Raw genomic sequence first — 136,553 nt, forward strand, 5'->3', positions numbered from 1 at the left:
CTGTATGCATGGCTTGTGGGTACTGGTGTGTGTGTGTGTGTGTGTGTGTGTGTGTGTGTGTGTGTGTGTGTGTGTGTGTGTGTTGAATGTTTTCTTGTAACATATGTGTATTGTGTGTTCTGCTGTATGTGTAACATATGTGTATTGTGTGTGCTGTATGTGTAATATATGTGTATTGTGTGTGCTGTATGTGTGTTGTATGTGTAATGTATGTGTGTTGTATGTGTAATATATGTGTAATGTGTGTGTGTAATATGTGTGTGTGTGTGTGTGTGTGTGTGTGTGTGTGTGTGTGTAATATATGTGTAATGTGTGTGTGTGTGTGTGTGTGTGTAATATATGTGTAGTGTATGTGTGTGTGTGTGTGTGCTGTATGTGTGTTGTATGTGTAATGTATATGTGTTGTATGTGTTGCTGTATGGAGACATAGTAGGACTTGGGGTAGGGTGCAATGCAGGCTAGTGCCAGTCTGGGTTGGTGCGGTATAATTGCATTTTTAGTTGCACAGAATCTCAGGACACATCCGCTCCCTCCTCACTGACAATGTGTTATTCTTGCACACACCTAATGCTTTGTCCGTCATGTTGTGTAACGTGCTTAGTGTAAACACTCCCCTCCCCCGCTGCAGACAGGGATGTGTTGTGAGTTCTTGTGTTCACTCATAACACAACCTCATTGTAATGTCAACAGACTCCACCATGTCCACTCTGCTCAGCTGTTTACTACACAGAGGCGCTCGTCCTATCGTCACCCAGGGGACGTGACCTGACAATGTCACTCACCCAAGGGTGCAAACCCTCTGCACTCACTGCCATCCCTCACTGTATTGTGTAAGCGATGACTCTCAGAGGGGAGAAAATGCAGCACCTACAGAATAAAGGGTGAGTGTAAGGTCCTGACTCTGCCGTGACCTTCATTGCAGAAATACTAACACCCAAAAATTGGGACAAATGAATAGATTTGCATCAATATAATGTTCTTTCGGTTCCTATGTCAGAGTTCTAGCCAGGCTTCCCTTCACTTGGGGCAAACGATCTAGTTTGCTGCCCTCTATTTACCTACCCCGGCCAAGGCGTAGCGGTTGTTGGCACCACCCCCTCGGTACCCAGCGCCCACAGCAGATGCCCTGCCAGGCTCCGCCCAGTTACACCCCTGCCTAAATACATATTAGCACACACCCTATATATAGTTATTACTATGACACAACAAGTTTGTAGATTCAGCTGAAGTTGGGAGGTATGCAAGGTCAGGAACATCAGATTTCTTTAAGATGTCGGCTTTCCTCGTGGCAAAGACATATGGCAGAATGCATCATAGGTGCAACTACTGGTCTCCTATATAATGGTGATCATCATAGGCTCAGGCTAGAAAGGAAGGAGGTCTCAGGCATAGCTTGGATTATCGGCCCTACAGAATCTACACCTGTGCCCCCCCCCCACATCTTGCCATAAATGATGATGTCACTCTGTATATAGGGTCTGCAAATATAAGTAATATGGAAAGGAAAATTCTAAATGTATAATAACATCTACGCTGCCTTTCCTCCTGGAGGGCACTTGTCTTCATGGAAAATATTCATTGCACACCTGTTTATACCAATAAAGTAATCTGAAAATGAATGTTATAACCATTTACCTATATAATAAAAAGTCAAGGATCCTACAAACCTTTACATTATCCAGTACCACCAATGGGCCGTTAACTCCACTCACTGTCCGGTAGCCTGTGGAAAAAAAGAATCATAATAGTAATTAAAAAGAAACAAAAACATAAAGAATAGCAATGCATTAAAATGTCTTATGATGTGAAATACCATATTGATATTGTTATTATTTTTTATGCATTTTATTTGTATTTATTTTGTATGCATATTTTAATTTTTTATTATGTTTTATTATATTATGTTATAGTTCTAACTTTTTATTATATTTTATTCGATTATTTTTTTATATGTTTCATTCTTTTTTTTTTTTATTTACTCATACTAATTGTTTAAAAACGTATCAATCCCCAAATATAAATATTTTTTTGTTATTTTGTAACATAATCCAACTCAGAATGGTAAGAACATTATAAGTCACTAAATTACATATATTTTTTTTTAATATATTAATATTTGTAGGATTTTTTTTCTAGGATTTCCTACTTTTATGGGGTATTAATTAATTTAAAAAATAAAATAAAAAGAAAGTTGTGTGTGTGTGTGTGTGTGTGTGTGTGTGTGTGTATTATTACTGGCTCAGTAGATTAGGTTTGTTAATTTATTTTCCTACAAATTCTTATTATTATTTATTCTTATTATGTATCTAATATATACAATAATGTCCTTATTTTTTTTTTATTATTATTATTATTATTATTATTATTATTATTACTATTATTATTATTTTATACTTTACTATTGTTTTATATTATTTTGCCTTCCAAACAAAATGAAAAATCTGCCATAAAGTGTTTTGCTTTGCAACATTTGTCTTTTCGATACCTGTTACAACGTTACATGGTGTAAAAAATTTACATTTCTACGACTGAAAGATAAAAGAAAAAAAAAAAAAACAAACAAAATGAACAAATCATTTTGTCGATTGTACAAAATTCCCAGGCAATTCTCAAAGATATCAAAAGAGGGAATTTCAGTAATTAATGGGTTGGATCTCGCAATATAAAATTGAACTAAACAAAAAAAACAACAAATAATAATAAGTCTGCTTCATTCCTAGGAAAAACAGGAGTGTGTGGGTGGGCTGTGTTTTGAAGGAAGGTAAAGTAAAAAGCTGTTGTGAGTGATTGCCAGTTCTGTAAAGAAAAAAAAAAGTCTTTCAACCTGACCCCAATGCACACACCCACCCAAATTTCACAGTTCTTGTCACATATAATCACCATTAGCCGGGAGAATAATGCCTTATTAATGCACGTCTGGGCGGGCAAAGGGGAATCTTAGTGTACTGACAAAAGAGTCACTCTCAGCCATGACAGATATCTATCTATCTATCTATCTATCTATCTATCTATCTCATATCTATCTATCTCATATCTATCTATCTCATATCTATCTATCTCATATCTATCTATCTCATATCTATCTATCTCATATCTATCTATCTCATATCTATCTATCTCATATCTATCTATCTCATATCTATCTATCTCATATCTATCTATCTCATATCTATCTATCTCATATCTATCTATCTCATATCTATCTATCTCATATCTATCTATCTCATATCTATCTATCTCATATCTATCTATCTCATATCTATCTATCTCATATCTATCTATCTATCTATCTATCTATCTATCTATCTATCTCATATCTATCTATCTCATATCTATCTATCTCATATCTATCTATCTATCTATCTATCTATCTATCTATCTATCTATCTATCTATCTATCTATCTATCTATCATCATCAGCTATTTCTTCCATCACATAGAGTTGGGAATCAGTCCACCTAATTTCACTTCTGATTTTTTAACTCATTTGTGAACCAACCCAAGTTTGTGGTTCACTTTTAGGGAATCAAAGCGGAAACGTGATTAGCCAAGTGGATCTTTCCGTATCAAATAGACATTAACCAGTTGTAGTAAGCGCTCACTATGACCCCATGACGAGGCCCGGTACTCAGTCAATTGTACTAGTCCCATGGTTACCTGTAGTAGGATGTGCTACCTATATACCTATGTAATATGTTCATGTTCTGTCAAGTGGTTATTTGATCTATGGGATCACCAGCGTCCATCCATTAATTTTAGTGTGTGTCATGTATGTGCCCCCACCAGGCATTATCAGCTGATCACAGAGGGTCCAATCAGTGTGATCTGAGTGATCGTCTGGTCTCCGGTATCGGTTATTACACAAGGTCTTTATAATATGACTGTGTTTACTATTACTACTGTTTTAATAACATTATGCTTGTTAGGATAAGTTAGAACTTAATAGGGTTAATTTAACAGATGGGAGAATATTAAGGCATTAAAATACGATCACAATTAATAAACCAAGCGCCTTTTAGCCATGTACAGTCAGCAAATAAACTTTAAGTGAGTTTCAGACGGTCCCTGGAAGTTGGTAGCTTTTCCGCTCTCTCATTTGCCCTTTGCACTAGAACCATTGTGAAATGTGTCAGTCTGGAACGGTGTTGACAAGCCAACCGGCCTATCCCGGGCCAGCAGCCCCTGTGAAAAGCCCTGCAGGGAATCTCATGCTATGCCACTAATTAAGACTAGAGCTCAGGGTTCCCATACACACCTGCACAGTCATGTGAGCGAGAAGAAGAAAGACCTATAGAAAGGCCGGACCTGACCAAGCGTGAAGAGAGACAAGACTGAAACAAATGGAGGGGTGGGCCTGGGGGGGGGGAGACACAACGAGGTCTCATGAAGATAGACACAACCGCTGATACTTCATTGGGCTTTTCACTTGCAGGAAAAGATTAATTTGCAAGTGTTAATTTGCTTCTTTTGTTGCTGTCCCATTTGTGTGGCCTTTGTTTCGGCCTTTCTCGGATGAAATACAGGAGGACACTTTTTTATAGTTCTAATGGCATCACCTACATGTGCCAAAAATGTCTGCGGCAGCGTGGTCTAAAAACTCTCCGACATTGTCCCTTGTTCCCCAATGAGGAGACATAGGGATAGACCAAAATAACTCCACAAAAAGTCTCATGAAGTCACAAATACACTGCACAGTTAAAGGGAAACACTCACCAAGTCCAAGCCCTCTACATGAAGGTCCATGGGCAATCTTAAGGGAGGGTTCCTAGTACCCGGGCGCTGATCTCTGATCAGTTCTGGAGAAAACATTAAAGGGGTTATCCCACTAAGGTAAGTTATGACTTATCGCTCGGATACTGACTCCCACCATCCTTAGTATGATGGGGCCGCAGTGCTAGTTAAGCATTGTGGCTCCTACACAGCCAAGCTCCTAGCCACTGGCTGTGCAGGGAACTACAACACAACCCACTAAACTGTAGAGATGGTGGCCGGGAGCATCGCTATACAGGAGTAATGCCGGAGGGACCACTTTCTCCTTATTCTTCAGGTCAGTCCGCGTCCCAGAGGTTGAACCTTCATCTTTCATAATGTTATAGCGTCTTCGCGATATGCCAGAACATTATATGATGGGAATACCCGTTTTAGTTATATACATACGAGGGTGTGTCCTAAATTATCCACACTCCGGTTATATTGAAATCTCTGTGGGCCGCACCGTCTTATCAGCGCTTTTTCGTACAAGGTCGCAGTCTCCCCAGTCACTGCTGTGCAGGTTCGTACATGTTACGTCTGTGTTTGTGACTGCGCTGCGAGAAACAATGGCGGCCCCACTTGTGATTTGCAGGAAAGAAGAGCAGCGTGCAGTCAATGGTTGATCATCATTAGGGCGTTTTGGGTGGCCGCCCGGGGCCTGAGGCGAATCGCGACAAAACTATACTGTGTATGTCCTGCAAAAGGAACTTAAGAGATAAGGTCACATGACCGCAGGTCCTAGAACAGCAGTAAGACTCCAGAGAGAAGACCATGAGGTGAGATGCTAGTTAAGTATAAGGGGATGGATTTGTTTAAGGGGTCTGTTTTTAGGGGGTCTGGTCTGTGGTCTGTATTTAGAGGGTCTGTATTAGTTTAAGGGGTCTGGGGGTCTGTATTTAGGGCTTCTGGTCTGGGGTCTGTATTTAGGGGTCTGGTCTTGGTCTGTATTAGTTTATGAGGTCTGTATTTAGAGGTCCTGGTCTGGGAGCTGTATTAGTTTAAGGGTCTTTATTTAGGGGTCTGTGTTTAGGGGTCTGGTCTCTGTATTAGTTTAGGTGGTCTGGGGTCTGTAGTACTTAAGACAGTCAGGTCTAGGGTCATTACTAGTGTAGGCAGGTCAGGTTTGGGAGTCTGTATTTAGGAGTCTGGTCTGGGGTCTGTATTTAGGGTGCTTGTTCTTCGGTCTGCATTTGTTTAGCGGGGTCTGGTCTGGGAACTGTAATAGTTTAGAAGGTCTGGGGTCCTTATGTATTCCAGTATCTGGCCTGGGGTCCAAATTTATTAGTCTGAGTAAAAGTGGTTGTCCGGGCACATCAATAGGTCATCGGTATAAAAAAAAACGGTCCGTGCCCAGATAACCCCTTTAATGTATGGGCCTGGGCCTTGGTGTCTGAATTTTTGTGTTTCTATAGAGGCTGGAAATGGCTGCAGAAGCGAGGGGCAAATATTTCTCATCAGGAAACTCTGAATTCATTAGGAGAAGTCGCCATAGTGGTCTGTGTCAGATGGAGAAGAAAGGAGAACGACTCCCATCAGAGAAGACATCACCTGTGAGTCACTGGATCTATAGAGGATCTGTCACCTCTCCTGACATGTCTTTTGTAGGAAATCCTTGTATTCCACATAAAGTTTTTGTGTACCCAGGACTAATAGACAAATGCATGTTACCAGTCCCATTGTCAGGAGGATGTGTCCCTACACAGTGTGATACTGTCAGTGATGGTTGGAGACTGTCAGTATGTAGAAACCCAGCCCTTTCACAAGAGGAATCGTAACACCCACTTGTCAATGTTCGCACAGAAAGGCGGTATTCACTATAGACATGTGTGAGCGGCGGTGGAGAAAGGGAACCCAAGTTTGGGGAACTGCCCAGGACCTATGGTCTACTTAATCCGTCACTGCTTGGAGTGATTTTTTTTGTGTGGTCTGAGGGTGCATCTGGTGTTGATATTTATCGAAGACTTTATGCACAGTATGGAGAAAGTGTTTTGTCTCCAAGAAGTATGTATGAATGGATCGAGAAGGTCAAGGAAGGTCGCACAAGTGTCAGCCATGAAGAAGGAGCCGGACGTCCGTCCACGTCTGATGACAACATTGGGCGTGCACATGAACTGATCCTATTGGATAGACTATCACCTGTTTGGTCCCATGAAAGAAGCCCCACGAGGATGAAGATTCATGTCTCTTGAAGAGGTGAAAACAGCTGTGCGTTTGTGGCTCGCAGCTCAGCCTAAAAAAAATTTTCATGTGGGAATACAAGAGCTTGTTGACATATGGACAAAGTGTATCGAAAAGCCGGGAGATCATGCCGAAAAATGATGTATTTGTCATTTCTGAAATTTGAGTAAAATAAACTCTACAGCCAGAGTGCGGTTCATTTTTTATTCACCCTCATATATTTCGTGTTATCTACCAAAGAACTCTAGACCTCCAGTGATATTAGATCTTAAAGGGGTTTTCCATAGAGAGAAAATTGATGGCCTATTCTCAGGATAGGCCATCAAAATCTGCTCAGTGGCGGTCCGAATCTCGGCTGCCCTGGCCCCACCGTCCAGCAGTTTTGTGGATGGGAGAAGGCTGTAATACTGTGATCCGCCGCTATAAGTGTGTTGGCGTTTGACAGTAATGTGCAGTGTGAGTGATGAAGCAGAGCTCGCTAAGCACAGAGGCCTCTTCAAAACAGCTTATTGGTAGGGATACCAAGCGTCCGGACCCCCACTGATCAAATGGATTAAATATTGGTATATTTTAATAGTTCAGACTTTTACACACGTGGCAATATCAAATATTTATTTTTATACAGTTTCAATCTTTTATGTGAAAAACATTTTTTTATTTTTATTCTTTTAAAATATTTAATTAAACTTTTTTTTTTTGTCTTCCTATTGGATTTTACCAACGATCGCTGGATCGCTCATGCAATACACTGCTATACTTATGTATTGCAGCGTATTGCCTTCCTCTGTGCTCTACTATTCAGTTTTATATACATGAAGCATATTAAGGCTGTATTCACACGACAGTGAAAATAATCAGCTGTTAAAAACGAATCAACCGTCAGTCTTTTCATGGCCGTTTTGCATCAATGTGTCTATAGAAATTCATACATTTCCCGACCATTTTAACAGCCGTTTTTCATCCGCTGTTTGAAAAAAATGTCATTTGTCAGGGTTTTTGTGTCCCAACCCCCTGAAAACACCACAGTGCCCTTGTAGATAGTGCCCACACATTGCCCACTGTAGATAGTGCCCACATATAAAGTGCTAGTGCCCACATAGTGCCACAATGCCCATGTAGGTATTGCCACGCACAGTGCCCATGTAGATAGCGACACAGTGTCCGCTATATAGTGCCCACATAGTGCCACGAGCGCTGCACCCTCTTCAACACAGCTGAGGATAGGCCATTAATTTTTAGGGACCTAAAGATCTCTGTAAGGGGCTTTGAGATGCCGGAATCCCCGGCCAGAGTGTCGGCAAAGCTTTGGCTGGGAATTCCGCCTTTTCAAAGCCCCTTACATTACTGTCCATGTCTGGCCAAAAATCAAAATGATCAACCGCACACTCCAAGTCCTCAATTACAACAGTCTCCAGACTGGAAAAGGAAAAATATAATGGTTATACCAAACAAAATGTGCACGCCACTACACCTCCAATCCCTATGGTGCCTCATAGTCACAGTCCATCCAGAAAAAATAGCAGCATCAAGGCAAATGTTTATCAAGCTTGACAAAAACTCCTGTGCGAGTCGAAACGTTACCTTTTCTATGATGTGCTGGGAATAATAAATAAGGACACTCTTTTGCATACATTTGCCTTGATGCTGCTATTTTTTTCTGGATGGACTGGGTCCATATATGGACAGTGACGTCAGGGGCTCCTCCAGGAGCGGATTCTCCGGCCAGAGTATTGCCAACGCTCTGGAAGGGGATTCTCGTATTACAAAGCCCCTAACGTCAATGCCCATAAATAGACAGTGATGTCAAGGGCTTTCCCAAAATAGGAGTACCCGGCCAATGAGCTTGCGATGCTCTGGCCGGGGTTTCCATAGTTGAAAGCCCCTGGCATCCCTGTCCATATATGGACAGTGACGTCAATGGCTCCCGCGGGCTCAGCACTTAAAGTAGTGCTGTGCCCGGGCAGTCCCCTTGTGAGGGCCTAGATGGCTTTCTGAAAAATGGCCGTTAAAAAACTGATCCATTGACTTCTATGTGGGCCATCGGCTTGTTCTATTTTTTGACGGCCAGTATTCCGGGGCATTTAAGAAAACGGCCGTGTGAATACACCCATAGAACTTCATTGATCTGATCTGAATATGGCCGTCACATGACCGTTTATAACTCTTGTGTGAATATAGCCTAACTGTACAAATGAAAAGTTCTACAACTTACTAATATACTTTTTGTTTCAATTTCTCAATACTTTTATGTCTGCTTGCTGTCAGTGAATGAGTGCACCTATTTATATTCAGAGGTTGCAAACCTGTACAGACCTAGTCCTGCTCCCTGCTCAGATTAAATCAGTCTAGACCAGGGGTCCCAAGCACGCGGCCCCTGGAGCTGTCATCTGCGGCCTGCGGGACACAGAGCCGCTAGTGTAGGCCCTGCTCCGGGACTCTGTGGAATTCCCTGACATCGCTCTCCATATATGGACAGTGTTGTCAGGGTCTTCCCCAGAGTGGAGTTCTGGGCAGAGCGCTAGTATAGGCTCTGCTCCGGGACTCTGTGGAATCCCCTGACATCGCTGTCCACATATGGACAGCGATGTCTGGTGCTTCCCCAGAGCCGGAGTCCCGTGCAGAGCGCTAGTATAGGCTCTGCTCCGGGACTCTGTGGAATCCTCTGACATCGCTGTCCACATATGTACATTGGACAACGATGTCTGGGGCTTTCCCAGAGCAAAAGTCCCGTGCAGAGCGCTAGTATAGGCTCTGCCCCAGGACTCTGTGGAATCCTCTGACATCGCTGTCCACATATGGACAGCGATGTCTGCGGCTTCCCCAGAGCTGGAATCCTGGGCAGAGCGCTAGTATAGGCTCTGCTCCGGGACTCTGGGGAAGCCTCTGACATCGCTGTCCATACATCGACAGTGATGTCAGGGGCTTCCCCAGAGAAAGAGTCCCAGTGATGTCAGGAGCACAGCTGGAGTCCCAGGAAGAGCCTACTAGCGCTCTGCCTGGGGTTGCCCCTGACATCCATGTTCATATATGGACAGTAATGTCAGGAGAAGAGCTGGAATCCCAGGCTCTGCTCTGGGACCCCAGCTCTGGGCAAGCCCCTGATGTCACTATCCATATATGGACACTGATGTCAGTGGCTTCCCCAGAGTTCTGGCGCAGAGCCTATCCTAGTGCTCTGCTCCGGGACACCGGCTCTGGGATTGCCCCTGATATCAGATTCCAGTCCAGGAGGATCCCCTGACCTCACTGTGTATGGACTGTGACGTCAGTGGCTCCAACAGCAGGGGAATCCTCAGCCAAAGCGTCGGCAATGCTCTGTGGCAGATCTGCAGAGGACACTGTGGCAGCATCTGCAGAGGGCAGTGAGGCAGGATCTACAGAGGGCACTGTGGCATTATCTACAGAGGGCACTGTGGCATTATCTACAAGTGGGTGTGTGGCAGTATCTACAGAGTACACTGTGGCATTATCTAGGGGTGTGTTGCATTATCTACAGAGGGCACTGTGGCATTATCTACAGAGGGCACTGTGGCATAATCTACAGAGGGCACTGTGGCATTATCTACAAGTGGGTGTGTGGCAGTATCTACAGAGTACACTGTGGCATTATCTAGGGGTGTGTTGCATTATCTACAGAAGGCCTGTGGCATTATATACAGAGGACTCTGTGGCACTATCTACAGAGGAGTCTGTGGCACTATCTAAAAAGGGGCTGTCCAATCTTGACATGTGTGTCTGTCAAACGCTGCCAACTGAGCCGCCGGACTGCATTTAGCGACACTTAGGCTATGTTCACACAGAGTTTTTTGCAGGCGGAATTTCTGCCTCAAAATTCCGTTTGGAAGTTTGAGGTAGATTTTCCTCTCCCTGCACGCCGATTTTCGCTGTGGTTTTCGCTGCGTTTCTTGCCCGAGGCCATTGAGCGCCGCGGGCATACACTTTCTCTGCCACCCATTGATGTCAATGGGTGGTCAGAGGCGTAAACGCCCGAAGATAGGGCATGTCCCTTCTTTCTCTCGCTAGGCAGTTTTACCGCTCGCGGGAGAAAACCTCCCCTGCCTCGCATTGAAATCAATGGGAGACATTTTAGGAGTTTTGCGGCGTGGTTTCCGCATCAAGAAACTCCGTGTGAACATAGCCTTAGGCCATGTTCACACAGAGTTTTTTGACGAGTTTTTTGGCACGGAAACTTCTCCGCAAAACTCATCAAAAACGGCCGAAAATGCCTCCCATTGATTTCATGACCTATCTTGAGGCGGTTTCCGCCTCCAAAACCCCATTTCAATCAGTGGGAGACGGGAAAAAATGCCTCGATGCGTGTTTTGAATTTTCCTCCTGCTAAAAAACTCTGTGTGAACTAGCCCTAAAACTGGAAAACTGGATTGTTGAAATAAGCACATGGAGAATTCTCTCAAATTTTAAACCTAGCGGTATTATTATAGTAATGTAGTGTTATAGTAATGTAGTATTATTATTATTATTATTATTATTATTATTATTATAGTAATGTAGTATTATTATTATTATAGTAATGTAGTATTATTATTATTATAGTAATGTAGTATTATTATTATTATAGTAATGTAGTATTAATATTATTATTATTATTATTATTATTATTATTATTATAGTAATGTAGTATTATTATTATAGTAATTTAGTGTTATAGTAATTTAGTGTTATAGTAATGTAGTATTATTATTATTATTATTATAGTAATGTAGTATTATTATTATTATTATTATTATTATTATAGTAATGTAGTATTATTATTATTATTATTATTGTAATGTAGTATTGTTATTATAGTCATTTAGTGTTATAGTAATGTAGTATTATTATTATTAGTATAGTAATGTAGTATTATTATTATTAGTATAGTAATCTAGTATTATTATTATAGTAATGTATTATTATTATTATTATTATAGTAATATAGTGTTATAGTAATATAGTGTTATAGTAATGTAGTATTATTATTATTATTAGTATAGTAATCTAGTATTATTATTATAGTAATGTAGTATTGTAGTAATGTAGTATTATTATTATAGTAATGTAGTATTGTAGTAATGTAGTATTATTATTATAGTAATATAGTGTTATAGTAGTTCAAATAACTAATTGATTAACAATAATTTTGTATTGTATCAAATTTGAAAGTAATGCGGCCGTCAACTTCCCAGTTTTTCTATATGTGGCCCACTTAACCGGCAGAGTTTGAGACCCCTGGTCTAGACAATACTCTGTGAGCTAAACACATCAGCAGCAGCTGCACAAATCTCTCTGGTAGTTTGCTACAATGTTTCAGTATAGAGTCGGGCTGTTTAGCTCACAGAGCATTGTCTAGACCAGGGGTCTCAAGCACGCGGCCCGCGGGCCGCATGCGGCCCCTGGGGCTGTCATCTGCGGCCCGCGGGACACAGAGCCGCTAGTATCGGCTCTGCTCCGAGACTCTGGAATTCCCTGAAATCGCTGTCCACATATGAACAGCGATGTCTGGGGCTTCCCCAGAGCCGGAGTCCTGGGCAGAGCGCTAGTACAGGCTCTGCTCTGGGACTCTGTGGAATTCCCTGACATCCCTGCCCATATATGGACAGTGTGTCAGGGTCTTGCCCAGATCGGAGCAGAGCGCTGGTGTCGGCTCTGCTCCTGGACTCTGTGGAATTCCCTGACATCGCTATCCACATATGAACAGCGATGTCTGGGGCTTCCCCAGAGCCGGAGTCCCGAGCAGAGCGCTGGTGTCGGCTCTGCTCCGGGACTCTGTGGAATTCCCTGACATCGCTGCCCATATATGGACAGTGTGTCAGGGTCTTGCCCAGAGCGGAGCAGAGTGCAGGTGTCGGCTCTGCTCCTGGACTCTGTGGAATTCCCTGACATCACTGCCCATATATGGACAGTGTGTCAGGGTCTTCCCCAGAGCGGAGTCCCGGGCAGAGCGCTATTATCGGCTCTGCTCCGGGACTCTGGGGAAGCCTCTGACATCGCTGTCCATACATCGACAATGATGTCAGGTTCTTCCCCAGAGCAGGAGTCCCAGTGATGTCAGGAGCACAGCTGGAGTCCCAGGAAGAGCCTACTAGCGCTTTGCCTGGGACTCCAGCTCTGGGCAAACCCCTGACATCACTGGGGCAGCCTCTACAGAGGGCACTGGGGCAGCCTCTACAGAGGGCACTGTGGCAGCCTCTACAGAGGGCACTGGGGCAGCCTCTACAGAGGGCACTGTGGCAGCCTCTACAGAGGGCACTGTGGCAGCCTCTACAGAGGGCACTGTGGCAGCCTCTACAGAGGGCACTGTGGCAGCCTCTACAGAGGGCTCTGTGGCAGCCTCTACAGAGGGCACTGTGGCAGCCTCTACAGAGGGCACTGTGGCAGCCTCTACAGAGGGCACTGTGGCGTTATCTACAAGTCGGTGTGTGACAGTATCTGAAGAGGACACTGGCATTATCTAGGGGTGTGTTGCATTATCTACAGAGGGCACTGTGGCCTTATCTACAGAGGGCACTGTGGCCTTATCTACAGAGGGCACTGTGGCCTTATCTACAGAGGGCACTGTGGCCTTATCTACAGAGGGCACTGTGGCCTTATCTACAGAGGGCACTGTGGCCTTATCTACAGAGGGCACTGTGGCCTTATCTACAGAGGGCACTGTGGCCTTATCTACAGAGGGCACCGTGGCCTTATCTAGGGGTGTGTTGCATTATCCACAGAAGGCACTGCGGCAGCATCCACAGAGGGCACTGCGGCAGCATCCACAGAGGGCACTGCGGCAGCATCCACATAGGGCACTGCGGCAGCATCCACAGAGGGCACTGCGGCACTATCTAAAAAGGGGCTGCCCAATCTTGACATGTGTGCTAACTGAGCCGCCGGACTGCATTTAGCGACACTTAAACTGGAAAGCTGGATTGTTGAAATAAGCACGTGGAGAAATATCTCAAATTTTAAACCTAGCGCTATTATTATAGTAATGTAGTATTATTATAGTAATATAGTGTTATAGTAGTTCAAATAACTAATTGATTAACAATAATTTTGTATTGTATCAAATTTGAAAGTAATGCGGCCCGTCAACTTCCCATTTTTTCTATATGCGGCCCACTTACCCGGCCGAGTTTGAGACCCCTGGTCTAGACTGATACAATTGTATCCACTTCTCAGCTCAGAGCAGGACTCAAGACTAGAGTGTTCTCATTCACTGACAGCAAGTTCAAAATATTGAAAATTGGGTGGAAGTGAAACACAAAGAATACAAAAAGTTGTAGAACTTTTCTCTATACAGTGATTACTCTGATTTAAAACTGGGGCCCCGATTAAAGGCAACACCTGCCCATATGTCCTATTAGTGTATATGGACAACATAGAGCAGGGGTGGGGAACGTCTGACCCGCGGGATCATTTGGTTTGGCCCGGCCTTACTCAGACTGCGCCGCCACCGCGTCATTCGCTGCTTGGCTCTGTCAGCGGCGGTTTGAGTGAGGTAGGTGTGTGTCAGCCCAAGAGTGGATCATTCCGGTCACCTGACCTGAGTCAGTGACGTGAGGTCAGGTGACTGGACTGGTCCACTCATGTCACAGCACGCCCCGACCTCAGTTTGACCGCCGCTGCCGCCTTGTCTTTCCCTCCTTGGCTTCGTCCGCCCTACTCACTCACAGTTAGGAGCAGGAGAAGGGTGGACGGAGCCAAGTATGGCGGTGGCGGTCTGAGTGAGGTTGGTGCATGCCATCCCAAGAGTGGACCAGTCTGGTCACCTGACCTGAGTCAGTGACATAAGGTCAGGTGACTGGACTCCCGTCACAGCACGGCCCGACCTCACGCTGACCGCCGCTGTCGCCGTGTTATTCCCTCCATCTGCGTCCCCTACTTAAAGTATAAAAAGAGCTTTATTTGGTCATCTTTAAAAGTCCATAGAGGACACAGGTAAGGCGTTTTACAGCTTACGCGTTTCGAAAAGAAGTGTTCTTACTCATAGCAGGTTCCCCACCCCAAGAGATGTTTCCAGCTTGGGACCACCCCCTGAATGACCCGCCCCGTCTATAGTTATCATGCTCGGCCTCGTATATTAGTCTTTATTTCTATAGCGCCAACATATTCCGCCGCGCTTTACTGATTATTAGTAGCTGTATCTAGCTCGTTCTAAAACCGTATGGGCAGCCGATAAGCGGGCACCTATCCTAACACATCCAGTATACAGGTCAGCACATGGTGACGATTGTACAACGCTGTTATGCCAAAATAGCTGAACAAGCGCCGGCCAAGTCATCAGTCGCTCCGCTCTCGCTCCAGCTGGAGATTCTTTTCTGGGGACGAGACAAAAGCCAGGCTGGGGACTTGCTGCCAATTCACGGAGCTGCCAAGCCAAGAACATGAGCCAAGTGGGAGTGGGAGACGCGTCAAAGGCAGCAATTCGGGAAGGTGCCAGAAAGCAATGACTTTGATGTACAAGGGAATCAGGCGGGGGACCGCTCCTCTGTGGACAGACGCCAGACAATTTCATCTCCTAGTGCAGAGCATTATGGGTACTGACAACTCGGTGACAGTGGGATTCACACCCACAAAAATGCCCAGACCTGAGAGGAGAGAAGTTCTGTGCTCACATATAAAGGAAGGGACAACGGCTGCAATACTATAAGAATATTCATTGAATTGGCAGACTTTCTACAATTGTTTACTAGGATGCTTACATCCTCTGTGCTGCTGGGGGAGCCTGCCTCTTTCACTCTCAAATCACTGCCGCTTACCAGATCAGCACACTCCTAAGATACTCTGTGCTGCTGAGGAACCCCGCTCCTTCAACTACGTGTGTGATCTCATATCATGACGCAGCCCCATCCACATCATCTCCATACTTGAATCGATGTATTAGGCAGCACGGGCATTTATATAAGGCAAGCCCCCAACCTGAGGCATTTCATGAAGAAGAATTGTATGACCCCTTCATCCCACCCTAAAATACATCATACAGATCCCACCCCAGACCCCTAAACTAATACAGTCCCAGACCAGACCCCTAAACTAATACAGACCCCAGACCAGACCCCATAAACTAATACGGACCCCAGACCAGACCCCTAAACTAATACAGACCCCAGACCAAACCCCTAAATATATACAGACCTCAGACCCCTAAACTGATAGAGTCCCAGACCAGACCCCTAAACTAATACAGTCCCAGACCAGACCCCTAAACTAATACAGACCCCAAACAAGACCCCTAAACTAATACAAACCCCAGACCAGACCCCTAAACTAATACAGACCCAGACCATACCCTCTTAATAAATACGGACACCAGACCAGACCCCATAAACTAATACAGACCCCAGACCAGACCCCTAAACTAATACAGACCCCAGACCAGACCATTAAAGTATTACAGACCCCAGACCAGACCGTCTAAACTAATACAGACCAGACCCTCTAAACTAATACAGACCAGACCCTCTAAACTAATACAGACCAGACCCTCTAAATAAATACAGACCCCAGACCAAAATCCTAAACTAATTTAGTAGGGCACTCCTGGACTCTTCTGGGAGTCCAGGAGATCTCCCCTTTTTCCACGAGCCTCTCGGACATTCCAGTAGAGATGGTAAGTATAATTATCACATGAGTGATATCAGCACACATCTCTCCTGAAATACTCTGTGCTGTTAACATTTCCATCAAGACATATCTACAGGTTGTTTTGCCAGTTTTAAAGCTACATAGACCAGAAAGTGGATGAGAAGAGACAAGGATAATAGTGTGGGAACAGCGTCGGATGGCGGATCCTTTCTCGGGATCACTGCTGTTTACAGATCCCACCGTGTCCGTGTATTCTCAGGAATATTCATTCCTCCGATGACAGTTCTGCCGCCATGCGTGCCGGTGACCGCTGCTTGTGTGTTGTTTTTTTAGAAATTACCGTTTTTCTTTTTTCATGTTCTGATTTAAACCAAACAACACGTGAGGAGGAAAAAAATTATTACTTTGTGCGTCTTTTAAAGGAGAAGTAACAGATGTGAAATATATCCCTTATATACAGTACACATGAAGGAGGACTCTTTAACAGCTCACATATGCAGCTTTTCATAGGCCAGACGTCCGTAAATACTGGTGCAATACGGGTCGAATATGTGTGACCAAGGACCCGTATTTAAGCTAGTATTTACGGATGGACAAAAATACGGTCGTGTGCATGGGGCCTAAGGCTGTGTTCACACAGAGTTTTTTGCAGGAGGAAAATTCTGCTTCAAAATTCCGTTTGGGATTTTGAGGCAGATTTTGACCTTCCTGCACGGCATCTGTCGCGATTTTTTCCGCGTGTTTCGCTCGCGCCCATTGAGTGCTACAGGCAAAAAACTCAGCGAATTACGCTTCTCTGCCTCCCATTGATGTCAATGAGAGGTCAGAGGTGTAACCACACAAAGATAGGGCATGTCCCTTCTTTCTCCTGCGAGGCGGTTTTACCGCTCGCGGGAGAAAACCGCCACCGCCTCCCATTGAAATCAATGGGAGGCATTTTCGGCCGTTTTTTGACGAGTTTTGCAGAGCGATTTCTGCGCCAAAAAGCTCGTCAAAATACTCCGTGTGAACAGGGCCTGATGTACTAACCCCTGAAGGCTGCAGATTATTTTGGCCTTCGGGATGCAAGATAATTTTCCATTTTTACCTCACCAGATTACAGGAGCCTTCATTTTTTTATTTGTTTGCTGTGTGAGGTCTTTTTTTTTTTTCATGGTGTTTTTTATTGTTAAATATTTTGATATATATAAAATAGTGTTTTTTTTTAATTATTATTATTATTATTATTATTATTATTATTATTATTATTATTATCAATAGTATTAGTAATAATAAGTTTTTTGTACATCTTTTCTAAACACTGAGTCACTTATTGCAACGATTATCTATACAGTATTTGTATCTTTTGGCTGATGATCAGGGGGGGGTCAATAGAATCCCCTCCCTTGTGATCCTATGATCGCTATTGATCACAGTATCACATGGGTTAAACAAGAGATACATGAGATTTGTTAGCCCAACTAAAGTGTACAATAACTAGGGTGGTTGGTAAAGGGCCCATGACCATTATTGCCCAGAGGACCCAACCCACCCTCAATTCACCTCAATTCATCTTTTTTGTACAGGTTTGTCGCGCTCTTTTTTGCCCTTTTATATTTCATAACCAAATCGTCAAAAGACAAGGTTAGAAAGAGGGGACGGTGCTGGCCGTCTAATGGTTTGTTGTCCCAGAATTATTAAGGTCCAAGGCTCCTCTGCCTGTATGCGCGGCCCTCTTTGCTGCCTACAGCTATCAGCGTCAGTTTTGCTTATCGGCCGGTGGATTTTGCTTTTGCGCTCTTATTGTTTCTCCAGAGGCTTCCGCTTTAGTACGTGGAGCATTTATTACTACTGCTGCAGACAGTCCATGAAGGGTCGTGTGACTTTTTATTTTATTTTTCTTTATTTTAGTAAGTCTTGTTTTCTTTTTTAGGTTTTTTTTTTTTACTGTTCTTTAAGCGACAAAATAATGTGAAAATTCAAAGTGTAGCTCAGCGAGCTACATCTCAACCATATAGTTAGGAAGAAGCCGGGAGGCAGCGTGAGCACAAACAGCTAGAACGGGGCTTAGGGCGGCCCATTCTAGAGATAGCTGGGGGTCCCAGAGGTGGAACCCACATCTATATGACATTTATGGGAAAACCCCTTTAACTGCATATGGGAGAGACAGTGGAGAGCTGTCGGCCCATGTGCGGGGCTCTCTCTCTATGGGTGTCACATGCTTCGTGCATTAGGGGTCCACCATATTAGTGGCTTCTGCATGAGTATTGGCCTGAATTCTGGCTTGAAGGCATTGAATTAATAAGTGACAATACATAGACATTTGGACAGACATTCATGAGTTGTCTCAATGGTTATATCAGGGGGGAGAGGCGGCCACTATATGGTGGACTTTTTTACCTAAGAGAGGCCATGTTTCGGGAATATACAATGATGTCCTGTTCTTGGGCCACCCCCCGTTTATACTCACTTTCCCAACTTGTACTATATATCTTTACATAGGGTGGTTAAGTGGTTAGTGATAGTATGCCTGTAATGCCCCTGGTGGTCTAGAGTGTCTTAAGGGTTAATAACTGGTATCTCTGGTGGTCTACGGTGACTAAGGCGTTAGTATCGATATCTATTACCCATGGCGGTCTAGGATAGTTATGGGTTAATATCTAACATCCTTGGCGGTTTAGGATTGTTTAATAGGTAACATTTATTATTATTCCACGTTATATCATTTTCCTTCTCCCAAATCGCTCATGGGGGGTTTTCAGGTAATAAGATAACCCAGGTGTGTAATAAACACGGCAGCTGCTGAAGAACCATTATTTTTGAGGTCGGTGCTTCAAACCACTTCTGTTGAGGTTCTGCAAGTGCTGCATTGCGTATTATATAGAACATTTTCAAAGAGGCTTCAGAGCTGCACTTCATAATGCAAACTCCAGACAGTGCAGAACCGTGAAGAAGGAGCTACAGACATGAAGCTCGCTTTGAAAGGGAAGCAAGCGTTAACCAACAAACATGGAGTATAATGAAGATGCTGGGGGGATGCGGGTGAAGGTTGATGTTGATGTGGAGGCACTAGTGAGGAGGAGAGATACGGAGCCAGGGAGAAATGGCGGGATCTGCTGTGGAAGCCATAAGTAAAATGGAAAGTAATCCATCATATTGTTGGTGCATAACTGGACATGTAGGAGACCTCTCTGATGGCAAGTCTCCTGCGGCCAGTCATTGAAAACACTTTTATGAATCTAACATATAAGCGGACACTCAGACAACACCTCCTGGCAAAAATAATTTATGCTAGAACAGGCATCAGCAGAGGTGTGGGAGACCCTTTTATTGCAGATGATGAAACCTAGAGGACCAACATGGGTCTTCAGGATCACCCTACCCACAGTCAAGTTGGGAATTGTTGATGAGCAAATCATGACAAGCCGCACGAAGCTGAGAACAATCAGGTTTGATGAGGCAGAGAGCTGAGGCGCAGTAATGAGCTGCTAATCATTTTCACACCGTCAGGCATGGTATGTGATAGAGGAGAAGCCATGAGCCGCGGGACCCCCGACTCCTATAGGAATTATGTCACATGAAATCAGGTCTGCTTGAGATCATCCAGGAAGCAACTACCACAGCTGCAGGGACCCGGCCCCGGAACCCCCGAATTCTTCACTAGAAAGACTGAAACGTCTCAAGAATGGACAGAAGGAATCTGAACTGACCCCAAAGCCAACAAGAATGAAGACATCTTAAAAGCTGTGCCCCTTAAAGTCTAGAAATCCCCAATAAAGTGACCTAAGTCTTCTGTCAAGTCATTAAAAGTTCTATTGAGTCATTTCTTAGAAAGCCGGGTGACAACCAGTATAGAAGCCACTAATAGCGAATCTACTGGTGATGTAGTAATGGAAACCACAGCTGTGTAATCCTGCACTCCAGGGAAGATCGTCTTCTAACTGGTCCAATGTAAGAGTAATCTATCTATCTATCTATCTATCTATCTATCTATCTATCTATCTATCTATCTATCTATCTATCTATCTATCTATCTATCTATCTATCTATCTATCTATCTATCTATCTATCTATCTATCTCATATCTATCTATCTATCTATCTATCGATCTATCTCATATCTATCTATCTATCTATCTATCTATCTATCTATCTATCTATCTATCTATCTATCTATCTATCTATCTATCTCATATCTATCTATCTCATATCTATCTATCTATCTATCTATCTCATATCTATCTATCTATCTATCTATCTATCTATCTATCTATCTATCTATCTCATATCTATCTATCTATCTATCTATCTATCTATCTATCTATCTATCTATCTATCTATCTATCTATCTCCTATCTATCTATCTATCTATCTATCTATCTATCTATCTATCTATCTATCTATCTCATATCTATCTATCTATCTATCTATCTATCTATCTATCTATCTATCTATCTATCTATCTATCTATCTATCTATCTATCTCATATCTATCCTATCTATCTATCTATCTCATATCTATCTATCTATCTATCTATCTATCTATCTATCTATCTATCTATCTATCTATCTATCTATCTATCTATCTCATATCTATCCTATCTATCTATCTATCTATCTATCTATCTATCTATCTATCTATCTATCTATCTATCGTATATATAGTATAGGGGTAGCTTTATGTGAGGCACTATATACAGGGGTGGGCTATATGTAGAGCATTATTTATAGGGGGAGATATATGTAGGGCACTATCTACAGTGGTGGGCTATATGTTGCACACTATATACAGGGGTGGGCTATATGTGGAGCACTATCTACAGGGGTGGGCTGTATGTGGAACACTATATACGGGGGTGGGCTATATGGGGGGCACTATATACAGGGGGAGCTATATGTGGGGCACTATCTACAGGTGGCTAAATGTGGGGTACTATCTACAGGGGGCTATATGTGGGCACTATCTACAGGGGCTGTATGTAGGGCACTATCAACAGGGGGCACGGTGTGTGTGTGTGTGTGTGTGTGTGTGTGTGTGTGTGTGTGTGTGTGTGTGTGACACAGTGTATGGCGCTATTATATTTAGGGCCAATGTGGCACCATGAGAACTTTATCTTCTTTTATAGATGCTGAAATGTTTGAAAAGTGAGAAGCTGAAGACATCTGAGCGCAAAACTGCAGAAATGGGTCGTGGCCAGGAGAAATCCATTATAGAGATCTGGACCGGAGTGAGAAGAAAAGAGAAAAAGAACTAGAATCTGAGACGTCACCAGTGAGTCACTTAATGTAAATGTTTATTCTGCCTCTAATCAGCACTGTAGTCACTGTATGATCTGCAGCGGGATTATGGTGGTATGATTTTGCTTTTGTGAAACAGCATCTCCCAGCATATCCTTACTATTGTTCGGGCCATGCTGGGAGTTGTATACAATTTAGTGCAAACCTATATGGCAGGGGTTGCACTAAATTGAGCTGTATTTGTGCTGGTATTTATGTACAGAGCTTGGTTCTGTTGTTGTATTTATGTACTGAGCTTGGTTCTGGTACTGTGTGTGTATATATATATATATATATATATATATATTGAGGTTGGTTCTGGTGCTGTATATATGTACTGAGCTTGTTCTGGTGCTGTATATATGTATGAGCTTTGTTCTGGTGTTGTATATATATTGAGCTTCGTTCTGGTGCTGTATATATGTACTAAGCTTGGGTTTGGTGCTGTATTTATGTATTGAGCTTGGTTCTGGTGTTGTATATACATACTGAGCATGGCTCTGGTACTGTGTATATATATATATTGGGCTTTGTTCTGGTGCTATATATATGTATGCACTTTGTTCTGGTGCTGTATATATATTGAGCTTGGTTCTGGTGCTCTATATATATTGAGCTTGGTTCTGGGTGCTGTATATATATTGAGCTTTCTTCTGGTGCTGTATATATTTACTGAGGTTAGTTATGGTGTTGTATTTATGTACTGAGCTTTGTTCTTGTGCTGTATATATGTACTGATCTTGGTTCTGGGGCTGTATATATGCACTGAGCTTGGTTCTGATGTAGTATATATGTACTGAGCTTTGTTCTGGTGCTGTATATATGTATGAGCTTTGTTCTGGTGTTGTATATATATTGAGCTTCGTTCTGGTGCTGTATATATGTACTGAGCTTGGGTTTGGTGCTGTATTTATGTATTGAGCTTGGTTTTGGTGTTGTATATACGTACTGAGCATGGCTCTGGTACTGTGTATATATATATATATATTGGGCTTTGTTCGGGTGCTATATATATGTATGCACTTTGTTCTGGTGCTGTATATATATTGAGCTTGGTTCTGGTGCTGTATATATGTATGATCTTTGTTCTGGTGCTGTGTATATATATATTGAGCTTGGTTCTGGTGCTCTATATATATTGAGTTTGGTTCTGGGTGCTGTATATATATTGAGCTTTCTTCTGGTGCTGTATATATTTACTGAGGTTAGTTATGGTGTTGTATTTATGTACTGAGCTTTGTTCTTGTGCTGTATATATGTACTGATCTTGGTTCTGGGGCTGTATATATGCACTGAGCTTGGTTCTGATGTAGTATATATGTACTGAGCTTTGTTCTGGTGCTGTATATATGTACTGAGCTTTGTTCTAGTGCTGTATAAATGTAATGAGCTTTGTTCTGGTGCTGTAAATATGTAATGAGCTTTGTTCTAGTGCTGTATAAATGTAATGAGCTTTGTTCTGGTGCTGTAAATATGTAATGAGCTTTGTTCTGGTGCTGTAAATATGTAATGAGCTTTGTTCTGGTGCTGTATAAATATAATGAGCTTTGTTCTGGTGCTGTATAAACGTAATGAGCTTTGTTCTAGTGCTGTATAAATGTAATGAGCTTAGTTCTGGTGTTGTATATATGTAATGAGCTCTGTTCTGGTGTTGTATATAGAACTATATTGCTTGTAAAATGTACAAATGGTTTTATGCTCGAGTTACACAAAAAAAATGTGGGTAAAACATGACACCTCATTGATTGGTCGAGAAAACAAACATGGCGAGGGGGAAGAAGATGTCGGGAAAGAGGTTGGGGCTGGCGCCAAATGGAATCTTTGCCCCAGGTGCTGGAGAACCTAGCTACACCTATCTATCATCTACCTATCTATTATGTATCTAGTATCTTTCATCTATCTATCTAGTATGTATCTAGTATCTTTCAACTATCTATCCATCTATGTATGGCAGGGCTGACACCTCCGATGTTGAACAGATGAGGAGGTTATAGGATTATTGAGCGGAGAGCTGCAGAACACAGGCTGTTTACCTCAGCACTTAGGAGCCGGAGTGTAGACAAGATGCTAATTGTGTGGCTGCTCTAATTAAGCAGGGCTGACCAGTGCACAAGGCGTCCCGGCAGCTAATGACCAGATGGTGTGATGCTCAATAGCCTCAAACCTTCACCCCGAGCCCCACTAATGAATGACAAACTTTACTGCCAACTTCCAAGCCATTTGGGGGAGCAGACTGACCTCAGCCCCCTGGACTCCAGCCTGGCTCACCATGTAACCAGCAAAGGACAGATGGTCCAGAAGACACAAACCCCATAGAAATTCTCTGAGAATCTGCAATTATTTACTGACAACAACCGAGTCACTGCGTCCACAGGAGCGTGACATTAATAATATGCTGCATTCTTCTCTGAGACTGTATCACATATCATAGGCTGAGATACACCAGGCAGTATCACATATCATAATCTTAGGTACACTAGGCAGTATCACACATGATAGGATAAGAAACATTAGACAAGTATCACACACGATAGGCTGAGATACACTGGACATTGTCACACATGGTAAGCTCATATACCGTGGACAGTATCACACATTATAGGCTTAGATACACTGGGCAGTATCACACATGATAGGCTAACATATACTGTGTAGTATCATACAAGATAAGGCTTAGATATACTGGGTAGTATTGCATTTGTTAGGCTTAGTTACAGTGGACATTATTACACATGATAGGAAAAGATACATTAGGCAGTATCACATAGGATAGGCTGAGATACACTGGCTAGTATAACATATGATAGGATTAGATACAATGGACAGTATCACATATTATAGGCTTAGATACACTGGACAGTATCTCATTTGATAGGCTTAGATACAGTGGACAGTATTACACATGATAGGCTTAGATACATTGGACACTAGCACACATGACAGGCATAGATACACTTGGCAGTATCACACATGATAGGTTTAGATACCCTGGGCAATATTATACATTATAGGCTTAGATACTCTGGGCAATATCACACATAATAGGCTTAGATACAGTGGACACTCTTACATGTGACAGCCCCTGGACCCTGGCTATGTACAAGTTATACTTTGCAGTTCACTCACTAGACTTGAAGTTTGACATCGGAGTATGAGTTAGTTGTCAGTAGTTCTAGACATTACAGGCTGTGATATAAAACATATTGGCTACTTACGGAGTCTGGGATTGGAAATGTAATTTCGAGTGACAGCCAGTGCATGTTCCTTGGCTGCTGCCATGTCAGCTTGGTGGCCGTTGACTCTCACCTCTACTTTGGTAGCCATTCGGTGAGTCCAGTGAGTGCGGTGCTGAGTCCAGTGAGTGCGGTGCTGAGTCCAGTGAGTGCGGTGCTGAGTGCAGTGAGTGCGGTGCTGAGTGCAGTGAGTGCGGTGCTGTGTGTGCTGTGTATTATATAGGTGGCTGTGAGCTCCTGTGTGTTGTGTACACCCATCATCCAGGTAAGACTGACCAGCTCCGGCTCCACTGTGTCCAGCCTGATTCCGGCTCTACCTACCCATAACATTGCTCTGTATACTGTAAACGGCGAGACATCACTGCCCACAATGCACCACAGCTGGCAGCTGAAAAAGAAGTGCACCTCAATTCACCTTCATATACGTTTTAGTCACGGGCTTAGTTACATAGGTTGAATAAAGACACATGTCCTCAACTTCAACCTATGTAAGAAGTGCACTATACAGGCAAAGTATGTGGACACCCCTCCTAATTATTGGGTTCAGGTGTTTCAGCCACGGCCGTAGTGTAATCTCCATAGACAACCATTGCTAGTAGTATGAGTCATGCTGAACAGATCAATGGCTTTACAAGTGGCACTGTCGTAGGATGCCAGTCTTACCACTAGTCAGTGGTCAAAATGTCTGATCTGCTAGATCTTCCCCGATCACATGTAAGTGCTATTATCTGCTAGATTTTCCCTGTCAGATGTAAGTGTTATTATCTGCTAGATTTTCCCTGTCAGATGTAAGTGCTATTATCTGCTAGATTTTCCCTGTCAGATGTAAGTGTTATTATTATCTGCAGGGCCAGCCCTAGGATAGATGGCGTCCTGTGCGAAATGATCTTTCGGCGCCCCACCCCATCATTAAAAAAAAATTCCCCATAAAAAAATGATAATGCCCCTTTAGTGCTCCCATATACTATAATAATCATATTTAATAATATAATATATTACAACCCCTTCAAGGACACAGTAGTTTGTCCTCTAATTGTGCCCACAGTATTATACCACCTGTAGTACCCCTACACCGTATAATGTCCGCTTAGTGGCCCCCACACAGTATAATGCCCCCCCTGTAGATTTTGTCATATAGCTTCTCTGTAGACAGTGCCATAATCCCCCACCTCCTTTTTGTAGATCGTGCAATACAGTCCCCCACCTCCCCCTTGTAGACAGTGCCATAAAGTCCCCCACCTCCCCCTTGTAAACAGTGCCATACAGCCCCCCACCTCCCCCTTGTAGATCGTGCCATACAGTCTCCCACCTCCCCCTTGTAGACAGTGCCATACAGTCCCCCACCTCCCCCGTGTAGACAGTGCCATACAGTCCCCCACTTCCCCCTTGTAGACAGTGCCATACAGTCCCCCACCTCCCCCTTGTAGACAGTGCCATACAGTCCCCCACCTCCCCCTTGTAGACAGTGCCATACAGCCCCCCACCTCCCCCTTGTAGATCGTGCCATACAGTCTCCCACCTCCCCCTTGTAGACAGTGCCCCCAAACAAAAACAAAAATTGTACTCACCTAGGCCCCGTTCCCATGACGAACTGAGCTGCTCCATGACGGGACCCTGTAGACTAGTACAGAGTTTCCCATCCTTTTCAGACTCGAGGCAGCACTGGAAAAACAAAATTTACTCAGGGCCCCCCTACCAAAAGTTGTTTTGAGAAAGACAGAAAACGGCTAAGAACAAGCCCTCCACTCGTAGGGCATGTTCACACACGTTTTTTGTAAGGCAAAAAAAATCTGCCTCAAAATTGCTTCAGCAACTGACAGCGTTGTGTGACCTTTTTTTGTGCTTTTTCTTAAGCTGTTGAAGCGAATGCAAAAGACGCAGGAAAAAAAGCTCCAAACGAGCGCCGCAGGTATCTTCTGCCTCCTATTAATTTCAATTGGAGGTCAGAGGTGGAAACCACTTGAAGACCATCAGCCCCCCCCCCCCCCACTCACAGTAAAATGACCATCAGCCCCCCCCCACTCACAGTAAAATGACCATCAGCCCCCCACTCACAGTAAAATGACCATCAGCCCCCCCCCCACTCACAGTAAAATGACCATCAGCCCACCACTCACAGATTCCCCTGTAGGTAGCGCCGCACAGCCCCTTGTAGGTAGCGCCACACAGCCCCTTGTAGGTAGCGCCACACAGCCCCCTTGTGGGTAGCGCCAGACAGCCTCCTTGTACGTAGCGCCACACAGCCCCCTGTAAGGAGCCCCTCACAGCCCCCTGTATAGTGCGCCACACATCCCCCTGTATAGTGCGCTACACAGCCCCCTGTAGGGAGTGTCACACAGCCCCCTGTAGGGAGTGCCACACAGCCCCCTGTAGGGAGTGCCACACAGCTCCCTGGTAGGAAGTGCCGCACATCCCCCTGCTATGGAGTGCCATACATCCCCCTGTATAGTGCGCCACACAGCTCCCTGTAGGGAGTGCCACACAGCCCCCTGTAGGGAGTGCCACACGGCCCCCTGTAGGGAGTGCCACACAGCCCCATGTAGGGAGTGCCACACAGCCCCCTGGTAGGAAGTGCCGCACAGCCCCCTGCTATGGAGTGCCGCACAGCCCCCTGCTATGGAGTGCCACACATCCCCCTCTATAGTGCGCCACACAGCCCCCTGTAGGGAGTGCCACACAGCCCCCTGTAGGGAGTGCCACACAGCCCCCTGTAGGGAGTGCCACACAGCCCCCTGGTAGGAAGTGCCTCACAGCCCCCTGCTATGTAGTGCCGCACAGCCCCCTGCTAGGGAGTGCCGCACAGCCCCGTGGTAGGGAGTGCCGCACAGCCCCCTGGTAGGGAGTGCCGCACAGCCCCCTGGTAGGGAGTGCCGCACAGACCCATGTAGGGAGTGCCACACAGCCCCCTTTAGGGAGTGCCAAACAGCCCCATGGTAGGAAGGGCCGCACAGCCCCCTGCTATGGAGTGCCGCAAAGACCCCTGGTAGGGAGTGCCACACAGCCCACAGCCCCCTGGTTGGTAGTGCCCCACAGCCCCCTGGTTGGTAGTGCCACACAGCCCCCTGGTTGGTAGTGCCACACAGCCCACTGGTTGGTAGTGCCACACAGCCCACAGCCCCCTGGTTGGTCGTGCCACACAGCCCACAGTCCCCTGGTTGGCCGTGCCACACAGCCCACAGCCTCCTGGCTGGGTAGTGTCACACTGCCCACAACCCCCTGGTTGGTAGTGCCCCACAGCCCCCTGGTTGGTAGTGCCACACAGCCCCCTGGTTGGTGTTGCTACACAGCCCACTGGTTGGCAGTGCCACACAGCCCACAGCCCCCTGGTTGGTAGTGCCACACAGCCCACAGCCCCCTGGTTGGTCATGCCACACAGCCCACAGCCCCCTGGTTGGTCGTGCCACACAGCCCACAGCCCCCTGGTAGTTAGTGCCACACTGTCCACAACCCCCTGGTTGGTAGTGCCCCACAGCCCCCTGGTTGGTAGTGCCCCACAGCCCCCTGGTAAATGTGTGGAAATAAACTAAGATATGACTGCCTCCACTTGTTGTTCTTGCACTCCTCCCATTCTGCCCTGGGTGATTTTAATCAGTTCAATGCTGGATCCTACCATCCCCAGGTATATATGTAGGCTTAGTCCCAGTTCTGGGTGTATGTGCAGCGTAGGTTCCCACCTTACAGAGGTCGCCTTGTCGTGGCAGGTGGGCTAACACTTTTTGATCAAAATGTGCGCTAAGAACCTCCCTATTTGTAAGTAGATTTAGTTTTAGTGCATATTTATTTATATTTAGTGGTTTAGGTGGCATTAGTGTCGCAGGGTGCTGTCGCCATTTTTTTGTCTGCTTTATATTTAGTCTAGCTAAAGGATTAATCCTTTTAGATAGATTAAATAAAAGTTATATCTTAGTTTATTTCCACACACTTATTTAATAGCCGGGAAAGCTGGGTATTTTGTGTGCTCCTGCACAGTTATCCTTTTTTGTAGGTAGTGCCACACAACCCACAGCCCCCTTGTAGATAGAACCCCCCCCCCCCAAACCCCTTCCAGTATAGATAGCGCCACTGTAGCTCCCTGAAGGAGCGGAATCCCCATGTGTCCGGGGATGTCGCTCCTGGAGCGCTGCTTGATGCTTGTCCATATATGGACAGTGACATCAGGGAAAACTCCTGAAGCGGAATCCCCGTCCACAGCGTTGCTGACGCTATGACCGTCAATTCCACTCCAGGAGAAGCTCCTGTCGTCTGTGTCCATGACATCATTGGCTTCTCCTGGAGTGGAATCCCCGGTCATAGCGTTTGCAGCGCTGTGACCGGGGATTCCGCTTCAGGAATTTCCCCTTGATGTCACTGTCCATACGGGGATTCCGCTCCTTCAGGGAGCTACTGTGGCGCTAGTAGACAGTAGAGCAGGGAGATACCTCCCTGCTCTGCTATAGTGCCCCCCTGTAGATAGCAACCCCCCCCCCCCTTCCAGTATAGATAGCGCCACTGTAGCTCCCTGAAGGAGCGAAATCCCAGTGTGGCCGGGGATTCCGGTCCTGGAGCGCTGCTTGATGCCTCTGTCCATATATGGACAGTGACATCAGGGAAAACTCCTGAAGCGGAATCCCCGGTCACAGCGTTGCAGACGCTATGACCGTCAATTCCACTCCAGGAGAAGCTCCTGACGTCTGTGTCCATGACGTCATTGGCTTCTCCTGGAGTGTAATCCCCGATCATAGAGTCTGCAATGCTGTGACTGGGGATTCCGCCTCAGGAGTTTTTCCTGATGTCACTGTCCATATATGGACAGAGGCATCAAACAGCGCTCCAAGACCGGAATCCCCGGCCACACGGGGATTCCGCTCCTTCAGGGAGCTACGGTGGCGCTATCTTTACTGGAAGGAGGGGGGGTTGCTATCTACAGGGGGGCTGTGGACTGTGTGGCACTACCTACATAGGACAACTGTGCAGGAGCACACAAAATACCCAGCTTTCCCGGTTATAAAAAAAAAAGTGTGGAAATAAACTTAGATATAACTTGTATTTAATCTAGCTAAAAGGATTAATCCTTTACTCAGACTAAATAAAAGTTATAACTTAGTTTATTTCCACACATTTATTTGATAGCTGGAAAGCTGGGTATGTTGTCTGCTCCTGCACAGAATGTCTATTGCCCGCCAGCTATCGGTCATTTCTTAGTCCTTGCACTACCTACAAGGGGGCTATGGGCAGTGTGGCACTACCTATCAGGGGGCTGTGGGCTGTGTGGCACTACCAACCAGTGGGCTGTGTGGCACTACCAACCAGTGGGCTGTGTGGCACTACCTACCAGGGGGCTGTGCGGCACTCCCTACAGGGGGCTGTGCGACACTCCCTACAGGGGGCTGTGCGGCTCTCCCTACAGGGGGCTGTGCGGCACTCCCTACAGGGGGCTGTGCGGCACACTCTACAGGGGGCTGTGTGACGCTATCTACAAGGGGGCTGTGTGACGCTATCTACAAGGGGGCTGTGTGGCGCCATCTACAAGGGGGCTGTGTGGCGCTACCTACAAGGGGGCTGTGTGGCTCTACCTACAAGGGGGCTGTGTGGCGCTACCTACAAGGGGGCTGTCTGGCGCTACCCACAAGGGGGCTGTGTGGTGCTACCTATAAGGGGCTATGTGGTGCTACCCACAAGGGGGCTGTGCGTTGCTACCCACAAGGGGCTGTGTGGCGCTACCCACAAGGGGGCTGCATGGCGCTACCCACAAGGGCCTGTGTGGTGCTACCTACAAGGGGCTGTGTGGAGCTACCCACAAGGGGGCTGTGCGTTGCTACCCACAAGGGGCTGCATGGCGCTACCCACAAGGGGGCTGCATGGCGCTACCCACAAGGGGCTGTGTGGCGCTACCTACAAGGGGCTGTGTGGAGCTACCTACAGGGGGAATCTGTGAGTGGGGGTTTGATGGTCATTTTACTGTGAGTGGGGGGCTGATGGTTATTTTACTGTGAGTGGGGAGTTGATGGTCATTTTGCTGTGAGTGGGGGGTTGATGGTCATTTTGCTGTGAGTGGGGGGTTGATGGTCATTTTGCTGTGAGTGGGGGGGGGCTGATGGTCATTTTACTGTGAGTGGGAGGCTGATGGTCATTTTACTGTGAGTGGGGGGCTGATGGACATTTTACTGTGAGTGGGGGGTTGATGGTCATTTTACTGTGAGTGGGGGGCTGATGGTCTTCAAGTGGTTTCCACCTCTGACCTCCAATTGAAATTAATAGGAGGCAGAAGATACCTGCGGCGCTCGTTTGGAACTTTTTTTCCTGTGTCTTTTGCATTTGCTTCAACAGCTTAAGAAAAAAAAAAAAAGGTCACACAACGCTGTCAGTTGCTGAAGGAATTTTGAGGCAGATATTTTTTTTGCCTTACAAAAAACGTGTGTGAACAGACGCTACGAGTGGAGTGCTTGTTCTTAGCCGTTTTCTGTCTTTCTCAAAACAATTTTTGGTAGGGGGGCCCTGAGTAAATTTTGTTTTTCCAGTGCTGCCTCGAGTCTGAAAAGGTAGGGAAACTCTGTACTAGTCTACAGGGTCCCGTCATGGAGCAGCTCAGTTCGTCATGGGAACGGGGCCTAGGTGAGTACAATTTTTGTTTTTGTTTGGGGGCACTGTCTACAAGGGGGAGGTGGGGGGCTGTATGGCACTGTCTACAAGGGGGAGGTGGGGGACTGTATGGCACTGTCTACAAGGGGGAGGTGGGGGACTGTATGGCACTGTCTACAAGGGGGAGGTGGGGGGCTGTATGGCACTGTCTACAAGGGGGAGGTGGGGGACTGTATGGCACTGTCTACAAGGGGGAGGTGGGGGACTGTATGGCACTGTCTACAAGGGGGAGGTGGGGGACTGTATGGCACTGTCTACAAGGGGGAGGTGGGGGACTGTATGGCACGATCTACATGGGGGAGGTGGGAGACTGTATGGCACTGTCTACAAGGGGGAGGTGTGGGACTGTATGGCACTGTCTACAAGGGGGAGGTGGGGGGGCTGTATGGCACAATCTACAAGGGGGAGGTGGGAGACTGTATGGCACTGTCTACAAGGGGGAGGAGGGGGGGCTGTATGGCACTGTCTACAAGGGGGAGGTGTGGGACTGTATGGCACTGTCTACAAGGGGGAGGTGTGGGGGACTGTATGGCACGATCTACAAAAAGGAGGTGGGGGATTATGGCACTGTCTACAGGGAGGCTATATGGCAAAATCTACAGGGGGCATTATACTGTGTGGGGGCCACTAAGCGGACATTATACGGTGTAGGGGTACTACAGGTGGTATAATACTGTGGGCACAATTAGAGGACAAACTACTGTGTCCTTGAAGGGGTTGTAATATATTATATTATTAAATATTATTATTATACTGTATGGGGAGCACTAAAGGAACATTATAATTTTTTTATGGGGCATTTTTTTTTAATGATGGGGCGCGGTGCCGAAAGATCATTTCGCACAGGGCGCCTTCTATCCTAGGGCCGGCCCTGTCTGTGAGGAGTACATCAGGGTATATGTACGCTTTGAACCAATCCTTTATACACGGGCCGGGATTATTGGATATTATACAAAATATCTGCGCTCCAGTATTGCCTAATCTTTGACTTCTTCACTAGCTCTATAAGCCGCACAAGGCCCTAAAGTTTCCTCATCTCCGCTGCATCTACGGGGTCCACCTGTGGGGTCCAGCAAATGACGATGTGGGGTATTTAGTGAAATTCTACTGGACCCAAAAATGAGTCTGGGCCGTCATTTAGAATCATTTTGCATCATTGCGTTTTGAGAGTCGTGTTATTTTTCCGGTGACGGAGCTGTGTGCGGGCACGTTTTTTGTGGAACGAGCTGTAATTTTTATTGGTTCCATTTTGGGGTAAATGCGATTTTTTTTTAACACTATTTATTCCATTTTTTGGGAGATGAGGAAACCAAAAAACAGCCATTCCAGCACGGTTTTATTTTTTTATTTTTTACAGTGTTCACCGTGCAGTATAAACAACATGGTAACTTTATTCTGCGGGCGATACGATTACAGCGACACCAAATTGATATTGTTTTTTCACTGCGTTCCCACAATAATAATACTCTTTTCTTAAAAAATCATGTTTTAGTGTTGCCATTTTCTGACAGCCATAACTTTTTTATTTTTTATTTGATATCGCTGCGGGACGGCTTGTTTTATGCGTGACGAACTGTAGTTTCTATTGGTAACATTTTGCGTTGCTTGCAACTTTTTGATCACTATTTATTACATTTTTTTTGAGACAAGATGACCAAAAAATAAAATGCTGTCATAGTTTTTTATAATTTTTTTTTACGGTGTTCACTGTGCGGTAAAATTAATGTGATATTTTTATAGATCAGGCCGTTCCGAACGCGGCGATGCCTATTATGTATAGTTTTTTCAGGGAAACAGGGTGATTATTGTTTTTATTAGTTAAAACTTTTATTTATTTATTTTTGTTTAACATTTCTTTTACTTTTTTCACTTTTCTTTTACACTGACCTGGGGACTTGAAGATCTGGTCTTCTGATCCCTGGTACGATGCACTGCACTACTTATGTTTGTACTTATGTAGTGCAGTGTATTGTAACTGTCATTCACCATCTGACATTAGACTATTAGGTCCTGCCTCGGGCAGGAACTAATAGGCTTCCGTACTTGGGCAACCAGGAAGCCTATCAACGGCTTCCTGGTTGCCATAGCAACCATCGCCACCCGCAATCTCTAGCCGGGGGGCCCTGGAGTGTACACAGGGAGCCCCCTCCCTCTGTCAACCACTTCAATGCGGCGGACGCCATTGACAGCCGCATTGAAGGGGTTAAACGGCGGCGATCAGCGGTAACTGCCATCGACGCCGTTGCAGCGGGATGTCAGCTGTGTATTACAGCTGACAGCCACTGAAGATGAAGCGTGCACCGCTCCTGTGCCCGCTTCATCTACAGGGCGTGACAGTACGCCCTATTGCGGGAATGCACTGTGAATCAGGACATACAGTCACGCCCAATAGCGAGAAGGGGTTAATATCTGCTAGATCTGCCCTGGTCATCTGTAAGTGTTATTATCTGCTAGATCTGCCCAGTCACCTGTAAGTGTTGTTCTTATCTGCTAGATCTCCCCCGGTTACCTGTGAGTGTTATTATTACCTGCTAGATCAGCCTGGTCACCTGTAAGTGTTGTTATTATTATCTGCTTGGTCTGCCCTGGTCACCTGTGTTATTATTATCTGCTAGACCTGCCCTTGTCATCTGTAAGTCTTATTAATATCTGCTATATCTGCCTTGTCACCTGTAAGTGTTGTTATTATTATTATTATCTGCTAGATCTGCCTGTGTCACCTGTAAGTATTGTTATTATTATCTGCTAGATCTGCCCCTGCCATCTGTAAGTGTTATGATTATCTGCTAGATCTGCCCCGGTCACCTATAAGTGCTATTATTATCTACTAGATCTGCCCCTGACCTGTAGTGTTATTATCTACTAACTCTACCCTGGTCAGCTGTAAGTGTTAATATTATCTGCTAGATCTGCCCCTGTCATCTGTAAGGGATATTATTATCTGCTAGGTCTTCCCCTGTGAGTGTTTCCTATTATCTGCTAGATCTGCCCCGGTCACCTGTAGGTGCTGTTATTATCTACTAGATCTGCCCCTGTCACCTGTAAGTGTTGTTATTATCAGCTAGATCTGCCCTGGTCACCTATAAATGCTATTATTATCTGCTAGATCTGCTCCGGTCACCTGTAAGTGTTATTATTGGCTGCTAGATCTGCCCCGGTAACCTGTAAGGGTATGTTCACACGGCCTATTTACGGACGTAAATCGTGCGTTTTTGCCCCGAATTACGCCCGAAAATAGCGCCTCAATAGCGCTGACAAACATCTGCCCATTGAAAGCAATGGGCAGACGTTTGTCTGTTCACACGAGGCGTATATTTACGCGCCGCTGTCAAATCACGGCGCGTAAATAGACGCCCGCGTAGAAGAAGTGACCTGTCACTTCTTTGGCCGTAATTGGAGCCGTTATTCATTGACTCCAATGAATAGCAGCGCTAATTACGGCCGTAATTGACGCGGCGTTCAAGCGCCTGCACATGCCGGAACGGCTGAAATTACGGGGATGTTTTCAGGCTGAAACATCCCCGTAATTTCAGCCGTTACGGACCCCCGCCGTGTGAACATACCCTAAGTGTTATTATCTGCTAGATCTGCCCGGTCTCCTGTAAGTGCTAGTATTTCAAAGTAGAAGCGAAGTAGAAACTCAGAGAGTGGGGCCGCCGAGTGCTGAAGAGCGTGCTGTGTAATAATCACCTATCCTCTGTTATACCACTCACTACAGAGATCCACGCTGCCTCTGGAATTAATATCAGCAGTTTAGCATTCGTAAATCCTATTTTGCGCATGTACAAGGATAGACTAGCGTCCTGATATAAAGAAACGTTACAGAGAAATGTTGCTTTACATGCTTTATTGTGTTTTCGGCCATCCGTGACATTGTATATAGTATGCAAGTATAATAGTGCACTGTACCTTTAAGATGTGCTGTTATCCTCTGTTATCTTCTGGTTGTCTGCCTATTTCTCATTAGGTGGCATCCACACAGTGGCCACTGTGTATATTGCGCTGTGTATAGTGTTGTGCTGATGTTATATTGATTTAACTATGTTCACTTGGAGGTCTGGAAAGGGATGGATGGTTTACTGGCTTTATCTAAATTGTGGACGCCAGGATACACGGACCGGGTGCCGTTTTGGGGGTGGATACTTAACGCTGGGGGTGGAGCTTAGCACTAGTGGTGACATTTTTTGTATAAAACAACAGGCATTCTGCCAAACAGTGTTCATATTGCTGGTTAAGGCCAAGGAAGTATCAAGTCTGTGCAGGAGGGTGTGAGGAGTGTGACAAGATGCAGTACTGGTGAAGATAGTAGCAGGACAGTCCTGGATTCCGGGCGGTGTCCCTCTGTCCTGGGCGGCTGGGGGTATGTCCCGCTGTCAACTGTAACTGCGTCCTCAGGACGCAGATACAGTTGAATCTAATGCTGAAGCAGGGAACCATCAGCTCCCTGCTTCAGAATTAGTTCAGAGCGTAGCAGCAGAGGGAGCTCCTCTGCTCGCCGAGGACTCCCCGGGCACAGCAATACTTTAAACCCTGTGTTCGTGGAAGTCCTTGATGTCACTGTCCATATATGGACAGTGACGTCAGTGGCTACTAATTGAGCGGAATCCACGTTGCTGATGATCTGGCCGGGGATTATGCTCCTAGGGGAAACCCCTGAGGTCACTGTCCATATATGAACATTGACGTTAGGGGCTCATCTCCTGGAGCGGAATCCCCGGCCAGAGTCGTCAATGGGGATTCCGCTCAAGGAGTAGGCACTGACATCACTGTCCATATATGGACAGTGACATCAGGGCTTCCCTCTAGGAGCGGAATCCCCGGCCTATGCTCTGGCTGGGGATTCCACTCCTAAAGGGAGTCCGAATAGTGCTATCTACAGGGGGGGGTAGCGCTATCTACAGGGGTGTTGTGGCACTATCAACATGAACACTGTGGCATTATATAGGGGCACTATCTACATGGGCACTGTGGCACTACCTACAAGGGCACTGACACTCTATATGTGGGCACTGGCACTAGGAGCAGCTTTGGGGGCATTATACTGTATAAGGGCAGCTAGGGGGCATTATACTATATGGGGGCAGCTATGGGAGGCATTATTCTGTATTGGGGCATTAAGCTGTATGGGGGCAGCTATGGGGCATTATACTGTATGGGGCAGCTATGGAGGCATTATACTGTATAGGGGCATCTGTGTGGACATTATACTGTATGGGGCGTTATACTGTATGGGGCAGCTATGGGGCATTATACTGTATGGGGCAGCTATGGAGGCATTATACTGTATAGGGGCATCTGTATGGAGATTATACTGTATGGGGCATTATACTGTATGGGGCAGCTATGGAGGCATTATACTGTATAGGGGCATCTGTGTGGACATTATACTGTATGGGGCATTATACTGTATGGGGCAGCTATGGGGGCATTATGCTGCATGTAGGCTGCTATGGGGTATTATGTTGTATGAGAGAATTTATTTGGCCATTTTACGGCATGGGACATCTGTGTGGGGATTATACTGTATAGGTGCATCTATGGGGGCATTATACTGTGTGGTGGCAGCTATTTGGCATTATACTGTGTGGGCGGCACTATGGGAGCATTATACTTTGTGGGCTGAACCGGGTGTGTATGGGTGGGAATTAGGTGGGATTAGAGGCGTGGCGTAAAAAAAATTGCCGTGGCGCACCAAGCGCGCCACCTTGGTTGTCCTACTTGTGATACTTGAAAGCTGGGAGGTATGACACTTCTGATGGTGACAAGCTGCTGGGAGAGGTGAAGATGCGGACGAGTAAGAGACAGAGAGAGAACTCTGAGTGAGGAGGCTGCTGTCTGAGGTAGACATGTCAGATATCCAGATTAGGACTGCAAGAAAGACACCGCGTGTTTCCCAGGGCAGAGAGACTGACTGAGGGTCTAAGACGGAAAGCTGGGCAGTGACAGAAATACTGAAAAAGAGGGTCGTATACCCAACTAAAGGAACAGATAAGAAAGAGAAGCTGGGAGGACCAACCGGGACTGAGGAGACTACTGAGAACCGGGCTCGGTTGCATCCATCGTTGCGCCTGTAGTGGCAGCAGGTCCTGAAGAGCGAGCAGCGGCGGGTGAAGTGTACGGAGAGCTAGCCAGTTGGTTAGAGTGGGAATGTAAAGAAAACTTTCAGGCCACTCAGGAAGAGGTCTACTTGCAATGTCCGGCATAGTCTTAGGGACGGTCCTAAAATATACAAACCTGTGAATCATCAACCAGCAACCACCATCTCAAGTGGCACTAGGCCTGAAGTGAAGCAGCCAGCAACCGCCATTTAGTGACGTGCTAGGCCTGAACTGCCAGACCAACCCATTGCATCAAGGAAGGGGTGCACTTGGCCCTGTCTGCAACAAGTATACAGCAAGCCAGTCATCATAGAGCATTGCATGCAAGACTGTGCCTCTCAGCGGCTACCGAGAAGAATTGTTGTAACTCTTTACTGTGGTCGTGTGTGTGACGTTTACCACCGGTCTGAAATTAGAGATGTATTTTGCCAATCGGGGAGTCCTATTTGCTATGGGACCGGCATAACTATGTCAGTTGGACACACAAAGATCCACTGTGCGTACGATGAACATTCAGAACAAAGAACTGCATGACAATGGGAAACTGTCCAATGTGGGATCATATGTGAATGGTGACAAGAGAAGGACAGATCTATTCCCAACCTGGGGATGTTTATGGCAAACTCTATAAGTCATATAAAATAGCACAGAGATGAGAAGGGGTACGGATTTACCAACGCAACCATTTGTACTGTGCCTCACAGGGTTCTCGTATAGCTAAACAGTCCCACCTTATTAAAGTGATCACGACGAAGTCCCGAAAAACAGATCATGTGTGTTACTACCACTATATAAGTGACATTTCCCACCTGGCTCAACGTCACTACTCCGACACAGGAATACGATGCCCCTATGATCAAACCCTAATAATATAGTTCTTATGATCATTGTGTTTATATTTGTTACACTGCCACCAATGTAACGACCTATGAATATATGAAATTGATCACTTTTCATATGTATAATGAATGTGTTGATTGAGGAAGTGATGTCACTATATGTCTGACTATATATGTACTTGGCACTGGGCACATTATTATTGGTTGATAAAGACCTTTAGGGGTTGACCTGCAACGGGGGGAATAAATACTCACAACTTGTTTCTGCATTGGAGTGCTGTGATTTTTTCATACATTTGCCTAGAGCTGATGTCGTCTCAGTGTGTCTCCAATCTTTGGCATCGCGCCCCCCACATGAGTGCCACTGACCTCCTGATGCTGAACGCTTCTGCACATTGCCCTCTCTACCACCAATAACCACTTCTCCTGCCATAGTCTTGGAGGGGGAGAAAAAATTGGAAACCTGCTCAGGCCCCCTGCACACGGTCGTGCCCGTAATCTCCATCCATGATTACAGCCACTGACGGCTGTTGACAGTCACCCCCATTTGCGGGCCGTGATCCCATTATAAAGTATAGGAGCACGGACCGCAAATTCAAAAAATAGGACATGTCCTATTTTTTGCGTTTCATTTCTACGGCCGGATACAATTCCAGTAAAAATATGGGAAGGTGTGCGTGCGCCATAGTAATTAATGGATCCGAATTTCGATCCGTAATTACGGATCCAGGATTGTGGATCAAAATAACGGTCGTGTGCATGGGGCCTAAGTGTCAGAATATTAATTTAAGAGGAAGTTCCAGACCATTGAGTGCTGGATAATTGGACTGTATTTAGATATGACAATGCCGTACTCCCATAGTCCTCCAGGATAATACTGGACACCTCGTTGGTACCACAAGACCTGATTGTCTGGACTCCCAGAGAGGAGTGACAACAGTTTACATATTACTGGCGAGGACGTCGGATATAAATATTTCTGCTGATAAAATGAGGGGAAGACAATGGGTATAATATACAGTCATAACAACCCTTATCTGTACACCCTATGGAAGCATCTAAAGTGGAACAACCGGTTCTGCGGTCACACTGACTGTGCTGTAATCACCTACATTTATCTATCTTCCTGCACAATTATCTCCGAGTAAGTGACTCGCAGATGTCAGGCTCGGGGTGACAGAAGAGTCCGTGCTCAGAACACAATGACTACTATAAAAGAGAGAAGATGCACACTGGGCCCAGGCACCAGCATAGGATGGCAAATTATAGACAAAGACGGAGAACACCCACGGGTCCTGGCTGCTTAATAATAATAATAATAATAATAATAATTATAATATATACAATATATAATACATACAGCCGGTCTATATTATACATCTTCTTGTATATAGTGATATGGAGCATGCTGGTATAACCCGGGTATCTTCTGTATATAATTATATATGTACAGCTGGTATACGTTATACATCTTCTTGTATATAGTGATATGGAGTATGCTGGTATAACCTGGGTATCTTCTGTATATAATTATATATGTACAGCTGGTATAAATTATACATCTTCTTGTATATAGTGATATGGAGCATGCTGGTATAACCTGGGCATATTCTGTATATAATTATATATATACAGCTGGTATAAGTTATACATATTCTTGTATATAGTGATATGGAGCATGCTGGTATAACCTGGGTATCTTCTGTATATAATTATATATATACAGCTGGTATAAGTTATACATATTCTTGTATATAGTGATATGGAGCATGCTGGTATAACCTGGGTATCTTCTGTATATAATTATATATGTACAGCTGGTATAAGTTATACATCTTCTTGTATATAGTGATATGGAGTATGCTGGTATAACCTGGGTATCTTCTGTATATAATTATATATGTACAGCTGGTATAAATTATACATCTTCTTGTATATAGTGATATGGAGCATGCTGGTATAACCTGGGCATATTCTGTATATAATTATATATGTACAGCTGGTATAAGTTATACATCTTCCTGTATATAGTGATATGGAGCATGCTGGTATAACCTGGGTATCTTCTGTATATAATTATATATGTACAGCTGGTATAAGTTATACATCTTCTTGTATATAGTGATATGGAGCATGCTGATATAACCTGGGTATCTTCTGTATATAATTATATATGTACAGCTGGTATAAATTATACATCTTCTTGTATATAGTGATATGGAGCATGCTGGTATAACCTGGGCATATTCTGTATATAATTATATATGTACAGCTGGTATAAGTTATACATCTTCTTGTATATAGTGATATGGAGCATGCTGGTATAACCTGGGCATATTCTGTATATAATTATATATGTACAGCTGGTATAAGTTATACATCTTCTTGTATATAGTGATATGGAGTATGCTGGTATAACCTGGGCATCTTCTGTATATAATTATATATGTACAGCTGGTATAAGTTATACATCTTCCTGTATATAGTGATATGGAGCATGCTGGTATAACCTGGGTATCTCCTGTATATAATTATATATGTACAGATGGTATAAGTTATACATCTTCTTGTATATAGTCATATGGAGAATGCTGGTATAACCTGGGTATCTTCTGTATATAATTATATATGTACAGCTGGTATAAGTTATACATCTTCTTGTATATAGTGATATGGAGCACGCTGGTATAACCTGGGTATCTCCTGTATATAATTATATATGTACAGCTGGTGTAAGTTATACATCTTCCTGTATATAGTGATATGGAGCATGCTGGTATAACCTGGGTATCACCTGTATATAATTATATATGTACAGATGGTATAAGTTATACATCTTCTTGTATATAGTGATATGGAGCATGCTGGTATAACCTGGGTATCACCTGTATATAATTATATATGTACAGATGGTATAAGTTATACATCTTCTTGTATATAGTCATATGGAGAATGCTGGTATAACCTGGGTATCTTCTGTATATAATTATATATGTACAGCTGGTATAAGTTATACATCTTCTTGTATATAGTGATATGGAGCATGCTGGTATAACCTGGGTATCTTCTGTATATAATTATATATGTACAGCTGGTATAAGTTATACATCTTATTGTATATAGTGATATGGAGAATGCTGGTATAACCTGGGTATCTTCTGTATATAATTATATATGTACAGCTGGTATAAGTTATACATCTTCTTGTATATAGTGATATGGAGCATGCTGGTATAACCTGGGTATCTTCTGTATATAATTATATATGTACAGCTGGTATAAGTTATACATCTTCCTGTATATAGTGATATGGAGCATGCTGGTATAACCTGGGCATCTTCTATATATAATTATATATGTACAGCTGGTATAAGTTATATATCTTCTTGAATATAGTGATATGGAGCATGCTGGTATAACCTGGGTATCTTCTGTATATAATTATATATGTACAGCTGGTATAAGTTATATATCTTCTTGTATATAGTGATATGGAGCATTCTGGTATAACCTGGGTATCTTCTGTATATAATTATATATGTACAGCTGGTATAAGTTATACATCTTCTTGTATATAGTGATATGGAGCATTCTGGTATAACCTGGGTATCTTCTGTATATAATTATATATGTACAGCCGGTCTATATTATACATCTTCTTGTATATAGTGATATGGAGCATGCTGGTATAACCTGGGTATCTTCTGTATAATGATATATGTACAGCTGGTATAAGTTATACATCTTCTTGTATATAGTGATATGGAGCATGCTGGTATAACCTGGGTATCTTCTGTATATAATTATATATGTACAGCTGGTATAAGTTATACATCTTCCTGTATATAGTGATATGGGGCATGCTGGTATAACCTGAGTATCTTCTGTATATAATTATATACATACAGCCGGTCTATATTATACATCTTCTTGTATATAGTGATATGGAGCATGCTGGTATAACCTGGGTATCTTCTGTATATAATTATATATGTACAGCTGGTATAAGTTATACATCTTCTTGTATATAGTGATATGGAGCATGCTGGTATAACCTGGGTATCTTCTGTATATAATTATACATGTACAGCTGGTATAAGTTATACATCTTTTATATAGTGATATGGAGCAAGCTGGTGTAACCTGGGTATCTTCTGTATATAATTATATATGTACAGCTGGTATAAGTTATACATCTTCTTGTATATAGTGATATGGAGCATGCTGGTATAACCTGGGTATCTTCTGTATATAATTATATATGTACAGCTGGTATAAGTTATACATCTTCTTGTATATAGTGATATGGAGCATGCTGGTATAACCTGGGTATTTTCTGTATATAATTATATATGTACAGCTGGTATAACTTATACATCTTCTTGTATATAGTGATATGGAGCATGCTGGTGTAACCTGGGTATCTCCTGTATATAATTATATATGTACAGCTGGTATAAGTTATACATCTTCTTATATATAGTGATATGGAGCATGCTGGTAAAACCTGGGTATCTTCTGTATATAATTATATATGTACAGCTGGTATAAGTTACACATCTTCTTGTATATAGTGATATGGAGCATGCTGGTATATCCTGGGTATCTTCTGTATATAATTATATATGTACAGCTGGTATAAGTTATATATCTTCTTGTATATAGTGATATGGAGCATGCTGGTATAACCTGGGTATCTTGTGTATATAATTATATATGTACAGCTGGTATAAGTTATACATCTTCTTGTATATAGTGATATGGAGTATGCTGGTATAACCTGGGTATTTTCTGTATATAATTATATATGTACAGCTGGTATAAGTTATACATCTTCTTGTATATAGTGATATGGAGCATGCTGGTATAACCTGGGTATTTTCAGTATATAATTATATATGTACTGCTGGTATAACTTATACATCTTCTTGTATATAGTGATATGGAGCATGCTGGTATAACCTGGGTATCTTCTGTATATAATTATATATGTACAGGTGGTATAAGTTATACATCTTCTTGAATATAGTGATATGGAGCAGGCTGTTATAACCTGGGTATCTTCTGTATATAATTATATATGTACAGCTAGTATAAGTTATACATCTTCTGGTATATAGTGATATGGAGCATGCTGGTATAACCTGGGTATCTCCTGTATATAATTATATATGTACAGCTGGTATAAGTTATACATCTTCTTGTATATAGTGATATGGAGCATGCTGTTATAACCTGGGTATCTTCTGTATATAATTATATATGTACAGCTGGTATAAGTTATACATCTTCTGGTATATAGTGATATGGAGCATGCTGGTATAACCTGGGTATTTTCTGTATATAATTATATATGTACAGCTGGTATAACTTATACATCTTCTTGTATATAGTGATATGGAGGACGCTGGTATAACCTGGGTATCTTCTGTATATAATTATATATGTACAGCTGGTATAAGTTATACATCTTCTGGTATATAGTGATATGGAGCATGCTGGTATAACCTGGGTATCTTCTGTATATAATTATATATGTACAGCTGGTATAAGTTATACATCTTCTTGAATATAGTGATATGGAGCATGCTGTTATAACCTGGGTATCTTCTGTATATAATTATATATAAACAGCTGGTATAAGTTATACATCTTCTTGTATATAGTCATATGGAGAATGCTGGTATAACCTGGGCATCTTCTGTATATAATTATATATGTACAGCTGTATATAGTGATATGGAGCATGCTGGTATAACCTGGGCATCTTCTGTATATAATTATATATGTACAGCTGGTATAAGTTATACATCTTCTTGTATATAGTGATATGGAGCATGCTGGTATAACCTGGGTATCTTCTGTATATAATTATGTATGTACAGCTGGTATAAGTTATACATCTTCTTCTATATAGTGATATGGAGCATGCTGGTATAACCTGGGCATCTTCTGTATATAATTATATATAAACAGCTGGTATAAGTTATACATCTTCTTGTATATAGTGATATGGAGCATGCTGGTATAACCTGGGCATCTTCTGTATATAATTATATATGTACAGCTGGTATAAGTTATACATCTTCTTGTATATAGTGATATGGAGCATGCTGGTATAACCTGGGTATCTTCTGTATATAATTATATATGTACAGCTGGTATAAGTTATACATCTTCCTGTATATAGTGATATGGAGCATGCTGGTATAACCTGGGTATCTTCTGTATATAATTATATATGTACAGCTGGTATAAGTTATACATCTTCTTGAATATAGTGATATGGAGCATGCTGGTATAACCTGGGTATCTTCTGTATATAATTATATATGTACAGCTGGTATAAGTTATACATCTTCTTGTATATAGTGATATGGAGCATGCTGTTATAACCTGGGTATCTTCTGTATATAATTATATATGTACAGCTGGTATAAGTTATACATCTTCTGGTATATAGTGATATGGAGCATGCTGCTATAACCTGGGTATCTTCTGTATATAATTATATATGTACAGCTGGTATAAGTTCTACATCTTCTTGTATATAGTGATATGGAGCATGCTGGTATAACCTGGGTATCTTCTGTTTATAATTATATATGTACAGCTGGTATAAGTTATACATCTTCTTGTATATAGTGATATGGAGCATGCTGGTATAACCTGGGTATCTTCTGTATATAATTATATATGTACAGCTGGTATAAGTTCTACATCTTCTTGTATATAGTTATATGGAGCATGCTGGTATAACCTGGGTATCTCCTGTATATAATTATATATGTACAGCTGGTATAAGTTATACATCTTCTTGTATATAGTAATATGGAGCATGCTGGTATAACCCGGGCATCTTCTGTATATAATTATATATGTACAGCTGGTATAAGTTATACATCTTCTTGTATATAGTCATATGGAGAATGCTGGTATAACCTGGGCATCTTCTGTATATAATTATATATGTACAGCTGGTATAAGTTATACATCTTCTTCTATATAGTGATATGGAGCATGCTGTTATAACCTGGGCATCTTCTGTATATAATTATATATGAACAGCTGGTATAAGTTATACATCTTCTTGTATATAGTGATATGGAGCATGCTGGTATAACCTGGGTATCTTCTGTATATAATTATATATGTACAGCTGGTATAAGTTATACATCTTCTTGTATATAGTGATATGGAGCATGCTGGTATAACCTGGGTATCTTCTGTATATAATTATATATGTACAGCTGGTATAAGTTATACATCTTCTTGTATATAGTGATATGGAGCATGCTGGTATAACCTGGGCATCTTCTGTATATAATTATATATGTACAGCTGTATATAGTGATATGGAGCATGCTGGTATAACCTGGGCATCTTCTGTATATATTTATATATGTACAGCTGGTATAAGTTATACATCTTCTTGTATATAGTGATATGGAGCATGCTGGTATAACCTGGGTATCTTCTGTATATAATTATATATGTACAGCTGGTATAAGTTATACATCTTCTTGTATATAGTGATATGGAGCATGCTGTTATAACCTGGGTATCTTCTGTATATAATTATATATGTACAGCTGGTATACGTTATACATCTTCTGGTATATAGTGATATGGAGCATGCTGGTATAACCTGGGTATCTTCTGTATATAATTATATATGTACAGCTGGTATAAGTTCTACATCTTCTTGTATATAGTGATATGGAGCATGCTGGTATAACCTGGGTATCTCCTGTATATAATTATATATGTACAGCTGGTATAAGTTATACATCTTCTTGTATATAGTCATATGGAGAATGCTGGTATAACCTGGGCATCTTCTGTATATAATTATATATGTACAGCTGGTATAAGTTATACATCTTCTTCTATATAGTGATATGGAGCATGCTGTTATAACCTGGGCATCTTCTGTATATAATTATATATGAACAGCTGGTATAAGTTATACATCTTCTTGTATATAGTGATATGGAGCATGCTGGTATAACCTGGGTATCTTCTGTATATAATTATATATGTACAGCTGGTATAAGTTATACATCTTCTTGTATATAGTGATATGGAGCATGCTGGTATAACCTGGGTATCTTCTGTATATAATTATATATGTACAGCTGGTATAAGTTATACATCTTCTTGTATATAGTGATATGGAGCATGCTGGTATAACCTGGGCATCTTCTGTATATAATTATATATGTACAGCTGTATATAGTGATATGGAGCATGCTGGTATAACCTGGGCATCTTCTGTATATAATTATATATGTACAGCTGGTATAAGTTATACATCTTCTTGTATATAGTGATATGGAGCATGCTGGTATAACCTGGGCATCTTCTGTATATAATTATATATGTACAGCTGGTATAAGTTATACATCTTCTTGTATATAGTGATATGGAGCATGCTGGTATAACCTGGGTATCTTCTGTATATAATTATATATGTACAGCTGGTATAAGTTATATATCTTCTTGTATATAGTGATATGGAGCATTCTGGTATAACCTGGGTATCTTCTGTATATAATTATATATGTACAGCTGGTATAAGTTATACATCTTCTTGTATATAGTGATATGGAGCATGCTGGTATAACCTGGGTATCTTCTGTATATAATTATATATGTACAGCTGGTATAAGTTATACATCTTCTTGTATATAGTGATATGGAGCATGCTGGTATAACCTGGGCATCTTCTGTATATAATTATATATGTACAGCTGGTATAAGTTATACATCTTCTTGTATATAGTGATATGGAGCATGCTGGTATAACCTGGGCATCTTCTGTATATAATTATATATGTACAGCTGTATATAGTGATATGGAGCATTCTGGTATAACCTGGGCATCTTCTGTATATAATTATATATGTACAGCTGGTATAAGTTATACATCTTCTTCTATATAGTGATATGGAGCATGCTGGTATAACCTGGGGATCTTCTGTATATAATTATATATGTACAGCTGGTATAAGTTATACATCTTCTTGTATATAGTGATATGGAGCATGCTGGTATAACCTGGGCATCTTCTGTATATAATTATATATGTACAGCTGGTATAAGTTATACATCTTCTTGTATATAGTGATATGGAGCATGCTGGTATAACCTGGGTATCTTCTGTTTATAATTATATATGTACAGCTGGTATAAGTTATACATCTTCTTGTATATAGTGATATGGAGCATGCTGGTATAACCTGGGTATCTTCTGTATATAATTATAGATGTACAGCTGGTATAAGTTATACATATTCTTGTATATAGTGATATGGAGCATGCTGGTATAACCTGGGTATCTTCTGTATATAATTATATATGTACAGTTGGTATAAGTTATACATCTTCTTGTATATAGTGATATGGAGCATGCTGGTATAACCTGGGTATCTTCTGTATATAATTATATATGTACAGCTGGTATAAGTTATATATCTTCTTGTATATAGCGATATGGAGCATGCTGGTATAACCTGGGTATCTTCTGTATATAATTATATATGTACAGCTGGTATACGTTATACATCTTCTTGTATATAGTGATATGGAGCATGCTGGTATAATCTGGGTATCTTCTGTATATAATTATATATGTACAGCTGGTATAAGTTATACATCTTCTTGTATATAGTGATATGGAGCATGCTGGTATAACCTGGGTATCTTCTGTATATAATTATATATGTACAGCTGGTATAAGTTATACATCTTCTTGTATATAGTGATATGGAGCATGCTGGTATAACCTGGGTATCTTCTGTATATAATTATATATGTACAGCTGGTATAAGTTATACATCTTCTTGTATATAGTGATATGGAGCATGCTGGTATAACCTGGGTATCTTCTGTATATAATTATATATGTACAGCTGGTATAAGTTATACATCTTCTTGTATATAGTGATATGGAGCATGCTGGTATAACTTGGGATTTGAGGAAAATGAATTCCGTTTGTCACCGTTGCCCAAGGGTTCCGTCTTTTTGACAGAATCAATGCCGTAGTCGACTTCTCTATTTATTTTTTATAAACTACGGAACCCTTAAACACCGGTGACAAACGGAACCCATTTGCACCAGATCCGTCACCATTGAAATCAATGGTGATGCAATCGGAAACCTATGGTTTCCATTTGTTTCAGTTTGGATTCCGTTCATGGGTCCCCTGACGGAAAGCTCCGACGTAACCCATGAACGGAGTCACGACGCAGATGTGAACGAAGCCTTAGCTGCATTGTCTATATAGTCTGAAATCACCTCCTGATTTAGCAAAGGTGCAGGCTGCTATGGCTGTACACCATGCTTTACACTGCTGCTCCTCTACTGTGACAAATAGACTTCAATCTGACCCTGGTTTTTCCCTTTATGAAGAACACAGAGACGAGTCATAATTATGAAAATCAGAGAAGTTTTATTTTGTGAGGATGAAGAAAAAAAATATTTGTCAAAACACCTCTTAGTACCGAGCACCAAGCACAACATCACTTTGTCCTTAAAATGACACAAAATATGAATTTAGAGTTTTTAGGAGGACAAAAGATAAATTAGAACTGGTTACAGGACAACTACAACATCCTTCTCTGTCAATGTCACCGGCAGGGGATACACAGCGTTACAGCCTGTGGCCAAACGGTATATCGGAATGCACCGAACTCATATTTTTATCTTTGATTGACCATTTGGTAGTTGGATTTATTCCAGAATGGGGCCACCATCATGATATGCTACCATGTTATTTCCTTCATACACTTTGTAAACCAGAGATACCTTATTGGCACCAGGTATTCATGGCTAGGGCCACCAATGGTGCTCCAGATGGATGAAACCACGGATCCCACATAACAAGCCAAAAATTAAAGTCAATAGAAAGACTTCTGTAGTTTATAGGTCACGCTAATATTTTTGCTACCATCTTATCTGGAAATCAAGTCTTTGCTTGGACAATCCTTGACCCAACATGCCGCCAAGTCTTGTTTTGTAATATGGCCACAACGTGGCAACAGCAGAAAAATGACAGAGTTCCTTTTGTGAAAAGTGGAGACCAAAATCGTACTAGTTGGTTGGGTAGTAGTTAGGGGAACCAGCAGGTCCATCGTACACTCCAAGCTGCTTACTTTTAACTCATTGATAGCTATTTCTGTTAACTGGCGTCTCCCACTATGTCATGTCCCCCCCCCCCCACCAGGCACAGTGATGAGTCCCAACCCAAGGGCACAATGTGGTCTACCCCAGATAAAGAGTACAGAATACTTGTTGGCGGTGTTATCTGGATTTGGAAAATATGTCTAATGCTCCCGAGGGTTTATTCGCTCGCTATGTAAATGGGCGGATAAAAACCAACATTCATTTTTACATGGGGCCACGTGTTCCCCTTCTACAGATATCGTAATTTTAGCATCTACAAAGCAAACTTAATTTCCATACTAAATTATAATAAATAGCAATGAAATAATGAATTTCTTTTTATTCTAGCTAGGCTTATTTTATCAACGGGATTAATCCCACAAGAAGCTTTTCCTGTAGTTATGTTTGTTTTTACATTATCAGTAACCAAAGGACTTGTTCGTAATGGAAGTAATAACATTAAATGAGAATCCCTAAAGATAAATGTGCAGGATCAGAGGGGGGAGGCAGCTCATGGACATTCCAGCAATGTATACACCATATATCATGAACAATGCACTTTGGAAGCATTTTATAAGTGTAACAGTGTTTATATTTGGGGTGAACGGGGTTGTCTGGTTTAGAGAACCCATTTTCATATATTCTGTTACGGGGTTCAGGATCCTGAGCTCTTGACCAGAGCGGAGAGCAGTTACATAGAGTTTTTCTTTCGCCCTGGAGGACCTATCCTGTCCTGCTTTACACAGACAGCCCATTAATGTGAATGGGCACTTGTAATACTCAATATCACCTGTTGTGGCACTGCAGGGAGATTGAACACTTACTGCCAGGTTTCCTCACAGATTACAGCTGATCGCTGGGGATTTTACCAGGGGAACACTTTGTGATCATCTTATTGTCAAGGGACCCTTCAAACAAGTAGGGATAGTCCAAAGTCGAGAACCCCTTTTACATGGTAATATTGATGGAAAGTATATATATTGATATAAAGTACATGGCTAAAAGTATGTGAACTCCAGACACACGCAGTGCAAACAGCTATACAATCTTGATAGACAAACATTATGAAGTGGATAGAGTTGTGAGGTCGAGATGATTGTAACATGGCACTGTTTTAGGGTTATTCTGAAGTGAAGTCCGCCAAGTGCAGGAAATAGCTCAGCCATGAAGTGGTAACACTCACCAGAATTGATCACCAGGGGTTTTACAAATTTGTTTTCCATGGACAAGCAACCACACACACACGTTTAAGATCATTAAGCTCAATGCCAAGCGTTGGCTGGAGTGGTGTAAAGCCAACACTACTGGACCCTTGAGCAAGGGAAATGTTCTAAGGAGGAATAAATCATGTTTGACCTTCCAGCAGATTGATGGAGGAATCTGGGCTTAGTGGATGCCAGGAGAACGCTTCCTACATGAGTGTGTGGTGGCAAGTGTAAAGTCTGATGTAGGAGGAATAATGTTTGGAGCATTTTCGTTTTTATGAAGAAAAATGTTATGGGGTATTGTGAGCTTCTGACTTTGGGACAATTTGGGGAACCCTCCTATTTCAGCATAGCAGTTCCTTCGGTCTCAAAGTGAGGTCCATAAAAAGAGTTTAGTCTGGAGACTAAGAACTTGACTGTTTGTAGATCTGATCTCAACTATATTAAACATTGACTTCAAACCAACAACACTGCCCCCGACCTCACGAGTGATCTTTCTATGGAATATACACCTGCAGGCATGTCCCCAAATCTAGTGGAAAGTCGACTCAGAAGAGTGGAGGCCAGCTAAAGCCACTAAGAGGGACTAACTTTGAACTGTGATTTTGTTATGGGATGTTCAACAAGTACATATTCCCAGTGACTACAGCTCATAGATTCTGGAAACACAAGGTAACATGGCTCAATATGCGTTAAATTACACATACGGTGCCTTGGCAAAGTGTTCACCCCCTCTGTGTTTTTCCTGCTTTGTTGCATTACAATATGGAGTTAAAATGGATTTTAAATCGGATTTAATGGAATGAACCTGTAAAAAAAAGTACAAATTATTACAAAAAATATATTATTGTTTCAAAATAAAAATAAAAAAACTACTAAAAACGCAAAAGTTGTGAGTGCATATGTATTAACCCCATTTGCTATGAAACCTCTAAATAAGATCTGATCAAACCAATTAACTTCAGAAGTCCCATAATTAGTTGAATGAGGTCACTCAAAGTGTCACATGATCTGTCACATGATCAGTCACATGACGTCAGTATCCCGGGGTCTACATCACCACTAAGCAACATGAAGACCAAGGGGCTCTCCAAACAGGTCAGAGAAGTTGTGGAGGAGTTTAGATCAGGGTTTAGTTATAGAAAATATATCCTATACTTTGAACATCCCACGGAGCAACATTGAATCCATTATAAAAAAAAAAAACGGAAAGAATATGGCACAACTACAATCCGGACAAGAAAAGGCGCCAACCAAAACTCACAGACCGGCCAAGGAGGGCAATAATCAGAGATTCTACAAAGACACCAAGGAGAACACCGAAGGAGCTCCACTGGAGGGGTTTAAAGGGAAACATTTTAATGTCTTGGAATTGTCGAATCAAAGCCCCGACCCCAATCTAATTGAGAATCGGTGGCATGACTTGAAGATGCTGGACACCAACACAACCATCTAACCTGAAGGAGTTGGAGCAGTTTCGGCTGGAAAAATGGGCAAAAATCCCAGTGTCTAGATGTGCTGACCTAATAGAGACAAACCCCAAAAGACTGCATCTATAATTGCAGCAAAAGATGGCTCCACAAAGTATTGACTTTCAGGGGGTGAATACTTATGCACATTAAAGTGCTCTGTTTTTTGTCTTAATTATTGTTTGTGCCACAGTAAAAAATATTTTGCGCCTTCAAAGTGGTGGGCATCCATTTTAATTCAAGGTTGTAATGCAACAAAGAAGAAAAACACCAAGGGGGTGAATACTTTTGCAGGACGCTGTATGTATTAGAAGAGTTTTACATCACAAATATAATAAATGCCCCTCCCCCTATTTTTCAGTCTTGAACGAGTGTCTTGTCTTCTATTTTCTTAGTTCAGCATCTATACATGGCAATCACATGATGGAACACCTCACTTAGCAATGCGGTACAAGTGCTTATGGACCAATAAAAAGTGGTAGGAAAAATCCGGACCGCCACTCCTCGCTGGACGTGTCGCAGAGCTGCCTCTGTACTGTGTAGAAATTTTGCTATCACCGTGAGAATAAACACACACACACCACTACACACATTTGCTTCAAAAGTCTCTTGATATTTGACTTGCAAGACCAGTAAGTAGGTGTGTGGCCAGAAAAAGCAAACACAGTGGACTCGACTTTGACACCTTCACATCAGTAATATTTCTTAGGAACTTGGCTTTTTGCTGGAGATATTGTCTTTTCTTTCCAGCCTGGTATAAGGCTCAAAGGCTGAGCTTCCTAGTCCGTACCCAGTGGGTATTTCGTGTAGACCCCCCAATAGGGGACCAGGGAAACAAAGTGGAGCTGGTAGCCGTGGAGAAGTGGATGAGGCTAAGGATGGAACTTGGAGGGTGAAGGCTCCAGGTGGGGTACTGCTTATACTGGGAGATGTGCTTCCCGATGTTCCCAGGCTGGATCCATTCGCCGATGAAATGCCTAATGGATTTTGACTAGGGGAAAGCAAGTTGGGTGGAGCCGGAACCGACAATAGTCTACCTTGTTCCAACAACCGTAAAATATTACAGGTAGCGAAGGACTCGGAGGTTGACGAGGAGCGTTTTTCAGAGTCCCTGCTCTGGTCCTTCTTCTGTTTGGTCCTCCGATTCTGGAACCAGACCTTGACCTGAGGTGAAGAAATATAGAGAGTGAAAACCATGATTAAAATTTTCCAATACGCATAATTTATGGACCAAGTATATAGGCAGTTGTGACATACAATTTTCCATAGGGTTCAAGGTGATTGGGTCTTGTGTCATGCGACCTCAGTTTTCCATGGAGTGTGCAGCCTGGTGCCTACTGAAAGTGGTGCTACTGGCCCTGATCACCTGGGCAACTATGGCCTGCACCCTCAATCGCACACTCGATACCTAAACCTAAGGAAAGGCGGCTGTACTGGATGCAGCTTCATTCTCTAGTTTATTGAATGGGAAGTCTGATTTAGGCAACTGACGGGCAGTGCTATTTGGGAACCGTATGGCAATAGTTATCAGTTGCACCCAATGCCTGGTGCAAGAGGCTTCTTTGCTACTTACGAAGACAAATTTTAAAAATGGCACATGGTAGGTGGCGGGGCCCATTATATATTTTGCATTGGTGCCCAGGAGCTATAAGGTACATATCTGTATGGCAATGTTATTTTGGCACTGTATATTATGGTTATATGTCCACTGTATCTTTGCATTATTCTATAAGGGGGAGATCAATAGATGGCACTCTACAGGGCATCATCCAACCGAAGGCCAGCCCTGAATGTGACCTACACAGGGGTAGTAATGGGTGACGATACAGAATACGGAGATGTCGCACTTCCATTGGGTTTTGGCTCTATAACAGTCGTACCTGAAGGGCATTCAACCACCATGTTATAAACCTTCGAGGAAGCAGCTACACAACGTCTCCCTCAAGTCAGGACAAAGAGCGTACCTCTGCCTCTTTACCTTGTCTGTCTAATATCTGGAAGCTGCTGGATTTCTTATACAATCTTCCTATTCTTCTAGCTGATTCAGAGGGATCTAAAACAAGTCTGTGTAGCATAAAGAGGCAGTCTCATGTGCAGCGGAACATCTTGTCACTAATTCAGTACATGTAGCTACTCTACTGATAAGACCCAGACAAGAAGATACATTGTATTGGTTGTCGGCCAACCTTAAAGGGGACCTGTCATCAGACTATGCTGCCCTATATAAGGTCAATCACTGCCAGGAGGAGTGGGAGGAGGCGGAGGGAGCCCTCTTCCCGATATACCTGGAAAGGAGATATTTGTAGCCCATTATATCAGTGAAGTTAAAAGATATCAGCCAGGACTCCAGGACAGGAGAAAGATTTGTGTCTCTACTGTGTGAGCAGGAATAGGTCATGATGGGTTCTCACCTTTTAAATGTAAACAAGAGTTATCCCATTCACTGACAGTAAGCAGGGATCTTGAAAATGGTGCTACATCGAAACAAAGTATATTAGATTGTTGCAAAACTTTTCATTCCACCATGATTAAGTATTTTTCATGCAGCTCTTGATGTGACTGGAGTATAAGAAATATGATAAGTTCAGTACTTGATTTTTATTTAGATTTTTTAACATTTTATTTTACTTTCTTATTTTTTTTTACACTTTTTGTGGTTTCGCCATTCGGATTTTCAGTGCAGATTCTTCAATGTTTAACCGTATTTCCCCACTGATCTGTGAAATGCCGGAGACTGAACTCGATCTATTTATAGTACAAGGAAACGAGTGACTTACTGTATTCTGCACATAAAAGTCCCATGAAGCGGCACATAAAGGGAATGTCTCGTCTAATGGTCGAAAACATTCACCGTCTCAGGGAAGCAAAAACGTATGGTAAATATGGCCTCACGCCATACACAATTATATAGCCCACAGGGTATATATAGATGACATATAACATATAGTCTACAGATGAATGATTGTCTGAAAAGAGTATAGAAGATAAGATGTACAGACTCTACACAGCCAAGTTATTTATCAAGTTCCACTTAAAGGGATGGCGTCCCCTATTTGCTGTAAAGTGAATAAGTTATAAACCTATTCTTGATTATTAAAATCAGGGGATTATTATTTCTGAGAGATTATTCATTCCAAAGTTTCAAAGAAAAGAGTTTAGAGCTGCGTTGGGAGTGGGGGCGCTGTTGCATTAGTATCTATGGAAAGCATTTGTGGTAAAATGTGGTACTGCAAGTTAGACCTATAGAACTATATAAAAATTAGAAAAATATTGTAGTTGTATTGCTTGAATTCAGTAATGGAACTATATTCATTTCAGTCCAGAAGCATGATAGTGTTCTATGTGTGCTGCAGAAGGGTGGACTGAAGTTTGTCATACACGGTTTTGAGTCTTATCCTAATTATAAAACTGACACGTTAGAGGAAGATAAAGGATTTTGAGGATCAGAAGTGCTTATGCTGGTAAATTTCTGCGGAGTTCTTCCCACCACTACCCTTTCCCCTAAAGACAAGTTAGGAGTAATTAATAGACTGTTAGCTCTGTTGCCTTGCAGCGCCGGGATCTGAACCCGACCAAGGGCAACATCTGCATAGGGTTTGTATGTTCTCCTTGTTTTTCCTTCGACTACTCTGGTTTCATCCAAGGGGTAGTTCACATGGCGAATTTTGCGTGGCGGGCCACTCAAAATCAGCCGCAGTACTATTCCTCCCTTCCATTGACTGCAATGGGAGGTTCGGGCAGAAACCGCCGAGGATCGGGCAGGACGCTTCTTTTTCGCGCTAAATGAAATAATAATCTAGAATCATCCGACTCCCATTGAAATGAATGGAAAGCGAAATTTTGCAGCGGAATCCGCCGCAAATTTCCTACGTGTGAACAGAACCCAACGCTCCAAAAACTTACTGATAAGATCATGTAGAATTTAGATTGTGAGCCCCAATGAGGACATGGATTGATGTAAATGATGACAATCTCTGTAGAACGCTGCGGAATATGTTGGTGCTATATAAATGAATAAAATAAATAAATAGACCATTGGGGAAGGGAGATATTGGAAACCACTCTAATGGCTTAGTCACAAGAACTGGATATTCAGCCGTTCGACATGTCCTATTTTTGCCTGTTTTCACGGATCCCTCAATAAACTCAAGTCTGAGGGATCTGTGAAATCGGGTCCCGCACGGATTCAAATCAGCCGTAAAAAATGGCTGTTTTTCATGACCGATTTGACGCCCGTTTGTGTGATTAAGCCTTTAGTTGAGTTGCTCGGTTTGGATAACCCCTTGTCATACTGTGGTATCTAGTACAGAAGCCAAGGTCATACAGGAGTTCTGGTGGGGCATGTGCCCTGGGTACATGAGGGGGCCCCAACAATCCTATCGGTCTGACTAGTGTGTTTAGATACAAGGATAAAGCAACAACTGAATATTTGCCCCAAGTGCTCTACGAACGCTCCTCCCGATTATCGCCATGTGTGAACATGGCGGCGATCACCGACAATCGAGCACATCAATGGTCGCTGGTCGGCAGCAAGTCTCCTCGGGTATGTACTGTCAACAAGATGAAAATATATGGGGATGGACAATCATATCGGCGATCATTCATCCCTCACATTTTCCGATCATTGCGTCATTTAAATGAATGCTGATTGACAGTCTATTAATTGATATTTATTCTTTGTACTTTTACATTCTCCAACTTTTTTGTTTTTTATTGGGTGTTTCTTCAGTTGTGATTATGAATTATATTTAATAAAGATTTATTTGTATGATCTACTTGGATAAATTGCCTTTATATAATTTAATATCACTACTTCAAGGGATGTTCTAGGTTTATATTATTTATTTTGGTCCCTGGTTAGCTTGGGTCATGTGGCCTGGTTTCCTTTATAGGTTTTTATATATTTAGCCCCTATTACCCTTTATAATGTGCGATCCTGCAGTGCCTAATACTAAGTATTACCCACCTCTCTGCAACGATACTCTGCTGGAAGCCGCAGCTGCCCTGCCTCCAGCCTCTGGCTACATCAGGTTTCCACAGCAAACGTAACTTTTACTCACCTCTCCCCATCCTGTGACAATCTCCTGCAGGCGGCCGCATAATCCCTGCTTCTAGCTCATGGTCGCATCAGGTAACTGTAGCAACCAGACACGCTCTGATGATGATGAACCTGGCAACTATTTAAAGAGGAATCCAACCCGCTAGTCTGGGCCGGCTCCAGGTTTATATGGGCCCTTGGGCGACACAGACTTGGTAGGCCCCTTGCGGGGGAACTCACTGTGGCAGTAAAATGGCAGAAAACGTCACCTTGTGCCCCCATATAGACATTAGAAGATATGTAAAGGAGAAAATGGAGGGGTGGAGGAAAAACAACGGCGCTCCTCTAAGGTGATATTGTATGGAAATGGATTGAGACAATGAAGGGTAAGTTGGTGTACTCACCTAATCGTGTTGTGCACATGTAGGCACAACGCTACTGCTTCGCATGTATGATGTAGAAGATCCCTTACGTGGCGTCGGCTGCCACCCGCTGATATCCCACAGGTAAAAGCCTCTATACCCGGGGAAAATGAAGACTGAAGGTTGGAAGAAAAAAGGTTGCAACCTGACGAAGGGACCTGTCCGGTCCTGAAACGCATAGTGTTTTAACGATTAAAGATACTGCAAAATATATACATCGACTTGACTACTTACTGGTCTGGCGCCGTGTCCCGAAAACTGCAACCTTTTTTCTTCCAACCTTCGGTCTTCATATAGACATTAGGCCCTGTTTATGCCGCCATATAGAAGTTAGGCCCCCTAATTGTACCCCCATAAATTTAGTGCCCTCTGCAGATAGTGCCACACAGTCGTCCCCCCCCAGGTAGTGCCACACAGCTCCCACTCCCAGGTAGTACCACACAGCCATCACCTCCCAGGTAGCACCACAAAGCCCCCACCTCCCAGGCAGTGCCACATAGCCCCCCCCCAGGTAGTGCCACACAGCCCCCTCCTCCTAGGAAGTGCCACACAGCCCCCTCCTCCCTGGTAATGCAACACAGCACCCCTCCCTGGTAGTGCCCCACAGCCCCCTCCCTGGTAGTGCCACAAAGACACCCTCCCTGGTAGTACCACACAGCCACCCTCCCTGTAGGTAGCGCCATTCGGGTTCCCTCTAGGAGTGGGATCCTCAGCCACAGCATTTCCTTCAGGGGCAACCCCAGAGCCATAGTCCCGGGCAGAGCACTATTAGCACTCTGCCTGGGACTCCTGTTCTGCTCCAGACATCACTGTCCACATATGGAAAGTAGGATAGTAGGATTGTGAGAATGACACCTGGGTAGGTGAAAAAACACAAAAAAAAAAAACTTAAAGTGGCGCTGGTCCCTTGGAATGTAATCCACTATTTGTTGTTAGTGTCGCTTAAAGAGGAAGCAGACACTGTGTAGGTCAATAAGTCTTTAATGGATACAGGCGACGCATTTTGAAGCCTAATAGGCTCCTTCCTCAGGCAATGTCAGAAAATAATCATGAAGGAGCCGGTTCGGCTTCGAACGCGTCACCTTTTTCTTCTAGTTGTAACATATGTGGAAAGTGGTGTCCCGGGCAGAGTGCTCCGGTACTCCAGCTCTGGAGAAGACCCTGACATCACTGTCCATAAACGGCTAGTGATGTCAGGGGCAACCCCAGAGCCAAAGTCCCAGGCAGAGCGCTACTCTGCTTGGGACACTGTTCTGCTCCTGACAACACTGTCCATATATGGACAGTGATGTCAGGGGCTTCCCCAGAGACGGTGTGCTGGAGCATAGCCGCTAGCGCTCTGCCTGGGACTCCTACACTCATCCTGACCTCACTGTCCATGTATATGGACAGTGATATAAGGGCCTTCCCCATAGACAGAGTCCCAGTGCAGAGCCGCTTGTAGCGCTCTGCCTGGGACTCCTTCTCTCCCTCTGATATCACTGTCCATATTTGGACAGGGATGTCAGGGGCTTCCCCAGAGACGGAGTACCAGAGCAGAGCCACTAGCTCTCTGCCTAGGAATCCTTCTCTCCTCCTGACATCACTGTCCATATATGGACAGTGATGCCGTGAAGATGGCAACGACAGCAAGTGTAGTGGGCCCCAGCACTTGCCCGGGTTTGCAATGTGCTAACGCTGGCCCTGCTCCTAGTTTTTTACCATGGCTCGTCTGATGTTTACATCTTCGTCTCTTCCTCTGGTTTGTTGCATCTTGACCGCTTTCCTAGTGACGATTCCTAGTTTGGTTCCTGACTTTACCTTTTCTTCTCTAGACAGTCCTAGCAGCATATCACCTGCCAAACAGTTACTACGCTGGGGAATCTGACAGGGGGTTAGGGGTGAATAACGGGGAGATTCCTTAGACTCTCTAATTTAGTTTAGCCAAAACGAAACCGGTTGTGGCTCAATGATCCACTTCTCCGATGATAATCGTAACACTAAGGTGGTTGAGGCTGTCACTTTTATATACGAGAAGGGTGTCCCTGGTTAGATACCCACCACTGGGTCACAAATATATAATTAAAGGACTTTTGAAAACGGGATTCATAATAAAGTGGACAATCACATTAAGAGAGTTTCTATTTAACTCCTTCATAACCATCAAATATCTAGCACCCAGTCAGGAGCATGTGATATTAGACCCATAAGTCTTCTCTTATGTATCACATACCCATTCAAGCTCTTTTTCCATTAAGTCGTTGGGAACAGGAATTCATCATTGAGTGTAATTTCAGTGATTTCAGGGGAGACCACATGAATTCCTGTATTAAGTGCAGTGCGCTGGGTCTTTCATGCAGCAGTTAATTAGCCCGTCTGCCCTGGACAGCCATTCATGGCACACTTTATGTACTCCCAGCAGGCCAGCTCCAGTACCAAAGCCTTGGTACAAATGGGATTTATTCAGTAAGGAGAAAGTCTCACCCTTTTAGTCATCATTCATGTCTCCGGTCTGAAAAGGAATCGGAACAGAGATGGAACAATAGCCAAGGCCACATTTACAGGAGACCTGGCTGTACAATGGAGTCATGCAGATGTAACAGCCCCGTAGACAGATGATAGCATAGAAGAAAAAAAAAAATCCAAATTTCTCTAAAAAATATTCTAAATTAAAATGGCAGTAAAATTGTTGGGTTTTCAAATGATCCCGATTATCAGACTGACATAGAAAAGTAAAAAGAAATAATAGCATATCCATAAAATGATCTGTGGCGTCAGTTTGGATATCCCCATGGTTGTCTTGTAGGTCTGCAGGATGCATAAGCTGTTTTCTAGTAGCCTGGAGTCTGGAGCCATTGGCAGAACACAGACGACTGCTAAAACCTTGGATTGTCTAGTTTATAAAAATCCATTTTCTAATACATTATTAGAGAGTTAATGGTTGGGGGGTGTTCCAGTTTAGGAACCTTAAAAAAATCCACAAAAAGCATCTCTCACTGGAGAACCCGGCATGTCCATGCATTACAAGGACAGCACATCGATATTAAAGGGACTTGTGTCATACTTTATTTCCCCTGTGGTGGCGCTGCAGGGATATGAAACACTTGCTCCAGGGTTCCCCTGAAGATTACAGATGATCTCTAGTGATCCTAACAGTGGGACACTCTGTGATCAGCTTATATGCGGGGATCAGTTCTAACAAAAAAGGATTGTTCTAAGAGGTGTACTCCTTTTAAGTTTTAAGATGCATGGCCTCAGGTCATATAAGGTGAACCTAAAAATAGTTGCCATCCAAGCCAAGTCTATTCAATCTGGCTCTGTTCCCCCACCCCCTGATGTCGCTGTACAATTAATCGAGAAGATGGTTGAAGTTTGGACGTTTAACTCTGAAGCGCTGGATTGAACTTCTATTTTTCCTATGAATACATTACAACCAAGATGTAAATCCGAGCGCTATACAGGAGACCCGGGGCAGAAGTGGTGAGCTGGAAAAACTTTTTCTTATTTTTTTAAGTGTATTCAATATCATCCACCAGTGAGGTCTCCTAGGACTCATGTTCCTTATTATGCACAGGGGCCTCCACAGAGTGAAGTCCAGCACTGTTATAGACTTACTGGAGGGGGCCACCACCCTTGAAGGCACTCTATGAATTTAATAAATGTCATCAATATAGCGTTCTTCCTGCAGTCCAGATTATAGACCCGGGGGCTCAACCTCTCAAGTGATTTATACACATTTATTTATAGATGACATGTTGAAAAACAACATAACTAACTAAAGTTACTATTCAGTAGTATAAGGGGCGGAGCTGTGACAACATAACATTCTTTTCACTTTAAAGGAGGCTGGTTGTCGTAAAATATCAATGGAAAAGCTGTTATTGTAGCGTAGTGGAGTGCGGATCTCATACATTTCTGAACACAATGTAACATTACTGCGTATGGAAACCCAGAATAAATGAACACAGTAATGGTTTATATCAGGGGAAGTTACCCTTTAAGACTAGATTTATACGACATTGGAAGATTTTATTTCTGAATTATTTCCTTTTTTTCCTCTCTTTAAAATCTGATCACATTCACTAACAGATCGAGACACACTGCCTTGTTTTATGACCGAGCACAATTTGCGACTCAATATCTGGAACAATAGTCGCCGCTTTGAGGACCGTAGTTGCTATTTGATTGTGGTTCTAGCGGATGGCGGCTGACGAGAGAACCTGACAAAGCAATGCTAGCAGTTATAACAAATCAATAGGAATGTACGACATAGTATAGTCTGCGCTGTGTGATTTTTACAACAAAATGGACCATTATCTCCCTCTGGCCGGAGAAGCAGAAACTCGGCAGGGCTCCTTAACCAGCTGAGGGATTAAAGGGCTGTAGTTTCTCTGCAGTCAAGCAGCCACTCTCAATCCATTTACAAAACAACCTCTGCACTGCTGTGTGCATACATTCATACCTCCTACTTCAATTATGTAAATGAACTATACCACCCTATGTACCATAAGGAAAATATACTACTGACCATAAGCAGAATGGTTCCGTAGGTAATGAGATAAAAACATCACCGCCCCCCCCCCACCCCCCCGTCCGATAACTTAAAACATTGAAGATTAATACTAAAGCAATTCTCCAGGAGGTTGTGTTATGGCAGACTATAATAAAAGAAGGACAATTGAGCATTCGAAGCAAAAAATAACTACTTTGTATTGACCTTTGCTGAGTTGTTTCCATAGTCGATAAGGTTAAGCAGCTCCATGTGCGTAGAACCACAATATAATTGTCATTCTTGCTCTGCAACTACAGATTCCCGGTATACCGCTGCCCTGAGCGGAGATTACTATAAACAGGTTTCATTGAGACATAGGAGTCTGTGAAAATGAGGCTTTACAAAGTAAAGTTTGCAACATGGCAACAGCTCCAGCAGCACCGAGTAAAGTGACCATATAGCTAACTATTAAAACATACTGTATTTACTATGACCCAGAGAACCCCCTTTAAACCTTTTACTGTCAAGGTTGTCCTTGTAATATGTCATGACTTTAAAACTTACCATGTCTATAATATAAGCTAGTGCTTAATGTGATAAAAATATTAAAGTTTCAGAATCTTAGCTTTTAAATAATACCAAACTCAATATTCTAGGAGAAATATTCGGGGAGCAGCGCTCATTTGAAGTCAGGGAGAAGCATGAAAAGTTTTACTTCCTGGTTCTGTGTCTGTGTAGGGGAAGGAGGAGGCGAAGCTGCAAGTGAGAGCAGGAAGAAAGACACAGCCTGTTACTGTTATCTCCCCCCCTGTACAGCCTCCAGTGACTCTGGAGTGGGGATACAGGAACTTTTCTTATCACCCCTATTACCAGAGTGTTTATGTGCCCTCTGATTAAAACATTAAGGGGGTCTTTTTGTTGTTGTTGTTGTTTTTTTAAGTGAGAAGATGAGTAGTTGGATATCTACTCACCCCCTGCGCCTAATCAGACCATTTATATGCGGCATCTGGATCACAGAGATTTTTGTTCTGTGATGTTGTGAAGATATGCAGACAAGGACATAAGTGACTTATGAACTCTGCACATCTTGTACTTTTATTTTTAGGAGATATTATGCATCTCACGCTCGGTTTAGGACAGACTTTTATCCACAAACCTGAGATTGTGTCTAATTTTTACAAAACATTACGCTTTCATGTCAAATTTCATGAAGGTGCTCATGAGCTGTAAAGTGCTGGGTGGAATTCTCTCACCATACCAGGTGTCTACTTTGACAATATATATGGGTATGGGGGTATTATATGATTTTTATGTTATAATTTAGGTTTTAAATTATTCCTAATATAATATCTAAAATATATATTAGAAATATTTAAAAGGGAAAAGAGGAGACATGGCAATATCCCAAATCCTAGTATTGATTTTACAGTCTGAAATCGGCACCTGGTGGAGGTAAAGTTATAGCTGTCTTGTAGCTGCCATATTGGTCGGTATATGTTCACTGTGTATATAGGATACGTTCATGCATGGGTACAGTTTACTATGTTTAATACAGTATCCTTAGCTATTCCAGTTAAAAGTTTAATTTTTATCAATTTATAATTTTTTATGCCAGTTGGAGTTGGCCGAGGTGTCGAGGACACTACATGCCACCATTACTCAGCAAGGAACACTCAGTTGAAGACATTTTGATGAAAAAAATGCTTCTGAATGTGTAGAGATCACAGGTGAGATTGAATATCGATACAACTGGTCATACACGATGAAATGTCTCACTACCAGCAATGATCTGTGAGAGATCTCCTTTTCATGGTGGCCAGTAATGCCTCTGCCATAGATAATCTACCCAGAGAATCTGTCATAAGTGCTTGATATATCCCCATACACAGCAGTAACCAGTCATCACACTAGGCCAAGACATTAAACCGTGTATGGACAGCTTTGGTGTAGTTGTAAGGGAATCTAAAATGTGACAACATCAATGAGCATAAAACAGAGTTCAGATTTGGTTGTCACCACTAGCTGGCCAGTGACATGATAATCTACAGTCTTCTTCCATGTCAATATTGCTGTCAGTGGGTAGTCCTTCGGAATATAACCGTAGAAGACAACAAGGCTTAACGCCATGGTTGGTGATAAATCATGGCTTGGTTAAATGTGCTAATACATCTGAAGAACTTCCTAGTTTTTGTAGATCGTAAGCCCTCAAGGGAAGGGTCCTCTCTCCTTCTGTACCAGTCTGTCAACTATGATGAAAGCAGGAGTATGGAAAAAAGAACGGAGGTCTCTCTGGCCCAGCCGGTTGATGAATCATCGACGGTTAGAGTGGTTCATTCGTCTTGGTCATGAAGACAAGGTAGGTATAAAAGGGGTCTTATTAAGTACAAACACAACAGCACAGTGTTTCGAAACCGGACTGGTTTCTTCCTCAGGTAGCGTACAAATGAAAAGGTAGGTTGGGTGCAGGTTAAATAACCGAACATCAGGTCGGTAGGACTATGATGAAAGGCCTAATATTCAAGGTCAAGACCAAAAGTTCAAGGTCATATTGTAATGTACAAGTAGATCAAGTTTGATAAGATTGGTCATTATGACCAATGGTGAGGCCCAGGGATCACCATGTTCTGGCTGGTAAGGCTAACAGTAAAAAAAAGATTGAAAAGTTGTGGTCAAGTTAATGGACAGTATTTTCAGGTGTGAATATACCAGTTGTACAAAAGATGAGAGTCAAGGACAACCCTGTTAGTATCGGATATTCCAACTACGACATTACTTTAGAATACAAGAACATTCAAGAGCAAATACTGTTGATCAAAAAATTAATTACAGCTAAAGAACTTTCTAGTTGACTCAATATTTTAAGGAGGGGAAAACTAAGGCCTCATGCACACGACCGTAGCCATGTGCACGGCCGTGATTTTCGGGTCGGCCGGCCACGGAGTGCCAGCCGTGAGCCGCCCGCAAATCGCGGGCTCTGCACATGGCCGCGGTCATTATTTTCAATGAGCCCGGACCGCAGAACACGGCCATCATAAGGCTTGCCCGTTCTTTCTGCGGTCCGGACTCCGGGGTCGTGTGCATGGCCCCATAGGAATAAATGGGGCCGCAATTCTCCCGTGGATTTTCGGGGGAATTGCGGCCGCAAAAGCACGTTCGTGTGCATGGGGCCTAAGCATTACAATTTATTGGTCAATTATGCTGGTGGCAGACATTCTTTCAATGTCATTACCGCTTTAAAAGACAATAAGGCACAAGATCAATAGTGTAGCTAGATCAACTAGAACTATCTAGTTGTTGGCTAATATTTCCAAAAGAGTCCATCTGGTTCTGCTCGTAGACAACAGTCCATTGTTTAACTCAACCTTGACCTTGTCGGAAGAGGATAGTCATTTTGAAGGTAGATAGTCATTCAAGACTGCTGCTAAAGAACACCCTGTTTTGAAACGACTGGGTACAATTTCGGCAATGTACTATTGAGGCCAAATTCATGTCCATTCACGGCTATTTTTAAGAAGGTCTAAATAATTGTTTCCAATTTTCTCTTAAACCTCGGGAATTGTCTGTAGCTTTTGACAAACGGAACTCATTTCAAATGCTCCCAGTGTTTTTTCCTAGGTTTGATAAAGACAATTGATACGGATAAGTGGCCTTCATTTTCCAGTTTGACTTTCGAGATAATGAGGTTGATGTCTAAATGTAGTTTTCCTAGTAAATATGCCTAGGAAATATAAATTAAAATACATGTAGTGGGTCTGCAGGAGCCAGCGCGTAAAAGAATAAGTGGCTGAGCGAAATCATTCATTATATTAAAAAAAATACTGTTATTGTTAAGTGAATGTGACAGACACAAAAGGCAGCACAAGTGCCTGCTGGGAAATCCCTTGCCCTAAGCCCACTCTGTTGTTTAAGTAAATCATTTTCTGTGCAGCTTAAGAAAAGGACAATTACAGTTTTCATTTTTGCTTTTTACACTCAGAAATTGTGGCGCGTAGACCGCGCTTAGGACTAAAGTGCAGCGCTCGGCCCGATGCTGAGTTATTAAACACAGACAAGCCGCGTAGAGGACACACAAACCAAAGTCACGTACTTGTGTTTAATAGGTGGGTGCTGAAGTCTATGATCAGGACGGCGGTATAGATTGTATATTACGGCGGTAATTTTCATTATTAGACCTACAAATCTGTGTATTGTACTTTGTACGGTCATGGAAGGGTCCAAGTGTGGTTAATATGCTCTAATATATCATTGAGATTCTATTTTAGTAGCCCGATTACAGGAGTGGACGCTCAGTCCGCACTCGTGTATGGTTGTTAAGATTTAAAAGAAAAATGAAAGTCATCGTTGATATTACGATCAATATTATAATAATTCTCCTTATGTTACATTGGGCTCTGAATTTCACTTCCATTATGTCCCGTATTCTCTTACCAACGGCCGTGGTATTTTTCTGTGCTCATTGTCCCCCCCCCCCCCTCTATAGAGTACTGCATTGTGAGCTGCCATCAGGAATGGAGGAAAGGAAGCGACAACTGACCGCAATTATGGCTCACAGTAGTAATTGCCGGGGCGTAACTCGGCCCCATAACCCCCCCTTGTAGATAGTGCCCCCCCAGTAGATAGTGCCATACAGCCCCCTGTAGATTCTGCCATACAGCCCCCCTGTAGACAGTGTCACACTCCCACTGTAGATAGTTCAACCCTTCCCCCTTGTAGACAGGGCCATACTGACCCCCCTTGTAGATAGTGTCCCCACATCCCCCTTGTAGATAGTGTCATACAGCCCCCTGTAGATAGTGCCCCCCTGTGGACAGTGCCCCCACCTCCCCCTTGTAGATAGTGCCATACAGCCCCACTGTAGATAGTGCCCTCCTGTAGACAGTGTCCCCCATCTCCCCCTTGTAGATAGTGCCATACAGCCCCCCTGTAGATAGTGCCACCCAGCTACTCTATGTAGATAGTGCCATACAGCAGCCCCTGTAGATAGTGATACATCTCCCTCTTGTAAATAGTGCCATGCAGTCCCCCTTGAAGATAGCGCCCCCGCCTCTCTGCCCTGAAATAGTGTTCAATAGTATCTGCGCCCTAATTGAATGTGGCGTCGCTACTGCTGTATCGCCCGTAGCGTCTGCTAGCGGTGCCACCAGGCCTGTGGCGGATTGTGCCGGTGGGTGGCACGGGCCCCCTCATGCCTCGGGTACCATAGCAGTCGCTATGGCTGCTACAGTGGTAGTTATGCCACTGGGTAGTTGTCAGATTTCAAGTCCGTTCTACTCATTGGAATATTTTTACTATGTCAACAACAACTATGATAATTCTGATAATATTTTCTCTTTTCGTTCATTATTCAAATTAGAATGACTATTTTTACTCAGATAAACTTTTGGAAATGTTTAAATATTTTGAAGATCATGAAATTGATATAAAAAACAGTAACAGCCACCGGTGAAGCAGGAAACAATGTACTTGTGGCAAATATAACCATTGTCAACCTTTCCTAGATAATTCATAGAGGAGAATGAAGTTGAGTTCACAATAAATTCAGTAAATCATCTAAAAATAATTTAAAATACAACCTAAACCCTCTTTGTTAACCCCATATTCCAATCAAACTCTACCATGTAAACGTCATTTAACCATCATTGATCCATCTATGGTTCCCTTACATCGCAAATCCCGTCATATTTTACAAGAGGAGGCAGGCAACCCTATATTTCTTTTCAAAATGTCGGACAACACGGTGGAACCCAATGGACCCCATTACAAGTCCATGGGATCCGTCAGGCGCTAGGGGTATCCATCATCCAACAGGTCCAGTACTGCGGCCGGGTTTCCGTTATAAATAGGAAACAGGACAGAGGTGGGAACAGAGTTTTAGTCTGCACTTCAATAATCAACTCGACTTCGGTTTACTCTTGGTGATGGTTTTGGGTCTTCACACTTCCAATATCACATTGATGATCTCTATGGCTGTCTTCAGTCATCATATTGGCGTAGTTGCATTTTCCAAAGAGTTTGATATTGATAGCAGATTTACAAAAGTTAGGTACATGGCCTGCACCAAATTTATTATGTTTTTAGACACTTTCAGCACCCACCTCGAAGGTTTTGTGTTTAGAAAAAGGACAAAGCTTAGAGGATTTTTTTGCGGGGGAAAATGTTGATGTAAAATACGCCAGCCAAGAGGTGGCAAAAAGAAGAGGTATCTAGTAAGATGGGCCAAAATGATCTTACTGTGTGTGCCATTGTGATAAATTTGGCTCCGTTTTTGCCCACCTGGTCTAGTTTTATCCTGTCGAAATGTAGGATGGAATGAATTAACCCGCCCCAATATGTCTAAGATAAAAAGTCTGGTCAAGTGTGATACAATTTGGCTTTTTTTAGGCATGGATCCCAATGTGGTTCACACCTCGAATAACGTTTATTATCATCTTAGTTCCCATATAAAATCCCTCACCAGTCAAACACGTTGGAGTTTTAGGTTCTAACTTTCGGAGTATTTTTGGAAACTGCTCAAGTTTTCGTTAGTCCTGTACAAAACAACAAATTATTATTATAATTTAATGCAACTCATGGCATTGTCCCGAGCAGAACATAAGATTATTTGCTTGCCACCATAATCACCTGACCTTTGTGTACCTCGACAACCCGCTGGTATTCCTATTACAGGGAAGGACCTAATCTATACCAACAAAAGGCTATAAAAAAAAAAACTTTTTGTGTACTTTAGTGGGAGTAAAATGTCAGAGCTTTTTATTCTGTCAGTACGCGCCTTCCTCCTCCTGCTCCGCGGCGAGTTCTATTCTAGTAATCTGGCATACCTCCATCACATCAAAATTAGGCTGGTTCTAGCACCCAATATGGCATCTCGCGTGTGGCTCTGCGAATGCTCCCTGCTCCCTGTTCTCTTCATAGTGAACAATTCAAACACCTAGCAATCTAGCACTGGCAATAGCAGGACAATAGAGCCATGCACGTGCGGAGACTCTGATTGTATGGGGGACGTGAGACACACATTTTTGCAAGAAGCTAATCCCGGTAACAACCTCCGCCATGCTATGTTGTTTTATTTTTACACCCTGCTTTTGTGATGGGCGTGCAATGAAACCAGGCGGGTCAACACAATGGCAGCTGTAGGGGGAACTGTGTTCTGCATCTTTTTCTCTATTTGCTGGTCCTGGACCCAACATTATAACAATTATAAAAATTATACAGGAACTAAACAGCCTACAGGCAAAAGCAGATTTTATATAAAAATATTTTAACCTCTCCAGTGCCTGACCGTCGGTGGCCATTCATACTCAAATTTTTAGATTTTTTTATTATATTGTTATATTTTCAGATTGATCAATGTATTAATCATATATATATATAAACCACATATGTAAAGAAACATATATAACAAAACATAAAAGGTGATTATGTCCGGAGCTGTTCATTATTTTTGGCTACCTTACATTTGGCCGATGGTATGGACCTACAAGACGATCGTACCGGGAATTGCATTGCGTAAGGGGAGAGATAATAATGTTCCCGATGATCAGCATGACACATCCGAAGATGATGGATCCCACAAAGACCAATCACAAGGTACAGAGCGCAGAGATAACAAGAACCTCCTATGACCAGGAATGTTTGACATCACAACAGACGACTAAAACACTTTGCAGTAAAGTCCTATCCTGAGAAGAGAAAGATGGTGTTCACCACTATGGGTTTGAGCGATGAGAATATATCTCACCAAGTGGAAGGGTAGACGCGGAGTTGGCACACAGACATTGTTAAAGTAGAATTTTTACATAGAAATTATAATTAACTTCAATAAAAAGCAGGTTTTATGCTTATGTAACTTGTGGCCTCTCCCGACTCCTCAACCATATGTGAACAAAGAGTCCAACATTTATTGAGACAATCTCGGACTTCTTGCATTGTCCCACAATGCCATATATCTGCCCTGATAGAGGAGATCGGTAACTAACAGAATTCTCCCGGGCTGATCTTATTACTGTTCTGGCTCCACCATTTGGCCTTACAACACGATGGGGTCAATGACGTGGGGAATATCTCCAAGGTGGCAACAGTTGTAAGGTACTAGTTGTGGTTCCAGTGTGGAGACCTTTGTCACTAGCACAAGGAGAACACATTATGGTCTTCAAATTACAACCAGGGTAATATTGGAGGTGATTCTTAGGGTAGAAAATATAGGACTTGAATCTAAAAGATTAGTTGTGGCATTCACAGGATTGGCTCCTGATTGGCAGACGCTGTCTATTATGTCAGCTCCCAAACGGGATTAAGACACTTTTAGGGCTTAAACTTGTTACGGTTTTGGAACACATCACCTGTCTCACCCTTCATGAAAGTGGTTTTCCCATCCTAAACATTTTTGATATATGAATAGGACTTGTACCTGCATCCGTCCTGAGAAGAGAGGTCCTGTATCCTGGTTTGCAGAGGGGAGATAGCTGCACATGTCCAGGAACTCTTCATTATACTTTTTGGCAGTGGTCTACAACCTGTGCCTCTCCAGTTGTTGAGAAACTACAACTCCCAGCATGCCCTGATGGCCTGAAACTGTTAAGGCAAACTGGTGGTTGTAGTTTCTCAGAAGCTGGAGAGACACTTGTTGGAGACCACTGCTCCATAGAACATACGGAAACAGACAAATAAGGGGAAGCTCAACCCCTACCCTGGAGACGAGGGATGGGAACTACCTGAGATGATTCATATCTTCAGCTGCTAGGGCTGCCTCCCTGTTATGTGGACTCATAGTATGTGTCCAAATCAGAAAGTCAGATATCTGGCTTAATCCAAAAAATGAGTAATTTGTTTGAAAAAACGGGACCCCATACGGCGCTGCTACTCAGGAACGAATACAGTAGTAGTTTAGAATTGATACTTTATTGTAGGCTACGCGTTTCAATGCCGCACCGGCATCTTCCTCAGGCCACAAACATTGTAGTCTGAACAACAGCCCTTAAATACACCACGCGGGAGAAAAAAACCGCCAATGTAGACAGGGTTAAAGTGCAAGATGACGTAATCACTGTGAACAGTTCAAATAAGACAGGTACACAAAGTAATCCAATAGGCTGTTGTTCAGACTACAATGTTTGTGGCCTGAGGAAGATGCCGGTGCGGCATTGAAACGCGTAGCCTACAATAAAGTATCAATTCTAAACTACTACTGTATTCGTTCCTGAGTAGCAGCGCCGTATGGGGTCCCGTTTTTTCAAACAAATTACTCATTCACATTGCGGTGGTCCCTCAAAGATTGACCGGCTGGGATCTCGGCAGCAGCACTCATCCATCACTTATCTACCTTTTACCCGCTCCTGACATTTTCACCTGTGGTAAGCCTCCATCTGTCAAACTAAGTTTGTTATATCTTGGGCTTACTCACACTATGTGGCGCCGTGCTTTTCTCTCTCAAACCTTAATCCAAAAAAGAGAGACAGGGCCGCACATCCAAAAAGAAAAGGTATTCATTCACCCAAAGATGAATCTGTCTCTCTTTTTTGGATTTGACTAGGAGACTTTTAGATCATGTCCTGTTGAGGCTTGCACGCCGTATATTATATTTATCTAGTTCTGTGATATCCTTGTGGTTTGCCAGATATCTAGCTTAGACATACAAGTTTTTGCAAAATTGGAGACACTTTTAAATTCACTTTCAGTCTTTTCTGGGGGGCCGTGGGGTCTGCTACGTCTTAAACTATGAAATTGATTACCGGTTCCTTAAAGAGGCTCTGTCCGCAGTTTATAACTTCTCTATCTCCTAACTAATCTAATAGGCGCTTTATTGTAGATAGCCACTGTTTGTTTTTTGTTTGTTTTTTAAATTTTATTTTTGACCAAGTTATGAACATTTTAAGATTTATGCAAATTTATTCTTAATGCCCAACTGGGCGTTTTTTAACTTTTGCCCAAGTGGGCGTTGCAAAGAAAAGTGTATGACTCTGACCAATCAGCGTCATACACTTCTCCTCGTTCCAGCCCAGCTTGATTCACAGCACAGCGTGATCTCGCGAGATCACTCTGTGGCGTCACTTCATCCCGCTGGTACTTCCCTGGAGCGATGGAAGATTGAACAGACCTCGCCTGTTCAATCTTCTGTCGCTGCGGTGAAGGACTCACGAGATGAAATCACGCTGTGCTGTGGATCAAGCTGGGCTGGAACGAAGAGAAGTGCATGACGCTGGTTGGTCAGAGTCATACATTTTTCTTTACAACGACCACTTGGTCAAAAGTTAAAAAAACGCCCAGTTGGGCATTAAGAACAAATTTGCATAAACCTTAAAATGTTCATAACTTGGTCAAAAATAAACGTTTCTAAAAAAAAAACAAAAAACAGTAGTTATCTACGTCAAAGATTAGGCAGGAGATAGAGAAGTTATAAACTAGTGACAGAGCCTCTTTAAATATTACCAAATAGGACACATCAGGGCATCTACATGATGAAGAGCTCCTAAGTAGAATGTGTTTTTAACATGTCTAGAAGGAATTTTCTTGGCACTTCTGATTGGCAGAGAAGACTCCGTCATACGTGACACAGACTATATGTATATCGCATGCATCAGATAATCTCGTAGATGTCTCTCCCCCCAATCTCTTGTAGATTGCCTTCTATGAAGGCGTCTGCCGAAGTGACAGCTGTTCCTTAATACAAGACGTCCCGACACTAATTCCAGATGGAAAATCGGTTCTAATGGGTTATAACATGGGAGCCCAAGACGAGACTGAAGCCAAAAGTCAATTTGGAAGAGCCTTTGATAGAACAGGTTGGTTTAATAAGAGAAGGATAGGACAGCGGCAATCTATAACTATAGGGGGCTACTCGTTTCCACGATCCTTCTCCAAGGGCAGCAAGTGAAGAAAGTGAAATGGAAGTAGAGGGAAGAGCGAAATGAAGTGATTTCAGCATTCCTGGCGGAGCTATTACCAACGTCTTGAGAAAACACTTACTGTAAGAGGCGTGTTTTTTCACGATTCAATTCAAGCGAACGAAGGCTTGTTTTTATAAACAGGCAAATGACTCAGCTTGCAATCTCAGCTGGCGACCATTCAATTATTATTATAACGGAGCCCCCTGCTGGAGCTTTCCATATTTCATCCGCAGAAACCTCACGAACAAACACTCTGCCTGGTTATTTCCTTGTCTACACTAACACTCCCTTTCTCTTTAACAGATAGATTTAGTAGTAGAAAGACGGAACGGGAATGATCGCAACGATGTTACTCTTTATGACCGGGAGCCATGTGTGTCCGTGAAAACAGATAGACACATATGTAATGTCCGTATAGCCCTGGACAGATGAGCCGTTAAGTTGTCAGTATTGGAAAATATTTTTCATTTATCGAAATAAATTCCCCATGTTAATTAAATTTTATCATAGCAAAAATGAAGTAAGAAATTTTTTTTGTAGCTTAAAGGTCTTTTTACACCGGCCAATGATTCGGTGAACGATCGCTCGTGTGTAAACAGGTCAAAGATCGGACGATCAACGGGGAAACACTCGTTCATCGGATGATCGCATCAAACAGGGAGACGTGCTGCCAACATGATGCAATTGCATGGGGACAAGCGATCATAGTAACGATCATTGGTATCCATACTAAACGATCATTGCTCTGTTTCAAGGGATCAACGAGTGCCGATCGACAAACTGTATTGTCGATTGGCGCTCATCTTAAAGTGGTAAACATGGGCGATATCTCCCCGTGTAACACCACCTTAACACATGGCTGACGGGAACAATTTCCATTGTTTAGAAATTATATTGTTACTGTCACACAAAGGACTGGACCAGCAGAGTAGGGGAGACCCTCCGGCGAGCCCAGGCTCTGCCCACATGTCCAATAGAACCCCATTTGGAGGTGGCTTTGGAGCCAATTATTTTTCATTACGGTCTAAGGGATGATTCATAAATACCTATTAGATCTTATTGATGATATGTCCTGTGTGTACAATGATAACATCAAAGATTACATGCAATTAAAAGTGGACCTGTTGTGTATAGATGGAGGGTGAGTCATCAGAAGAATCTCCTCTGGGGGGCTCCACAAACCCTAGTCCATCGCCCCACAGAGTGTTGGTATACATATTTTAATCACACACTGATGTAATGATGATAGATGGAGCTATCTTCCTATATTAATTAACATTTGTTTTTATAGTGTCTCCAGGTTCCTATATGGTGGGAGATTATATACATGTTTGGCAGTTTAGGCGGCAGGGACAGGGAAGATTTTGGGTCAGTGCCTAAGAGGTTTAGTTATGTAGGAGGTCAACCTGACATAAAACTATTGGTGAAGCCTTTGTGTACCTACATCTGTGTTACCAGGGGAGCAGCTATTGTGGGTGTAGAGGTAGCAGTCACACCTGGAATTTGGTGCCTAAGGGGGTCCAAAATCCCCTCTGCCACATAAGAAGACATTGATATTATAAATCCCACGTGGTAGGAGGGGGCTCTGTTACAAACCTTGCATTGGGGCCCAGGAGCTTCAAGTTACGCCTCTAATTTACATCATTATATCAATATATTCACAATTTCCTATTACATGGGTTCACTGATTGCTGTACATTTACCCCTTGTCTAGCTTTCCTTATGCAAACTACTCATGATTTCTACTACCCCATTGGGAGGGATGGAAAAAAGTCCTGTATAGAATGGATAGGAAGTCAGAAAAACAGGAACAACCTTCTGTGACCACTTCTGTACATGTAGCTCCATGTTGTAAAGGATCTGCCAGGCACAGCTTCTTTATCAACGCCCATAGGTAATCATATATATTTTTTATTCTAGTATGTCTATATGTTGTTTTCAATAAAGTATTTTCTCAATTTCATATACTTCCAGTCTTCAGGCATCTTCTTTTGTAGGTTATATATTTATGTTTCGGATGCTTATGTGGGTACACGCCCCAGGATCTAGCTCATATTACACTAATTAATTTCTTGTTTGCTGACAGCCGCAAGGTACTTCTGTTGGGCTGTTCTGATCCATGCTGTGCTTTTCGGTTATATTGCCCATAGGTAATCAGTCTGCACCTGCTTCTATGTCTGTGAGACTGACTCCATCTTCCACCACTCAGGGTGGCAGGCTTAGGAGTGGGAGAACCTATTACAGCCTGGCCAGACGGAGCTAGCTCCCGCCCCCTGTCTATTTATACCTGCCTTTCCTGTTCCTCCTTGCTTGTGAATCTTCTCTGTTGGTTTCCTGGCCCTGCTGCAGCTTCTTGTACTATTTGTCCCTGCTTCGTATTGACCCTGGCTTGTTGACTACTCTCCTGCTCTGCGTTTGGTACCTCGTGCTCTCCTGGTTTTACTCGGCTTGTTCACTACTCTCCTGCTCTGCGTTTGGCACCTCGTACTCTCCTGGTTTGACTCGGCTCGTTTACTACTCTTGTTGCTCATGGTGTTGCCGTGGGCAACTGCCCCGTTTCCCTTAGGTTCTGTGTTCCCTTGTTTGTTTGTCTGTCGTTCACTTATTGAGTGTAGGGACCGTCGCCCAGTTGTACCCCGTCGCCTAGGGCGGGTTGTTGCAAGTAGGCAGGGACTGAGTGGCGGGTAGATTAGGGCTCACTTGTCTGTTTCCCTACCCCCATCATTACACATGTATTGAAATGGTAGTCACCCCAACAGGAAGTCAAGTGGTTGCTAGGCAACCTGTAGGAACAAAGAGTAAACCAAGGGAGACCCAAAAGAGAAACATAGAGATACATAGTAAAGTGGAGTAATATCAAAGTCATGGAACCCCCATTTGACCACCAGATTTCCTCTTCTAAACATATACCCTTTGTACTGCAAGAGGAAGAGACAGAATTTTTTTTATTAGAGGGTTCCAGCTTATTGTGATCTGCTTATTGTCAAGGGATCCTTCTAACAAGTAGGGATTGTCCAAAATGAAGAACCCTTTAGAGGATTTCCCCCAGTTTGAGGTGGGTAACTGGCGATCTAAGACCACACACACATTACAAGTCTTCCGATTTAAGGACAGGACCAGTAGATATGGTACTCCAGTCCCCTTCTAGCCCCAGGTAAGTTGTAGAGAAAACTTTGGCCAGATGGGAGGAGACCACTTGTCATCTAAAGAAGACCTCCTGAGCAGTCTTCACTACAGAAGTGGTGACAGAGACTTTGTCTTATCATTTTTATATAATTATGGCTTGGTATTATTAATATCTCTTCTGGTATTCTATTGTCTCTGTCAGTGTCAGCGGGTCCACGCAGGATCGAGCTGCTAGCGATCACATCTAAGTTCATAACTTAGATGTGATCAATTACAGGTGGATCCTGCGTGTCAGAGACACTCAGGACCCGCTGACACTGAACCCGTCAGTCCCGCAGATCTGACGCATTCAGGTCTTAGCGCTAGATACAGCTGCTCTGTATACAGGATACAAAGCAGCTGTATCTCAAAAAGTAAAAATTATTTTTAATAAAAAGAATTTTGAAAGTTGGACCAATCACAATGATGGACAGTTTTCCTTAAAAAAAAAAACAACAAAAAAAAAACATTTTCAAAGGTGTACATAGCCATTAAGAAAGAACTTACATTATTTTGGGCCCTTGTCTTCTGACTATAGATGTAAGATTAGCCATACAGAGGAAGCACCAGGTGGACATATGGAGACATCTTGGGTCATGTTTGTGTGGTCTATACTAACGTGACAGCACAGGAAACACTACAGAGGGACAGCACCAGGCGGCCAGACAGAGGAAGCTCCGGTGGAGGAGGAAGCACCTGTGGTCCTCAGTGTTGGTAAATTCCTTTGTAGTTCTAGTCCCACTTTCAGTAACAAGAACAACTTTCTTTTTTTGTGTTAGTAAAACAGGACATCTCTATCCATTGGTAACAAATGCAACAGATTTTTTGAATCATTCTAAGAATGACCTGACATTAATGGGAATTGTGCACCATATTCTACAACCGGAGAGCACCATGTTTTGGGTATGGGGCACACTACATATTCCATTCCAATCAGGGCCTGCTTTAGGATAGATGGCGCCCTGTGCAAAATTTTCTTTCGGCGCCCCACCCCATCATAAAAAAATGCCCCATAAAGAAGTATAATGCACCCCCCACAGTATAATGCCCTTTTTAGTCCCCCCCACACAGTATAATACCCGCTTTAGTGCCCCACACAGTATAATGTCCCTTAAGTGCCACACACAGTTTAATGTCCCCCTGTAGTGCACCCACACAGTATAATGCCCCCTTAGTGCCCCCCACAGTATAATGTCCCCCTCCCCTTCCCTAGGTGCCACACAGCCCCCACCTTGTAGATAGTTCCCCCTGTAGATTGTGCCGTCCAGCCCACCACATTCCCTTGTAGACAGTGCCCCCACCTCCCCCTTATAGACAGTGCCATACAGCCCGCACCTCCCCCTTGTAATCTAAACAGTACCCCCCAAACATATAAATCAAATAAATTGTACTCACCTAGGCCCCGTTCCCGCAACAAACAGAGCTGCTACACAACCCCCGACAGGATCCTTGCGTAGACCGGCGTGTTCCAGTGACGTCATCACGCCGGCCTGCGCGCCTGATAGGCTGCACGCCGAACAGCTTGTAGCCTATGACAGAGCAGGGAGATAACTCCCTGCTTTGTCATAGGATTCAACGGTATCTGTGTCCTAAGGATGCAGATACTATTGAAAGATACTATTGAATGTAGCGTTGCTACCACTGTTGTGGACATAGCAGCTGCTCCCTTCCAACTGCTGGAGTGATGCGCCCTGTGCGATGGCACCGGTTGCACACCCCAAAGGCCATCCTTGATTCCAATATTGTACCCAGAGCAGGTATACTATTCTTAGGAAATCTCCTCTTCTGGATCTAATGCATCCTAAGGAGAATCACGTCAATGGCTATGGTGTGTCTGGCATATTTGCTGTCCAATTTTGTTTTCTCCAAAATTGGGATTATAAATCTTCAGATCATTTTCAGGGTGGGGACTAACATGCAGTCCAGAATCAGGGGGCTCTTGTTTTCATATATTTACTATATTGATATTTTCACTGGTACCAAAAATGGAACATTTAGAAGCAAATTTTTGCTTGAAAGCAGCGACTACCCCCCCAAAAGAGAGAGACTCTTGGGTTTGGGTTGGCAACCACCGTGGGAGCTGTAAAAGCATATTGTAAAGCAAATGCCATCAATGTTGGTGATTGTGATACAACTATGCATTATATTAAATATTGGTATAGATGATCTCATCGTTTGCTACATGGAGATTCCTAGTCCATTGGTGCCAGTAGAAATAGCTGCTTTTTATAGCCTGCGGGCTCCGCGGGCATTGTCGGAGGGCTCAGTCGTGCCCTGTGGATGACCTGCGCCTTTAAATCTGGTCCAGCTGCAATGACTATGACATCAGTCGATTAAGCCTTAAGCTTTTCACTTCCCTTCGGTTGAGGGATTATACCATGATAGGGATGTCCGCAGCTACGCGTCCTTGGACATGTTATGTGTGAGTACATGCAAACATACAAATACATCATAGACGTAGACACAAAATGCCCCAAAACCTAAATCATATCAATGTATAAAACAGTTACAGTGGAGCTAAAAGATGAAGGCGTAGAGTGACATCATCTCAATCCATAATGTATCTGCCCAGGAGCCTATAGGATACATTTATGTATAGATGCCGCTGTTTGTGGCCGGGGGGGGGGTGCACCGTGCCGGATGCAATCTCCGCATTCAACGACCTACTTACACTGCAGCTGCCTAGTTCCTCCACGTCTCAATATCCAAAGACCAGATGCTTCTTTGCAGATTTTCTCCTTGAACTTATAACCTATAGGAAATTATTAACCTATCCGTGACTTCACGCTTAACACACGTATGGATCATGCACTTCTTTTAAATCCCTTCTGTTCTCATGACAGGTCCCACATGCTGGATGTAGAGTCTACAGGTATTTCTCTATATTCTTACTGAGAGGTAATGTCTACAATTAGGATTCATTGTTCTTATCAAGTATAAAGAATTGCAAGCCGGCGTTCAGAGAGGATCACAACACCAGGATTTATTACACATGGATTATATCTGGAGGCCTTCAGGGTTTTCTCTTACATTTGGGGAGTGTTGGTCAAACACACATTGTTGGGTCCCCTATAGTTTTATATACACAGGTATGATGTAAAATATACAGAGAACATCTCATCTGTTTGGGATCAAAATACAATGACACCCGGACAGTGATTACAGGACAATGACACTTGGGCTTTCAGAGAAACGGGTCCCAGAAAAATGACATAATGACACATGCTGTCCCAGAACACAGTCATCCAAGAACAATGACACACCAATACTTGGGGTACAGGATAATGATACACTGACACTTGGGCTACAGGATAATGACACACCAACACTTGGGGTACAGGATAATGACACACCAACACTTGGGGTACAGTATGACATTGACACTTGGGGTACAGGATAATGATACACTGACACTTGGGGTACAGGATAATGATACACTGACACTTGGGGCACAGGATAATGACACACCAACACTTGGGGTACAGGATGACACTGACACTTGGGGTACAGGATAATGACACTGACACTGGGGGGACAGAACAATAACACACTGACACTTGGGGTACAGGATAATGACACTGACACTGGGGGGACAGAACAATAACACACTGACACTTGGGGTACAGGATAGTGATACACTGATACTTGGGGTACAGGATAGTGATACACTGACCCTTGGGGTACAGGATAACGATACACTGACACTTGGGGTACAGGTTAATGATACACTGACATTTGGGGTACAGGATAATGATACACTGACACTTGGGGTACAGGATAATGATACACTGACACTTGGGGTACAGGATAATTATATACTGACACGGGGTACAGGATAATGATGCACTTGGGGTACAGGATAATTATATACTGGCACGGGGTACAGGATAATGATGCACTTGGGGTACAGGATAATTATACACTGACACTTGGGGTACAGGATAATGATGCACTTTGGGTACAGGATAATGATACACTCACACTTGGGGTACAGGATAATGACACTGACACTTGGGGTACAGGATAATGACACTGACACTTGGGGTACAGGATAATGATGCACTTGGGGTACAGGATAATTATATACTGACACGGGGTACAGGACACTGTCAAAATTGTATCAACGGAACATCATTCGGAGTAGAACACTTTGAGATACAACATTCAGCACTGGCCGTCACATTTATCTTCCCACATGAGACTCCATATTGATTTGTAATGAGTCCGTCTGCTCTATTTGAATTACAATGTTGCCGTTTAATCCAAAAATTTAAAAATGAGCTACGTCCAGTCAAATTGTATATTGTGTATATTGAGCAGAAGTTTTATAGACCATTTATGAAGGAGATAAATGCATGTTGTATATATGATGACTCTATGGGCAGGAGGCAGTGATGACGTCATAAGATGGAAATTCTACTCAATATGTCAGAGATAAATAATCTTGTATCGTCCATCGCTGTAACAGACTGTGTGTATCCAGATATATCTCCCCGATGATTATATATATCTTCAGTTATACAACCACATCCCTCGCTCTTCAAGCACATACTATAAGCCATTAGTTGTCCACTGTAGTCATTACCATGACAGACCTCAATAAAAACCAAGCCCTGGCGACAGGTGGAGTTGCCATAGTCCCAAATGGGGCAACTGACAACCTAACAAATAGTGGAGTGTAGAAGTCAGGATGCCGGCAGCGAGTGAGCTCTGCAACCCAGAAATATCCACGGATTTCATTTTTCTGGCGGGTGGGGGGGGGGGGTCATTTGCCGTGGTTTATGTAAAGCAATAGTTTGATAATCATCTTTTTCTAGTAGTTTATAATCAATCACTGCAACAATGTAACATAATTAATCTTTGCAGCACCAACGTCAACAATCAGCCCCATTCACACCTGTCCGATTAGACACAAATTCCGGTGCATATTCCGCACCGAAATTTACCTTAAAATTCTATGACAATCTGTGTCCAATGCTTGTGAATGGAGTTTCAGCAACCCTGTTCACATGCTGCGGAAAAAATTCTGTTCTGATTTTTCCGCAGAAAAAATCTCTAAGATTAAGTAGCACGCTACTTATTCCCACGGATTCCGCATGGAAAAGCTAGCGGATTTCTACATGTAGATGAACCCCATTGAATACGGTTAATTCGCTTGCCGATCTGTGGCACATCAAACTACACATTCGCGGCAGATATGCAGGATAATACTCACATTCCTGTCACGGATCCTGCGGTAAATGCATGTCAGATTTGCATATGGCCAGGGGCGTAACTAGGAAAGACTGGGCCCCATAGCAAACTTTTGACTGGGGCCCCTTGTAGATAGTGCCTCCCTATAGATTCCACCACACAGCGGCCCCCTGTAGATAGCGCCATACACAGCCGCCTGTAGATAACACCTTACAGCCCCCCTGTAGATAACGTCTTACAGCCCCCAATCCCCCGGTAGATAACGTGATACAGCCCCCATAGATAACGCCATACAGAGTCCCCCCTGTAGATAGCGCCATACACAGCCCCCTGTAGATAGCGCCATACACAGCCCCCTGTAGATAACACCATACAGCCCTCCCTGTAGATAACGCCATACAGCCCCCCCCTGTAGATAACGCCCCACACAGCCCCCTTTAGATAGCGCCATACAGCCCCCTGTAGATAACGCCATACAGCCCTTCTGTAGATAGCGCCATACAGCCCCCCTGTAGATAGCGCCATACAGCCCCCTCTGTAGATAACACCATACAGCCCCCCTGTAGATAGCGCCATACAGACCCCCCCTGTAGATAACGCCATACAGCCCCCTGTAGATAACGCCATACAGCCCCCCTGTAGATAACGCCATACAGCCCCCCTGTAGATAACGCCAGACAGCCCCCTGTAGGTAACGCCATACAGACCCCCCTGTACATAACGCTATACAGACCCCCCCTGTAAATAACGCCATATAGCCACCCCCCAAAAAAATGGCCTATAGTTTGTCCTAAAAAAGAAATGTATCCCCTATCCACAGGATATCCACAGGATAGGGGATACATGTGTGATCGCTGGCAGCGATAAGGAGAATGGGGGACCGAAAGTCCCCCGAAGTTCTCCATGACAAACCTCTGACTTCCGGAGTCTGCGCAGTTCAATAAAAATGAAAGGAGCGCTGGTCACGCATGCACACAAACGCGACCGGTACGCAAGTAATTTCTATGGAGCTGCCGACACAGACCCCGGAAGTCAGAGGTTTGTCATGGAGAACTTCGGGGGACTTTCGGTCCCTCGTTCTCCTTATCGCTGGGCGTCCCAGCGATCCCACATGTATCCCTATCCTGTGGTTAGGGGATGCATGTCTTTTGTAGAAACAACCCCTTCAGTGGCGTCGCGCTGTAGCAGCCATGGCAGCTGCTAGCGGAGCCTCCGGCCATGGGAGGGGGGGACGTGCCCCCTCATGCTGCGGGCCCCGTAGCAGCCGCTACGGCTGCTATAGCGGTAGTTACGCCACTGCCTATGGCCCAAGCCTCAGAGCTGCAGTGTAAAGCACAGAGGAAATAAGCAGAAGCTTGAGCCCCTGATGAGACATGAAGTCAATTTGAGACTACACTAGACAATGCAGCTAAGCAACTGATGGTACAGAGATAAAAAGAAGCCACAACAGAGAATTAGTAGCCAATATCCAAACATTTATATATATATATAATTTTGAACTTCACAACTGGACATCGGTCATCATAAAGTCATCTAGAAGTATAGGAGTGATAATGACCATAAATCTCGGATTACCTGCCCTGGGCTCCCATTATCTGCAATCTAATAAGCCTAATAAATTTGTTTTTCAGAATCTCGATTTTCCTCTTTTCGTCTATAGGTTTTTCCTTGTGAGCGATCTGAATCACTACTTGATAAATCTTGATTACTATTTTCATAGCTCTCACATTAAACCATTCATTAGCTCCCGACACAGCCAGCGGCACAACGATCTGGAGCTGTAAGAAAAGATTTGCTTCCCTTCTACAGTGTTTCTTACTCTGTATCACTAAAGGGTCATTTACGAGCGCCAAGAACTGGAAAACTAATAACGCACGCGATGTCATCTGCCCATTTTCTTTAAATGGGTATTTAGAGGAGGCTTCTAGGATTACAATTGTTTTTTTATTTTTATCACAGAAACATAGGTAAAATAAAAAAATAAAATAGCCATGTATGCATGATCCCACTCCTGGTGGCCATTGTCCTTGGTGTGACATGTTGACTTCGAGATGTTACATCCATGTGGACAAGCACTGCCATGTACAGTATACACATTTCTAGTTGGTCTAAGGCAAGGTTTATACAGCAAAGTATATGTCACATAATCACTTGGTCATGATATCACAAGGATAGCAAGTCACCCTGTGTCTGGTGTTTACACTAGTAGTGTAAATTCAGCCTTTATTCACTACAGACAGGTGACATCACTAAGAATGCAGCCTATCCATTCACTACAGACAGGTGACATCACTAAAAATGCAGCCTATCCATTCACTACAGACAGGTGACATCACTAAGAATGCAGCCTATCCATTTACTACAGACGGGTAACATCACTGAGAATGCAGCCTATCCATTCACTACAGACGGGTGACATCACTAAGAATGCAACCTATCCATTCACTACAGACAGGTGACATCACTAAGAATGCAGCCTATCTATTCACTACAGAAAGGTTACATCACTAAGAATGCAGCCTATCCATTCACAACAGACAGGTGGCATCACTAAGAATGCAACCTATCCATTCACTACAGACGGGTGACATCACTAAGAATGCAGCCTATCCATTCACTACAGACAGGTGACATCACTAAGAATGCAGCCTATCCATTCACTACTGACGGGTGACATCACTAAGAATGCAGCCTATCCATTCACTACAGACAGGTGACATCACTAAGAATGCACCCTATCCATTCACTACAGACAGGTGACATCACTAAGAATGCAACCTATCCATTCACTACAGACATGGGACATCACTGAGAATGCAGCCTACCCATTTACTACAGACGGGTGACATCACTAAGAATGCAGCCTATCCATTCACTACAGACGGGTGACATCACTAAGAATGCAAGCTATCCATTCACTACAGACAGGTGACATCACTAAGAATGCAGCCTATCTATTCACTACAGACAGGTGACATCACTAAGAATGCAGCCTATCCATTCACTACAGACAGGTGACATCAATAAGAATGCAACCTATCCATTCACTACAGACAGGTGACATCACTAAGAATGCAGCCTATCCATTCACTACAGACGGGTGACATCACTAAGAATGCAAGCTATCCATTCACTACAGACAGGTGACATCACTAAGAATGCAGCCTATCTATTCACTACAGACAGGTGACATCACTAAGAATGCAGCCTATCCATTCACTACAGACAGGTGACATCAATAAGAATGCAACCTATCCATTCACTACAGACAGGTGACATCACTAAGAATGCAGCCTATCCATTTACTACAGACGGGTAACATCACTGAGAATGCAGCCTATCCATTCACTACAGACGGGTGACATCACTAAGAATGCAACCTATCCATTCACTACAGACAGGTGACATCACTAAGAATGCAGCCTATCTATTCACTACAGACAGGTTACATCACTAAGAATGCAGCCTATCCATTCACAACAGACAGGTGGCATCACTAAGAATGCAACCTATCCATTCACTACAGACGGGTGACATCACTAAGAATGCAGCCTATCCATTCACTACAGACAGGTGACATCACTAAGAATGCAGCCTATCCATTCACTACTGACGGGTGACATCACTAAGAATGCAGCCTATCCATTCACTACAGACAGGTGACATCACTAAGAATGCAGCCTATCCATTCACTACATACAGGTGACATCACTAAGAATGCAACCTATCCATTCACTACAGACGGGTGACATCACTAAGAATGCAGCCTATCCATTCACTAAAGACAGGTGGCATCACTAAGAATGCAGCCTTGTCCATTTTCTAGAGACAGGTGACATCACTAAGAATACAGCCTGTCCATTTTCTAGAGATTACTGATACTACTAGGAACACAGACAATAAATTCACTAGAGAGTAGTGACATCACTGGGAATGCAATCTATCCAATCATTAGAGACAGGTAACATCACTGTGAATGCAGCCTCACCAGAGAACAATGATAACACTGAGAATGCAGCCAACCCATTCACTACAGACTAGTGATAACCTTGAGAATGAAACCTATCCTTTATATATACACAGGGGACATCACTGATAATGCAGTCTATCCATTCAGTAGAGACAGATGACATCACTGAGAATGCAGTCTATCTAATGATAACACTGAGAATGCATCCTATTCATTCACCACAGACTTTTGACTTCACTGAGAATGCAGCCGATCTATTCACTCGTGAGTGGTGACATAATTGAGAATGCAGCCTATCCATTCACTTCAGCCAGGTGACATCACTAAGAATGCAGCCTGTCCATTTTCTAGAGATTACTGATACTACTAGGAACACAGCCTATAGAGTAGTGACATCACTGGTAATGCATTCTATCAATTCATTAGAGACAGGTAACATCACTGTGAATGCAGTCTATCTATTCACCAGAGAGCAGTGACATCTCTGAGAATGCAATCTGTCTATTCACTTCAGACAGATGACATCACTCAGAATGCAGCCTATCCATTTCTAGACCAGTGATATCACTGAGAATGTAGCCTATCCATTCCCTACAGACTGGTAACATCACTGAGAAAAATACCTATCCTGTCACTACATTCTGGGAAAAACACAGCGAATGCAGCCTATCCATCCACTAGAGAGCAGTGACATCACTGAAATGCAGCCTATCCATCCACTAGAGAGCAGTGACATCACTGAAATACAGCCTATCCATCCACTAGAGAGCAGTGACATCACTGAAATACAGCCTATCCATCCACTAGAGAGCAGTGACATCACTGAAATACAGCCTTTCCATTTACTAGAGGGCAATGACGTTACTGAGAATGCAGTCTAGTCCCCGACTAGAGATATGTAGATAGTATAAAGCAGCACTCTCCTGTCTGTTAGATGTGAGACATATGCAGGTCCAGGTGAGTCCCACTGTCACGGGCCCAAATTATATCCAACTAGGCATACAATATTATTTTCTATATTACTTGCCTGTTGTACTAAATTTCACTTATTTATTTATGTCAGCACTTGATAAAGGACCAGCTAGGCCCAAAATGTTGCTAACACTTGTTGATATCACCGCACAATTTATTCCATCCATTCAGCAGTGTGCTGTCCTATTTTCTACTAGAGAGTGGGGACTATTAATTGAAGTGGTTCCTTCACATACAATTGTATTACATGTCTATGTCAGACAAATTCACCACTCCGTAGCTTTGAAATATTATTTGTAGCAACGTTTTGAGGGAAGACCCGTCATTTTGCTCGGCATAGTAGTGTGGGCGCTTCCCACTGACACTCACACATTACTGTACCGAGCAAGATGAAGGGTCTTTACCCTAAACGTTAATATAAATAATATTTTAAAGCTACAAAGTGGTGAATGTGTCTGACACAGACGTTTAATAAGCTAATATGTGAAGGAATCACTTAATTCTGGAGTGCTCACCCTCTTTTTGCTTTTTACATATGCCCTGGTGGTTAGGAGGTTCGGCCACCCATGTTCCTGCACCCAACATAATACTTAACTACTGAGAGTGCTGCCAGACCCCCCCCCCCCTTTAGGAAGTGTCTATGTCCTGTAACATCACTGAGAATGCAGCCTATCCATTCAGTACAGAGTGATGACATCACTGATAATGTAGCCTATCTATTTACTAGAGACCAGTGGTGACATCACTGACAATGGAGCCTATTAATTCACTAGAGAGCAGTGACATTACTGAAATGCAGACTATCCATTTACTAGAGATCTGCAGTGACATCACTGAGAATACAGCCTATCCATTTACTAAAGATCTGCAGTGACATCACTGAGAATACAGCCAATCTATTTACTAAAGATCTGCAGTGACATCACTGAGAATACAGCCTATCCATGTACTAGAGATCTGCAGTGACATCACTGAGAATACAGCCTATCCATGTACTAGAGATCTGCAGTGACATCACTGAGAATACAGCCTATCTATTTACTAGAGATCTGCAGTGACATCACTGAAAATACAGCCTATTCATTTACTAGAGATCTGCAGTGACATCACTGAGAATACAGCCTATCTATTTACTAGAGATATGCAGTGACATCACTGAGTATACAGCGTATCCATTTACTAGAGATCTGCAGTGACGTCACTGAGTATACAGCCTATCCGTTTACTAGAGATCTGCAGTGACGTCACTGAGAATGCAGCCAATCTATTTACTAGAGATCTGCAGTGGCATCACTGAGAATACAGCCTATCTATTTACTAGAGATCTGCAGTGACGTCACTGAGTATACAGCCTATCTATTTACTAGAGATATGCAGTGACGTCACTGAGTATACATCATATCTATTTACTAGAGATATGCAGTGACGTCACTGAGTATACAGCATATCTATTTACTAGAGATATGCAGTGACGTCACTGAGTATACAGCCTATTTATTTACTAGAGATCTGCAGTGACATCACTGAGTGTACAGCCAATCTATTTACTAGAGATATGCAGTGACATCACTGAGAATACAGCCTATCTATTTACTAGAGATCTGCAGTGACGTCACTGAGTATACAGCCTATCTATTTACTAGAGATCTGCAGGGACGTCACTGAGTATACAGCCAATCTATTTACTAGAGATCTGCAATGACTTTACTGAGTATACAGCGTATCCATTTACTAGAGATCTGCAGTGACGTCACTGAGTATACAGCCTATCCGTTTACTAGAGATCTGCAGTGACGTCACTGAGAATGCAGCCAATCTATTTACTAGAGATCTGCAGTGGCATCACTGAGAATACAGCCTATCTATTTACTAGAGATCTGCAGTGACGTCACTGAGTATACAGCCTATCTATTTACTAGAGATATGCAGTGACGTCACTGAGTATACATCATATCTATTTACTAGAGATATGCAGTGATGTCACTGAGTATACAGCCTATCTATTTACTAGAGATCTGCAGTGACATCACTGAGTGTACAGCCAATCTATTTACTAGAGATCTGCAGTGACGTCACTGAGTATACAGCCTATCTATTTACTAGAGATCTGCAGGGACGTCACTGAGTATACAGCCAATCTATTTACTAGAGATCTGCAATGACTTTACTGAGTATACAGCGTATCCATTTACTAGAGATCTGCAGTGACGTCACTGAGTATACAGCCTATCCGTTTACTAGAGATCTGCAGTGACGTCACTGAGAATACAACCTATCTATTTACTAGAGATCTGCAGTGGCATCACTGAGAATACAGCCTATCTATTTACAAGAGATCTGCAGTGACGTCACTGAGTATACAGCCTATCTATTTACTAGAGATATGCAGTGACGTCACTGAGTATACAGCCTATCTATTTACTAGAGATCTGCAGTGACATCACTGAGAATACAGCCTATATATTTACTAGAGACCAGTGGGGACATCACTGACCCTCAAGCCTATTCACAAGAGAGCAGTGACATTACTGAAATGTAGACTATCCATTTACTAGAGAGCAGTGACATCACTAAAACGCAGTCTATCTATTACAACCCATGCATTTCACACCATTTGGAACTACTATTTGGAACTAGTTATATGAAAGTAAATGGAACTTATCAATTTACTAGAAACCAATGTCTGCCATTGTAAAAACATAAGAAACCAGCAGCTAGTGATGTCAGTTAATCCTTCTGAACGCATGGCGGAATCTACTTTTCCTACATGGCACTCTACAGTTGGTCTATATGACCAATAAAAATGAATGCATGCATCTTTAAGGATGTATTGTGGAAAATATTATATATTCTGATAAGCAGTAATGAAGAATATCTGGAAACATTAGACAGAAGCCTCATTCTCACCTGTGTTTCTGACAAGTTGAGCTGTCTTGCCAATTCTGTCCTCTCTCTGCCAACAACATACTGGCACCTCTGGAACTCCAGCTCCAACCGATAGAGCTGCTCTGCAGTGAAGGAGGTTCTGGTGCGCTTTGGCCGGTCAAGGTCCAGGCCTTTTGGGAGAACGATCTCCCGGATCGTCCCTTTGGCATCTTGATTGAAAGAAAGAGACAAAAGAATGATATCAAATATTCGGCCAAATTCACTGATTCCACCAATCTTCCAGCTAATAGAATACAACGGGCACATTGATTTGACAAGTTTTCCTTGGATTCATTGAGAGAGGGTGAGTCATTTCTCCTCGATTCGCCCCTAGTGGTATTCACCAATTTAAAAACCCCAAAAATGAGAATTGGGTCGTTCAGTTCTGTCATCTCGAGAGGTTATTTTTGTTTTCAGTATCGATATAACCTGATGATCAAAACAACAACATGGCCACCGCCCGATGGTCTACAAGATAATTGTCTGCTGTAGAGGGTAGACATTTCCCTGTCACCATAGATGTTCAGATTATAGGTATTTTATTATCAGTCACCCCCATCACAATTTTATGACGATTCATCAGCTGGTTATAACATATTTCACCTCCATGTGCGGTTTTGCAGCGCGCTACTTTATCACTTGGCACACTACCACCAAGTTTACAGGCACCACTTCCAGAATTGCTTCCTAATTAATCAAAGAATAAGTCAATCATACCATGTGTGGTGAACACTAGAGATCTAGGAGAGACAGAGGCTGAGGTTCAGGCCGCTTTCAGACGGGTGTGATTTTTTGCGCTCGTATTACGAACACTTGGACCTCCCGCAATTTTTTTGGAACCGGAGTTAGAGCAGAATAGAAGACTATGGGGCTCTTACTCCAGTTGAACCGCGGAAGGTCCAGGTGTTGCGTCCGTAATATGGGTGCAAAAAAAGCACACCCGTCTGAAAGCGGCCTTTGGCTGGATTCACACATGCAGTTTTGATGCAGTTTTGGAGCCAACAGAGGAGTTCATGGAAACATTTTTGGATCCACCTCTGTGTTTGGCTTAAAAAACTGCATGTGTGTTTCTGGTCTTAGGCTTCGGCTACACGGTGACTTTGGTTGTGCGATATCAAGACACATAGAAGATGCGCAAAATAAAAATTGTGTGCAATATGTCTGCTACTTGCTATCGCATTGAAGTTGCGCAAATATTGTAAGGTACGATCCAGTTTCGACACGTATGCGATTTACGGTTTACCTCGTGTTACAAATGAGTCGCACGTGACTTGCATTGAAGTCTATGATGACAAAGTCACTTGCGGACAAAAATCTCTTGTGTCGCACTCGCATCAGGTTGCGCGTAGTAATGCAACCGCATTCACAAGAATTACTTGCGATATTGCAACGTGACCTTGCGATTTGCGTGTCGCGGGACTAAAGTCACCTTGTATCCCTTGCCTTATTGTGTGCAGGAAGAAAGCGAGGAAGCCTCTGTCTCCTGCCTCATACATTCTCCACTTATTAATGTTCCTCAATATTACATCTAATAAATGCTTATTTTAGAATTGGCGAATGACCAATGCGTTAAAACTTGAGCGTTGGAAGCTTCATTAAGGATTATTTGGTGTCCAAGCAGGCAAAACATGGATGACTTTGTCTTGTACGTACATCATAAGAATCCAGCGCAGTCTCCCCGTATAACCAGAGTAGGAGACGTATATACTGTATGCTGAGCTCTCATGCTTTATGTGAATCTCCCTTCTCTCCTACCTAGCAGATTTACAATATCACATCCCGCTTCTCATTCTGGAGTCATTTTGGGTCACAGGCAAAATCTATTTATATCAATGACTGTGAATGACACGGCCCGAGACACGGAGAAGATATCCACAGACCTAAATGATGCAAGGAATCTAATAAGACGCATGAGCGGGTGGGGGCACCGTTAGCTTTGTTTTAGCATGGTATTGAAAATATAGTAGTTCTGGTGGGGGTCTTTGTGTTGGGATCCCACCATTCACAACACTGAAGGGACCATGGTGCTGTATTGGGTGTAGCACCCCTTCGGACTTAGGTGGTACGAGAATTGCAGAGCCTTGTCCACGGACAGTTATGGCAGCACTCCGAGTACCTATAGTTTCTGCTATGGAGCAATAGGCGTTCTGCATGCCGCCACATTGGCACCTTCTTATGGTATGGGGGTCTTCTCCCCAAAAAGCAATGCTTCTCTGATGGAACATGTCACGATTTCCTTTCTGTTGTATTCCATATAGATCGAAGAGAAAAATAAATCTTTGTATATCTCCATATGGAAGTATTGCGATAGGGCAAATGGATCTATTTAAATCAGTACTTTGTCATATAAATTCTTTAGCAATTCGGTTGAGATGGTTCACCAAGGATCTTCCGGCGGGCCGAATAAGAGAAACGGGGCCCACTAGAGGACAAGCTTATTTGGGGCTGCAGAGATTTCGCACTTTTTAGGATCTCACAAAGAACATAATAGATCTTATTGATGATATGACCTATGTGTGCATTCAGTATTTGACACTTGGGTGGTCCATACAGACATTTCGTATGGTCAGTCTAAGTTCCCCTAATTCAGAAATCATGAGAAGTGGTGACGGTGACTATCGGTTCTGCTGTTTGTCCTACTACAGAGCTCCCAGAATTAAATATGTGTACATAGCGTGCTGTATATTTATTTCTCATCCATGGACAACGTAAGCAAAGAAAGTTGTCTGAATGCTATTCTGGCATCCTGGCATCAGTTCTAGGCTTTCTACCATCTAATATTGGCCATTGGTGGTTGTTACTCTCTGGAAAAATAATCATATATTTGATTAAATGGAATATTTAAAAAGAGGACAATTAAAGCCATCTAAGGGGGACAAATGTTATCCGGGGGTGGAGAAGTGGTGGCGATATGGTGTCAGAGATAAGGGGTGAAGAGATGTGATGCCAAAGGACAAAGATGCCCAATGACAACCTGGAGCCTAAAGTCATAGCTGGCAGAAGTTTTCATGATGGTCGTCTGCATGGAGGAGAAATAGAATGACTACAATCAGGAAAAATGTCAACTGTGGTTTAATTTAATTATTGTGTAGATACTGTAGCGGGCGCTGTCTGGTGGTATTTTTTGAGTACTCTATGGTAGTAGTATGTGGTATGAAGACACTGTATGGGTTGTATTATTGTATTATAATTAACAGTTCAAAGAACTCTTACCCATACACTTAAAGGGTTATTCCCAAACACTATTCTTCCCCACTCCCCCATACACATGCAGATGCATCCAAGCTTGCATGTTTATTTCAATGGAGAGTCGGGTATACGTGATGTCTGGCAGCGGCTTAACTCCTGCGGGAACAATGGATGAAGCATGTTGAATTGCAACATGCCTGATCCTTCTTGCCCCCAAAATCTGCTGTCAGAGGAGAGTCGGGAGACCCCCATGCACATTAGACAGTCCACTGGACCTGCTGAAATCTGTGGGTTTGGACGACTTTCATTTGTATGGGAACCTTTATCATCCATGCTTCGATATAAAGGATACAGAAAGCCCATACAATCGTGGTGAAATGGTTATGCCTATGGTCAGCTTAAGAAAACAATATGTGGGATGAAAAAAGTTGCACAACAAAAAAAAAGAAAATGTCTATAAAACTACAGTGAATCGCTGGACACAAGTTATCATGTGGCCCCAGCAAAACCATCGTATCTCAAGCCAGAAAAAGAGAGGTATAAAAATGTCATTAATATTTCTCCTTGATGTTGGATCTAATGACGGATTTTCTTATTTGTGCCAGAAAAAATAGGATCAGGCAAAAAAAAAAAAAACAACCTGTCTTGTAGCCCCATAGACAATAGACTAGAAGATCTACTGACAAAGTTCTAATGTCTATGACCAATTTATAACACTAGAGCAGGGGCAGGCAACCGTTTTTGTATGGTGTGCCAATAAAAAAAGAAATCAATGATGAAGTACTCAGTGTGCCATGAAAACGAGAACGTCATATAAGACAAACTGTTACCACGTATGTGACGTAAAACAATTAATCAGTTAATTAAACTTACATTTCAGTGTAACCCTTGTCCCTGACTTTCTTTGCAAAGATGATCCATCTGTGGTGCATACGAAGCTACTAAATACCAGCTTGGGAGGTGCACATAGGAGAGACTGCAGCTACTGAACACCAGCTGGAGGTGCACATAGGAGAGATCGCTGCTACTAAACACCAGATTTGAGGGGAGCACATAGGAAAGACCACAGCTACTGAGCACCAGATTTGAGGGGAGCACATAGGAGAGACCGCAGCTACTGAACACCAAATTTGAGGGGAGCACATAGGAGAGACCTCAGCTACTGAACACCAGCTTGGGGGGTGCACATAGGAGGGAGCTGCCAGCTTTTTCTAACTTTTTCTTTTACAGAGCGGTTACTGAATTCCCTCCTTGCGACGCTGATCACCAGGAGAGAGCAGCGCTGCATTGTGTGCTTGCCAAGTGTTCAGCAGCAACAAATACAATGAAGCGCCGCTCTCCCACCTGGTGATCAAAATCCTCAAGAACATAATTCAGCACTGCTCTCTCCCGGTGATCAGCGACGCCAAGCGTATAATGAAGCGCCGCTCTCTCTCCCTGTGTTTAGTGCCACCAAGTACACAACGGCACTGGACACCAGGAGAAGGAAGTGTGCCAGCAAACCATGCCCCACGTGCCGGCTGTGGCACAGGTGCCACAGCTTGCTGACCCCTGCATTAGTGATTATGTTTTTAGGGCTTCTTTTGCTTTTATTTTTTACCAAATCAGATCCCACCGTGTTGAGAGGTATACCGTTTTCCATTGTACCTCTTTCCTGTTCAGATGCCGGTTTTGGCATCTGAACAAGAGAGAAGTCAAGTGCACCACATCCAATATAATGACAATGCCAGTCACTGTTGCCCTGATCTCTTGCTATATCCCCGATACTGAGCAAGAAGCTTGAGAAATTTTTGTCAGTCACCAAAAATTAAAACTGAAAAAATGTTGGGTTTCTCCATTTCCAGGACAAGTTCATTAATATTGTGATAATGTTGGAGCAAATCTGTGATCCCATGTCCGGTGTCAGCAAACTGAGGTTTCTATACTATCTTTAGCTAATTTAGAAAATGGACTTCAACTATTGTGTGGGACACGGCTCCTTTTCCTCCAGTTTTGATCCACGAGCAGATACAGGGGTGATTCTAACATTTTTACAACCTGAGGCAAGAGGTGAAATGTCCCTTGCCGACACTAGAGTGCCGGGGAATGAGGCTTCCCTAGGAGAAATACTCATTTTGCCTCATGGATGGTGCAACACTGAGTAAGATACATGTCGTATATACAAACCATCTGTAGTACAGAGATGAGCTCAATATATAACATGCAACAGCGCCCTCTATCATCTTGATGACTGTTTTTTAGGACTGAAACAATTTGATGAACTGGGACTCATTCTGCATGTGCCGATGACCACAGTACAATAGATGTGTTACATAATTGTGAACATTCAGACGGTCATAGAAATATATATAGAATTAATTTGCAATGAAGCAAAAATATGTGCAAATAAAGTCTGCTACTATCCCTTATTACTTTGTCCATCATTTGGAGGTAGTCAGGGGCATAACAGTGAGGGGCGCCGAGGAAGCAGTTGCAACTGAGCTATGGTGCCTGGAGAAGCTGGTTGATCACCGCAGGTTCAACTTCTCTCACTCCGGCGATCAGCTGGTGGAAGCTGCAGCCACCTATTTCTCCTGTAGCGGCCACTGCAGAGAAAATGTGGTATTACATGACAGCCATTCAAATAAATCATCATCTATGTAATGCATGGACATGCCAGGTTTGCCAGAGCGACTCTGTTCTGGCACATAGAATGGGGTAAACAAAAAAAAAGGTATGATCCAGCACTTCATGAAGAAATCTCAGGACTGTATCGTATAAACATTAAAAATCCACCCAACACATAAAGACAAAGGACCAGTACGCTTACGCGTTTCAAACGCCAACTGCGTTCTTAGTCATAGTACCTGGTCAAAGAAACAATATACTATTTCCCTTAGAATGGGGTCCCAAGCAAAGCCCCCTCTATGATGTCCATATGTCCCAATAGGACATTTCGACACTAGCTGTCCTGATGGGAAAACCCATTTAATAACCAGACCAGACTGTATTTGGCATGTTCTAGTTTACCAGGGAAACATTTTGTATTTTATTTATTTGATTAGATATCTAAGTAATTTTTGTACTGAAAGGTTCACAACCATCTCCAACAAAGCAACTACCCTGGAATTCTCAAGACCCGCTGGATTTCCTACTGCCGATTGACATGTCTTAAATATCCTTTCTTGGAAAACCCCTTCAACTAATACAAGGTTTATATACAATTATATAGATAATTTTATACCATCTTTAGCACGTCTATAGAGTTATGGTGGGGAGTAAGGATGAGCATTCAGAAAATTGTGAATAAAATCAGATTTCACGCTAGCAAATAGAAGAACCTCAGACCCGTACGCTCCCTATAACAGTCATTGGAATCTAAATATGTTCTATTCTATATTGACATCTATAGGAATAAAATGGACTCATTCCTCTCCAGATGAATTACGATGGTAAAGAAAGTCTGAGAGTGTTTTATAAATAATAAAAAAATACAGAAGCAACAAGAGACGAGAGCAGAAGTGATACATATAGTTTTCAGTCTATAAAACACACCCAAGATATAATAATTCCACTGTTTTTGGTTTCTAAGATGCAATAACTTTTTTGTATTATTTTAGATTAGAAATGAACGGAGTGAAGAAGGTTGCGATAGTCAAGAGCGTGTGACTAGGGTGATCACACAGGGCACATCATATACCCCTGGTGGAGGGAGAGACTCGGGGGCATGTGTGACCACCATAAATGTTATTATCAATGGTATAACACTGTCATTAAGCTACACGTAGAACTGTTAGTTGATGTCGCTATTATTTGAGCATTGCTTGATGGTATTTACATTGACCTGTACAGTACATTATTTTTGCAGTGTTTGGTATAGTATTGTTATTTGGTCAACATATGGCACAGTATTGGCCTCAATTCCCACGAAAATCCACGGGAGAATTGCGGCCCCATTCATTTCTATGGGTCCATGCACATGACCGTGGTTTCCACGGTCCGTGCATGGCCCTGGAGCCCGGACCGCAGAAAGAATAGGCATGTCTTATTACAGCCGTGTTCTGCGGTCCAGGCTCATAGGAAATAATGGACGCGGGCATGTGCGCGGCCTGCGATTTTCGGCCGGCTTGCGGGTGACACTCCGCGGCTGGCCGACCCGAAAATCACGACCGTGCACATGGCTACGGTTGTGTGCATGAGGCCTCGGGCACTGCTTGGAATGATTATTTGTACACTGTATGACAAAACACCATATAAAGAAGAGGAGTGCCAACAGAAAGTACCGCACCATCCAACGTAGGGTGGGCCCTGGCAATAGTCAAGAACGGAGTTCAGCTTAGAAAGTGCCCCTATAAAATCATGATAAACTGGCTGAAACATCAATAGCTGGAAATCGACCACAACAAAGGAGATCCAATAGGGACTACATTGGTGTTTTTGGTTTCCAACACATATGTTCCTTCAGGTGTACGAAAGGCGATTTATGGGGCACACCAAAAAATGACTGCAAAATAATCTGCTCATATAATACCCACTATTATCTCTTATTCCGAACATATTACAGTTAAATATGGGTGAATGGGCAAAATGGCTCCAAAATATTAAAAATCAGTGTAACATAGAAGTACAGCGTGAAGAATACATATCTAGCAGAGCATTTTTGCTGCACTTTCATATTCATTTTGAATATTGTTTTGCTCATCCGCCTGAAGCCCACAATTCCCGCTGATTCCGCACTCGCAGATGGTTGTTCAGCTTCTCTATAAAAATGGCACAATATTATGTATCAGGAATGCTTTGTTGATCCAATTCAGGGAGAACAAGGAAAGTAACCCATAATTTAACACTGGCAGCTGTCAGATGCCTCATAAATACATATGACAAGCGCGGTGAAATGCTCCTCTCCCGGCTACCGAGACCGTTTCCTTCAGCTTCATCTTAATGGTTTTTTTTTTACTTTGTGCTCCGAAAATAAGAGAAGAAAGCAAAACATCATAGCTTAAAAATATACTTTTCCATAGAGTTTTAAAATCTATTATTACAGCTGTGTCTCTTAATGGCTACCTGTTCCCCCGGACTGGCAACCGTAGATTATAGTATTTGTAAAATGGACAATCAAGGCTGTGCTAGTAGGTACAATCATGAACAACGAACATCTTCTGAAGTGGCAATTGGAGGTCTTGGGAATAGCATGCTACATATGCTAATGAGCAAAAATGGCTTCTCCTCTTTACAAGTAGGATTCTTATTTGTTTTACGCTATTGGGGCTTGGATGTGATTTTCAGGATCCTCGGTCAGCACTTCTGGGGGTGCCATTCATTGGAGGTAATTGCACTCACTGGTTTGCTTTGACCTTGAAACGATCCCAACCTATGGTGAATATATGTATCGTGAAGTAGTGGAACCTATTTTTTCTGATATATTTATGGCGAATAAGGTTTGACGCTGATAAATGTAAGGTTATGCACTTGGGAAGGGAAAATACATGTCACTGTTACACACTAAATGGGAAAAAACTTGGTAAAACTGACATGGAAAGGGACTTAGGAATATTAGTAGACAGTAAACTCAACTGTAGCAACTAGTGTCAGGCAGCTGCTGCCAAGGCAAATAAAATCATGGGATGTTTTAAACATAGTTCTACCTCTATACAAATCACTAGTCAGACAGCATATAAAATATTGTGTACAGTTGTGGGGACCAGCGGACAGGAAAGACACAGTAACGCTTCAGATGGTTCAGAGTAATATGTAGAATGTGTGGGCTGCAGTACCCTGAAAGATTATCAAAATTAGGGTTAGATTGTAAAAGATGTCTGAGGGGGGATCTAAAAACTATGACTAAAGGAAAGAAGGTTTCTACACCAACTAAGAAGGGAATTCTTTACTGTAAGGGCAGTGAGATTGTAGTACTCTCCGCCAAAGGGAGTTGTCATGGTTAATAATATTACGAGCTACATGTACTAGATTGCTGGCTCATTGATTCACAGAACTATTTTGATTTCTGAAGTCCAGAAGAAATGTTTCCCCTTAGATAAAGAAAATAGTTTCTTTTGCCTTCCTCTTGATCAACAATGCAGGAGAATAGGTTGAACTAGATGGACTAGTGTCGGTTCAGCTTCATTGTGTGACTATGTGCACGGCCTGTGATGGCTGCAGACTGTCACCCGCATTTGCGGGCCGTGCTCCCATTATAAAGTATAGGAGCATTGTCCACGAATTAAAAAAATAGGATATGTCCTATTGTTTGTAGGTCATTTCTACGGCCCAGACACTTACCTGTAAATATACGGGCAGGTGTCCATGGGCCATAGAAATTAATGTATCTGTGTATTTTGGATAAACATTACAGTCGTGAGGATGGGGCCTTACTATTTACAGGCCGTCATACCTACACATAATTAGCCCTCACACACTGCCCACATAATGATATGGGGTACGTGTGCATTTTTCTTTTTTTTTTTTCTTGGGTCATTTTGTTCTTTTATATTTTTGCAATAGTTTGACCAGAACTGCTTCTAGCCTTTTTGCTTGCCGGTAAAATGGCGCCAATTCACCAAACTGGAGATAGGAAACTGCACAAATTGACTGGATATCTATCAAAATTCTGTCTCCTTTAGTCAAGCAAGGGTGAGGCAAAGTTCCCACACCTTCTGATGCATGGTACCCCCTGCTTTGACCAAATATATCATTGTCTTAAATATAAACCTTCTTGGGAAATCCACCAATAGAACCTTTCAAGCTAATTGTGTATACATGAGCAACTAAAGTATATGGAAATATTCGGTGTACAAACCTGGCATCCGATTGAGGGTTTCTAGAAGGGGCATCAGTGTGTCTAGAGGGGAAACTCAGCAGTGGAAATGGTTCTCCTAATAATTTATTTATTGCCTGGAGACAAAGATGATAAATCTGCCAAATGAAACAACGAGGATCATCCAGTCAAGGATTGGGAGGCAGAATTAAAGTCAAATGTGGCCAACCAAACTGTATAAGATCTGTCCAAATGGGGTAAGGACAAAAATATCTGCAGCATAAATTATTCGTGACAACACCCGGAAGGTGAACACACAATGGCCTATAAAGGTCGGCTTTGTCATTCATTCTACCGGCTCGACATATTGGTGACTTTTTTGGATTAAACACTAAATCTTGTATAGTAATAACGTTGGAGCATTTACATGTAATATGTTCAGTCTGTGTTACATCCGTATATTACTTGGCAAAAAAACAAGTGTGAATGCCACCAGAGAAAAGGAGGAAAAAAATCTTTCCTTCTGAGAAGATCTTCTCCCATTTTTAACAAAAACATATACCGGCAAAACACGGACTGTGCCCTTATCGGGAATAATGTGTTATTCATTATTGAGTCATGTTAAATTTCATGATCATTTCTAATATCTCAACATTGGTTGTGTAAATACTGAAGATGACATTTATTCACATCATTCCCTGCTTCTATGACATGAACAATTTCCATTCAATACCAAATTTCCCGAAAAAAAAATGGACCACACATTAAAAAAGTACAAAAAATTAATAATGTTCCTTGACCCTTTATGGAGACTTCATTCAAGTGAGTTCCTACTCTAACCTGGAGAGCAGGAACAAAGGTAATACTGAAGGTGGAGAGGCCCACCAGCCCACTGGCACCCCGGCTGCCAGGCCCGATATTTCCTAGACTGCCGGTAAACCTGCTAGTACTTTTTTTTGCAAGGAAACTGGACGACCATAACAACCATAAATCAATGCAGGAAGAACGAGATGATGAAGCCCTCTGAAGAGTCAGCATAGCAGTGCCACCAACGTCCAGCATAGTCATTTATTTCAATGACTGCATATTATCACATATGTTATGGCCTTCAAGGAACCAATCAAACAATTTAAAGACCAAAATAAGTCATTGGTTTTCAAGAGCTAAAAACTTGACACAAATGACAATGTCTTAGATAAACATGATTGTCACCTGCTTTACTGATTGTTTCCATTGTACCCTGAAGTTCATTTACAAGCGATATTTCGACTTTTTTTTAAAATATAAGATTGTGAACTCAACAAAAACAAATGCTTCTATCCCCTCCCATACAAAGGATGTGAATGGCAACGGATACAAGTGAAACCTTCCCGTAATACTCCTATCTACTCCTAACTTCTTCTGGTTGTAATAGAATTCATTATGTGAGGAGTGAAGGTGCCATTGGTGGGGGAGGTCAAGACCTAGTGTTATACTTCATCTAGAAGTGGACCCGGGGAACGATGGTCAGTCTCTACTTTACATAAATTAACATGCGACGTCCCTAACCACACAAGTTCATGTTGGTTATAGGGAACTCTATTTCAGAAGCAGCTCACAAGGGCCCCCTTGAGAATTTTATACATTATTTCCACAAATAAATAAAATCCTGACCATTAAGTTGGTGCACTATAAATGAAGTCCACTCTGGAGTTTTTTTTAAATGTATTTTGGGTCTCATGGGACATGGCAAGAAGAAGACTGAAAAGTGGCCACCATTTATCTAAGCCATAAATGGGCTGAGGGGTTATCGCTACCTTTCCAACACAGTCCCGGGGAAGCTCCAATATATGTCATACTAAGGACAGCGTTGAGGAGACTCCACTCAATAATGGCCCCTATAAGGCTATAACTTTGGGAACAAGATTAAAACCAGAATTCCCTTAAATCAAACCTTAAATCCTACATTAATAAACAAGTGATAACTCAAATTTACAATGTCATCTCTTATAGGCGTGACAATCTTTGATAAAAAATATTCTATAAAATTCAATCCTGATCAATATGAAGCTGCCTTTTCCTTTCTCAGGGGCAAAGCTAGGGGTAGGGGCAAGCGGGGCCTGTGCCTTGGGTTCTGCGTTCCAAAAAACCACTTTGCCTTGGTCAGGTTATTTAGACACACGGATTAGGTCAGAGACCTGAACCTTTTACCTGAGTGAAGGAAAGCCTAGGAAGGAACATTATATTTGCTAAACTATCTGCCGTTTATTTCTATATCCTTAATTTTTGCTCTTAACATTTTTCAAAACCAACTCGATGATTCTTATTTCTTTCTCTTTTTTTGAAAAGTGTTGCCCGTGCTGTGAAAAGCTGCATTAAGCTTTTTGTGGATATTTTGTTCATTACTGATTACTACTCAACAATGTTAAGAACAGAATTTATTTCCCAATGTCACTTTAGGAAATCTGCATATTGACAATTTAAAGGTACCATGTGGATTCATGTGAGGATGATGGATCTTACTGTCTAGGCACATAGAACTACGACAAAGAAAATGCTTTCTTACAGCAAGATATTTTAGACCCCCTGATGGCGAATCTATGTCAACCAATGCGGGCAGCCTCTGTTAATTGCCTGCTTTGGGTGTGTTATATTGTTCTGAAATGACTGACGCATTAAACGTCATCTCCAGCTGTAAAATATGTTCTTGCTTATCTCAGCATATTTAGTATTTGTATTGCCTACTCCCTGATTGGCTAGGGATAAATTATTAGGGTAAACAAAAAAAATAAATTCTGGAATATACATTATTCACAATTCATATTATATAACATCTTAATTTGAAAGGTGGTGGTAATGGGCGAGCTATATGCAATTTATTTCTGATATATAGTCTCATTTGATAAGTATGTCAATGATAAATGTCCTAAATGTAGAACCATTGGGGGCCCATACTCAAGCAAATTATATACAGAAAATAATTTCATCTGGTTTTATTATAAAATATTACACTATGAGGAATTCAACCTCCCATACATAATAAATCCTGCATACTGACTCACTATCCATATATGAAATATGTAGTAAAGGACTGGAACCTATATAACGTGTGGTCAATTCGTTTTATTCCTGATGATACATTTTATAACGAGAATAAAAAAGTATCATTTGTAATTATTTTATAAAATAGAAACCAGATTTTAAAAAAAAATTCTAGTTAATTATCTTAAGCATAAATGTTTCAAAACCAATGTAAATAATCACAAATATTTTAGTAATAATTTTTAAGCAGTTAAGTCTGACATTTAGATTTTTATTTTTTATAAATGTAAAATGTTTTGTTTGATTAGGACGTAATATGCAAAATAAATTTAGATTATAAAACTTAACACTTATAGTAGTGAGGCCAAGAGGACTAACAATTCTCAACTCAACCATTGGCACATCTACAAATATTGTTCAAAGTTTTCTTTATAACATTGATAACAGAATGAAAATAACAGATTACGTTATTTCCAAACTTTGTGTACGACCAATATATAATATTATAAAAATCTAACGTCAAATAACTTTTCATTATTAATTAATTATTTTTAATATATCATTTAAAAAAATTCTGATTAGTTCACACTGGTTTTATCATAAAAAAATAATAATAATAAAAAAAAGAATTATATATATATAATTTGAATTGCAACACATAAAAAATGTATTTACATAACTTCAATGTATTTTTTGTAATTATTTTTAAGCAGTTAACAAAATATATATTTAAGGAAAATTTTCTTTGGGAGCCAGTCAATGTGAAAAATAAACGCACTTGAATATATCGTTCAGAGCAATGTATTGAGTGGAAAAAAAAAAGCCCTCGGTCATATGGGTCCACCATTTTGTTGTGCAGTAAAGCGGTGAGCAGCAAAATGGTGGCTGTCACTAATGATTCTTTTAATTAAAACCGCAATGGCTTAAAGAAGGTTTTTTTTAAATATATATATATATAGAATGTTTCATTTTCTAAAAAAAATAGATACATTTTCATTACAAAAAGTTTTTACTTAAAAATTTACCTAAAAATATAAATATAAAAAAATAAAAATAAATCGTTAAGTATAAATTGTACATATCAATATGAACATTTAAATAGATGCACCCTCTGTAGGATATATTTATGTATACAGTATACATGAGCTTATAATAAAATCTACACTTCACCACCAATGTGTCAACATCATAATAATAAATTGTGACCCCAATAAAAAGTAAACTATAAGGAATCTAAAAATAATCATTGCTTTAGCCCAGAATACAGACCTAACATGGTAATATGGTACCACCATGCTCAGCAACAAGGGGCTATTACTGAGTCTATAGAGCAGCATCACTCCTAATATGCACTACATTCAGTTGTTAACTTGTTTACACTTAATTAAGGACTGTGTCTAATTATAAAGCTGAAACAACTAGTTAGGAACATACTCCATACTGCGGGCCACGTGGTAAAATCCTTTTTTTTTTCTTTTTTCTTTTTTTTTTCACACCGTGTAAATCATTTCAAACCTTCTGCTAAATCCAGGATTTTTATCTATGGATAATATTTTTTTTTTATTTTTTTTTTTATTATTTATTTGACCTTTTTAAGGATCGTTTAAATTAAATTTTGAACCAAAACAGGCTTTAAATATAACTTTACAGGGTACAACTTCGACGTTATCGTTTACCACCGGGCAACGACATTATGGCCGCCTGTTTTTGAACTCTAGTTGACCTCTTCAGCCCTCAAGGTATACGAGAGTGATAGACTGAAGCCATAGTCAAAGCAGAGGTACGCCATGGTATACAAGACAAATTGATCCACCATGGGTTTATTTTGGAAAAAAAAGTCTTCGACTAATTATTTTTTTTAAGTATAATTAAAGTAACAAGTTTATGATCCTGTTCTGTGATACTGCAGCATAAGGATGTTGTGAATTTAAAACACGTAAGGGTAAGAGTATGCTCACACAACATTGTATTACCAGGTTTAGAACCACAGTTTCACTTTCAGATACAATATCTATACATCCATAATATAACAAGATGACAACATCCTGTAATTTAGCAAAATTACCAGTCCATCTCTACCCTATTTTTCCTTACAGTTAAGAGTTAGCATAACCCTCACGGCTACAGGAGAACTCTCAATGTTTTAGAAGCAATTGTCCCTAAAATTACGAGATTCCCAAGGTTTCTGAGCCAATCTGCTTGTGCACGGTATATCGACGATTTACTTAACATTACACATGTAAATCTAAATGTACTGTACTCTACATAAAAATAATAGTATGATATCTCCACCCCAAACCTCCAAGTAATGACAGAGAAATATAATTATTATCAGGCACAGACTGTGCTGACTGAACCTCAACTTCTACATCTCGGAAAGATATAGTGTTTATAGATACAGGATTTATATGTGTATCACAGTATGTGTGTACATGTACATGTGTAAATTTATAGCACCATAATATTGACTATTCATATAGCTGCCATGAGTTGTAATTAACCTGATGACATAAATAAGAAGTGTGCATGTGTGTGTAAATATAATGTGCGCTCTAGTTATCTGAGCATAGTAAGTTACGTAACAAAGTATGTTTACACACACCTACATGGACTTGTATGTATAACTTATCTACTTACATCTGCCTGTATACACTGTAACAGAACACCAGTGCCATGAAATAACATTGTACTCCACAATACAACCAAGTAGAATAAAATAAAAAATACTTCCTTTATATCAGTCACCAGCTTTATAATGCAGCTGAGCTAAAGATACTGAATTACACCAAAAAATTCACCCAGCGAAGTCTGTGCCACCTATTCAAGACATGCTCAAACTTTATATAGAAAGATCATTTTACGTTCCAATGTCATGTCCCATTTAACCGCATTATTTCCCTACCGTAAAGGCCAAAATAAGAAAAGATAATATAAAAAGCCCCACCCCCACCCCAACCACAACATAAAAATACCCAACAGTAAAGATAACCACTAAATACAAAATGTAAGACGTGTTCTATATCCAGGCTCTCCTCCTACATCATACTCAGCAGATAAATGAGTCAGTATCATCTACTAGGACAACGTCAAGCGCTCCTTACATAATCAGGACACCACAGATACGTCCTTTTCTACATGACACACATTACACTGCTCTGCCGTGGAGAACTCCTCCATCCAAAGCTCACAGAACATTGGCGTTGTGTTCTTGTTTTTAAGCTGCCTTTTTGGTGTGAATAAGTGCTATCGATTTGAAAGCAAAGTGCTGCGTTTATTGCCCCTGAAACTCTGCAGGAGTAGAACTTGGACTGACCAGTTCGCTATAGTGTTTACATGCCACAGACGATGAGGGTGGACGAGTCCTCTTGCACAAGGCCTCGTCATGCTTGTTTTTGTACATTGTTGAACAATAAAGTTGTGACAAGCTACTTAGGAAAAAAAAAATATGCCGAAACATCGCAGTATATGAGGCATTTTTCTTCAAAAATTCTGGTGATGATGACCACGTTAAGGGACTTAGGGATTCTGTGTCTAAATATATCCTGAGCTGCAACATATTATTCCAGGCTAATGCTACATACTGTGGCTCTCACACGCTTACCCATGCACGGTAAATATAGCACATGCATTGACGTTACCCTTAAGCAATGCATACAGAGGTTTTCACCCGTCCTCGTTTGGAGAGAAGTGTAATCTGGCCTCGTTAAAGCCACTTTATACATATTTCATTGATTTCCATAGGATCGTCTGCCATCCTACGTATAGATGTTGTGCTTGACGTAGGAAAGAATTGAATGCCAGATGGGGACAATAACGGGCTTTGTGCTATGCCGGAGATAGCTCTCAATTAATAGTTTGTTTTAGGGCTAGAAAGCGAGATCACCACAGTGCGGACACCAGAGGAACTGTGAGACATTGTGATCGTTATCATAATCACGTAACTTTTACATGACAGGAAGCCATGCACCTGCAGCTATGAAGCTATCCTCTGCTCTAACATCATTTTAGTGTCTCGTTAACTTATACGATTGGTGCGTTAAATAGTATAACAGAGGCCCCGTTCGAACAGTTGGAAGGATAAGGATGTTTTCTTATGCTCACCCATCTCTCAGTTGCCTCCATTCATTCTCTTCCATACCATTCCCTCCGTGTCCCCCCCCCCCCTTCCCTTGTTAAATCCTTACCTCTGACCAGGATCCGTCGACAGTAATCAGCTTCTCCGGCAGACTGATTGTCCTGACCTTCCTCTTTGGACGATCCGGGGCTGGAGGTAGAGGTCACAGGAATGTCCTTAATGCTGTGGCCTCGTAAGGAACACTCTACATCAGCTCTGGTTCCCTTGTCTCTGAGTCGCTCTGTACTCGACGAGGCTGACTTGCCACACAGAGGGCTTCGTTTCTCCTCGGACACTCCATCGCCCATACTAGTAGCCTGATCAAACATCAGGCGAAGCCCCCCCTAACCCCTAGGCTGGCCCCCTCCTTCTAACACCACTTTCGGAATGGAGGAAAAACCAAAACAAACAAGCAACAATTCACACAGACAGCAGAAGTCAGCAGTCAAATGCATGTAGGGCATCAGAGGCTCTGTACAAGTATTCCACATAAGGTTTCGGCATGGTTGCCACCGTACACAAATGCAGGATCCCCTCGGCAACGTAGGTCTTTCTTAAGAGGCACACACGTCAAGTTGTTTCCAAATCTGAATTTTCAGACAGTAGGAGATTAGGAGAGTAAGATGCACCGATCATGTACAGTAAAGAGTGTCGCTGAGTCAACTTAAAGACAGTAATTTCTAGGATTGTGATGACTTTACTCCTACTTTCTTTTCTTTCTTCCTTTCTTTTTTTTTTTTTTCCTCTGCCCAGCCAAGTATGAAGAATTGTGAATGAACGAGGGAAGGCGTTGCAAGGTTTTTTTCTTGTTTTTTTTTTTTTTTTTTAAAGAGTTCAAAGTTTGACGGTCCAAAATATCCTTCAGTCTTTCAAAACTTCTGGTTTCTGTAAAGCCCAATATGCAAGGAAGGGAGGTAGAGTTCCAGAGACTGATGTGCAGTCACTGATCCCAAATGCTTGTCTTGTCCACAACCCAAGTCTTCTCTTCCATTTCATCTGACAGGTTGAACTTTGAAATAGGATGGCGTTGGTAAAAAACATCAATACTACTTTAAAAAAAATATATATATATTTTTGTAGGGGAGGAAGGAGGGTATGAAGGGACGGGCAAAGGAGACAGAGGGAGGGAATAGGGCGGAGGTAAATTGAGATTAGCTAAGACTGTCTATATGTTTAACTCTCCACCTCTCCCTCCTACTCTGCATTTCCAGATAAGCTAAGGAAATACCTTGGGATCACAGCTACATAAATGCTCCTGTTGAGAAAGGAGGTAGGTAGGAAGCTTTTTTTAAATTGAGTGCTTACCACAACGTAATTTCCTGCTTGTCAATTGCCTGCTATGGATTGGTAAACAAAGGATCTATTTAGTGCAGGCACTAGAATATACATAAATCTAAGGGGGGGGGGGTTTAGGAAAACATCATATCTCAAGGTTTCCTTCTATATTAGGAGAAGTGGCAAATGCAATGTTAAGTTATTTTTCCAAAAATGTCAAAAACATGATATAAAATTATATAAGTTAAAATATTAGGTGCAATACGAAATGTCTTCTATATTCTATTCACCGAGAATCATGTGGCATGAAGATTTAATTTATAGGTATAATAAAAAAATATATATATCATGGTAAACTGATCATTTATGAAGTGTAAAAAAAAATGTTTATTGTTGTTTGCTTAGTGTTTGGATGTGACTTTTTTTTGTTGTAAATTATGACACGAATACACCAAACTATAATCAATCTTTATTTATTTAATAAAAATTAAAAAAATTACTCCGGCTGGTGTTATGTTTTTGTTTTATTGGCAATATCACATATTGTGATACATATGTTCTTTGAAAAGTGTGTTTTACAGAACATTAATATATACATATATATATTTATATTTATTTTTTTATGTATATATATATATATATCTATATACATATATATGTATATAGATATATATATATATATACACACACACATATATATGTATATAGATATATATTTATATATATATACATATATATATATATATATATATATATATATATATATATAAAACGTGGTGCTATCTGCAAATTATAATTGAGCGCCTTGGTACAGATTGTATTAATATAGGTAAATAAATTCACTTATGTACGACTACAAAACTGCATTTTGGGGGAGGAAGGATGAAATAAATATGTGTCCTCCAAAAATAATTCAACAAAAATGTTAATATTGATAGTGACGCTCGGCTCCTGGAAACATTGATTGATGATTGAAACATAGACTTGATTTTTACCTTCCATTTATATCTTTAAATTCTACACAACGCTAGTCCTGAATCCATTTCCAAAGTGTAAACTTTTTTTTGTGAATTGTAAAAAATAGCAAGAAATTCCTTCTGAGTTCACATCTTTTGACTCTTTACTACTTTAGAGAAACTCAATCTCCAGGGGTTTGAAATATACAAAAGATTTCAATTAAATAAACAGGATCTTAATGAATAAGTCTGTTAATTGGATACGCTTGTCTGACTCCCACAGCAATTGAAGAAAAAAAAGGCTATTTCACCAAAACATTGATATTTGATCAATTAAAGTGGAAACTAAAGCAGAGAGTAAACAAACAAAAAATAAAGAAATAAAAGAGGAATGCACGAGTATATATATATATATATACAGACCTCCCTTTTCTATAGCATATATACTACTTGTATTTTTTTAATTTTTCTTTACATTTACTTTATTTAGAAGTGTTTTATGTGTGAACTTTAACGTATCGATGGGATTTTTTAAAACTGTAGTCTAGTTTAGTCATTTTTATAATATTTTAGATACAAAAATAGTATAAGTAAACTCCACCCTCCCCCTAAAAAAGTTTCTCATTTTAGATCCTATTTGCAGCCTCGTCTTGCTCTATCTTTCCTTTTACAGGTATGACATATTCAAAAACAGCCTAAAAATATTAGTATCGCCCGAGCCCATGGCATAATCTACTGTAATATTAGAGAAGCACATATATGCATTATTTTACATGCGGACTTGTTAAAGTGATGTTTTTGTATAAGCATTTTTTTTTAAAACAAAATCAAAACCAGTTTGTATGAGCGCTGCAGCAATATAAGAATATAAAAAGAATATACCAAAAAAATTCCAATCATTGTACAGTCCTCTTAATGGTCTTTAAATACTTTATTAAAATATTCACTAGAAATGAGGATTAAGAAAGTATTTCTAATGTATTTGGGAAAAAATTAAACAAAAAAAATAAAATACATATATATATATATATATATATATACACACACACACACATATATATGTATATATATACATATATAAATTCATATATATACATATATATATATATATATACATATGTATATTCATACATATATATACACATATATATACATGCATATTCATATATATATATATACACATTATATATATATATATATATATATATATATATATATATATACATATATTTATACATACATATATATATATATATATATATATATATATATATATACATATACATATGTCCTACTATGGGACCTTTTTCAAGGCTGGAAAAAAGGTCCCATAGTAGGACAGAAACGTTGCGGCTGTGTTGGCTGAATAAACCACTCTTTTGATTACTTCGGTGTGCTGTGGGATTTCTTATATATATATATATATATATATATATATATATATATATATAAATATATATTTATAATCCGTGGATCAGGATTACCCGCTTGCACCCATTTACATGGTGGATTTTGGATATTGAGTGCTGCTCATCTGCGTTTGTGTGTGTGTATATATATATATATATATATATATATACATATATATACATATATATACATATATACCCCTTTAGTTTCATTTCAATTGAGTGTAACATTTTGCCTATTATAATACCTTCCTCCACATTGTATTTAAAAAAAAGTTCAAAGTTTGCCCTTATTTCTTTACTTCCATAGGGAAATCATTTATACACAGTGAGAGAGCATACATTGCATATTTCCAAAGTTATGCTGTAGAGAAGTGTTATTCTGTTCAAATAAAGGGAAGCAAAGTGATGTTTGAGTTTACCCAAAGTTTGTAAAAAAATAAAAAAATTAAAAAAAAGCTTTATGGATAATTTTAGGTGAAAACCCCCGGCTGGAGAAGTGGCACTCTACACTAATACACTCCATTAGGACTGTGCCAATTTTCAAATGGATGATGTTAAATATAAAAAAATACAAATAAGAAATATTGAACTTTTAATGAATGTCAGTAAAAATCACATAATATATTAATCTATCACAACTAAGAAAATAACAAAAGTAGATTTTTTTTTCTAAAATTTCCAAAAATACACCTGAAATCATATAGAAATTGGAAGAGAAGATTTTTTTTTGCTGATGAAAAGAAAATGTACAAATAATTCACATAAAATCGCAATAAAATGTCTCCAACTAAAGTTACAGGACACCCATCGGACTCGTGAATAACTAAACCTACTGAAATACACTTGTTGCTTACACTTTACTTTTATCTTAACAAATCCTTCGGTTCTCTTCTTAGTGGTGTGGCAAAAAGTCTTTAAAAACTTCATTAGATAGAGACCTGGATAGACACTTGTAGTAATGAACCAAACGGACACATTATATCAAAAAGAAATGCAGCAGAGCTGAGTGTAACATTTGGCGCACCCTATCATGATATGTTTGGCTTTCCCTAGGACTGACGGTATATCTGGCATATCGGCATATAGCCCCGAAACGACACATTTATAACATAAATCTCTGTCTATTGTATATTACAAATTCACACTGATGAACAAAGTATCTAAAGAATGGAGAGTGCAAATATAGTAACATTTTTGGTCCTTTATAAAAAAGAAAAAATCTTCTCATTCCATGGGGTTAGATCCCTTGTGATAGGTTTAGCCAAAAAACACATAGTATAAGAGCATATTAAACCTTATAAACGACATTATATCGACACACTATATATGGCTAGCATATTCTTCCAAAAACACCTAGGATTTCATAAAAAATCGCTACAATGACTACCTGCTCTGAGGGCAGTGATATAGATTTAAATACAGGAGACCCCTTTAAACCTTATATTGAACCCAATTCACGTCAAAAAGCCCCGATCACACATGTTCATATCTATACATCTAAACAATAAAAAATGAAGCTTCTGCATGGGCCACTTTCAAAATAATCAGATATTGATATTGTCATTATAAAAGGGGTTTAAGAACAAAATACGAATCAAGTTTATTGTTATTTTTGTATTTGTTATTTATTTTATGACTATTTTTTTTTTTATTATTTGTCTTAGAATTTGTAGATTTTTCTCTCTTTTTTACATTTTTTTTTTCTTTGCCTGGGAAATACAATAAATATTTTGAACCAATACACTGTACTTATTAAATTAGCTTGAATAGCACATTTATTAATACTTAAAAAGATGGAGAGTATGAACATAGGAATACAGGCAAAACATGTTATGTGTTTTGTAGGACTGAGGAGGTCTGGGATGAACGACAAATTTCGAAACAACTTTTTTTTTTTATTTAAGAAACCCTTGTTAAACCTTACACTAGTTCTTCTACCTTCATCCCTTATAATGAAAAAAACTTCCACTAATGGACATGTAACTTATATAAAGGAGGGTGAAGATGCAACTAAGTAATGCCTTGACTATTTAAAAAAAAAAAACAACTCCTCCTATATAAGAAAAATTGCCTGTTGTGTGTATAGAACTAGTTCCTAGGGCTTAGATACTTCAAACACTAAAAACAACTGAGTCATTTTTTTTCCCCTCACTCCTTTAATTTGAGCGTCACGGGCCACTTTGTCATTTTGGGTCAAATTTAAAATAATATAATAAATTTTGTTATTTCTATTAATGATGATATAAATTTCATTATTTCCATTAATTAGGGCTGTGACTTAATTCAGGAGGACCAAATCAAAGGGGTTTCTCCAGAATGCCCTATCCTATGGTCGGGTCATCAAGCTGTATATAGTTCTCCATTTAGTACATTTGGTAGATGAAGACACAGTTATCGCATTGATTTGGATACTTTAAGGGCATGTTCACACACAGAAGATATGTTGTAGCAATTTCTGCGACTCTCCCATTCATCTTTATGGGGTTTGCAGAAATCCAGGCACCTGCTACAGAAACTACCCTATTCACATGTATGGGATGGATTTTTCAGTCGGCGAAATTTCTGCAAGAAATCTGCAGCAAATCTGCAGCGTGTGAATATGCCCCTCATCGATCAAAATCAAGGTTTCGAGAGTTTAGATTATCTTATGAGTATCCCCATTAAACATATTAGTCTATCAACTAATAAGTAACAAACAATCTTACAAAGCAGCAACAAATTGTATCAGAATGCCACCTGTGCAACCTTGGGTCAATATCCACAGCCAATAGAAATGCAGCAATGAGACAAGCTCCACCCACTACGCCTCTTAACAAACCGGTGTGAGATCTCACTTCAACTTCGAAATAAATATGTATTATAAACCTGGGGGGTCTCTCACTAAGGGCGGGTTCACACATGGCGGAATTTCACTTAAATTCCGCTGCGGACACTCCGCAGCGTTATTCCGCAGCGGAGCCGTTTCTCCATTGACTTTCACTTTAATTTAGCAGTGTTCGTTTACACGATGCGTACAATTCCGCTGCGGAGCATAGGCTGCGGAGCGGAATTTGGTGTCCGCAGCATGCTCTGTCTGTTGCGGAGCAGTGGCGGACTCATGGCGGAATTTCTCCATTGACTTCAATGGAGATTCAAAGTTCCGCAATGAAGTCCGCAGCTGTCATGCACATGTTATGTGTGCTGCGGATGCGTCTTGCTTTTTTAACTTGACATTTCTTCATTCTGGCTGGACCTATGTATTTCTAGGTCTACAGCCAGACTGAGGAAGTCAATGGGGCTCCCGTAATGACGGGAGCGTTGCTAGGAGACGTCAGTAAATAGTCACTGTCCAGGGTGCTGAAAGAGTTAAGCGATCGGCAGTAACTGTTTCTGCACCCGGGACAGTGACTACCGATCCCAATATACATGTATCTGTAAAAAAAAATGAAGTTCGTACTTACCGAGAACTCCCTGTTTCTGTCTCCAGTCCGGCCTCCCAGGATGACGTTTCAGTGTAAGTGACGGCTGCAGCCAATCACAGGCCAAGCACAGGCTGCAGCGGTCACATGGACTGCCGCGTCATCCAGGGAGGTCGGGCTGGATGCCGAAGGAGGGACGCGTCACCAAGACAACGGGCGGTAAGTATGAATTTCTTTTACTATCACTAGGGAAAGTGCTGTCCCTTCTCTCTATCCTGCACTGATAGGGAGAAGGGAAGCACTTTTCCCGCAGTCCGCAGCAGCTAGTCCGCATCAATTTTCTGCACATTTTGTGCAGATCCGCAGCCGTAATCCGCAACCCGGATTAGGTGCGGCATTGATGCGGACAGTTGCGGAGGAATTCCGCCATGTGTGGTCATGCCCTAACTGTGGCTCTCAACAACTCTGGAGGGATTCAAGCAATCATTTCACCAAATGTTGAATTTAATCATTATTTATAGAGACTCATTAACAAATCATTCCATGCAGCAGACACTTTAGATAAATAAGCGTTTTACGTAACATCAAGCAAATGTTAATTCTTGGAAAAACTTCTAAGGAAAGAATGATTAAATTGAATGTAAATTATAAAATATTGAAAAAAAATTCAAAAAGGTTAAAAAACAAATTGTTACAAACAATTGTGTTATCTCGAATAGGAAATGTATTGCTAATTCTTTAGTGTAGCCATAAGGACCATCTCCAGAGGTAACTTTTTTAACATTTTCATTTGATTATCTTCATTAGTCTACAATAAGTAGCAGATCATTGACACAAACGCTCCATATCTGCCACATCAGTCATATTATGTATATTTGTGTTGATTGGTGGGCGATATCTGGCATGGATAAGGACATTCTGTGTCCGTATCCTTTCCGATAATGCCTCATTTCTATTAGCACATAACTGATATAGTAATACCCACCCCATTGTGGTATATAGTCTCCATGTAGATGTTTCCCTGGTCAGATACCCATATAGGAGGTCAATGCTCCAAGTGCCACAGTCTAAGTACTTCTTTCCCTAATGCACAGTCGATGTCAAGACATTATACAGTTCTTCGAGGCACGTCTCTTTCCCCACGCACCATATAAAAATTCTCTGTCAGGTAAGAACACAACACTGTTCAAATTTCTCACATCTACCAGGGGGCCAGACGAGATGTAGCATTAGCTAAGAGGGTGGAAATGTCTATTGGATGATGAATGATGAAATGTTTATTAAAATATAATGTGGAACAATAGAAATGCTCCAGTAGATTGTTGCAGATTTTGACACCCGTTACGGTCTCCACCCCGGGTGTCCATACAAATTAGATGAAAGTTGGCCGAACCCACCGATTGTGGTGGGACTGGCTGACTATCTTGTTGGCATTGGGGCGTCCCAACTCTCCCCCAATGGCAGATGTCATGGGAGAAAAGATTTGGGCATGTTGGATTATTAACATGTCCGATCCTTTGCTCTCACGGGAAATAAGCCACTGCCAGAGAGGTCTGGCGACGGCTTATTCCCCTTTCCCCATTTGTATGGGCCAGTTGAGAGGATTAGCTGTTGGCCGAAGGGGTTCAGCTGACAGCTATTGTAAGTGTAGGGGCACCTGCAGCTGTAAAAGATCACATTAAGGCCAGATTCCAACAGGCGTTGCGCATCTCAGACATAAAAAAACGGCTGTTTTTCACGTCCGGGGAGCATCCGTGCTCTGCGCTCCGGGGCGGGATATCACGCATCCCCAGTAGATGAGAGTCTATGGAGGGCTACGTGAAGCGTGAAAAAATAGGACATGTCGTATTTTCTCACAGACCCTTTATACGTTCCGTTGAAACAACGTCCGTGTGAACAGCCACATTGACTTACATAGGTCCATGGGACGGCCGTCACCCAGACGTACAACACGTTCGTGTGAATAAGGACTTACAAACATGTGAAAAACTAAGGACAATATGTACATCCTTAACTTCCTGAGCATCTGATCATAATTTCTTTTAACCAAAATAAAGCTTTTATCTTCTGTTACCAACCATTTAAGAAATTAATAGTTCATCATTCAAAAACATAGAAAGATATTGTATATATACATATATTTTAAAAAAAATTGTGTCGAGGATTAAGGCCTTACAAAGGTGATTGGTTAGTCATATAAATGAACAACCGAGTTATTAACACCAACTTTAAGGCCCCATGCACAAGACCGTAAAAAGAATCTCCGTAATTGCGGACCGTAATACGGTCCGCAATTACGGACCCACCTGCTTCTAATGGCCGCAGACAACTTCCCGTATCGCTATGGATAGGTGTCCGTGCCGTAGAACTGTGCAGGAACTTATGGGGCATGTCCTACTTTGTATGGGATAACGGCCTGAAAATGAGGGCTGTGTCACGCGGCCGTCGGCGTTCGTCCGTGCCCGCAATCGCGGGCCGTGCTTATAGACACACCCATGAGCATGAGGCCTTACACATGATTTCTTATTAAAAAACATATCTAAAAAGAGTTATCGTTATACCCCAATATTTAAGACAGTAATGACATTTGATAAATAAAATATTTCAAACTTGAAATTTCACTAATGGAATCAAGTGTGCACACTTTAAAAGGACCTCGAAGAATTTGCAATGATAGACACCTAGATAGTCAAAGTGGAAATATAAATACTAATTATTAGGGCATGTCCAGACGTGGCGACGTTCTTCAGCCACTGTCCGCATCAATGCCGCACAGAATCTGCGTTACAGATTCTGTTGCGGCTTTGCCTAAAATGGGCATTAAATTGATGCGGACTAGCCGTTGCGTATTGAGGGGAAGAGGACTTCCCTTCTCTCTATCAGTGCAGGATAGAGAGAAGGGACAGCCCTTTCCCTAGTGAAAGTAAAAATAAATTCATACTTACCCGGCCGTTGCCTTGGTGACGCGTCCCTATCTTGCTATCCAGCCCGACCTCCCTGGATGACGCGGCAGTCCATGTGACCGCTGCAGCCTGTGATTGGCCTGTGATTGGTTGCAGCCTGTGATTGGCCTGTGATTGGCCTGTGATTGGCTGCAGTCGTCACTTGGACTGAAACGTCATCCCGGGAGGCCGGACGGGCGGAAGAAGCAGGGAGTTCTCGGTAAGTATGAACTTCTATTTTTTTTACAGGTTGATGTATATTGTGATCGGAAGTCACTGTCCAGGGTGCTGAAACAGTGACTGCCGATCGCTTAACTCTTTCAGCACTCTGGACAGTGACTATTTACTGACGTCGCCTAGCAACGCTCCCGTAATTACGGGTGCACACACGTAGTCACCCGTAATTACAGGAGCCCCATTGACTTCCTCAGTCTGGCTGTAGACCTAGAAATACATAGGTCCAGCAAGAATGAAGAAATGTCATGTTAGTAAAACTAATATGCTCCGCAGCACACATAACATCTACATTACATCTGCGGACTTCATTTCGGAATTTTGAATCTCCATTGAAGTCAATGGAGAAATTCTGCAATGAGTCCGCAAACAGTCCGCCACAGGTCCGCAACAACCATTGTATGCTGCGTGTAAACGAACCCAACCACAAAGCTGTGGAAGGCAATGGAGAAACGTGTACGCTGCGGATTTCCAGAGCAATTCCGCCACCTGTGGTCATGCCCTTACAGTCTTTGAGATCACAAGAGACTATGATGATACAAAATGGTAAGTTTTTTATAGCGAATAATTAGTTTATAGTCTAACATAATTATATAACATTAACACATTGTTTACCAGTAAATGTTTATTAACTAAAATAATACTGACCACTATAAACAAAAACTTAACTATTATAAAACTGCACCCTATATACAAGAATATAACTACTATAATACTGCTCCCTATATACAAGAATATAACTACTATAATACTGCTCCCTATATACAAGAATATAACTACTATAATACTGCTCCTATATACAAGAATATAACAACTATAATACTGCCCCCTATATACAAGAATATAACTACTATAATACTGCTCCCTATATACAAGAATATAACTACTATAATACTGCTCCCTATATACAAGAATATAACTACTATAATACTGCTCCTATATACAAGAATATAACTACTATAATACTGCCCCCATATACAAGAATATAACTACTATAATACTGTACCATATATACAAGACTATAACTACTATAATACTGCCCCCTATATACAAGAATATAACTACTATAATACTGCTCCTATATACAAGAATATAACTACTATAATACTGCCCCCTATATACAAGAATATAACTACTATAAGACTGCCCCTATATACAAGAATATAACTACTATAATACTGCCTCTATATACAAGAATATAACTACTATAATACTGTACCATATATACAAGACTATAACTACTATAATACTGCCCCCTATATACAAGAATATAACTACTATAATACTGCCCCCTATATACAAGAATATAACTACTATAATACTGCTCCTATATACAAGAATATAACTACTATAATACTGCTCCTATATACAAGAATATAACTACTATAATACTGCCTCCTATATTCAAGAATATAACTACTATAATACTGCCCCAATATACAAGAATATAACTACTATAATACTGCTCCTATATACAAGAATATAACTATTATAATACTGCCCCCTATATACAAGAATATAACTACTATAATACCGCCCCCTATATACAAGAATATAACTACTATAATACTGCTCCTATATACAAGAATATAACTACTATAATACTGCTCCTATATACAAGAATATAACTACTATAATACTGCCCCCTATATACCAGAATATAACTACTATTATACTGCTCCCTATATACAAGAATATATCTACTATAATACTGCCCCCTATATACAAGAATATAACTACTATAATACTGCCCCCTATATACAAGAATATTACTACTATAATACTGCTCCTATATACAAGAATATAACTATTATAAAACTGCCCCCTATATACAAGAATATAACTACTATAATACTGCCCCCTATATACAAGAATATAACTACTATAATACTGCTCCCTATATACAAGAATATAACTACTATAATACTGCCCCCTATATACAAGAATATAACTACTATAATACTGCTCCCTATATGCAAGAATATAACTACAGTAATACTGTCCCATATATACAAGACTATAACTACTATAATACTGCCTCCTATATACAAGAATATAACTACTATAATACTGCTCCCTATATACAGGAATATAACTACTATAATAGTGCCCCTATATGCAAGAATATAACTACTATAATACTGCCTCCTATATACAAGAATATAACTACTATAATCTGCCCCTATATACAAGAATATAACTACTATAATACTGCCTCTATATACAAGAATATAACTACTATAATACTGCCCTCTATATACAAGAATATAACTACTATAATACTGCCCCTATATACAAGAATATAACTACTATAATACTGCTCCTATATACAAGAATAGAACTACTATAATACTGACCCTATATACAAGAATATAACTACGATAATACTGCCCCCTATATACTAGAATATAACTGCTATAACACTGCCCCTATATACAAGAATATTACTACTATAATACTGCCCATACACACAAGAATATAACTACTATAATACTGCCTCCTATATACAAGAATATAACTACTATAATACTGCCCCTATATACAAGAATATAACTACTATAATACTGCTCCTATATACAAGAATAGAACTACTATAATACTGACCCTATATACAAGAATATAACTACGATAATACTGCCCCCTATATACTAGAATATAACTGCTATAACACTGCCCCTATATACAAGAATATTACTACTATAATACTGCCACTCTATACACAAGAATATAACTACTATAATACTGCCCTATATACAAGAATATATCTACTGTAATACTATCCCCTATATACAAGAATATAACTACTGTAATACTGTCCCCTATATACAAGAATATAACTACTATAATACTGCTCCCTATATACAAGAATATAACTACTATAATACTGCCCCTATGTACAAGAATATAACTACTATAATACTGCCACTCTATATACAAGAATATAACTACTATAATACTGCTACTATATACAAGAATATAACTACTATAATACTGCCCCTATATACAAGAATATAACTACTATAATACTGCTCCTATATACAAGGATATATCTACTATGATACTGCCCCTATATACAAGAATATAACTACTATAATACTGCCTCCTATATACAAGAATATAACTACTATAATACTGCCCCCATATACAAGAATTTAACTATTATAATACTGCCTCTATATACAAGAATATAACTACTATAATACTGCCCCTATATACAAGAATATAACTACTATAATACTGCCTCCTATATACAAGAATATAACTACTATAATACTACCCCTATATACAAGAATATAACTACTGTAACGCTGCCCCTATATACAAGAATATATCTACTATAATACTGCCACCCATATACAAGAATATAACTACTATAATACTGCCCCCTATATACAAGAATATAACTACTATACTACTGCCCCCTATATTCAAGAATATAACTACTATAATACTGCTCCTATATACAAGAATATAACTACTATAATACTGCCTCCTATATACAAGAATATAACTACTATAATACTGCACCTATATACAAGAATATAACTACTATAATATTGCCCCTATATACAAGAATATAACTACTATAATACTGCCCTATATACAAGAATATAACTACAATAATACTGCCCCTATATACAAGAATATAACTACTATAATACTGCCCCAATATACAAGAATATAACTACTATAATACTGCCCCCTATATACAAGAATATAGCTACTATAATACTGCTCCTATATACAAGAATATAACTACTATAATACTGCTCCTATATAGAAGAATATAACTACTATAATACTGCTCCTATATAGAAGAATATAACTACTATAATACTGCTCCTATATAGAAGAATATAACTACTATAATACTGCTCCTATATACAAGAATATAACTACTATAATACTGCCTCTATATACAAGAATATAACTACTATAATACTTCTCCTCTATACAAGAATATAACTACTATAATACTTCTCCTCTATACAAGAATATAACTACTATAATGCTGCTTCCTATATACAAGAATATAACTACTATAAGGGCATGGCCACACGTAGCGGAATTCTTCCGCAACTGTCCGCATCAATGCCGCACATGCACAATGCCGCGGATCTGGCCAAAATGGGCAATAAATTGATGCGGACTAGCCGCTGCGTATTGAGGTGAAAGTACTTCCCTTCTATGTATCAGTGCAGGATAGAGAGAAGGGACAGCACTTTCCCTAGTGAAAGTAAAAGAATTTCATACTTACCGGCCGTTGCCTTGGTGACGCGTCCCTCTTTCGGCATCCAGCCCGACCTCCCTGGATGATGCGGAAGTCCATGTGACCGCTGCAGCCTGTGATTGGCTGCAGCCGTCACTTAGACTGAAACGCCATCCTGGGAAACCGGACTGGTGGAAGAAGCAGGGAGTTCTCGTTAAGTATGAACTTCTATTTTTTTTTACAGGTTGATGTATATTGGGATCGGTAGTCACTGTCCAGGGTGCTGAAACAGTTACTGCCAATCGCTTAACTCTTTCAGCACCCTGGACAGTGACTATTTACTGACGTCGCCTAGCAACGCTCCCGTAATTATGGGAGAAACACACATAGTCACCCGTAATTATGGGTGCACACACGTAGTCACCCGTAATTATGGGTGCACACACGTAGTCACCCGTAATTACGGGAGCCCCATTGACTTCCTCAGTCTGGCTGTAGACCTAGAAATACACATAGGTCCAGCCAGAATGAAGAAATGTCAAGTTTAAAAACCAATACGCTCCGCGGCACAAATAACATCTACATTACATCTGCGGACTTCATTGCGGAACTTAGAATCTCCATTGAAGACAATGGAGAAATTCCGCAATGAGTCCGCAAACAGTCCGCCACACGTCCGCAACAACCATTGTATGCTGCGGACACCATATTCCGCACCGCAGCCTATGCGCCGCAGCGGAATTGTCCGCATTGTGTAAACGAACCCTACTAAAAGCTGTGGAAGGCATTGGAGCAATGGGTCCGCTGCGGATTTCCGCTGCGGAGTGTCCGCAGCGGAATTCCAGAGCAAATCCGCTACATGTGGCTATGCCCTAATATACAAGAATATAACTACTATAATGCTGCTCCTATATAAAAGAATATTACTACTATAATGCTGCTTCCTATATACAAGAATATAACTACTATAATACTGCACCTATATACAAGAATATAACTACTATAGTACTGCTCCCTATATACAAGAATATAACTACTATAATACTGCCCCCTATATACAAGAATATAACTACTATAATGCTGCTTCCTATATACAAGAATATAACTACTATAATACTGACCCCTATATACAATAATATAACTACTATAATACTGCTCCTATATACAAGAATATAACTACTATAATACTGCCTCCTATATACAAGAATATAACTACTATAATACTGCTCCCTATATACAAGAATATAACTACTATAATACTGCCTCTACATAAAAGAATATAACTACTATAATACTGCCCCTATATACAAGAATATAACTACTATAATACTGCCCCTTATATACAAGAATATAACTACTATAATACTGCCCCTATATACAAGACTATAACTACTATAATACTGCCCCCTATATACAAAAATATAACCACTATAATACTGCTCCTATATGCAAGAATATAACTACTATAATACTGCTCCCTATATACAGGAATATAACTACTATAATACTGCCTCCTATATACAAGAATATAACTACTATAATACTGCTCCTATATACAGGAATATAACTACTATAATACTGCCCCCTATATACAAGAATATAACTACTATAATACTGCCTCCTATATACAAGAATATAACTACTATAATACTGCTCCTATATACAAGAATATAACTACTATAATACTGCTCCTATATACAAGAATATAACTACTATAATACTGCCCCCTATATACAAAAATATAACCACTATAATACTGCTCCTATATGCAAGAATATAACTACTATAATACTGCTCCTATATACAAGAATATAACTACTATAATACTGTCCCCTATATACAAGAATATAACTACTATAATACTGCCCCCTATATACAAGAATATAACTACTATAATACTGCTCCTATATACAAGAATATAACTACTATAATACTGCCCATATATACAAGAATATTACTACTATAAGGGCATGACCGGACGTGGCGGAATTGCTTTGGAATTCCGCTGCGGACAGTCCGCAGCGGAAATCCGCAGCGTACACGTTTCTCCATTGCCTTCCACAGCTTTTTAGTTGGGTTCGTTTACACGTTGCGGACAATTCCGCTGCGGAGCATAGGCTGTGGTGCGGAATTTGGTGTCCGCAGCATACACTGGTTGTTGCGGACGTGTAGCGGACTTGTTGAGGACTCATTGCGGAATTTCTCCATTGACTTCAATGGAGAGTCAAAATTCCGCAATGAAGTCCGCAGATGTTATGTAGATGTTATGTGTGCTGCGGAGCGTATTGGTTTTACTAACATGACATTTCTTCATTCTGGCTGGACCTATGTATTTCTAGGTCTACAGCCAGACTGAGGCAGTCAATGGGGCTCCCGTAATTACGGGTGACTACGTGTGTGTACCCATAATTACGGGAGCGTTGCTAGGCGACGTCAGTAAATAGTCACTGTCCAGGGTGCTGCAAGAGTTAAGCGATCGACAGTAACTGTTTCAGCACCCTGGACAGTGACTTCCGATCACAATATACATCAACCTGTAAAAAAAATAGAAGTTCATACTTACCGAGAACTCCCTGCTTCTTCCTCCAGTCCGGCCTCCCGGGATGACGTTTCAGTCCAAGTGACGGCTGCAGCCAATCACAGGCCAATCACAGGCTGCAGCCAATCACAGGCCAATCACAGACTGCAGCCAATCACAGGCCAATCACAGGCTGCAGCCAATCACAGGCCAATCACAGGCTGCAGCCAATCACAGGCCAATCACACAATCACAGGCCAATCACAGGCTGCAGGGGTCACATGGACTGCCGCGTCATCCAGGGAGGTCGGGCTGGATGCCGAAAGAGGGGGACGCGTCACCAAGGCAACGGCCGGTAAGTATGAAATTCTTTTACTTTCACTAGGGAAAGTGCTGTCCCTTCTCTCTATCCTGCACTGATACAGAGAAGGGAAGTACTTTCCCCTCAATACGCAGCGGCCAGTCCGCATCAATTTAATGCCCATTTTAGGCAGAGCCGCAACAGAATCTGCAACGCAGATTCTATGCAGCATTGATGCGGACAGTGGCGGAAGAAATACGCCACGTCTGGGCATGCCCTAATACTGCTCCTATATACAAGAATATAACTACTATATGGGCACGTTCAGATGTGGCTGAGTTTTTCCGCTGCAAATGTTGGTGCTGATTTGGGGCAATTACGCAACGAATCTACACCAACATTTGCATATTTGACAGGTAATTCAGACGTTGCAGAAAACACAGCGGACTTGCCACAGATTTCAGTTTTTGCATTGCAAAGGCTGAAATCCGCAGTGAAATTCCGCTTCTTCTCTGCAACAGCCAGTGCATGCTGGGAGGGAAAATTCTGCACTGCAGCCTATGGTCCGCAGCTGAGTTTTCCGCAACGTCTGCACGAAGATAACTAAAAAGGTGTGGAGACCAATGGACAAACTGTCCGCAGCTGAATTCCACAGCAATTCCGCCACGTCTGAATGTGCTCCTATTCTGCCGCAGTTTGGAGTTTAGCCGTATATATTCAGGTGTAATGCTTTTGTTTCGGTTCGTAGGATTTCTCGGTTGATGTTTGTAATAAAATGTCGGAAGACTTTACTGATCGGGGAGATTTTGGTGTCGGTCCTCATAGTACAGGAGATTTTGGTGTCGGTCCTCATAGTACAGGAGATGTAGAATATCACAATGTCAGGGCTTTTTCATATACATTTGACTTTAGTTGGCCGATCCTTCCATGTTAATGATATTGGCAGGGAATTCATCATCTATGAGTCTCCTATCAGTTCTCCGACATTTTCCTGGGGGAATCATCCAGCCATTATGTTGGATTTTGACCTGTTTAATCCCATTATTTCCCTTCTGAGATAATTATCTAGATGTCATTATGGATATAACGCATACTAATTCCAAACGTATGGATTTATGGGTTTGTGTCCCGTCTGTTGCATATAGTGGATATACTAGAAGTCCAGAGCTACATGGTCATGGAACTTCCAAGTGACTTCTAATATCCGGGGCCTAATTATTCCTTATAGTATACACGTCGGGGTCTCCGTCTGGGACAAATTATAGGGAAAGCAAATGGAGCAAATTCTTTAAGGGGTTTCCTTTTTTAGGGACCGCTACCATCATCTCTTTAGGCCAGATTCACACGAACTAGTGCAAACTCAGACGAAAAAAAACGTTTGGTTTTCACGTCCAAGTCGAACCCGTGTGGGACCCGTTTTCATGGACTTGATTCTATCGAGGGATCTGTGGAAACGGATGAAAATAGGAGACGTCCTCGTTTTTTCACGGGCCCTTCACGCGGTCTGTTAAAACAACGTGTTATAAAAACAGCCGCCACACAGACGTATAATACATTTGTCTGAATAAGCCCTTAGGCCGAATTCAGATGAGCGTATATATCTCGTGCATCACATACATCACATGTATTTCAACGTGGCTGTTCACACGGCCGTCGTTTTAGCGGACCACGTTTCCACGGATCCCACAATAGACTCAAGTCCATGAAAACGGGTCCCGCAAGGGTTCGACTTGGACGTGAAAACCAAACCTTTTTTTTCGTCCGAGTTTTCACTCGTTGGTGTGAATCTGGCCTTAGACTCTGAAGCTTGACTTGTAGCCCAGGACCTGAGCACTGTTACGTAGACATTACGTAGCAGTGCCCGTTAGCCAGTGTATGGCGGTATTATTACGGCATGTACATCTTTGAACTCTAGCCTGGTCTTCTCTAGTTTGCCTTCTCTTCCTTGTATATAACCAGAGTTTATAGCTCACGTGTTCTTCTACCACAGCTTCATGGCTTGGTGTGAAGTCCTAATCCTATTCAGTCCCGGCTGGTCCTGCATAAAACACAAGTGGACAGACAACCAGTTTGTCAATCCAGTGCTAATGACCATCACCCATGGCAATTACCCTCTGACCTCCCCAACACGCCCGTTAAGGGGGGGCTACCTCCCTGATGAAAACACAGCAGACTGGCCTCAGCCCCTAATGGTGTTGTGTATGGCAGGTCAGCACAGCGGGGGGCCCCTGTGTCCCCAGAGCCGCCCCTTGCAGGCATTGAATGTAACACTTTTCAGCTCGGGTAACAATGCCGCTTCCATTGTGCAGGTTAATGTTATAATTACTAAGTGCTGGAAGGTTTTCCTCCCGCCCCGTGTAATTCCTTCCTTTCCAGTAGTCGATAGAAAGGAAACATTAGGGAATTATTGTTTATTGATTACAGGTTACACTAATGAGCGTCTCCGTCATTAGTCTAATGGTGCGAACACAAACTACGAGGACGGCCTGTTCTACCCGAAATGTGGTGGGAAAGGTGAGACCCGGAGATCTATAGGGTGACGATGATTGAGTTTTTCAGGTGCAGTAGAGTATGGTGTGTGGTGTTACATAGAGCTATAGGTGACTTTATTTTATAGCACTAATAATACGATTTCGGCTCTGCTACATCATGACTAAAAGTTTCGCAACTATATATCTCCCAGCGTTAGAAAGTGTGAAATACATTGCGGTAACTTTGTAAACCATTCCCTACATCGGAGCTATCTAGATACATTAGAGCAAGCATTTGCGGTAATAATAAACTATTCCAATTGTTGGCAACGTACTTGGAAAACTTGATGTAGCAGAGCCATATTTATTTAACTCTTTAAAGTAAAACTTCTGAGAATTTTTTTTTTTTTATCGTAGCCCCCGTTTGGAAAGTTTGACAGGTCATCCTCTTACTGGGCGATTTGTTGCCGAACTATCTTCTCCGATCCCGGCTGCCGTTATGTCACGTGACCGTAATGTGACCGGAAGTCCCATTCACTATGCATTCCTATGAGACTCACATTGAGCATCTCATCGGAATACATAGTGAAAATGACCTCTGGTCCACACAGCGGACGCTGCAGGAATGGGACGGTCATAGTGCGGCCACGTAACATAACGGTTCCCGGGATCGGAGGAGATAGTTTAGCCATAAAGCGCCCGGTAAGAGGATGACCTGCCGTATATTATACCGGGTGTACCTTCCAAATAGGGGCCACCATAACAAATCTTCATTGACGTGTTCCCTTGAGGACGTATTGTTTGTGCATTATGACAATTCTTGCGTTGAGGCTTGGCGTACATTGTAAAACCCCGTGCACGGAACCTGTGGGTGTGCCGCCATATAATGCCCCCATAAAACAGCACGCTATAAAAATAATGCCACAAAATCCGTGAGAAAGAAAACATATAAGTTTAGAACCACACAGAGGTACAGAATGGCCCCATATAGTCTATAGACAATGTCCATACAACACACATCTGTAATACGGCCTGGCGAATGGGCCTTTAAGGGATCGGGGTAAGATAACCTGTCGTCCTATGTAAAACCTTCAATAACAAATTGTGATGTCACCGTGAGTTGTGATGTCACACCCGACAACAGGAAAAACCCAATTTCTGAGCGTTTTTTCAGTATTTGCGCAGCGTGCAGATGAGATTTGTTTTATCTCATCACTTTGCTGCTACTGTATTATGCTGCGGATTTTCCACGACGAATTCCGTCGTGGAAAATCTGCAGTATTTACACGTGTGACCTGACCCTATATCTCTAAATGTTTGAAATGACTGCCATCCTAACATTGGGAGCACAAAACCTTCCCCCATCCCAATTTTGGGGTGTTGGATTCAAAGGGCATATCCAGGATTACGGAAAAGGGTCTACTTTTTATTCTGAAAACAGCGTAACTTTTGTCCATGGGCTGTATCTGGCATTGCAGCTCATCCCCATTTAAGGCCCCATGCACACGACCGTATTTTCATCTATCCGGAAATACAGATCCGTAGTCATCCGTAACTTATCTGTATATACGGAAGGTTGTCCATAAATACAGTCTGTATTGCATCCGTATTTCTTCGGTATATAAAGATCCGTAAAAAAAAGAGGGAGGCTGCAAATGATGTCATCAACATGTTGCCTAGCAACGCTTCCATAAATACAGATGGTTTACAGATGCACATCCGTGGAAGCGTCCATAGACTTCTATGGGGAGTCCGTGCCGTAATTACTGTCAAGAATGGGACGGGTTCTAAAAAAATTTCAGCACGGACACCCAACAGTAAAAATACTGCAAGGTGTCCATGGCCAATAGAATTGAATGGGTCTGTAATTACGGATGAAATATACGGTTGTGTGCATGGGGCCCGAGGCTCCATGCACTCGATCGTGCCCGTAATTACCACCCGTAATTATGGTCCGTGCTCCCATTATAAAGTACGGGAGCACAGTCCGTAAAATAAAAAAATAGGACCTGTCCTATTTTTTTCGGCAAGTTTCTACAGCACGGATACCCTCCCGGAGATATAGGGGAAAGTGTCCGTCGGCCATAGAAATGAATCTGCCCGTAATTAGGAAAGTACAAAACCCTGAACAAAGACAACCCCTTTAAGTTACGAAAATTTGTCTAAAATTTTAAGATTGGCTTTTTGTAAGGGGATCCTTCTTACAAACAAGGACTGCCCGAAGTGGACAGCCCCTTTAACCCGTTATTGACCGCCCATAGGTGTTTTTACGGTGGCCACTAATGGGCTTTATTCCGATGCAGTAGCCTTTTTACGGCGCTGCATCAGAATAAATAAACTCAGCCGAGGGCATGTAAATCTCCCTGCTTTCAAATACTGGAGATACCTGAGGGCTGGGAACAGACCTGCACGAGCGTCCGTGATCGATATCAGAATCGATCCCGCCCTTTTAACCCATCAGATGCGGCGCTCAAAAGCGAGCGCCGCATCTGAGTAGTTTTAGAGGGAGGGGGATCGCTCTCTTTGACCCCACTGGCACCCTGCGATGCTTCTATGGAAGTCGGGGACCTAACAAAGCCCCCCAGGTCTGCCCATAGTTGATGCCTGTTAGGCCATCCCGGGGGCATGACCTAGCAGATGCCTGTCCATTTTATACTGACAGGCGGTAATACTCTGCAATACAGAAGTATTGCAGTGTATTATAAAGGTGATCAGATGCTCGCATAGTGAAGTCCCCTAGTGGGACTAGAAAAAAAGTTTAAAAAAAAGTTTAATAAAGTTTCTAATAAATAAATAAAAATCCCAAGTAAAAAAAAAAAACAAAAACCCACTTTCTCCCCTCACAAAATGCTTTATTATGAAAAAAAAGTTTGAAAAAATCTCACATATTTGGTATCGCCGCGTGTGTAATGACTCCACCTATAAAACTATCACATTATTTAACCCGCAGGGTGAACGCAGTAAAAAAATAAAAAAACAAACAATGCCAGAATTGCTGTTTTCTGTGAATCCTGCCTTCAAAAAAATTTGATCAAAAAGTCACATGTACTCCAAAATGGTAGCAATAAAAACTACAAGTCGCAAAAATAAAAAAAAGCCCTGATACGGCTCCATCGTGAGAAAAAGAAAAAAGTTCTGCCTCCTAAAACATGACGACACAAAAACAAATCATTTTGAAAAAAAAGTGTCAAAGTTGTAAAACATAAGAAAACTATACAAATTTGGTATCGTTGCAATCGTAACGACCCGCTGAATAAAGTTATTGTGTTATTTATACCACACGGTAAAAAACGTAAATTTAGGGTGCAAAAAAGTGTGGCAAAATTGCTGTTTTTTTTTTCTATTCCCTCTAAAAAAAGTTAATAAAAGTTAATCAATAAATTCTATGTACCCCAAAATGGTCCTATTAAAAAATACAACTTGTCCCGCAAAAAAACAAGACCTTATACAGCCGTGTCGACGAAAAAATGAAGAAGTTATAGCTCTTGGAATGCGACGATAGAAAAACGTAAAAAATTGCTCGGTCATTAAGGTCTAAAATAGGCCGGTAATTAAGGGGTTAAATTATCATGCCACCCAATAGGACTTAAGGGTCAGGGGTTCTTATTGACCCCCTGAGTTTCCTTGCACACAGCAGGTTCTAGGAGTAACTTGGAGACTGGGGACTTTTGGCCTGGGGCTTGACCACAGTCTTGACCATGGGGCTTATGGACTATTACTGTGTGACCCCAAAATGTGTATGTCAGGTGGCAGGCAGTGAACCTGGGGGAAATATCTAGACAATCCAAAACTGTCAAGGAAGAACTCACCATGACATTGGGCATCACAAGTGCGGCCTTCTACCTCCAGTTTTCTCCAAATTTAAAAGGACTCATCCCAATCCTCTGTAGTAGTTACTATGTTCCCATTAAAGTATTCACCGCTCCCCCCTGATATGCTGCGTCCCCGCGTCACACCCCTTGTGAATATCCTGAAAAGATTGTGTAAGGCAATACGTCTCACCCATGCCCAGCTGGGCAAACGCTCAGGTCTTCCACGTGAGGAACAAGGATCTTCTATGAAGAGTCCGGTGGGTGTAAATTGGGTATTCTGTAACGAGTTGCCCGATTGCCAGTCAGAGATGTGTTTTCGGACCTATGACAAGTACATGGTGCCCCCTATACACTCACATCTACCAGTATTTGCCCCCCACCACTGAAGAGGAATGTTTGCTTTACTGTCATCACTGGATCTTTTTGGAAATGTAATGATTTTGACTGGTAAAAAAATAAAAAAAAAGATAAAAAATAAAATGAATAATTGAAATCTAAATAGAAATGAAATAATAAAGAAAATCCGAAAGGAACAATAAGTCGGAGACGTGAACGCAGCGCAGAAGACGTAGTGTTGTCTGCGTTCAAAAAGTAATAAGGCCTCGTGCACACATCCTTCACCGTTATCACGTCCGTTTAAAACGGACCCGTGTGTCCGTTGTGACATGCGCGTGGTTTCCGTTGTCACTCCGCATCCGTTTAGTTGTTACGTTTTTAACAGACGTTCTGCTTCCGTTTTAAGCAGTCCGTTAACCCATTAAGGACCGAGCCATTTTTCATTTTTTTTCGTTTTTCACTCCCCGCGTGAGTGGAGCGGTGTGAGGGCTTATTATTTGCGGGAGGAGTTGTGGTTTCTAATGGCACCATTTAAAGTACCCTATAATTTACTGGGAAAGTGAAAAAAAAATCGTTGCGGGCTGAAGTTGGAAAAAAATGTGATTCCTTCATTGGTTTTTTTTTTTGTTTTAGTTTTTACGGCTTTTACGTTGCGGTAAAAACAACAACTTATCTTTATTCTGTGGCTCAATACGATTACGGCGATACCAAATTTATTCGTTTTTTTATATACTTTTCTACTTTTATTGATAAAAACCTCTTTGTTAAAAAAAAAAATGTTTTGAGTCGCCGCATTCTGAAAGCCAGAACTTTGTTATTTTTGCGTGGATTGAGCGGTGTTGGGGATTATCTTTTGCGGGACAAGCTGTCGTTTTTATTGGTATTATTTTTTGGTACGTAAAACTTTTTGAGCACTTTTTATTGCATTTTTTTTGTGAGCTAAGAAGACCAAAAAACAGCGATTTTGGCGGTATAAATTTTTTGCTTTTTACTGCGTTCACTGTGTGCGTTAAATAATGATATATTGTAATAGTTCAGACTTTTACGGACGCGGTGATACCAATTATGTTTATTTTTTTATTTTTTACATTACTTTAGAGGAAAAATGGGAAAGGGTTTTTTTTGAAATTGTAATATTTTTTTTCACTACTAATAACTTTATTAAAAAAAATTTTTTTACACCATTTTCTACTCCCCCTAGGGGACATAAACCAGCGATCGTTAGATGTATTGCAGTATATCGTCATTTTCACATTATTTGCCAGAGACACGGCTTAACAGAGGCAGACAAAAGGCAGCCCTGGGGGCCTTCATTAGACCCCCGGGCTGCCATGACAACCACCGGCGCCATCACCCGATCACGGTGTGGGGGCACCGATGAGCTGTGGGAGGGGGCGCCCCCCTCTCGATAACGCCTCAGATGCTGCAGTCGCGATTGAAGGGTTAAACTACCAGGAACAGCGCGATCGCTGTCCTGGGCCGTTAGTTCGGGCTGTTAGCTGTAAAACACAGCTGACACCCGCAGGGTATGGAGGGCGCTCAGCCCGTGAGCGCCCTGCATACTTCCTTATGTACGTGATAATACGACAAGGGGTTAAAATCCATCTTGTGTGTTGAATGCTGGGAACATCGGCACGCCCTGACATTGCTTGGCCACAGATCTGTGAAAAACGGACGGCATACGGATGCCTTCCATGTGCCGTCCGTTATTTTGACGTTCCCATAGGCTTCAATCAGCGAGACGGACACTGAACAACGGACAGAAGTAGGACATGTTCTACTTTTGATGGAAGGGACGCACGGAAAGGTTAAAAAAGCGGAAGTGTGTATGGCCCCATAGAAACGAATGTGTCAGAGTGCCATCTGTTAAAAAAACGGATACCACCCTGAAGAAAATAACTAAAGTGTGCACAAGGTCTTAGAGAGTGTATGATTGGCACTACCTTCACTGTGGTGCTCCAGGATGGCGTGCTTGCTGGGACTTGTGGTACGATCACCGCTTGTCAGTGGTGCTCAGTGCTTGTAATAGATGGAGGTAAGAAGAAAAACAACTTGTAGAGAGAGAATTACACGGCACTCGCCGCTTTCCAAAAGATCTCAGTCTATAGTTCAAAAATAGAGACGGGAAAGACATGGGCGACACGGACAAGGCAGCTGCCTACGGACGTTTCCAGTCCTCCAGGCGCTTTCTTAAGGCCTAGAAAATGCGTCTGGAGGACGCGAAACAGCCGTAGGCCCGTAGTGTTGTCTATAACAACCAATCAAGTGCCTAAGATTCTGTAAATTTGCAGGAATGAAATCTAATTGGTTATCATGGGAAGCAACACTAAAAATCGTCGCATTTGTTTTGGTTTTTTTACATCGTCCCCCATTTTAGACTAAAAGTCATTTTTTTATTATGTAATAGAAGTAGAAAAAAAAAAACAAAGGCAAAAATGATGCATATAAAATACCATTAAATAGAATACTGAGTGTTTATTAAGTCCCATTTTTAATTATTTTATTGCTCAAATTCTACAATTCAACATTTATTTTATTTTTTATTCTATATTTAATATATATTTATAAATGTATATATTTTTTTATGTGTATGTATATATATATATAAAATATCTAATTATATTTATATTTTTTAAATTCTATTCTTCATCAGGCAAAAGCGCAGTCTCCTGCCCATGGCGCCAACCATCGTGTCCTGCTGGTTTTATCACCCGGCAAAACAACAATGAAGCTGCAAGTCCGACCTCTGACTCTCACGATGTGGCAACGTGGCCTTTTTTTTATACTGATCCCGGCCCAGCGATCAACTTATATAAGTGGGACTTGATTCAGAAACCCGACAATCGGCTATAGAGAAATTGTCCTAAGTTCCGGATGAAACTTGACATGCCAGTGATGCCACCTACTCTAATGAATGGCTGTCTATATTATCGATGGTCGGGCTGGGTCCGCCAGAGCGAGATTTCCATGTCCTAATAGGCTACAGGGCAGAGTTGAGATGTAAGGTCTCTGAACCAACATCAGATCATGACGGGTGACTAATAATGCTGTATAAAAAGAACAAAAAATATAAAAAGAGACAAAACTTGTCACCCGCCAGGATAGGGCATCAGGTAGAACACCCAAGAGGTGGTCCAAGATGGTAACAACTTCATTGAGTGTGACGGGTGCCCCAAAGAGGACTACATGGACGTGTCCACCCTGCTACACAGGAACATTGAGTCCTCGAAAGAAGACCTCTTAGGTGGGATGGGAGATAATCCGGTTCTCCCACATGAAGGCCATATTGGGACATCACTGGCTTCACCCATTGACCTTGATGTCTTTATTGCCCGGAGACATCTTGACGGGTTACTGTGACCCCAGGCATCTTTAGCATCTTCTGCGGTGAAAAATCGAATCCCCGTCCAAGTGACGGGGAAAACATGAGCCTGAAAGGTGACAAGTTCGAGCGGGTCACAAGTTCATAGAGTTATGAATTACTAACACCCCTGGTGTATTCCTCGCAGAGTCCTCCACCACCCGGGACGTGGGGACTTCTAAAGAGATGACATTAATGAATGAACAATATAAATATGTTACATGTAGATACACCAATAACCAGCCGATGGTGCGGAATGAGGGCACATCTTTAATCACTTACATACCCACTTGCACTAGTTGGCATCAAGTTTTTATCTTGGTCTGGACTATATTTTAACCATTTCCGTCTTCCCGATGGCAGTATATGAGCACTTATATGAGCGCCATGTAAGCAATGGAGGCAGCGGCACTACCACCGCCTCAGATTGGTCTGGCAATCGCTTGATCGCCCGGTGGCAGGTCACATGACCATCCTGCCGGTCCTAACAAGACCCAGTAAAGCCCTAACAGTGACATGTGTGCCTTGTCAGGGCAGTTTCCCCATGTTATTGGGGCTGTTATGGCTAAGTAAAGTAAGAAAAACTATTTTCTGATCTTTTGGAGGGACACACCATAAATAAATAAAATAAAAGTCAAAAAATAAAATAAAAGTCAAGAAATAAATAAAAGTCAAGAAAGGAATAAAATAAAAGTCAAGAAAGGAATAAAATAAAAGTCAAGAAATAAAAAGTCTAAATAAATAATAGAAGAATAAATAGGACAGCGCTTGCCAATCATATACAAAGCCCTGCCCCCGAACCCGTGACTCTCACTAGGACATGTCATATATCAAAAGAACCCTTACACAATGGCGGAAAAAAAAGATCATTTTTATTTCAGTGGTTTCAATTTTCCTAGAAAAAACATTATATTGAATGTTCGAAAAAATGATATTTTACCTTCATGTAAATTAAGCTTAAAAATATAAGTTGCTAATATTTTACACTAAAATTAGTTTTTGTGCAAATTGCGACTTTTCTATACCAGAAAACTGCCCCATGGTGTTAAAAAAATCCCCCCTCCCCCTCTTTGTGTTTCAATTCCACACAATTTTAAAGAACTACCCTTTTTAACCTAATACTTTCCACAGCTGAGGGTTTGTTACAATTGTATCCAGTCTAGAAAATTCAATAGACTGGACTCCGGACTGATGCAACGTACCTACGCTGATACATTGTAACAAACTATCGGGACAGGAGAGAGATTTGTGCCGCTGACGTGTTTAGCTCAGAGAATTGTCTAGACTGGATATGGGATATAATTGAACTTTCGTCACTAAGCGGCAACTTCCCGTCACTGACATTGTATACTGATCCCTATGATTGACAGGCTCTCGGGTCACCCTAGACACAGACTGAAGACAAATACTATTTCCTTACAATCCATTGTTACATTACAGGAAGTCTGCGACGTGCGCCGTTTATAATAATGTATTGATGACTAGGTCAAACTAAGACATCTTAAAGGGCAAGTCCTCCCTAAATATATCTATGTGTGTATATAATAAAAATATTCCCTGTTATATCTGTTTCTTGGATACTTGACAAGCAACACGTCCGCCATTACAGCTCCCACAGGACCTATTGAGAATCAAAGAGGTGGCATCCCTGTGATGATGTCACTAGGGTTCCCTGTGACATAAGCAGAGGCCTAGCCATATATGGACATTCAGACCTGAGGTCCTACAAAGCCCCCCAGAGCTGACTTTCTATATTGCCAGTTACTAGAGGAGACTTCTCAGGGATCCTGGGTCAAATTCCACCTTCTTCAATCCCCCGCAGGAACATCAACTTTAGGAAATAAGAAAGGGGAACCGGTCCTAGGAACCCTCTGCCCTTTCTGCCTCCAAGACACAGAAATAAGAGGCAAATAAGAACTTTTCGAAGAGGCTGTCATCCAGCTTTTCCAGACCCCTGAATAGTTAATCTGCCTTGTTATGCAGCAATATAGGTGGTGGCGGTGTACAACTCCTTAGAGAGTTAGATTTACTATTCAAGGGTCTGGGAAAGCAGGTATGTTACTTGTCACCCAGCTTTCCCAGGAATAGATATATCTAACAAAACGACTGAAAGTTTTAACTTGACAGAACCCAGAATGACTGAGAGACAGCACTATAAGAGGAGACGTCTGCAGACAGCAATGAAGTGTAAGCTCTGTGGACCAGGACACCACTGGAAGCTGAGACAATGAGTGAAGGAATTCCCTCTAACTTGTTTTTCCAGTTGTATAAAAGACAAATAATCAGTGTGACCCTGACACACGTGTGACCCCCACCCATGTCAGGAAGTTCTCTTCTGCAGGACCCCCTGCCAGGCAGAGGTAACTACTATTCATCCCGCAGAACCGCTGCCAGTCTAGACACTTCTTCACAGTGAGGATTAGGATGTAACTGGTAGTTTAAGGCTTAGGAGGAATAAGACGCTGCCGGCCCTGGAAGTAAAATTGTTTCAAACAAAGAAAATGTATTTCCTCACCTCCAGCAAGGAACACCTGTCACCTGAGAGCAGGACCAGAACCACACAGGAGGCACAGGGCCCGGCAAGTCAGGGGTTAATGGGGAACTTCTGTGATGTGTCTATCTATCTATCTATCTATCTATCTATCTATCTATCTATCTATCTATCTCATATCTATCTATCTATCTCATATCTATTCTATCTATCTATCTATCTATCTATCTATCTATCTATCTATCTATCTATCTATCTATCTATCTATCTCATATCTATCTATCTATCTATCTATCTATCTATCTATCTATCTATCTATCTATCTATCTATCTATCTATCTATCTATCTATCATCT

General features: G+C 41.7%; 2 protein-coding genes across 2 annotated transcripts in view; both read right to left on the reverse strand.

Moving 5' to 3' along the window:
• ATP6V1B1 (ATPase H+ transporting V1 subunit B1) overlaps window positions 1-25,079 on the reverse strand; it is a 106,410-nt gene extending 81,331 nt beyond the window's left edge. The window contains exons 1-2 of the mRNA XM_075848651.1: window positions 24,971-25,079; window positions 1,668-1,723 (exon numbers count right to left, since the gene is read on the reverse strand). Coding sequence (XP_075704766.1) covers window positions 1,668-1,723; window positions 24,971-25,079 — 165 coding nt within the window. The remainder of the gene's footprint in view (window positions 1-1,667; window positions 1,724-24,970) is intronic.
• Window positions 25,080-49,009: 23,930 nt separating this feature from the next.
• Window positions 49,010-107,500, reverse strand: VAX2 (ventral anterior homeobox 2). The gene is made up of 3 exons (XM_075855578.1): window positions 106,551-107,500; window positions 89,406-89,593; window positions 49,010-53,548 (listed from the first exon to the last, which is right to left on the reverse strand). The coding sequence occupies exons 1-3, from the start codon at window positions 106,807-106,809 to the stop codon at window positions 53,090-53,092; spliced, it is 906 nt and encodes a 301-aa protein (XP_075711693.1). The 5' UTR covers window positions 106,810-107,500; the 3' UTR covers window positions 49,010-53,089.
• Between the last annotated feature and the right edge of the window lie 29,053 nt (window positions 107,501-136,553).

The sequence above is a fragment of the Rhinoderma darwinii genome, chromosome 1, assembly GCF_050947455.1.
Source record: "Rhinoderma darwinii isolate aRhiDar2 chromosome 1, aRhiDar2.hap1, whole genome shotgun sequence".
Lineage (NCBI taxonomy): Eukaryota > Metazoa > Chordata > Amphibia > Anura > Rhinodermatidae > Rhinoderma > Rhinoderma darwinii.

Coding starts and splice junctions, on each gene's coding strand:
- VAX2 (XM_075855578.1), bottom strand. CDS start 106,809: ATGTTTGATCAGGCTACTAGTATGGGCGATGGAGTGTCCGAGGAGAAA. Junction 89,594..106,550: donor TCGACGGATCCTGGTCAGAG/GTAAGGATTTAA, acceptor CTTTCAATCAAG/ATGCCAAAGGGACGATCCGG. Junction 53,549..89,405: donor TCAACTTGTCAGAAACACAG/GTGAGAATGAGG, acceptor TCTTCACCTCAG/GTCAAGGTCTGGTTCCAGAA.